The 104,801-nt window shown below is 29.3% G+C and overlaps 3 protein-coding genes across 5 annotated transcripts; 2 read left to right on the forward strand and 1 right to left on the reverse strand.

Annotated features, from left to right (window-relative positions):
* The first annotated feature begins 1,454 nt into the window (after positions 1-1,454).
* LOC129966393 (uncharacterized) lies at positions 1,455-15,652 on the forward strand. The gene is made up of 9 exons (XM_056080816.1): positions 1,455-1,509; positions 2,906-3,061; positions 5,318-5,486; positions 7,176-7,358; positions 9,382-9,623; positions 11,473-11,669; positions 11,954-11,963; positions 12,357-12,549; positions 15,493-15,652. The coding sequence occupies exons 1-9, from the start codon at positions 1,455-1,457 to the stop codon at positions 15,650-15,652; spliced, it is 1,365 nt and encodes a 454-aa protein (XP_055936791.1).
* Positions 15,653-29,623: 13,971 nt separating this feature from the next.
* LOC129966394 (uncharacterized) lies at positions 29,624-41,413 on the reverse strand. The gene is made up of 5 exons (XM_056080817.1): positions 41,173-41,413; positions 38,348-38,516; positions 33,978-34,219; positions 31,182-31,355; positions 29,624-29,685 (listed from the first exon to the last, which is right to left on the reverse strand). Exons 1-5 carry the CDS (start codon positions 41,411-41,413, stop codon positions 29,624-29,626), a joined length of 888 nt encoding a protein of 295 aa, XP_055936792.1.
* A 3,331-nt stretch (positions 41,414-44,744) lies between these two features.
* LOC129965911 (transmembrane channel-like protein 7) lies at positions 44,745-89,458 on the forward strand. 3 transcript variants are annotated; one of them, XM_056080192.1, is made up of 20 exons: positions 44,745-44,789; positions 47,213-47,330; positions 49,211-49,283; positions 50,904-51,181; positions 60,352-60,464; positions 67,210-67,270; positions 68,976-69,054; positions 70,750-70,973; positions 71,346-71,582; positions 72,454-72,599; positions 72,719-72,866; positions 72,978-73,139; positions 76,179-76,348; positions 79,023-79,143; positions 81,523-81,620; positions 81,710-81,817; positions 83,111-83,186; positions 84,532-84,662; positions 84,981-85,136; positions 88,354-89,435. In XM_056080192.1, exons 2-20 carry the CDS (start codon positions 47,250-47,252, stop codon positions 88,499-88,501), a joined length of 2,610 nt encoding a protein of 869 aa, XP_055936167.1. In that variant the 5' UTR covers positions 44,745-44,789; positions 47,213-47,249; the 3' UTR covers positions 88,502-89,435. The 3 variants fall into 3 exon arrangements, with proteins under 3 accessions (XP_055936167.1, XP_055936166.1, XP_055936164.1); XM_056080191.1 differs by having other exon boundaries at positions 44,767-45,064; XM_056080189.1 differs by lacking the exons at positions 44,745-44,789; positions 47,213-47,330; positions 49,211-49,283; positions 50,904-51,181; positions 60,352-60,464 and adding an exon at positions 64,126-66,293 and having other exon boundaries at positions 88,354-89,458.
* Positions 89,459-104,801: the final 15,343 nt, after the last annotated feature.

Below are 104,801 nucleotides of genomic sequence, written 5' to 3' on the forward strand. Positions count from 1 at the left end.
TGTTTTTTTTTTTTTTTTTCTTACTGCCCATGCGTTTGTAGAATTTGGCGGTTTCTTTTGGCGTAAAAAAACTGATCATTTTTCACAGATTAATTTCGACTTTTTTTGCTCTTTGTTCTTTCTGATGTGAGATTGTGCTTTTTTTTTTCATTTTATTTGCCATTTCTTTTCCATAGTTTTAGGTGTATTGACTTTTATTTTATTTTATCATGCTCTTTGTGTAAATATCCACCATTTTAATACAATATGCAGTGAAAAAAAATTCAGGGAGGCCAAAACGGCAATTTATTGCCAAGCACGCAATACCTGAATCTATCTTATGAAATTGTTGCAAACATATATCAGTTCATTCTGCGCATGCTCTGCCGACTAGCCGTCTTATAATTGACCGAGTGTAAACCCTGCATTATGTAGCATATTTTTTCTAACTCTCTAACAGAAAAAAAAAATGAATAGTAATTTTAATGAAAGCAGAAATTTTTGACTTCATTCTTTCTCTATATTTTTCTTTTCTGAAGTAAAGGTTTCCTCGATTGAAACGAAAACAAACAAACAAAAAGTCGCTATAGACAAAAAAATCTTCTAAACTTTTTTTGAATGTATGCTTGGATTTGCAGTCATTTCAAAGTAATGTTTTTTTTTAAATAATATTTACTTAATAATACTAGTCTTCAAAAGTAAAAAAGTATGAATGCAAATTAAATAATGAAAAAAAAACCCAAAATTTAGGGACAGTTTTTATTTTCTGAAAGATTTTTTTTTTTTTTTGGTATCATAAAATTTAATGATCAGATTTTATATTATATACCGGGTTATTATTGAAATAGAAAAATTGGAAATCGTATACCGTATTTCGTATTTAGATCATACTGTAAATCGGAAGCATGGCGATTAATGGTACCAAATTATAACTTTTTAAGATGATAAGTCGCCAAATGTTTTAATCTTTTTCTTAAATTTCTAATTATATTAGTTTATTGAATTTCGATAGGTTTGGCTAGAATATTTTTCATTAAAGCGAAGATTAGTGTTCTCCCTAGAGTTTGTCGCCAATATAGCAACCCTAATGCTGTTTTGTTTACTACTTTTTAATGTTTGAGTTTTACATAAACTACAACTATTTTATAAAAAATGTTAAATTAAAAATAATAAAAAAAAAAATTTCGATTAAAGATTTTAATTTTGTTCTGTATTATAATTAAAAGATTTTTTTACAACTAATAAGGCACTGCAATTTTATTTATAATGTGAATTCGAACAGAAAATATGTATTCTTTTGCAATTTTAAATTGTCAGAATGCGCTTTAAAAAATCGTCTGAATTCTTACTTTACGAAATCGTTTGCCTTCTTTGTTTAAATGCAATGGAATTCTTCGAAGTTCTCGTAATTCTTTTGGTGCTCTAACGGTTGGTTCTCTTGATAATTTGTTGTATCGGCAGTTGTGCAAGAATGGATGTCTGGTGAATGGGATAGCATTAAGTATTTTGAATCTGCAGAATTGATGAAGGGTGAGTGGAATATATATACATATTTGTAAACATTATTTTATGTGAAGCAGGATGCAGTTTGAAGACATTGAAGAGACTTTTTAAATTTTTAAATTCTTTTTAATATCCATCGGGGAAGCATAATTATTTACAAGCAGAGACGCGGACAAGACGTCCACCACAGCGCAGTACAAAAGCCTAAGTGGGGGAAAAAAAGGACGAAATAAATTATCCCTCGCCTTATATAACCTTAGATTTTGATAGGGAAAATATTTCTTCATAGTGCTAATATATTAATAAAATTCTGATAGGGATTTCTGACACATGTCAATCACATGTAAGGGAAACATAGGGAAGAGAAAGAAGAAAGAATGTGCTTACTGGACATTTTTTTACCCCTTCACGCCGAGCGTGTGAAAGTGTTGGCTTTTAGCCGATTCAGCAATTTTATAAAGCTTCTCTTGAATTAATTAAGTAGACAAAGTGGAATTGGATCACGAAATAAGAGAATATTTCAGAATGAAGTTACTATGGGCTAAATTAAGATAAAATCTTGGAAATTAATTAAGTTGAAATTAAAGTTTAAAATATCATTACATATATATATATAAAGTTGATGAAGTTAGGAAAGTATGTTTGTTTGTATCTACTGTTCCTGTTATCCACACAGTCCTTATATTCAATGTGCTAGCGAAGCTACTAGGTTCCCACTCCTGCCGTTTGGATGTTTTTTTGAAGTTAAAAAATTCTGCCCGGTGCCTTCTTCAGATGCCGATAGGCATTGTGTGCTCTAAATTTTGCTCTTTACACAACAGACCAGCGCAGCAAAAAAAAAAAAATTCTGAAAAAAAATATTCTTTAAAATTGTTAAGATAAGCGAAAAATCTCCAAATAATGTAGAATTCCGCCAAATTTCTTACGCCAAATTCGCGTTTGGTTCACAATTGGCGACATTTGCGCTCGGCTAACGGAAGAGTACCGAAATTTTAAAATAGTGCATAACTGTTTATTTTGCAAAGAAAGAATTTAAAAAAATATCAAGATAATAAAGAAATTCTTTTTCTTATAGAAATGATAATAAGACATTAACATTTGATTAAAGACATTATATATATAAGGAATATATAAAAATAGTATGGAAATAAATGTTTAGTATTTAAAATCTAAATAAGTTCATATAGTCACATATTTCACAAAATTTTATTACTTACACATATATAATTTTTAATTGAGTGCTTGAATATTAAAATACATACCATAAACAAACAAACATGTATGATTAATAGAGCTGCGATTTGGCAATCTTTGCCATGATAGTTGAACGACCTTTGGCGATTAATTCTGAAATGCGGTTAATACAAAAGGACTTATTTCTGTTGTACTGTTAAAAATGTCTTATTAATTGTTATCATTGAAGTTCAGGAATATGATAAAAAAGAAATTGATGAGTCATCCAAAACTAATGACATCGAAGAAAAAAAGGGAATTTCTGTTTGGATTGCATCCATCTTCATTGCTGGTCAGATGGCCGGAAGTGGGGTTCTCGCATTGCCTGCTTCTTTGCTCGCTGCTGGTAAGTCAACTTTTATGAAGGATCTCCTCATTAAACATCAACAATAATATTAACTGCCCAAACTGAATTTTGATATTTTAAACCAATATAAGGAGAACATATCATCTTAATGACAAGCAAAAAATTATAAATACAAACCAGCGGAAGTGGTCCCCCTAAAATTTTAGCGAATACTCAAGGCATTATCGCAGAGAACGCCTTGCGTAGCATTGGCGTACAATAGTTATGGAATATGAACATTTGCGGTGAACTTAGCATTTTTATTGAATCTATAGTCTCATCTTTGGCGAATTATTTGGCGATTAATACCTGTCATGCAGTTAATAGTACCAAAAATCGAATTTGGGTTTCAGACGTGTTCTTCTTGATATAAAAATTTGACACAAAACTATACTTGTAAACGTAAAATCACATATCAAATTTAATATATTTAAGTTAATACATTTTTAAATCGTCGTTTTTACATGTTTGTGAAAGTACAGATCGTAAAACGGTCAACCGTTGCTAGTTTTTTTTTCTCAAAATGTGACAGAATTCTGCATCGGACCGTGTTGGCCTCGGCTTGTGAGCCATAGGGTTTCAGGTTCGTGACCCTATTCCACCGAAGAACCGCTGTGTAAGGGGGTCTGTTGCATGATAAATCCGTAAGGGCCAAACATCCTCCCATTGGTGTGGTGTGGTGTGGAGAGGGTTGTGCCAGCTCAGGTGTCGTCCTCGTCATCTGACCACGGTTCAAAATTACGGGGTCCGTCCCAAAATAGCTCAAGTGCTGCTTTAAAACGGAACGTTAATATAACTCAACTCAACTAAACTAAAGAAGTCTGCATCATAGATGTTAAATCAGTGTACCAAATTTTATCTATCTAGCTCTATATTTGTGTTGTTGTCGGGTTAATTGATTAATTGAACATTTTTAGGATTTTTGAAGATTATAAATGTCAATACCTAATTGTAAAATCGGTTTTTGATGTTGTAAATAGTAGCACAAATTTATGATAATGCTGTAAGCAAATCGATATGAAAAATTAATAACCAAATGAAACATTGATATGATCTCTATCTTCTGCAACAGCTCTTTTTTAAGAGCTATAGCTACCAAGTTTTTAACGCGGCATTTCACAACTTGACTACTTTGATCCACCTGTAGCCACACGGAAAAACTGAATGACCGGGTCACCAAGACAGCAACACTGGCGGGAACTGTGGTTGAGTCCTAATATTCACCACCGGCCATGATGCAACCCTTCCCAAGGTACGTCCCGTCATCGATGGTAGATAGCCAACTCACACCTTTTTCTGTACTCACCAGGGTGGCGAGAACCAATCACCATATCATAAGCATCTAATCCGCATTTTTGAGGTGACCTCCAGTGGGAATAACTTAGCATTTGGAACCAATCTCATTGCCAGTAGCTGGAATAGGGCCCACAAAATATGACAGGAGAAATTAGAGAAGCATTGTTTCATTTTTTAGACAATTCCATTGAAGGTTATAATTTGTATTTATTTTAATGAAAATAGCACCTTTTAAATCATTAAAGTAGATTTCATCCCTAAATTAAAAACAATTCATAAATGTGAAGATGAGATCCTTTATAAATCTATCGGTCAGGTTCTGAACAAGTTATAAAACGGAATAAATATTTTTGTGAGTTCTTTCAACTTTGCACTTGATAATTTCAAAATCATAACGTTAGCATCCAGTCACATCAAGGCAATATCATACAAAATTTTCTTCTCAACATTTTAGTGCTTTAATTTGTCAGAGTTTTCTTCAAACATGAATCCAATTGAACTTGCTTCGAACATTCTAAGACGAAAGGTTTCGGATCTTTTATCAAATCCAGAAAATACTCAATAGTAAAAGATTCCTCTTGTAAAGAGATATAATACCTTAGACTATTCTTGTCTATATTGTTACCTCCATCTCTCAAATTTGTGTAAAGGAAAAATTTTGGTTATACTTGATTTTATCTGAAGAAATCATATTTTTATTTCAAGTACAAAAAAGAACTTTTATCCAATTGAAAAAGTTAAACAAATTTAATAATTTGAAGTTCAGTGTTTAATTTTCTATTATCATAATTTTCAGCATCTCATACATCAACCTAAAATATTTTCTGAAACTTCGTTATCTTTGAATTCATAATATCCCCTAATAGTTTTGAACTTTGATATTTTAAATCCCCTGAAATTTTTGTATAACATCAATATTGCTATGTGCATATTTAATCAAAACTTTCCATCACTTTGTAGGATGGGGTGGAATTCCTCTTCTAATATTTTTGTGCTTAAATGCACTGTATGCTGGGATATGCCTCGGACGCTGCTGGTCAATCTTAGAAGAGAGATATGAAGAATACAGAACTAAATTTCGGTATCCATATCCAGCTATTGCTTACAGAGCGTATGGAAGAAAAACAAAGTAAATTTTAAAATATATTATTTTTTAACTTTTGAAAGGACTTTACTCTATCCAATTGATGAAATACTCAACATGTGTTGCAAAATAATAAAAGGATGTGGCTTATGCATACCGTTTCACTTTATTTTATTCAGTTAAATCCATTTATATTAGACCACTAATTTCTGAAAAAGATTTTTCTTCTGTTCATATTGCCGCATTGAAAAGAGGCAGTCGACTCTCAATGGCCGAATGGTCATAGCACTGATCTCATAATCAAGCGATTGAAAGTTCGAATCTCGCTAGACGCAATATGATTCGCAGGTTGTGTAAATATCTAATTCATTGATTTTATGCTTCCCTTTATTTCATGTTCCAAAAGATTATGGACATTTCTTTAGTTTACCAGACAAGTGTTCTGGACTTTTCTTACTTTCTCCAGAAAAGTATTCCGGAAATTTCCCTGCTAGTATAAAAGCAGAAGATTTGGCAGTCACTGTGTTCTGAGTTGAGTTAATAAATTGGTTTAGCTCTACTTCTTGTGTGTGTCATTGCGTTCCAAACTAAAATATCTACGTGACAATATACTGTTATTGACCAATTGTAAATCTTTTGGAAAGTTCTATCTATAGGTTTGGATAATGATAAGGCATTGTGATGATGGCACAGCAACAAATAATATCACACACTTTTCTTTTTCTCTTCTAGATTTGTAGAATTCATTCTGAACATTTAATTTTCTTTTCTTTTTGGTCTATCACTATCAACTTCAGATACTTTTGTGTGTAATTTTTAAGTAAAATTATATTGAAAAAAACTTGAGCTTCTTTTTCACTTTTTAATACTTCAAATTTGTCAATGATATGTTTATAAAAGTAAAATAAAAGCATGCAGAAACCAAACGAAAATTTAAGAATAAATGTGTGATGCTTTGTTAAAATTTTGGCATGCCAAAGAGTAGGTCGGCAGTTGTTACTCGATCTCGATGTTGTGACTATATACAGTAATTTTCTGTGTTTTTAAATAGTACAACTTGCAGCATTTGCAATATGTGTACTTATAGAAATTACCATGCTTGTAATCAATTTATTAAGTCTCAGTGTAATTTATGTCCGTGTGACTAAAATTTGTGGAAAAGCTTTCTCAAAGCTTTCAAAACTCCTTCAAAATTGATGGTTCATTTCTAATCAACTTATATTAAAGATTTAATAAATTTTTAATTAATACCTTTATGAATTTTTAAGTCATTTAATGAAAAAAAGAACATATTTAAAACTTAAAAATATACTTTATCCATTAATTGACTAAAAACTCAATCACAAACAGACAAGCAAGTAGAAGGCCATGTGGTAGTTCGAATCCTATTTTATTATACATAGATTTACAAAAAGACGAATAGTATTTATATTGATTACAGAAGCGTGGTTACATTTAAATAATGCATAATTGAATATGGCAGCAGTAAATAGAATATGCAGAATCTAATTTCATTAGATATGTGCTATTTAATTTCACTCTGTGTTTTTCTAAAAATACATGCAAGAAAAATATATAAAAAATAATGCAATTTATTCTGCAGGTTTCACATTAATCATAATAACGAATAAACCATATTTAAATATATTTTCCAAGCCTAATATTTTTTATAATCCATATTAAGATATCTTGTGCAATTATTTCTATTATTAAGAAAATTGACCTGTTTCTTAGGTACTTTGTTTCATTCTGTATCCACGTCAATCTGTTTGGTGTGGTCATCGTCTTCCTACTTCTCTCATCCCAGTTGATTTCATCTGTCGCGGAGGAGTTGGGAATTTCGTTCTGCTACTGGATCCTCATCCTGTCTGCCCTTATCTGTCCTCTGATGTGGTTGGGAACACCAGACGATTTTTGGTGAAGTAAATTTTATTGTCTTGCTGAATAGTCTGTTTCATAACATTGATATTCCAAATGATAAAACATTGATATCAGGTGTCGATCTTTAAAGAAAAAACTTGCAGATATTCAAAGCGAATTTAAATCCATCAATCGAAACTTCGAAATATTTATCTTATGTTTTCATTTTATACATTCATCTTGCCTTTAGATAAATCACGTCCGGGTCACCAAATGTGGTGGTTTGGTACGAGTGAGGATAGAACCTGGGACCATCTGTTTTGCAGTCCAGTAACATGACCAGGATACAAAAGCAATTGCTCGTGCAGCGTAGTTGTTAATTGGCTTATAAGCTATTCACCACAGACTAAAGACGACAAATTCCAAAGTTGTATATAAAGTCTGCTAGTAGAATTTGAGCAAAGATAAACTTTAAGATATGATTAAAATTCAGATCGTTAATATCTAACTTAGCGTTTAAAGGTCTTAATAGCGTTAAAAAAATTCTACAAATTCTGCAATTCTATAAATATTGCTACAACTGTTAAAAAATGTAAGTTAACCTTCATTTCATCATTCGGGTAAAATCAATTCATTCAATTTGAAAGATATACTGAGCCGCCACATCATTGAGACCACCCCCTCAATACAATGCTGGATACTAATTACCCTTAATACTGCATGAATTCTTATTTGCATGGATTCTATGAGATATTGGTAGGTGGTAAAAGGAATCTGAGACCATATCCGAAGAATTGCACTTGACAATTCTGTGAGATTTGATAGGTACTGGATCCAACTGCCTGATGTCCCTTTCGACTTCGCGTCACAAATTCTAAAATGGATTGAGATCTGGTAACTGTGCGGACCAACGAAACAAGATAAAGGCCCCTTCATGCTCTTCGACTCATCTAACGATAATACCAGCTTTATGGCAAAGACCATTGTCTTGTATGAAAGTATCCATACCCACAAGACTACACTATTAACATAAGAGGATGTACTTGATCTACGATAAGACTTAAATACCCTTGGGCATTCTGACATTGTTTCACAGGAATCAATGGACCCTTACAATGCAAAGAAAACAATCCCCAAATCTTAATATTGTTTCCACAAGTTTGAAGTGTTGTGGCTATGCAGTTGAAGTCCATGCCTTCGTGCTGTTTACTCCAAATTCGCACCCTTCTATCTGTTTGGTGTAATTGAAAACACGAGTCATCGGACCACATGACCCTTTTTCAGTTATTTACTGCCCAATCCTTGTGCTCTTTTGCAAACTGGAGACGTCTTCTCTTGTTCAAGGCAGTCCGTAGAGGGTTTCGAAAAGGTATAGCTAATGCAATATGTGTAATGTAATGTTTCATAGTAATGTGTGACGAATGGTTTGTTCAAAGAAGTTCGCCGTTGTTCTTTGAATAAGATTCCATGGTATTTAACGTATTGTTATTCTTCTATCGGACTGTACAACTCTGGCAATTCTTTTTTCAGCTCTATCATTCAGTAGCCAAGGATGAGAACACGTCTGATTTTGAGGCCCGGCTTTCTGCTTGGTTGTTAACTCTTGATAACCAAATTGCTGCTTTGGAACAGTTCACAAGAATAGCCGTTTTGTTGTTAATGGTTCCGCTGGTTTTTGCTAATAGTTGCTGCAATCATGCCGCTTTCAAACTCAGTTAAATCACTTTTTTTAGCCATATCTTCGCAAGCGACACAATGCAATTAATTGAAACTCTCAGTGGGCATAATCAAATGGCCGTTAAGTGTACGTTATAAAGCTAAATATAATCATTTCTGAGTTTATGAAAATCAAGAAATAATTCAGTAGTTAAAAGGAAAAAAATTTCTGTGATAAATTTGTCGCATTTCTTCGATTTTGAGGGAAATGTCATCTGATTTTTCAACATAAATATTTTTTAACTGCATGAATCAACAATTTTAATTATTGAAGTCTCAGCATATAAAAAATAAATAATTTTATTTCCTGAATATCTATTTTTATATGAGTGAGTCTGTTATGAATGAGTCTATATTTTCTTAGGCCTGCTGCAGTTCTTGCTTTGGCTACCACTTTTGTTGCTTGCATTATGCTGATTGCATTGATTATAAGGGATTTATCAGAAGCGAGACCTGCAGTCTATCCTCCGACTAGCGTCCCAAACTACTTTCTTGCCTTTGGAACAATCTATTTCTCTTTTGGGGGAGCAGCATCCTTCCCGACGTTCCAGAATGATATGAAAAACCGAGATGAGTTCTCAAAAGCAGCTACCATAGGATTCGTTGGTAAGAAAATCCTCATTATGTTATTGGTAGACTTTAAGCTCAGGTTGATTTCACAATTCTTCATAATGCGGGAGTGATGGCCAAGTAATAACAAGTTCGAGTTAGTTGATATTTAAGAATTTAACGAGTAACTATATAGTTACGTTAATGATGATGCACAAATTATAATGAACAAATTGAAGATGACAAATTTAAAGAATGAGACTACGATAATCAGGTGCAGAGCTAATATAAAAGTTCGTCTTATAAACAACACGTAATAATAGTTCGTCTTCACCTCGCTACGTCCTGGCGTCAACTGGTAGCAATTTCCCGTTTCCTCCACCAGAGGCACTGCTCAATGGCGGGAAATGAGGTACCTGGCACGACAATAATATTATTAAAATTTTCCATTTAGAAATGTCCATATTTCTATTACATAAATTTAAAAAAAAAACATACTTAGCATAAAACCATGAACATTTTAAAGGATGATTTAATAAATACACGCTTTGTTTTTATCGTGAACAAATGCGACAGAAAAATAATTTCCATGTGCTTTTCCTGATATAAAAAAATTTAAATGAAATATTTTATAGCTTTATAAATATTTTATATTAAATGAAATATTTTATATATTTAACTATCTTTTCCCGACAGTGTTACGAGTTACTTGCAATTTTTATGCCTGCTAAGTCCAAATATAATTCTTCACCTTGTTGTTAAGTATAAACATCTCCTTTCATCTTTCCTCTTACCCTTATTTTGACCAAATAAATACATCCTGGTGCATGCGCAAAAGCGCAAAGTAATGTCAAAACAATTTTATTGAGTATTTTGTTTTTAACTTTTTCGTATCAGTAGTATTTAGAAAATATAAAATTCTTCAAAAAATTCAAATTAGTGATTTTGAAGAATCTCCACGCATTAGCCCTCTCTGAGTTTGAAAAACACATTTTTAGAAAATTTCCGTTTGTCTGTCAGTGACAAAGATAAATCAAATACACATTGAGCTAGACGGATGAAATTTGGTATAAAGTCTTTACACCAAATTTGAAGATATATATCAAATTTTGAGTAAAATCCGTTCAGAAAAGTCTGTCTGTCCGGCTGTTCGAATATATGTTAACATGATAACTACAAAGCGAAGCGAGTTAAATAAATGAAATTCATTACACAGTTTTAACAACTTTAATATAAATGCGTACCAAATTTTGAGCGAAATCCAACAAGGGGTTGACTGTCTATCGGTCTGTACTTTCAGAAACATGTTAACTCAAAAATACAAGGGCTTAAATATATCAAAATTGGTATAGGATTTGGCAACTACTATTATAGTTTTATGCCAATTTTTTGTTTCAATCGGATCTGGGGAAACGTGTCTAAAACACAAATTAGATTTTCAGATACTATTAACGGCATGCCAGGGATTAATTGCCAAACAAAAATTCGCCATGGTTGAAGTGATAGATTCAATAAAAATGTTAATTTCACTCCAAACTTTAATATTTCGCAACTATTGTATGCCAATACCGTGCAAGGCTTCCACTGAGGTGACATGTTTATTAGAGAGTATGTGAGAAAATTTTCGTGTGCTCACTTCCACTGGTTCTCTTGCTGTCGAATATTCATTAAATAAGACGAAACATTCTAATTTTTATATGCTGTCTGCGCAGTTAGCAGCCGGAAAGATATAAGGCGACATGTTGTTAAACGTTATATTCACTTTTGTCAAGCGACAAAATGACGTCAAATTAATTGATTATATTCAAATACTATAAAATCCTAAATAAACAGATATTTAGCATCCTGTTCTTTGTAAGCATGAAATGATCATTATTGTAATGTTTAAATTCTGAATTCTTTTCAGTTATTTTGCTGTTGTATTTGCCAGTTGCCATTCTGGGATATGTCGTTTATGGCGACAAGCTGATGCCGGATGTCCTGCAGTCCATTTCTCCTTCAGTCATCAAGAATATCATACAGATGCTGTTGGCTCTTCACATGATTTTCGCTTTTCTTCTTGTCATCAACCCTGCTTCCCAAGAATTCGAAGAATTTTTTAAAGTTTCGAAAGGTAAATTTTATCTTTGATACTACTTGAGTCTTTTTACCATTTGTTTTAAAATGTGCACGGTATTAAAAACAATATATCTGCCCTGAGCAGATAATCATCTAAAATCGGGAATTATACAAAAAATCTAATGTAGTTCAAATGACAGTATCAGCAGTTTTATTTAGTTTTAAGTTCTACCAATCTTTTACTTTATCACTTTTTAATGAAAAAGATATGAACAATATTTCTGATCATTTTATCAAAAATATGAACAATATTTCTGAGTAAATTCCAGCAACTTCTGGGTACTTTTTAGTGAACCGAACTTCAGACAAAACCTGGGAAACCAAAAAATTTTATTAATATAAACCCTCAGATTTGGTGAAAATAATATAACATTAAAAGAACTTCCATTGTCGCCAATCTGACATGGTAGCGTTATTCTGTTTTAGAGCCAACATTGATATCTTAAGTCTGCAAAATTTTGCGATAAGTGCCATAATATAGTGACATTGGCGATAAATGTTGTCTCCAAAACCGAGTAACGCCAACCTTTCGGAATGGCTACAATTGGGATTTTGTTAACGGAAATGTAATTAATTTTAGCTAATTAAAAAGAATATTCACAAGATGGCTTTAATCCGAATTATATGAAGCAGACTGCATTTTTTTGTTGTTGTCATCTGTTTTCATTTTAGATTTTGGGTGGAAGAGAGTCGCTATACGTTCGACCATGATGCTTTTCATCCTATTTGTGGCGCTGTCTGTACCGAAGTTCGGTAAAGTTCTGAATTTCGTTGGAGGTTCTGCAATCACTCTAACCGCTTCGGTTTTCCCTTGCATCTTTTACTACCGACTCTGTTCCCAAAAGGACCCTAACTGGCCTGAAAGGTTTGTTTTTCAAATCCGTTTTTATATGAATTTCCGATTAAACAGCTGCTTAAGTCGTTAGGCTGAGACAACTGCATGCAGGTCGATTTGAAAAGAAATATTATTAGCCGAATTGCCAAATAAATAAATACGGGAAAATACAAATTTTGTAATCATTATTAAATTGTATAACTGATAATTTTTTATATTATATCGGAATATTAATTAGTTATTCATTTAACTGGTATTTTAAATTCCGCTTGACAAATCCTGTAAAATCGTAATTGCTTATATTATATATGATTGAGGCTTCTAATTTAGTTATAATTTATCATAATAACTAAATGCCTTTATTTGTAAATAAAGAAATCATTATTAATAATTATAGTTTACTTTTAAAAATTTGATTATATTAGTCATTTTTCCATAATAAGCAAATGAAAAATACTTTTTTTAATATATACATTTTCATCATTGCGACTAAAATAAAAAATAATTAATGAAACGTTGAACTAAAATCAATCATTGACATGTTGATTCAATTAAAAACATTTTTAAAATGAGAACCTAAATTGATTCATTATTAAAAGACATTTCTTAATGCGCACTATCTGAGTTCTAAAATGCATAAATCCACCAATGACCCAAGCAATTTTAGAAAACTCTTAAACATTAGTCTTCTTATCATATAAATCGCCGAAAAAATTTGGAAATTCATAAATAATATAGTAAATAATATAGAAATTTGTAAAAATCCTAATATGACTGATCATTTGACTAATCCGATGCTACCGATAACTCCTACAGTTTTCTTTATAAAAAACTCCAATTCTATAATAATTATAAATTGCAAAAAAAAAAAATAATAATTTTTAGAACTTAAATAGTGTTTTTTATTATTATTATTATTCATTAAGCGTAGGAACAGGTTGTTGTTTCAGATGTCCTTTTCTTCATCTAATTATGGTTCAAAATAACGAAGTTGACTTTAGAGTAATTATAGTATAGATTCAAAGCGGAACTTAAATCCAATGTTGCAAGAAATTCTGGTATTCGTGTTAAAATACAGAGAGCAGAGAAATACTTTTGGAAATCCTGAATCTGCCCCAAATCTTTCAAACAAAGATGAAAGAATCTTTATTTTTTTTAATGTAGAATACTCGTTATTTTGAAGCGAAACTGTTATATAAGTTTTGTTTGCTTCTAGAAATTTAATTTTATTTGCAATATGTCGCACATAAATAGATTTGATCCTCTCCCCTTTTCTCGATACGAATAAATGTACGAAAAAAGCATTTATAACTGAAAAAAATTTAAATCTATTGAACCTATATGATTATTACTACATTACGGTTAAATGAGTTTAAAAATTAAAATGTTTTTTTGAAATTGCTTCTGCAGCATTTCTTATTTCTTAATAAAGGGTTTTCTGGTATATAAAACCTAAAAGTGCTGCAAACGTACAATTCGTTTAAGAAAAATTTCACACATATATTTGACATGAAAGAACAAAAATTGGCTCATATTTCTATTTTCACAATTCATTCTCATAAAGATACATTTATTGTTCTTATTATCAGCAATAATTATTTATAACCTAGATAAACAAATTGTTACTATTAGCATAGTTAAAAAGATCGACAGACAATCAATTTGTTAAGGGATTCATTCCAGAATTTAACACAGATTTGCAACTCTGGTAACACAATTAATTACCTCCCCCCCCCAAAAAAAGAAATTAATTTTTGTTTCAGGTAGATTAATACTGAGAAACAGCTGACATTGACGATTACGCTAATTTTTCCATAATTATTGCGCAAAAAAGGTTAAAAGAAATGTAACCAATGCATATAAAACACTAATATCCATGACGCAGAAATCATTCTTATTACTAATTGCCGAATTGTAACATTCAAATGTAACAAGCAGCTGCACGAACGTTTCCAACTGCTTTATTGAATATTTTTACAGCTGCATTAAATTGCATGTTTCGCTTAGTTCATTAAATGAGTTGCAAAATATTATTATAAATGTTTAGAAGAGAGTGTTTAGAAGAGAAATGTTTAGAAGAGTGTGTTTTTCTCTTTTCACCGAAATTTCTATTCAGTCAAATGAAAAAAAAAAAAAAAAAAAGATGTAAAAGAAACAACGTCAAACAGAAAGTTAATCTAGAACAAAAATATATTTAACCTTCACCAGATCTGTAGCCGACGACCTGGTCTAGGGGTAGCGCGTCTTCTCCATCTCTAGGCGTTGAGGGTTCGAGTCCTGGTTCGGGTATGTTTGTTCTCTTCCATGTGTTCTTTCTGTGAGGTGCGTGAATGAGCCCCCCCACCCCTGTAAAAAAGGGTTGTGCAAGCGAGTGTGTGTGTGCTATGTTCATTTGAGCTAGAAGTCAGACTTCTGCCCTCGGGTGCTCAGAGGTCTTTACCCTCAGAAGCTGCTGCGCAAAATTTGGCTTAAATAGTCACACGAAAAAAAACAGATCCGTAATCGCTATTATATTATATATAGACTATATCGCTTATTATTTATCGCTACTTTGTTATATATAGGCATATTAATTTATTTAAACCTATGCCTATAGTTTATGACTTGTCTGTGAACATAACTTCAAACTAAATGAATACAGCAGGTGACCAGCTTGATCACTTGAAAAAAGATGACAAATAATTGATATAAATTATAGAATGCTTGCAGTTCGTGAAACACTTAAGTTCTTTTTTTAAAAGATCCTGAAATTTGACAGCTTACATGCATTAGATTTTTTTCTTTATGTATATGATTTGAAACATACGATATCTATTTTATTATTTGATTTGTCGTGTAATATATATAATGTGTACATAAAAGGTAACTGTGATTTCATAACTTCTGACTAAATTAGGATGATAAGCAACTAGCTGGTAGCCAAAGGCAAGTAGTATGAATAAATATTTTAATTTTTTTTTCTCCTATTTGTAGGTATATACCACTACACGAGAAAATTTATTTAATTGTTATTATAGTATGTGGAATAGTAGGTGGAAGCATATCGTCCTACGCGGCATTCATCGAAATCGTCGCACCGCACTCATTTAATCCGCCATGTTATGTTAATTTGACAGCAGCAAGTATTCCTTAAAACGCACGTACATTACATATGAGGTATTGTTTTGATAAATGAACATGCCTTGTCATCACTTAAGTGCCTATATATTTTCAGAATGTATTTAGTATAAAGAATTAATTCTGAAAAATGTTATATTTATTGCATTTGTATACAAAAAAATCAAAGCAAAATTTATTTTAAATAGGAAAATAAATGTTGATTATTTTTCCATGGCTCATTCTTATTACATTTTATTTGTAAATAGATAGATACATATGGATTTTGAAAAAATACACTTACAAATTTATTAAAATGAGAAAAAAAATGCAAAAAAATTAAAGATACTTAATTAAATTTTAAAGTGGTGCTCCCGCTGGTTAAAATATGTAATAACTGCATAATTAAGCAGAATTATTAACAGCATTCGCAACAGAATTGTTAACTTATATACGAAGACAGTAAAAAAATTAATGTTGGAAATTAAACGACATACAGCACTCTCGACATATGCGTGATGGATTTTTTTTTTTTTTTACACATATTGAATTGACAAATGTAAGCGAATGCGCTGCTGGTAAGGCGGCTATTCTCTATAAAAGGAGTTTTTAAGTAGCAAATATCTTGACAAAACATTAAAACATTTAAATAAAGATTGTCTTCAAAGAAGTGGTTACAGTACCTGTATATAAAAAAATTAATTTAGATGTAATTTTAAATAAAATGGTGAAAATAATTTTAAAATGTATTTAACCCGATGTAAATGCCTTTATTACAAATTTTCGCGAAGCTGCTAAGGCCAGTTAGAAAACCGACAATGAAAAAATTTAGATCACATTAATTTGTAAGCAAATTTGAAAGTATGAAAAAAAAATTAAAAATTAAAAATGTTCTAAAATGTAAATTATATTTGATTTTAATTTGAATAAGTCCTAATGCATAGTTCAGTAAAACAAATGAAAATGCAAGAATAGATTAACCTTAACCCATTTACCACCAATTACGAGATATCTCGTAGTAAGCGTGTATACCAAAACTACCGGCTACAAGATATCTTAGAGTATGTGCTGCAATTTTAAATTGCTCTTGGCTCCCAGGGCAAGGCGCTCTAAATTTGCCTGGGAGTAAATGGGTTAAAATCTTGCAAAAAATTTCTCAAAGTATTCCCCTTTTCCCCGCAAAGTTACTGAGCCCCGAAGCGATTCCCTGCTTTTCTTGTTTGATAATCGAATTTGCCCAAACGTAAACAGAAATCTATTCTTTTGAGAGAAATCCACACACCAAATTTAACCCATTGTTAATGAATTAATTGGTTAAATTAAAAAACAGCTATTTATAAATAAGCCCAATTCATTATATTGTATTTTAATTTATTTTAATATTTTTTTCTTCACATATTTATAAACCAAATTTTTAATTTTCATGATATGTTACATGATTATATACCGGAATTAGACTCTTTCGAATTTACTATACAACTACTGTATCATCATATTGAAAGAATAAATGTTATTTCTTTTATCAAAAATAAGTTATTTGACCAGTTACAGAAAGAAATTATTTAATCATCGAGAAAATTTGAAGAAATAACTTTATAATCTTGAAATCTTAATATTCTCATCGAGTGCTATCCATTCAATTATTCACATCACACGCATTGTTTGCGCATTGCGGAACAAAACTATACGTATAAACGTTACGCATGTGGCACAAAAAACTCTGTTACTACTTATTACTGTATGGCAACAGTCAAACCTAAACAAACGTACGAATTTCAGACTGTTTCATCGAACTTTTTACAATTACATTGAATCCAACACTTCTCAAGCTAATTAATGGTGATGTAAAATGTTATTAGAAAAGTTCTTGAAAGGATTTGCTGCTTCACCAAAATGTGCATTCTGTCAAGAGAAAGAGGATATAAAAAAAATCAAGAAATGGGCTTCAAAAGGAAGAGTGAGTGCAAAAACAGGCTTAATTGTCTAAAGAGGGCTTATCCATAGAAATTTATGTTCATATCTTCTAAAAAATAATCTTATAATGTCTTATGACTAAAACATTATCTTTTTAATGATATCAATTTCATTTCCGTAGAATTTTCTTTCATTTATAATATTGTTGCGAAATTTCCGGGGTTCGTTTGGATAGTGGGAGTTATATGATGTGGAGAACGCTCAATCAGCAGGCGGCAATAGAAAAAAAAAACAACGACGTTTATTTACACGAAGACACACAGGACAGCACAAAGACGACAACTATTTACAGCACAGAAGACGATTATCTTCAGCCGAGACGTGCAGCATACAACAGCATACACAGCAGCATACAACAATACTATACTGCAGACAGTAGCGCACAGCTTAGTTCAGCACTTGACTCCGTCGCTGCTCTGCTAATCCCTGGAAGACCAGTTCTTCACCGTCGATTACGACTACTCTTCTCTGTCGCTTCCGACTACGACTACTCAATTCACGACGACTCCCCGGCAGCTGCAGCTCCTTTTATAGGTCTCAGGAGGCGGGGCTAGAAGCCTCTCAGTCAATCAGGAACGTTCGAGGCGTAACTGCGTTCCTACTGGACGGATCGGGAAAATTCTCGATGTTTCGGGTATAATCTATTTTGGCGCCAAAGTCGCCACATTCGTCGCCAAGTCGACAAATGGTCGCTAAGTTTGTCGCCAAGCTCTGGGACCTCCTATGGAACCAACTATGCTGGGAAGCCGCATCACAGATTCGTAACAATATCTTAATTCAAATTGATAAACTGTATGTAACAATCTTTTTAAATATTACATGAAATTCAAACCCATTTATCAAAATATTCAATCGCGTGTTTTTGCCATCATTAACTCTTTAGTAGGATTTTCACTTCCGTTTTATTTCGCAAAAATATAATTCTTAATTTGCAATAAACTGATTCAATAGATTTCATTTTTTCATTCATATCAAATAGCAAGGTTGATTTTTTTAATGCATACCATATTAACCATTTAAAAGTCTAAAAAGTCAATAATCTGGGCGAACAAGTTGGATGCTAAAAGTTTAAAAATAAATGATGAAGACAGTATTTGAAAAAGAAGGCTCAATACTGGGAATTATTTCATTACAAAAGATAATTTTGAAAACAAAATTGATAAAGCCGTAATCATTATTCATCCAGTCAGTTATTTCGTGATATTACATTTGCTGCTTTCTTAAAGTAATATTCAAAAGTGAAAATATATTTAGATATTAAATCACTTCATTAATCTACTTCATTTTGGCATAAGTTTGCTTTACCAAACTTACAGATAGACAAGTTACGTAATTCCTAAAATATGCTTTTTCATATACCAATAGACAAGCCCCCATATTGCCAAAAATGTACTTTAAATTCTGATTCAATTAGGTCTGAAAAGCCTGAAAAAAATCCCGAAATAAAATTTTCGATAATTGAAATTTTCTCTTTATATACTTACTAGCCGCCTTTGGCGACCAGCTGGTCCGCCAATCTTAATGTTCGTTTAAATTTTAATAACTAAATATTTTGCGCAATTCCTACTTTAATAGATTCTTCATCAAAATATTTTAAAACTTCAAATTTTGTCATATAATTCACTCATAATATTATAAAGGCCTTCAGTCATAACGTAATATGTATCTCTCTAATTTTCTGTTAGCACCCGTAGAATTTATGTTTTAAATTAAAGTGGAAAGAATTAATCTGCAATTAATATAATAATATTTTTTATTGAAACAAAGCATTTTTTTATAATATGATTACTGGTAATAGAGTCACTGAGCGTTTAAACTTTATGGGCACTAAAGAATATCTTTCTTAATTTATGTAATATCTCAAAAATTTGTCAACAAAATTTTCTCAGATTCATCATGAACAGATCGATTCATTAACAATGTTTAATTTTAAATGCATCAAACACTAAGAAAAATAAAATGAATCGTTTAAAATAATCGGTCGAAAACAGGTTTAAAAAAACTACTTAAAACTATAAGCATATACAAAAAAATATATAACTAACATAAATACAAAAGCATGCAACTAACCTAAAAATAATTTAAATCAAGAATCATCCGTTGATAATATTGTCAACATTCAGAACACAATGCGTATGCGTTAATTTTCAACGCCAGTTACGGTAACGCAAATGCATGAATTTTTCTACGCCAGTTGGGATAACGCTATGCAGATTAAACATTTTTAATTTCCTTTATTCTGTGTTATTTAAATTCAAATGAATCTGAAAGATCGATTCATTAACAATGTTTAATTTTAAATGCATAAAACATTAAGAAAATAAACAGAATCGTTTGAAATATACGGCTGAAAAATGTTAACCCTAGCCTCATTAGAGTGGGGGAAAAAACCTGAAGCCTTACTCATTTGGCGGTGGGGAAAATGGAAGATTTTTTGGCGGGAAAGTTAGTTTTTAATTAATAATTAAAATTCTAATTAAAAATTCAAAAAAGGGGACCCCAGGTGCACATTCCGGACCTCTAAGGTATACATGTTCCAAATTTGGAACATGTATAATGTAATATAAATAGTAGCTGTAGGTCAAATGGCCTGGCCTGTAGAGCGCCAACACACACACACACATTGAGCTTTATATAAGTATAGATTATATGAATGAGAATCGGAAAGCAAGAAATCAATTATATGACCTTGAGGTAAAAATACTGAATTAATTAACTCATATAAAATATTATAACTTTTTGCATGAGCGACCGCTTTTGAAAAGCAAAAATACGAAGACATTATATATGATATTTTGTACTATGCTATTGTATACTCTGAATGCCGTACAATATCGCAAAAATACAATAACAGCATTGTAGAGTATTGGACACAATTGTGGAAGCCAGCACAAATTCAAGAGCGCAATCATAAGTAAAATAATTTATTAAACAATATTTCGTACTCTCTTTACATGTATTTGCACAGCATGTCAAGAATGCATTTAAAAAAGGCTAATATCTCCAGCAAATATTTCATACAAAAACATTTAAGCAATGCATAAACTTTAGATCTTATTTTGACTACATAATTAAAGATATATTGAAAATTCAGAATCCTGTTCAAAATCATAGGTGTCGTTCATATAGAATAAATATTTAGAGCTGGTGGCAACAGCGGACGTGTCATTTATTGCTGTAATGATCGGAGCATCCGCGTAACAGTTCTTAACGTTGGTTTTGAGCGACAGTTGCTTCTGTGCCGTAAAAAGAGCTGCAACGGTACCTAAAATACCAAGGATTGTTATTCCTGCTAAAAGAGTACCATTCTTGACCGTTATTTTTCTGAAAATGAAAAAAGTCATCAGGTTTTAATTGATTCATACATTTATTTGAAACTGAAACACAAAAATAATGTATTTTCGTAATTTAATCTTATTGCCAATTAGATGGAAAAGGGCATTTACAAACGTTCTTTAGATTAATTAAATATTTGTGAATAAAATTAAAATTAAATTTTCTTAACGTTTGTAACTAAGTTCGGGATGATTTTTTTGAAAAACGTACGAAAATACTTATTTTTTAAAAACGTTTGCATAAAAAAGATTGAAAAAAACATCTATGAAAACAAGATATACCAGTTAAGTAACAAATTAATAATAAAAAAAAACATGAAAAAAGGTGGATTTTTTTAATCTAAAAAGAAAATTATTTGATGCATCTCTAGATGAGAAATTTATCAAATAATTTGCTTATAAGTTTGAACATAGCTTAAGAAATATCTAGTTCCTGAACTAAAAAAATAAGTTGTATTTTTATCCAATCTTTAAACATCGGGGTTCAAGTGATAAAAAACACTTTTCACATTGTGAAGAACTAAAATAATTATAAAATATTTCTAAATGAACAGATTACTTACTCTGTATTTCAGAAACAAAAGAACATATTGAGAAATTATTATAACCAATTTGAATTTTTTTAAAATATGCAATAGCTTTTAATTTATGCGATTTTTCGTAAGAAATTCTATTAAAAATTAGAATTTGAGATAATAGTATCTAAAGATGTGAAATGGCATTAAAACGTAAATAAATGCAAATCTAAAAATCGATGTATCCTTCCAAAAAATAGACTTAGAAAACAAAATTCTAATCATTTTATAAAAAAAATCTGTTCTAACATTAAAAATATTAAATAAAAAATATGATTTCGCAAAAAAATCGACTTGTCAACGTAACCATCTATCTTAATAAGTTAGCATACGAGAAATTAAAGTACTAAGTGGAAAATCTCCCAAGAGCTCACTCATCCATAAACAGCTCAAATTGCAACACATAGGGGATAGCAAGATAAGACGACGCTATCAACGTAATGTATTATGTTTAATACATTAAATTTTAAGATAAAATGTTTTTCTTTGAGTATGTTATTAGAAAGGCCATTTCTTATACTATACCGAGTTAAATAAATTTTAATATTGATATAACAAATATTATTTAACTATTTTATTTCGGTAATGGTGATTTTTCTTCTCACAGCCGATCCAAAAACTTAAACATTAAATTTTAATATATATATATATATATATATTTTCATGACATTTCGAATAGATTTTGTTATGAAATCACAAATGAGTCTAAAAGTTGCTGCCTGCACTAAATACTTGTTTGAGTATAAGAATGGATTGTTTCAAATCATAAAATTTGACAGAAATCCTTGAAACTGTTATGAAATATGAAAGTTAGTTTTCCCATTTTGTTTAGGTCTATAAATGTAATGCTAAAAAAGTTATGATAGTTGAATTTTTATTCTATCCTATTAGTCGTATTTTTGTAAATTTTTCCATGTCACAAACTTTTTAGATAAGAAAAGTCCAACTATCAAATCTGACTAAATTGTAAAGCTGCAAGTCATGTTTTGGGATGATTTTATATTATTTCAACGGCTGTCTCAATATAGATAATTCAATCATAGTTTCCTCAAAGAAGTCGTTGAATGGCCTAAAATAATAACCTCAAGGCTTCATCATTCGATCACTTTTGATTGCAGAAGGATTGATTTTTTTTCTTTTATTTCAAACGTTAATGTACCAAGAATTATTTACTAGATATGGCTAATAAAACCAGAGGACTGTTTAAAAACATAGATTTTGTAATTTTTCTGCATTTCCTTTATTAACAAAAATAATACAATTTTAATTTTTTCGGCATTTAACACTTTCAATTCTATCGACGAGATATCTCGTCTTTCAGATACTTCCAATTAAATTGGTACCATTAAAAAGATTATTTTTTTAACCTTAACACATTCATCGCTAAGGATGAATTAGATAAAAACTCCATAAAAAAACAAATGTCAAATATCAATGGAAGTATCTGAAAGACGAGATATCTCGTCGATAGCGTTCAAAGTGTTATGGCGTTTTTCCAATTGGAAGAATATGGCTATCTCTAACAATTTAGAAATTAATCATTGAACTACGATTAGTGGGTCCCTTTGTAGCCCCTAATTTAATACTCTGAATATGTAAAGAGCATTTTGGAGATGTCTTGGTATAATTTAATGGAATTAAAACTTTAATAGTTTTAGAAACTTCAGAGAAATCGAACTACGCTTCCTATATTGTTGTTCGAGACAAACATATCACTTAACTTCATTTCTGTGTAAGATCAGACGTGTGTTTTGACGTGTGTGTGTTCTTTTTTTTTTTTTTTTTTTTTTTTTTTGATAATCTTGTTAATTTATACTGATTTTATTTATATTAATTTATTTACTGACGTTAAGTTTTTTTTTAATTAATCGGTGATAGATTAGCATATCTTTATGAGAATCAACTGGAATTTTGTGTGTGTTTCATCAATCAAATTTATGATGAATTTTCTTCCCTCACAAGGAAGAATTGTCTCAGGGAACACGATCAAACAGTTCCCTTAACACAGGAAAGAATAAATAAGTCAGCAAACACACCTTTCTTTCCTTGCTTTTATCCCTTTATGAATAAGTCGAATGTAAAAAATAGTTGGAAAGATCGAATTTAAGAATCCAATAGACACAGCTCCAATGACTTGTGCCACTTCTAAAAGAAATGGAATACCAAAACCGATGATGAAAATAATCAACATCACACTCGATCTTATCGCACATCTTTTATATCCAAAAGCTGAAAAATATGAAAATATTTTGTGTATTATTGTAAAATAATATACTGTATTTTCTTTTAAATTCATTCATTAATTAAATGCAACAGCTCTCTATAAGTTTTGAAACATGAATTGTTAATAAAGGAACCGTATTAAAAGATATCAGTACATTTGCAAAAATAATTATTGGTAATATGTTTGTTTCTATAGAAATGAAATCTAGCCGAATCAGTCAAACAATTTCATTTGGATATCACTAGTACCATGGCAAGTCAACCATCTAACTCTCTGACCCGCCACGAAGGCACACGAATTTAAACCATAAAACTGAATGACCGGACCATCGCACAGCAACATTGGCGAGAACTGTGGTTGAGTCCTAAGGGCCGTCACCGGCCGCGGTTCAACCCTCCCCGATGGAAGTACGTCCCGTCATCGATGGGAGGAGTCAGATCCCCCATCTATTAGTGTACCCTCCAGGGTGGCGATATCCAACCACCATGCCGGAAGCATCTCATCCTCATTTCGAGGTGCCCCCGGGGGTTAGTACCATGGCAATATTTTGTTCACTTTCTGATCATTTCAGCTTTTCGATTAAATTTATAAGATTATGATTAATTAGAATAACTAATGCATTCATTCTACAATTCCTATTATAGGATTCTATTTTTTTTTTTTTTTTTGCACAAACAATTGTTAGAAGTAGTTTCTAACTGTAAATCTTCGATTACATTTAAAACCTTTTGTGCACCAAGAATTTTTCATGTTAGGTTACATTTATATACATAAACTTAATTTAAAGTTTGGCTGAATATAAGTTACTGCAACCATAATGAATACCAGGTAGACGGTGTAATGTTTTCGACAAAGAGTTTAAAAATTCTTAAACTACGTGTCAGCCTAATTTTCATGCGAAATGCTATCGCATTCTCTATGTTTAATGGAAATTTACTTACTTAGACATTTTAGACTATTGTTTAAAAAATAAAATATAATTTATATTTCTACAGTATATTTAAGTGCGGTTATTTTATGCTTAAGAAATACACATTTATTTGCTCCGCCCCGATTTTATTTAAGATTTCTTAATAAATCGCAGAAAAAACCGGTTGGAATAGTTCTCTTCTTGACACTGCCGTATACACAGGGTTAGGAAAAACTAAGTTTCCTATTTCAGAAGGTTCTGGAATCTATTTCATTTGTTCAAATGAGATAAAATTTGAATTACAGATCATTCAAATGTTGGCTTTGCTACTTATCGAAATAAAAATTTGACACAAAACTGCATTTTGTAGTCACAAAATCCTATATTAAATTTGATATATTTAAGTCAGCGGTTCTTAACCTATGGGTCGCTACCCAAAATTGGGTCGCGAAGCATATTTCTTGGGTCGCGCTGAGTCGAACCAAAAAAGTTAGTAATACACCAAATTTCAGACATTTTAGAAATGATGACTTGAATAAATATCAACAATCGAAAATGAATGTGATTAATAAGATCAAAAAATACTTGCATTTAAAATTTAAAAAACTTAACATATGTATTGATATTTCTTTTTTTTTAGGAACAAGTTAAAATGTCAATTATTTTCAAAAAGTTATAAATATATTTTAATTTGGTAAATAAAAATTATTAAAAACACTTGATTATTAATTAAATTTTCCTTGGATCGAAAAGTACTTTTGTTTATCTTTATTATTAAAAAAATAAATAAAAAATTTGTAAGTTTAAAAAAAATCATCATCGTAGGATTGAAGATTTTTTTATATATATTTCTCAAATTTGGGTCGCGGCTTAAAAAGGTTAAGAACCACTGATTTAAGTCATCGCATTTTTGAATTGTCGCGTTTAAATGTTTTTGAAAGTACAGACCGACAGACAGTTAACCTGTCGTTGGATTTGGCTCAAAGTTTGGCAGGTATCTACACTATAGATTTTAAATGTGTGCAATGAATTTTATCTATCTAGTTAACACAATAACTACAAAAGGGAAAGTTAGGTAACATCCTAATTTAAGCTATAGATAAATAAAATTCTGTCTATAGAGTAAATATCTCTCAGATTTTGAGTTCGATCCTACTGGGAAATGATCATCTGTCTGTTTGTACTTTCAGAGATATGTAAACTCGATAACTCTAAAGGCAATGATTTAAATATATTGTTACAAATCTGTAATTTTGCTAACCGGCATGACTAGTGTCATCGTAAGAAAGACTGTTGCAAGATCTGTTCTGTGAGTACCAAACTTGGCAATCATTTGGCGGCTTGGCGATGAATTTGGCGACAAAATGGATCATACTGGAAAGTTCGAGAAGTTTCACGATCCATCCAGTGGAAACCGACATACACCCAGAGATGTCCTGATTGGTCTGGAAGATTCTAGCCCCGCCCCCCGAAACTATAAAAGACAGACACTCTCAAGCTGCGTCGAAGTCGTGTGAGAGAGTAGTCGGAGTCGCCGACAAGGAAACGACAAAGAGATGATTAGACAGCAAGCAAGCTGCTGAATTAACGCTTAAATGCGCTGCGTTATTACAATTGATTGGCGGTATTTGTAGAAGAAATATTTTGTAAGTAATTTTATGACTACAAATGAAGTTCTGTGTCATATTTTTGTTTCAATCGGTTGGTAAAAATGCGTCTAAAACACACATTCGATTTTCGAATACTATTAACAGTATACCAGGGATTAATCGCCAAAATTCACACGATAAATTTAGTAAAAATGCTTCATTCCCGCCAAAATTTAATATTCCATAGTTATTGTGCACCAATTCCATACAGGTGGTAACATTTTTACCGCAGGCTATGAGGGAAAGTTTTGAAGAAATCACTCCCGCTGGTCTTAACATATAAATTAGGTTGCAATTTGTAATTCGTTTTTAAAAACAATTTAAGCATATTTCCTCATATTAAGCAATTTAAACATATTTAAGCACTTTTTCCGTCAATTTATTTTACGCACAAAAAAATTAACTTGGATGATCGTGTATGAGGAAAATTCGTTTTTATCACCCTGTTGCAATCATGTTAATAAAAGTTTAAATGAAAAGTTTAAATTCTTACAGCAATTAAACTAAAAAACGTAATTTTCACCATATATCTGTAAGAAATGAAATAAACATGGCGATGATATTGTTTAAAAAGATAATTGTAAGAAAAAGGTTTCTGCAAAATTTTTAATATTATTAATTTATTAACTTTATCATATTTAAGGTCAACATGGTTTATATATGTATACTAGCCGCCTTTGGCGACCAGCCGGTTCGCCAATCTTAATGTTCGTTAAAATTTTAATAATTAAATATTTTATGTAATTCCTGCTTTAATAGCTTCTTCATTAAAATATTTTAAAACTTCACATTTCAATTCACTCATAATATTTATAAGGCCTTCAGTCATAACGTAATCTGTATCTCTCTAATTTTCTGTTAGCTCCCGTAGAATTTAGGCTTTAAATTAAAGTGGAAAGGATTAATCTCCAATTAATATAATAATATTTTTTACTAAAACAAAGCATTTTTCTTTTCTTTTTTTTTTTTTTTTTTTTTTTTTTTGTAATATGATTACTGAAAACAGAGTCACTGAGCATTTAAACCTTATGGGCACTCAAGAATATCTTTCTTAATTTATGTAATATCTAAAGAATTTGTCTACACATTTTTTTCAGATTCATCATGAGCAGGTCTATTAATTAACAATATTTAATTTTAAATGTATCAAACAGTAAGAAAATAAACAGAATCGTTTAAAATAATCGGTCGAAAACAGGTAAAAAAAAATTTCTTAAAAAACGATGAACTTAAACTAACATGAATACAATTTAATTACAAAAGCATACATCTAAACTAAAAATAATTCCGCTTCCGTTGAAAATAGAGTTGTTAACATTCAGAACGCAATGCGCATGCTTGAATTTTCAACGCCAGTTACGGTAACGCAAATGCGTGAATTTTTCTACGCCAATTGGGGTAACGCTATGCAGATTATACATTTTTAATTTCCTTTATTCTGTGTTATTTTAATTCAAAAGTACTTCAGAATGAATTTGAATGATCGATTAATTAACAATCTCTAATTTTAAATGCATAAAACATTAAGAAAATAAACTGAATCGTTTGAAATAATCGGCCGAAAAAATGTTAACCCTAGCCTCATTAGTGTTGGAAAAAAAACTGAAGCCTTACTCATTTGGCGGTGAGGAAAATGAAAAGATGTTTTGGCGGGAAAGTTAGTTTTTAATTAATAATTAAAACTCTTATTAAAAATTCAAAAAAAGGGACCCCAGGTGCACATTCCCGACCTCCAAGGTATACATGTACCAAATTTGGTAGCTGTAGGTCGTCTGTAATAAATGGTCTGGCCTGTAGAGTGCCAACACACACACACATTGAGCTTTATATAAGTATAGATATACAGAATGTCGAATCTAATCTAACATCTAGCTTGCAAACAATTAGTATTAGGCATATACATCTAACAGGAAAAATGAAATAAAGAGTACTAATTTATGCAATTTGAGCCAAAAAATGTTTTAATGAATTTCAAAGTTTATATTATATATATATATATATATCTTTGTTCTTAAGAATAATATATAGTAAAATTTTCTTGAAATATCTATCTATACTTATATAAAGCTCAATGTGTGTGTGGGTGTGCGTGTTGGCGCTCTACAGAAAAGACCATTTGATTTACAGCTACCAAATTTGGTACATGTATACCTTGGAGGGCGGGAATGTGAACCTGGGGTCCCTTTTTTTGAATTTTTAATTAGAATTTTAATTATTAATTAAAAACTAATTTTCCCGCTAAAAACTCTTTTTATTTTCCCCAACGCCAAATGAGTAAGGCTTCAATTTTTTTTTTTTTTTTTTTTTTCCCAACAGTAATGAAGCTAGGGTAAACATTTTTCGGCCGATTATTTCAAACGATTCAGTTTATTTTCTTAATGTTTTATGCATTTAAAATTAAAGATTGTTAATTAATCGATCATTCAGATTCATTCTGAAGTACTTTTGAATTAAAATAACACAGAATAAATTAAATTAAAAATTTCTAATCTGCATAGCGTTACCCCAACTGGCGTAGAAAAATTCACGCATTTGCGTTACCGTAACTGGCGTTGAGAATTAACGCATGCGTATTGTGTTCTGATTGTTGTGACTGATTGGGGATTTGATTTAAATTATTTTTAGGTTAGTTGCATGCTTTTGTAATTAAATTGTATTTATGTTACATATTTTTTGTATATGCTTATAGTTTTAAGTACGTCGTTTTTAAGTAGTTTTTTTTTAACCTGTTTTAAACCGATTATTTTAAACAATTCGTTTTATTTTCTTAGTGTTTGATGCATTTAAAATTAAACATTGTTAATTAATCGATCTGCTCATGATGAATCTGAGAAAATTTTGTTGACAAATTCTTGAAATAATACATAAATTAAGAAAGATATTCTTTAGTGCCCATAAAGTTTAAATCTCAGTGACTGTTTTCAGTAATCATATTACAAAAAAAAATGCTTTGTTTCAGTAAAAAATATTATCATATTAATTGCAAATTAATCATTTCCACTTAAATTAAAAGCATAAATTCTACGGGAGATAACAGAGAATTAGAGCGATACATATTACGTTATGACTGGAGGCCTTTATAATATTGTGAGTGAATTATATGACTATCAAAATTTGAAGTTTTAAAATATTTTGATGAAGAAGCTATTAAAGTAGGAATTGCATAATATATTTAATTATTAAAATTTTAACGACCATTAAGATTGGCGAACCGGCTGGTCACCAAAGGCTGCTAGCTTTAAATAAAATGTAAGGCCGATACTGCGTTTTAGTAAAATTGAAGGAATTATCAAAATTCGAATATCTTAAAAATACTATCTTATAAAAACGCCAATTTTAGGTCACTCCCCTGGCCGTCTCGAAGAATCATTCAATTGCAGGAGTTTCCTCAAGGTTGATTTACCTAAAATTAAGAAATTGTTGATTGTCCTAAAATAGTGATATTCAAAATATCATTACCCGGTGAGATTTGATCGTTGAAAATAGAAACTTTTTCTTGATTCCGGAGTTGGAATATCAAGAATATTTCACTAAATATGATTATTTAGGACCAAAGAAGTGAATAACATTTAGGTTTCATAGTTTTATGACAACTACATTTTTTGATTGAAGCAAAATGAAATATTATTGTTTATACCATTTAAATCCTTTTGAAAGTAAAGCTAGAAACTGAATTTTATGATGAATTTTTATTCAGTAATTCTTGAAATATTGAATAAATTATTTTTAAAAAAATATCCTTTTGTGCCTATGAAATTTCAGAACTCGACGATTTTGTTTTCTATACTCATATTTTCAAAAAAAAAAAAAAAAAAAAAAAAAAACATGTTTGGTTTTAGCAAAAGAAAAAAATGGGGCGAGGGATTATCAATTGAAGTTTTATAACTTCCGCTTCAATTTAAAGATAGTAGGTCAATTTACTGTAGCTGACAAAAAATAAGAGACCTACATAGTAAAATGAACAGAACGGCATAAAGCTTTTATTATAGTATCAGTTATATAACTATCAAATTTCAAACAAAAAATATTTTGTTAAAAAAGTTTTTAAGAAACGCAGTTACTTAAAATACTTAATTGAAAATTTTTGCAAACATTCATCCAGGCGACTCAGACGGTCATTAATTATCCTTAAATATATTAATAATATTAATAGTTAATTTATTTTTATTTTCTCATTCACAAAGCGTATAAAGAGAAAGTATTGTAATGATCAAACAATTCGAACTCCAAATTTCGACAAATCTCTACTGTAAGTCACGATAAATCAAAAAACACTTTGATCTAGGCAGATGAAATTTTGTATGTGGTCATTACACAAAATTTGCAAAATTTTATACAATTTTATACAATTTTTATTGAGAGTGCTATCTGTTTGCATCTCTCTGAGAACAAATGAATACAAGAATTAAAAATTTGCAAAAATTAATAAATAAAAAAATAAAATAATAAATAAATAAAATTTGGCACACTGTTTTAGCAGTTACACCATAGTTTCTTGTAAAACTTTGAACCAAACTATGAAGAGGTTGACCATTTATCTGTCTGTATATTCGTATGCTTGTAAAAATGATAATTCAAAAACTCAGCAATTGAGATAAATACAATTTGGTATTAATCAAGATTATAGCTGTGCTTCAAGTATTGGTTTTAAATGCTTTGGCCGGAAAAATACATTCAAAATGCACACTCGATTTTTTTCATTATACTATGAAGCACAAAATGCTCATGTGCAGTATTCTGCACATAAAAATCTAGACACTCGTGATGTGCACAATCATTATGATGATTCACAATTTTTATGTTATGTTGCTTAGCGCCTTTATAAGAGAGTATACAAGAAAGTTTAAGTAAGACCGCACCCGATTTTAACTAACAGCATATAATACTGTTCATACTTACGCTTAGGACATTCCAGCAGATATTCTAGAATCTGGAACGTTGGATTCAAATATATGATGAGTGTCGTCGTAAGTTGGGTTAAGCTTAGAACTTGCAAGAAATGTGCAAGACCCTTTAAATTTTCGTTCTTCTCAAGGGTCTGTGTAATATCACTCCCCAAACTGTGACCATATGCTGCGTATCCCAGTATTGCAAATGGTACGTAGAGTATAAAGATCACTAAAATATAAAATACAGTAATTATATATATATATATGTGTGTGTGTGTGTGTGTGTGTGTGTGTGTGTGTGTGTGTGTGTGTGTGTGTGTGTGTGTGTGTGTGTGTGTGTGTGTGTACTAAATTATCTCTCTACACATTTAAAATAATAAGGAAAGCCAAAAAATAGAACTGCTGGTCCGATTTTGAAAATTTTCGTTTCATATGAAAGCTTTAGACCTTTAAATAGGTCATTACGATCAACTGTCCTCCTCCAACCTCCGTTTACAGTAATAAAAATAAGTAATTAAGATCAACTGCCCTCCTCCAACCTCCGTTTACAGTAATAAAAAGATTTCGCCGATTTTAAAAATAATATTTCATTGTACATTTTCTATGAAGAAAAATATTGCGACAGAATTCCGCAGCCGCAACCGCTGTGTCGATTTCGAGACATTTTTTTAAGTGGAAAGTTTTTGAATGCTAAATATACCATTAGTGATCATCCGCCTTTCATCGTCCTGAAGGTCGTGTGTTAAGGAGAGGTATCACAAAATGAAGCTTTGGCAGACCAAATGATCGATTTCGCCAAATCTATTCGCCAATCCAACTTTTTAAAATAAAAAATAAAAAATAAATGAATCAGTTCCTCAGTCCCAACCACTTGTTTGATTTCGTCAATTTTTATTTCACGTGAAAACTCATCAACCCTAAATATGTTATCAACGTTCACCTGCCCCCCCCCCTCCCCTCAAAGCCTTTCATTTTCAAGAAAAATTTAAAAAATTCTATTTCACGGTGCAGTCTCTATAAATAAAAAATCATGACAGAATCTACAAATTTAACCAATCTGTATTTTATTTGAAAGCGAAAGCTCGTGATGTCTAAATATGTCATCACTGGTTACCTGCCACCCTCCCTTCCGTTCTCTATTTTCTGGAGATATCGTGAAGTAAAATGTTGACACAGCCTCCAGATTCAACAATCAGACCGGTTTTGCCAATTAATTTTTTTTTCTCTTTGCGCGCATTGGGAACGAATCAGATTTCTCTTTTAATATATTTTATAATAGTACTTTCCATTTGATTGCGCAAGATGTAATTCATCAAAATAGGTTGTCGTTACTAAATGCCGCAGTGTAATTCTATTAATGCCTTGTATAAACAAACGATTTCCAAAGATGGCTGGTATATATATGTAAAGAAGACGATCGCATTGAAATTCGGCACCTGAGACTAAGGGCATATCAGCTTTCCAAAAATCTATAAGTTTATTAAAATGTCAGTTATCAACTAAGTAAATTTTTATTGTTTCACATTTATATCTTCCAAAAACGTTATCTAAAAAACGATATTTACATTATTATAAATATTAAAGAAGCTACCTTTAATGATATCAGTTTCACTTCCGTACTTTATTTTCCAATAATTTTAATATTTTTTTTAATTTGATTTGACACACATTATTGAACAATGTTTTTTATTGTCAGGATGAATTTAATCCAATTTACTCTTCCATTAAATCATTCCATCGCATGCGCTTGTCATTCCATTATATTCATATTTACTGCCATATTAAAAAACCGAAGTGAAATTTTAAATAAGCGTGCTTCATATTAATAGTTTAAAAACTAGGAAAACCAGAATTACGACGAATAAACTAATCAACCAGAGTTGTCTAATATAGAACAAATGTTAAAAAAATTTGAATTCCAAATTTTGATGAATTTCCACGTTTTAGATCTTCCTGAGTTCGAAAAACACATTTTTAGAAAATGTCCGCCTGTCTGCCTGTCTATGAAAAAGATAATTAAAAAGCGCTTTGAGTTAAGATGGATGAAATTTGATATGCAGGATTAAAACCAAATCCATAAATTTCTATCAGAATTTATGTAAAATCTGTTCAGAGTAAGTCTGTCTGTCCTGATGTTCGATACAAGTTAGCACAATAATTACAAAACGAAGTGAGCTAGATATACAAAATTCAGTAAATAGATTTAATATCTTTAATATAGACGCCTATAAAATTTTGAGCCAGATACAACAAAGGGTTGATCTTCTGCTGGTCTGTACCTTCAGAAGCATGCAAATGCAATAACTCGAAAATGCAATGGCTTACATATATCAAATTTGGTATGTGATTTTTTTGACTACAAGCGTACCTCAGTGTCTCATTTTTCTCTCGGTCGGTTAGGAAGAATACGACTGAAACCCAAATGCGATTTTGGCTACCTTTGTCCGCATGCCAGGAATTTATCGCCAAAACACTCGCCAAGGATCACTCGATAGATTCAGAAAAAGAGCCAAATTCAGACTAAAGGTTAATATTTCATAACCATTGAGCGCCAATCCATGCAAGGCGTTCTCTGGAATAACAGCTTTATTAGAGAGTATGCGAGAAAGTTTTGGGGAAACCACTTGTGCTGGTTTATTAGACGACAATTTTCGTAAAATCAGCAGAAACTTTGAAACTACATCCTCATGAAGTTTTAGCATATTGATTATAACAATTATTTTAAAAGTATAGCCTTTAGACATTTAATGTTCAAAGGGTGCATATTTGAAGAATAAATGAAAAAAAGTATAATAATGATTCTTACAAAGGAATCCTGTGAATACAGACTGAGGGAACATCTTTTTATTTTCCATGGCATTTTGTATTGTAGGATACACGCCACCCCCGGCATACGAAAACATCAAAGAACCGAAAGACATCGTAAAACTTGAAAATGTTGGTGGCGGATACTTCACTGGGCCTATTCTTTCCTTGTCGAAAAAGAAACCAATGAGTAGTAGAAGTATGAAAAACGATGAACAAAAAACATCAATAATAGCCATAAACCTGAAAAAGAAAAATCAAAACCATTTCAGCAATTTTATTTTTCACTTTCCCTATAATATCGAACAATAATAATAGAGAATGTCTTTTTTAACATCTCTATAAGAAAGACCATTAATTTATAGCTACTAAATATATTTCGAAGAGAATTGTTGCTTACTTAAAAAATGTAGGACAAAATTGGTAATTTTCTATTGTAATTTTCGCAAATATTGAAGAACAAAAGTAATCCAAATTGTCTTTTTCAATTATATCCTGTGGTATCCTATTTTAAAAAATTTTAAAAATATTTTTAAATGATATTTGTAACAGCATGTTGTATTGCTAAAAAAAGAAATTCAAAGCGTTTTCAGAATTTGAATCATTATTAATTATCCATCACGAGTCCTCTTTTACTTCCATTGTGTGAATAACGGTAATTTTAATTAAATTTATTCAATCAATTTATCAAAAAATAATTTTAAAAATTTCATTAAAAATTATTATGCACTAGATTAAAAAGGCAGGTTAAAGATAGCAGCAGAAAAATGTATTGTAAATGTATTTGAAAAATGCATTAATAGAAAATATATTTTTCTCTTTATATTCTTTACAGGTGCGAAAGTAAAAATAAATAAATTTATACAAATTTTGAGATCAACTAAATAAACTTTTTATATCGAAAATGATATTAATCGTGATGACGGCTGCAAAAATTTAAAAATATCCGATTTTTGGTTTTTATTGAAAATTATGCATTTATAACTGAGTGTTTCTCTTTTTAGCGATAAGTTTTGTTTAAACTTCCAGATGGAAGCAGTCTAATATAATCTCGGCCAGAATTCCCTGTAGAACCTGAAAGTCTTGAAACATTCTTTTTCAATAATCATATTTAAAATTATTCGAAAACGCTTAAAGATGTTTCACATTTTTTCCAATATTTAGATAAGATATTACAGCTTTTTTTTAAAGATAGAATATTTATAACATTTTCCTTCTTAAAATTTATAATCATTTCCAATGGAATTCTTAAAAAATTAATTTTTAAGGATTCTTTTTTTGTGTGTGTTGTTGTTGTTGCTGTTATTACAGATGGAAATATCTCACGTAATTATTTGAACTCTAATAAAAAGCGGAAAAAATGGAATTTTTCTAAAACAATTTATTTTCTTTTAAAATCAAATAACGTTTATTAGACGTTTCATTGAATCTATGAGAATTTTCATTTTGAAATTTTAATAAAACGGTATTTTTTGATAAAATTCAAAAAATTACACAATCACAATCTTCTTTTCTTTATGATGAATTCAAATTTTCAAGAATGTATTGCTTTCTCATATTTGAAAGTATGCGATAGGAAAGTATTGTAATTGCTTTTTTAAAAAAGTCGAATTCGAGATTTTTACGCATCTCCATGTTTTTTGGGGGTTTTTTTCAGATCTCTCTGGCGTTGAAGAGCACGTTTTCGTTATTACATCTATCTGCCTTTTCATTGTAAAAAAGGAAGCAAATCAAAAACACTGAAAAATTGAAATTCAAAGTTTTTTTTTAATTGAAAATTTTTTTTCGTATTTAATTGTTTTTCATACACATTGTAAAAATGCAAAAAAATGAGTTTGCTTACATTTTTCTATTTATTTTTTCAATATTAATTAAAACAGATTTCTTCTAATATTAATATTACAATAATAATTCAAATTTTAAAAAGAAATACTAGGATCTGCAATTTAAATATATATATCAATTATTTCTATTAAATGATATAATCTTGTTTCGATTTTTCATCATTTTTCAACTCATGCTTCATTAATATGTTTTATTTGTATCAATTTTCCAATTTACACTTTTTTGTAGCGAAAAGATTTATTTATTGCATTACATGATTATCTCCTTTATGTAGTGAATTTTTTCACATGAGAGTATTTGAGAAATATTTTCTACCATCATTTCAAAACTTTATATGTAAGTCATACGAATTGTTATATACTTATCTTTGAATAGTGAATTCTTTTTTTAAAAAAAAAAGTTTTACCTTGCAATAATAAAAATTCAAATTTCATAAAATTTTGAAAAATCATTAAAAATACAAAAATTTATAATATTTTTTTTATTTTTCGTAGTTTTTAAATTTGAACATTTAAATCCACTAACTGTAAGCGAAAAAGAATCCCTCGTGCAGTTTCACTTCTTTATCTTGACATCTAGATACCAAGAACGATTTTACAGCGTAAAAGGAAATTTAGGAAATTGCTTAAATCTTGTTCACAAAGTGGCGTCGATCAAAAAGAATTATAAACATTAGCAGAAGGAGATAATTATTTACATTTAAACACTTTGGTTAACGTATTCTCCTTCTTCAGGCTGAACCAACAGTTCGTTGCAATTTGAAAAAAGTAAAGATTTTATAATTTGTTAATTTAAAGCAGGAGTGATTTTATCGTTAAATTAAAACGGAAGTACAATACCTTTGTGATGGTACATTAAATGGCGTTCAAAAAATAACTTTAATAATGCAAATTATTTGAATTTATAATACATATGTCTTACCAAAATTCTGTGGGTGTTCTGAACCATGTAAGAGGACTAATCAAAAACAATGCCAAGATCATCATGTAACAAAATTTCAGTTTCTCCGACGAAGCTGCTTCTATATGTTTGGAAATCAGAACAAAATAGACGATACAAGTTCCTACCTGACTTGCAATTAAAAACACCATGACCATATATCTAGGTGAAGTAAAAATAAAAGTATTGACAAATTTTTTTAATCATATAAGTGACAGAAAATAAAAATTAATCCTAAAAGCTAGAATTACTTAGGGCAATTTATATTATTGGCTTACTATGAGGAATATCATGGTCTAAAAATAAAAGACTTTTTTAATTAAAAAAACATAATTTAATTTCTGTATAGGGCATAACAAATAATGAATTGTATGTTTAGTATATAAAAATATACTTGACAAGTGAAATAGACAATTTAAATATCAACAAAAACAAGATATATTTCTGTCTTCCGTTCGGAAATGAAACAAAAGCATCCAAATTAATCAAAAATATAAATAAAAATATAAAATTACCATTAGGAAACTAAAAAAGTTTTTGTGTCTTTCTATTTGGAGTGGGTGGGTGGAGATGTTTTTTTAGCAACAAAAAACTTTACATAAGTTTTCAATTAGCAAGTACTACAAGCATTTTCGTACTCACTCTTCATAAACTTCTGTTAATTTCTCTAATAATATTTAAAGGAACAAATAAAGTATTGTTATGAATCTGGTAATGGTAATCTCCTGGTACTGTAGATAGCTTTACAAATAGCTCTAACTGATATTTAATGGATGCCGGATCAACATTCTCGGCCTTTTCTCAGAAACTTGGCGAATATTTTACTACAAAATCGAAGATTCTAGAAACTACAAGAATCTAGTGATGGATCCATTAGGATTCGAGTTACATAATTTGTTCTAGAAATTTACGTGCTCTGTAAGGGAAACTACAAAAATTCAGGAGTCAATCAGTATTCATTCCGTCTTGAGAGAGAGAGCAGTCGAATTGAGTTCAAACTAGTAATTAAACGAATTCTCTTTGAAAATTGTGTGCTGTTACGGTTGCTTATTACCAATTTATGCCAGTGTCCTGCTGTTCATTGCATTGCTTTGAAGTGCTGTTTTGTAAACGCTTTGTCTATGTTTTAGCTATTTGAATAGTCGGGCTTTCTTGTAAAATGTAGCGTCCATATTTGTTATTGAGCCCTGTTAGGTTCATTCCAGCATACTTCTAGCTATTGGATATTGTGGATTTTTCAGTCGACTATATGAATATTCCAAGAAAAGGATAATCAGAAGTAATAATCCAAAACCACGTGAAACTTTTCAAATCATGCTTCCTATCACCTTCTAAAGTTTCAAAATAAAACAATCCCTTTCACGTTTGGTTTGGTATGATATTTTAAACATTCTATTTAATCTGGATTATAAATTCTGTGGATTTCATTCTTTTGTTTGGATTTCAATTATAAATTATTTCACTATTTATTTTTAGTATTATTATTATTATTATTACTGTCACCGCTACATCATTCCTGGCTAAGATTGAATTTTTATGCCTCTTTTTAGACCTAGCTTATAAATGAATAGAAAAGAAAAGTCTCACTTCATCCAGTCTCCCACAGCTCTTCGTCCCATTTCTGGATAGGGAATTTCATTTGGCTTTTTATATTCTGGCCACGATTCTTGCATGATATTCCAGCACCATCCAAGAATCATACCGGCGTAAAGAGAATTTATTCCACAAATTATGATCATAAAAACACCAAGCCAACCTTTGAAAAAAATAATAAAGTTTATACTTGTTAATTGAAAGTAATCATTTGCTGATATATTGAATAGCATTTTATTTTACTTTACACTGGATTATGAGAACAAGAATAATCAGTTAAGAAATTATGTTTTTTAACCAAATATTGAGTTTTTTACAGTTTCCAACAATTCTCACACAAACCTATGTTTTTGAGATTTTCACCTACTAAATGTCGGTTGAACCCTATGCTCATATCTCAATGGAATCTTTGCTAGTTCTCGACTTCTGTTTACCTAATATTAATCAAGAAATTATAATAGCAGGGTATGAAGTGGCGTTATAAAGGTAACTAAAAATTACTTTGAGCTAGACTAATGAAATTCGGTATGTGGTATTAACACCAAATTTGTTTATTTCGATCAAGTTTTGAGCGAAATACATTCGGATATGGTATTTCTGTTCCAGGTGTCCGAATATAAAGAATTACAAAACGAAAGCGCTAGATGAATAAAATTTGGTACATAGAGTTAGCATTTAAAGTTTAGATAACTGTCAGTTTGGAACATAATCCGTCAAAGAGTCGACTTTCTGTCTGACTGTATTTTTTCAAACATGTGTGGAGGAGCTTTATAAACCAGATAACAGCTCCTAGACAGGAGTGAACACTTTTGTCTAGTGGTCATGTTACTCGGCTACGAACCCAAACATTGCGAGTTCGGACCTCGCTATAATCAAAATCGCTACACATGTAAACGCGATAACTCAAAAGTGCAATGACTTAAATATATGAAATTTAGTTTATAAATGTTGTGACTACAAGTGTAGTCTGGTTCCAACAGATTTGAAATAATACGTCTAAAATCCAAAATCGTCTTTCAGGTACTTATTGCTAAATGCCAAGATTTACTCGAGAGATTTAGTAAAAATCACGCCAAAGATAAACATTTCGTTATTATTGTTCGCCAATGCCACTCAATACATTCGCAGTGTTTCTTGAAATCCACAATTTTATGAGGGGAGGCGGGAGATAACATCATTATTAGAAAGAAAGATTTGGGATGATCACTTCTGGTGGTTTATATTTATTCCAGATTTAATTAAGCTATCATAATGTTGATTCTAGTGTAGATTTGGGTGCCCCTTCAATTGGCGACAAATTTTAGCAATGAAGCACTACTTCTAATTTCATTAATGTTTTGTTTCCATTGACATTCCTTTTGGGTCACCGACCGAAAAATCCTCTTGGTGCCGATCTTGGCGTAAAAAAAATCGCCAAAAAATCAAGGGGCACCCAATTTTAAACTTTTACCATTATGTTTTATAGCTCATTATATAAGTATTTCTAACATTTATAGTTTTTCATTTAATGTTTTCCTCTGAGATTAATATTTTTTTTATTGAAATGTGGAAAACCATTTTTAAAACTTCTACATATCCACTCTTATTTGGTAAGATACCCGGGTGCAAACTTATAGACAGTTTTGGGTAGACAACTCAACAACTTAAACTACCAAAGTTGCTTTTGTGTATTTTCGCCACAAGAAAAGTATAATTCGACTAAAACATTAGAATATCTTTTTTTTTTTTTTTTTTTTTTTTTTTTAAGCTGAGGAAAAAAAATGTTGGAACAAAAGTAACGTATAGAATTTATTTCATTCACTATGAAGTATAAGATCATATTTGAGCAAAAAATCTCAAAATGTGGGCGTTTAGTAAAGTTAGATTATCAGTTCTTTTCATAGCGTGTTCAGCTGGTATTCGATGTAAAAATTTTGTATTTAGGCAATTTCATAAACTTTTTCATATATTTGGCAGTAAAGCAAAAACAGTATTTTAGAAACAGAACATAAATTTCAGCAAATAAAAATAATTGTAATTTTTAAATAATATTCTCATTTTGTAAAAGACTTCAATTCAAAGAATATGCAGATGCATTTTTTCAAGTTGGGTATGCTTCCATCGCTTAGAGTAAATCGCCAATTTTAAAACGGAAAAAAATAAAATATAATCAATCTTGGCTTAAAAGTAAATAGTAGATATATAGCAATAAAAGTTATTATCATATAATTAGTCTTAATTCATCATATCAATTTTAATTTGATTTATAAATGAAAAGTCACATATATCAACATTTTCATTGTTGATACAGATAATTCCAAATGTTTTACGCTTAGAGTAAATCGCCAATTTTAAAACGGAAAAAAAATAAAATATAATCGATCTTGGCTTAAAAGTAAATAGTAGAAGATATATAGCAATGAAAGTTGTTATATAATGAGTCTTAATTCATCATATCAGTTATAGGCACGACCGGAGTTTAACCCCCTGCTTGGAGCAATTTTCAAAAATTGCCAACTCGCCAACAACGGTCTTGCGCTGTCTTTTGCGAAATGTTCAAAACCGAGGGAGCAGATGTCCAATCATAGCGCATAATAAAGGCGAAAGATAATAGGTTTGCCAATCTAGAGAAAACCAGCTATCACATCTTGGCGAAGAAAGGGGTTAAACTTCGGTTCAACAGTTGTGCAGATTGAAGGTAACACATACTACTTTGAAAACATTGACGCTTATCAATTACTATTTGAAATCATTTATCCCTTTATGGTGGTTTTATTTCTGGCTATAAATCCTTTAATATTGCTCTAAATTAAAAAGGAGGAAAAAATATTAAATATTACCTGACTCTTTCAGTGCCAAAGGTAAATATAAAATAGCACTGCCAGTAATAGCACTGCTTACAAATAGAGCTGACATATTGGTCGATATACCAGTTTCTTTCTCATCATCATTTGATTCTTTATTATTAGATTCAGCATAGGGATATTTGAAAAGCCTGAAGTTTGGTTTGATGCTTGATAATCTTTTTCGGAAAGAATGCATAAATTCTTGAACCGCAAGTCTTTCATTTGAAGAATACATTTTTTTTCTGAGGTTCAGGTTTTTGAAAGTAAAAAATCCAAAATTTCCAGTCTTCTCTTTTGATTGGGATTCTTTGCTGCTTTTCATTTTTCACAGAAATTTATTTGTGTTAATTATACATAATACATAGACAATAAAAACAAGATATCAAAACATTCGGACTGCAACTGGCAATAAACTGCAATTCTGTTTAATATCTTCATTTATTGATAAACATGAAGAAATATTGAAAATGTGCTTTTTTATTAATATTATTTAATTGCTGCTCGTTTGATTTTGGCTGATTTCAAAAGCACGTGAAAGTTGTACCCAAAATCATGTTTTTATTTATTTTAATAGTGATAGATATTAAGAGTTTTTTTTTGCACAGCTTTAGAATCAGTCTCAACTCTAACTGGATATTTATAAAGAAACATTTATCTTTGACTATCATTGTCACTGAAAATATCTTCATTTATTGACAAATAAGGTGAACTAAAAAAATGTGGACGTTTTTCTGGACTATATTGCTGGTTTTATTGGATCGCACTTGTGTTAGACTTCTAGAAAACTTTTGCTTTAACTAGTTTTATAATAATATAGCAATCTTTTCTGAAATTATCAATTAGAATTACACATATTTCCGATATTATCTATTTCAGATTATTCACTACAGTCTTTTAAAAAATAACCTCAAATAATATTTTTTTATATGTCAACAATTCTTGATACAATTGGAAATTTAAAAAAAGAAAAAGAAAAAACAGCGGATTTGAAAGTTTTTGCTTGATGTATCTTATCTGTGCGAGCTTAAGTTCGATTTTTTTGTAAATTTTTGATTTCATCTCTGTGATTCGAAGAAGCAAAGATAATTTTTTTTAATGTTTCTCTTTCAATTCAGCACCACAATTTAAAAATCTATTATTCTAGCTATGAGTATAAGAAAAGAGGCAAAAGTTTAAAAAAGTCCAGTGATATTAAGAAGATTGTTCTAGAATTAATAAAAAGTGAAGGAATGCTTTATTTTTCCTTGTTTTGCACAATAACTCGCTGAAATTAACCATCTAGCTAGCTATTACAAAGTATAATTTCTTCAGTCCGGTGGGAGGGGAAGAAACCGCAGAATCGTGGTTTTTATAAACAGTGCTGTTTCTTTCATGACCAAGTATCTAGGGAGGTAGATAACAATGAACTCGCATGAGTGAGTCTTTCTTATCTAGATCAGAATTTTATTCTAGTTTCTTTCGTTATCTACATTTTTTTTTTTTTTTCAGGATATGGCTGTTGAATTGTTATTCTTATGTGGTCAAGACTTATTACTCTCCAATACTAGTTTTGATCATTTTAGAATCAAAAATTATTCTTTCAGCATTTTGATGGTTTCACTCTCTTTTATTCTTATATTTATATGAGTTATTCTACTACAAATTTCATTAAAATGCTTCATAGATGAAGGAAAAAAAGGAAGTGCCCCAGAATATTAAATAAAACCGTATCCGTTTAATTGATTTCTTTTTCAATTTAGTAAGATTCTGTTGTTCCTTTTGCATTGTGACGTAAAATTCAGATCCAATTGCCCACTTTATTGCGTGATATGGTGGTTTTGAATGACTTTGATGGCTTTGTCGGTCAGGAATTCACCTATATTCTTTCTAAAAATCATGATATTTCATGTTGCAGCTACGGCTTTGGAACTATTGGTTGAAGTTGATATAGGAGAAATATTTCTTTTAAATCTTAATGAATCGACGTAGAGTGTCTTCCACATCATCTTCTTCCTGAAGGCGCTGTTCCAGAAATGTACTTCAGGAGGTTTTCAATTTCAAAATTAGGTAGTTCGGATTTTTGTTCATTACACCAGTTTCCATACTGTGCTAATCTGCTTTAATTCGTAAACGAAAATTTTTCGGATAGAAGTCACCTCATTCATTTATATTATACTGAAAGTTTTGAAGGTACGATATTTTCGATTCACCAACATTTATAAGTAAAAATAATAGAGAGTCTCAATTATATGTTTCTTAAATTTATTAATAATTAATTATAAGAAAAATAATTTAAAATTAATTTTTGTTCATCATCAATTTATTTTACTGTTTATTTTCAATTTTTTTCTTAACAAAATTTTGTCGTAGCTGGGATATTTTGAAACTCTGTTTCTTATCTCTCTAAAACAATACTCTTCCGTTACACCGATCAAATGAAAAATCGTGATATAATCAATAAACGAATAATTTCCCCAAAAGTTTCTAGCACATCTTTTATTGGAATCATCCTCTCCTCCTCCAAGCATAGGAAATGTGACCCAGTTCAGATTTTTAAATTTAGAGTCTCACAGACAAGCGTTTTGTGCTTAACGCCATGAAGAAAACCAAATAAGGATTTTAGATGCTTTTTTTTTTTTTTTTTTTTTGATCAACTGAAGCAAAAATTTGATTTAGATTAACAGTTTTTAAATTTCATTTATTTAAGTCATTGGGTTTTTGAGTTGTGGTGAAAGCTTATAAGCCAGATTACAGCGACGAGCCATGAGTGTTCCTTTTGTCTTGTTACTCGGCTGCGAATAACAAGGTCGCAGGCTCTATCCTCGTTGATCGCAATCTGCTACAGAGTCATCGCATTTACACAGTATACGAAAGTGTAGATTGTCAGATGGTCAAGCACTCTGGCAGATTTGGTTCAATATTTAAAAAAAAGATCTGCGCTTTAGATGCTTCTAATTGTATTCGCAGACAGATAATTCCAAAAAATTATGTTTTTCGGATTTAGGAAATTCTGAAATGTGCTTTTGAAGACTATAATATTTCCTCCTTATATATTCCATGATATAAGAAAATTTATTTTAAAAGACAACATTTTATTGCTGTATGTATCAGAAGAAAATCGGATCCAAGGAGAAAAACAGTCCTCAACATTATTTTTGTTTTTACTCCCCCCCCCCTTTCATCTATAATTACAAGAGATTTGTTTTTTTCTTCAGACAATATGTGAAAAAAATATAAAGACTTATGCTTTCACTTCATATCAAGATTAAAGGCGTTTAAAGAATTTGAATCGTAAAAACTCAGTAGTTCCATAGTGTTTTCGAACAGGCCGCCCTATTGCATTAGGAATAATGCAGTCTTTGCCTTAATCAAAAATTATTATCTGTGCAATATCAGAAAGTATATAAAACAGTGTTCAATGTTTTATATTTCATATAAATTTTACTGTTCTAAATCTCCTACAATCGATACACTTTCTCTTCCCCTTTTCGCTGATAAATTATTATTCATTCCTAAATTTTGTTTAGAAAAAGCAAGAAGCAGCATAGAAATATCTCAACTTTTTTGTTTTGTTTTGATTGCTGTTTTTCTTTCATTTTCGTCCGTCAAGTTTTTTTTTTGCTGTTTAGTTGGTATTAAGTTACTTTTTAAAAAAATTTCAGAAGCTGTAAATTATATTCAATAAAAAAAAAATTTATTTTGTTATTTGGCTAATGTTAGCTGCTGCTATATAATTTAAGATTTTTCCGAACTAGTGTTATATATTTTATGAAAAATTATAGAGAGCTATTAAATTTTTTAATAGCTCTTCACTTTTAAAATGTTTCGAAAGCAAAATAAATAAATAAATATTCTTCCTTTGATAAATAAAATATGCTTTAAAAAAGAATGAAAAAGTGCTTATTGTGTAAGAGTTTGGCATTTTTAATTAATTTAAATTATTTGTTAGTGTAAATTGCTTTAAAGTAATTTAGTTCTTAACTTTAAACTTATTTTATAATTAATGGCTAACTGTTTCAAACATGCATTCACTTATAAAATTCATTAATTCGAATGCTTAGTAATATTGTATTTATACAAAATAAAAATTAAGTAAGTTTTGTCAGCTTATTTTTTTATTTTCCCTCAAAAAATTCTATTGAATTTTAGAATACTTTTTCATTATCTCTTAGGCATTCTCATAAGTAGTCTGATTTTATATTTTTGTTTTCAAAAATTATAATATTTTTTAATTAAATTTTATAAAATTTTTGTGATATGAAAGTTTTGTAATTTTTTTAGGCTAATTCAGTATTTTGGAGCATTCATCGAGAAGTTGACTAACAATATTTAAATTTTAAAAAATAGAGAATTTCTCATATTGCAAAAAAATAATTTATTTTTCTAAAAAGAATTATTTATTGAGAAAAATAATGAATTATTACAAAATTTAAAGTATATAAGACTCTGCCTTTTATTTGCATGTGCTCATGTACTAAGCTTGAAAGTATAGTTTAAAATTTTATTGATTCATATTTCACATTTTCTGTAAAAAAAAAAAAAAAAAAAAATTGAGTTTAATTAATCATTTAGTTTATTAATTAATAAATCATTGGTCAGTTTTAAGTAGATATACTTACTATAGATTTTGTGGGTTTATATATTACATTTATTGGGAATACGATGTGATGGCTGAAAAGTTATTTAAGTAATATCTAGATATTAAGTTTTTATAACTTCTAATTTTTTTGTATTTATCAATTTATCACCAATCTTTTTAATTAGAGTAGTATTTACAGAAGATTTCATTTAAAATTTTATTTATTATTTTCTTATTGCAGTCACAAATATCTTACTTTATATAAAACATATTTTGACTGCTTTTCCATATTCTCTTGTTAACCTGTAAAACATAATAATTTGAAAATAACAAATCATTCAAACAATATATCATCTTTTGGGTATTATGTAATATTTGTTTCAAGAGTTATCTCAACTTTAAGCAAAGAATGGGGGTGAAAAATAGTATTTTTTTAAAAAATTGGATATAAATGAAACATTACCAATTATAGAAAAGGAAGAGGATATAATTTTTTTAAATATTTTTGACACAAATACTTTAATTAAAATTCATGTATTACTTTAATGCATTCTTTCTTAGTATATTTGCTTTTTTTAATAATATGTATAACTTAATGTGTTATTGAAATTTCATAATAGAATTTTTCACTAGTTCATTTTAATATTGTATATTTTCCTGTTGAAAAATATTTAAATAAAATAAAATATTAAATAAAATAAGAAATATCAGTATTTCCTTTCCTCTCCACCTCCTTTATTTAATGCTATAAGCAATAAAATAGTGTCTCCTCCTTTAAATGAATGAAAAAAAAATCATTTAAATTTTCTGAACCTTCTTGAATAATATCAAACATTTTATTTAAGTAAATAACTAAATTACATATTAAAACTAATGAATGCTGTAATTACACTGTATGAAATTATCTGAAAAGAGAATTTTCACTTTTAAAAACCCAATATTTTTCTTTTACTGATTCTATTAAAGAGTGTAGGTATTTGAACTTTATGAATGGAATGCTTATAAAGCATGTGAAAGTTTTCATCAATTAATACACTTTGTGTCTGTGTGTATGTGGCTTTTCTCTTAAAATTAATACCTAAGAGATTACTATTGGTCACTCTGTAGATTTCTTCTCTGTATCAGCATTTTCAAACTTCCATGTATTCCTATCTAGTTTGCAAAATATATCCAGTATTTATTTTAATCCAAAATAACTTATCATAAATATGACATCCTGATAAACTTTTAATGTATATTAAATCAACTATGATTTAATTATCAGAGAGTATCTTTAAAAATTAATAGTTATTACTATTAAAAGAAATTCCATGTTTTCTTTTAATTTAAATCAGTAACCAGTTGTATATGAAGAATTCTCAGAGATTTAAATAGATTAAAATACGCACTTATAATGTGTAATGCATATAGAAACAAATTTAATGCATGTAAATAATATAAAATGCAAATGTAAAACAAATATTTTAACTCTTCCAGATTATAAATTTTCTTTCACTATTCAAAGCATTTAAACATGGATGGTGGTCATTCATCGAATGAAGAATCTCAATTTATTGATCCCGAATCTCTATTTGTTGAATCTCAAATCAATAAGGTATATTTTTTCTATTAAATGTGTTTTAAAATCATTTAATTAATCTGAGCATTATCTGAAGAATAAAAGCAGTTATAGTCCTTATTTTTTTATGTAATAAGAGCTACAATAGCTTTTATTTTTCATTTCCTTTATATTTGGACTGATTGTTATGGTTAAAATCCAGTTTCTCTTACCATGTATATAATCTATATTGCATATTATAGCTTTTAGAGTCATATGTACTCCTACAGTTGTAGTGGGAGATTTGAATAAATATGCTCACTTAAGTTTCTCCTCATAATTTAACTGTGATTCAAAATTGTGAAGTAAATTCTGGTATTGTATAGTTTCAAAATAGGACATTTATCTAACCAACTAAATAAGTAAAGAATAGAATTAGCTTTTAGTTTTGTAAGGCTTGCTAAGTTTTAGATTTAAAAGATTGTTAATATGCCACATAATTAGTAATTTTACCAGAATATTTATTTTCGTACTTTGTCTTTTTTTAATAATTATCGGATTACGGAAGTGTTTGTTTTATTTACTGATATGCCTTTTTCACAATACATTTGGCACCATCAATAATAAACATTCAAATTTACAGTGCATTTGAAATAAAAATTTGTTTTATTATGCAAAAAAAAAATGTAAATGTGTAAAATAAATTTTCTAGTTTTTTCCATTTTCTTTTGTAAGTTTTGATTCTTTTGCCAGATCTTATGTTACATCAGTTAAGATGAGTTTTTTATTGTTTTTGTCTAATGGCATATTTATATTTTGCTGATGTGTGAGTTCAGAAGAATTACTCACTAGCTTTGCTTTAAACAATACTTGAAGAAGAATTATCTTTTTAAATTCATTTAATTTTTTTGAAGTATGTAATATATTGACATGATAAATTTTGATTCAGTTTACATATGAATCGGATTAAGTATACATATACAGATTAAGTACATTTTTTCAATGCAGTGATGATTTCAAACACTATATCCAATTCATCTGCATCTAATATATCCAGAAGAAATCATTAAATCTTCAAATGCATGCAAAATTCATTTTACTAATGAATGAATAATTTTAAAAGCAATTTGATGATTTAAAAGATTTATATTTATTTATGAACAGAAGTTTTCAAATGAATTTATCAAAGTTTTAAGAGTAAATAAAAAAGATCCATACCTATAAACTCATGAAATATAAACTTAAAATTTTTAGGTTTAATCTACCAGTCCCTGAAGTATATGTATACTAAACATGCAGCTTTTATTTATCTCTACTTTCGTGTATTGTTTTTAACTGATTTATAATCTAAAATAAAATAAAAAACATTTTTAACCTGTATCTATTTTCACAGTTGTTTGGCATTAAATAATATTGTCTTATTTATAATTATATTTTCGATGCATATTTATCTTCATAGCTTGTAATATTTTCTTTTTCATTACTTTTTTGAAAATTACAAATCTTTATTAAAAAAAGTTAGAATCTAAAATATTTTTAAAATTTTGAAATAATTATGCTAATGATAATATTTGATAAGAATTAAATTTATTAAAATTTTATAAGGAAATGTTAAAGTTTTATAGTAGGAAAATGCAGCATTTAATTTATTTACATTTTAAAATTAGTAAACAAGTTGTTGAAGAAAAGCAAATAAAAAAAAATGTAATTTTTATTCTACTAGAATTTCACTAGTTTTATATTTTTGTCTTCATCAATGAAACTTTTTTTCTTAATTTATTTGCTTTGAACTTCATTTGATGGATTATTAAATTTATAAATAAGTTTTATTTTTTCCCATCTATGTAATGTAATGAATTGCAATAAATATAAATATTAGTCACTGAAGAACTTCAATATTATTTGATATTTATTAAATTGTTTCTTTTATCATTCAGAAACCTAAAAAGATTTCAAATGTTCGATTTGCTCCAGAGGCAACAGCTATCAATACTTCAATTTGTTCAGAAGGTAATTTTTTAATTTCAATATAAACTTTTATAATATGCATTTTTTTATGCATTCAAGCTGGTAACTTGATAAATTTTTGATCTGATTATTAAAAAAAATTGTATGGGAATATATAAAAGCCACTTAATACATTTGAGAACTTATATTTATTACATCAAACTATACTTGTCCTGTGTAATTTGTTTATCTTATATGATGTGTTTATTGTTCAAAAAGGCAGAGCTGTAATCTTATTTTAAAAAAAGTGATTGGGACATAAAGATAACATCTAGTCCCTCCTCCCCTTTTTATTTATGCAAGTGTGTTTTTAATTGATATTTTCAGTATCAAAACAATTAATGATAAGTTTTCTTTTTATTGAAACAAGATTAAATTAACTTTTATTTAACAGAGATTGTTAACTGAAGCTAATAAGGCTTTTTAAGAAACAGTTTATGTGTTTTATTAAAGTATCTTAATTTTTTTTCATTCATTACATAATTTTTATCCAATAATCAAATTTAATTTTATTGTTTTGTTCCTACAGATGATATGCACTATTAAATTTTCATATTTTTAAATTTCAAATATATATTTTTATTAAAAAGAATTAATACAATCAGTAAATATTATTTGTTACATAATCTTATCTAAACGGAATGCTTATTTAAAACATTGCATAATTATTGACTACTAGTACAATATAAAGTTAAAAATCTTGTAATGTTAAACCAGATTTTTATTGTTTAACTTTTCCACAAATTGAACTGAAATTTTATTGTATAATATTTCTGTACAAAAAGCCATGAAAATATAGTATTTTATGGTCAATTAATATTGATTTTAATTCTTGATTGAAGTATTTTTATATCAATTTACATTCCATATAAAGAAATAATAAGAAACTTAGCTTTTACATTCAGCTCTTAATTATTAAAATGGCTTTCATTATTTAAAAAATAAATTTGTGTAATGTTATAAAATTTGAAATGAAAATTTGAAATTTGTAGAAAAACATATGAAAGTTTCTGAGGATTTAGTCATTTTATTGAAATTAGAATTCTCACTCTCCTCTTAATAAAATAAAAAAAAGCATATGTTTTATTGAATTTTAAATTCATTTTATTAATTAAATTTCTATAGTAACTTTTTATTTCTAAACTTTTATAGTAACTATTTTTGTAACTTCCTTTTTTTTTTCCCTTACTGCAAGTGCAAAATTTATATCTTAAGACAGTGTATTTTCATATTTTCTTGTTGTTATTTTTAAGATCTTGATGAGGATTCTTTGTATTTAAGAATAAAAGTTAGTGAAATAACCTTTTATCTATCCAATTGCTTATGACCCTACTTGTTTCCATTTATAATTTACAGTGTCTATGTATTAGTGATGAATTTTTTAAAAATATTCTTAAAGCAATCAAGCAAAAATAATATACATTCTCCATAATGCAATTTTCCAAAGAGGCATTGAAATAATTAAATATTTTACCAATTCCTTCGGGATTTGTAATATAAGATTAACATTTTGTATAAAAAATGTGATTTTTATTGAACATATTTACATCATTTGTGGCATATGGTATTATTTGCTTTGTGAAAGTTCTATAATTAATATTATAATTTTACTTTAACCAACAGATGGAGGAGATTTTTCAGAACCTTTGAGTGAAAATGAAATTAAAACAGAAATTTGTAGTTATCTTCCCAGCAACACACTTGGACGGAGGCGACTTCAAACATTAAATAAATATCATGCAGCCAAATCATTAACTCTGCCTCATAGATCATCAAAAACTGATAATGATATCCCATTAAGCAGATTACGCCATCGATCATTTGCTGCTCCTAATAAACCTAATTTCCTGGCAACTCTTGGTAGGCATGCAACACCTAAACAATCATTTACATTTGAAGATGTAAGTTTCTTATTTATTAAAAATGATAAGATAATGATATATGTTAAAGAATTTTAAAATTATTGCCTCATTTTATCTTAAATAGATATTTTAGCTAGATATTTATCTATTAAAAATCTTCTAACTGTACTGAAATTAATTATATTTTTAATATTAAAATATACTACATTTTTTTTAAAAAATTAATCTTATAAATTATATTATTTGCCAATGCCGCAATGGTTTTGTAACCTTGGTCTGTCAATTTTCCAATTGTTTTATGTGATCTCTCTAATGCCTTTTATAATTTTTGCTGTAGTAATTAGTTCATTTTCTTATTATAAATTAAAAGGCCACCAGGATGCACTTGTTTTTTATGCATAATTAAGCATTGCAAATTTTTCCAGCTGTTTTACAAATATTTGTTTTTTTTGTTTGTTTCTCTCCATAGAATTTTTTTCAGTAATAGTATAAATACACCCACTTCTGATTATCAGTTTCTTTATATGTTGAGCATTTATAATTCTCTAAATGTAATTACTTTTTTTTTTGTTAGAGATAATTGTAATTAATCTGGTGTGAATTTGTAAAAATGTTATCTTGCATTTATACCAAATAACTTTTTCTGTAAGTGTAATTTGGTGAAAATTTTATTTTCATTTTTCACTACATCATGATATGTACCTTCATTACTAATATACCATTTTTTGTATTTTTGTACCCTGAAGTAAAAGCAGCATAAGTTTAAGTATTATGATGAGCAATTAACCATTTTAGCCATTATCCAGTTGTGTTTAAAACAAATTAATGCTTCCAATGAAATCATAAAAATTTTGTTGTAAGTCGTGTAAGTTTGATTTTTAATAATTAAACTTTGAATTTAAAATATTCATTTTCAAAATATTTTATCTTATATTTTAAAATACCAAAATTATTTGTTTTTTTCTTATATTTTTAGAAATTTTTTTAATCATTTGTTTAACTTACTAGTATCAAGATTTTAAAATGCAAATTTTGTGATGTATGATTGTTTTTGTTTGTGTGTGGATGAATTCTGTTTTTGTGGATGCTATAAATTCACAAATACAAGAACAAAAATTTTGTCTGAATGACAAACAAGCAAATACCTTTAAAGAAATAAAGCACCTTTCTTTTATTAATGTTTATAAATAAAAAGTGACATGAATATGTCTTCTACTAGAATATATTAATCAAATGCATATGATTGTAAAAGTTTTAAAACACTTAAAAAATACTTAGATAAGAATTTATTTAGTATTTGTATAAGTCAAATCAGTCTGTAAATTAAAACAAATTCCTTATACAATTGTGTTAATGAGCTGTAATGACTATATTATAATTCAAGGTTCATTTAGAATTTTGATTAATTATTTTTATGGTAAATACTTTCAGTTATGTTATTTCAATTTACTTTTTGCCATGTTATTTGTTTCTATATGGATTAATTTGCAGATGGGTATTTGAAAAAATTATGTGTCTAATTTTAAGCTGAAACAATATTTATCACAATATAATATTAAATTTTCTATCATTTAAATGAGGATCTTAATTAAATTTTAAAAAGGAAATTATTTAGTAGGTAAAATATTTCTAAATACCAAATAGAAAATATATATATAATAATTAATATATATAATAGATAATTAATAATATAGAAATTAATAATATTATAAGATTTTTATAGTACCTACCAAATAGAAAATATAAAAATCTTTTTTGCATTTTCTTTATATAAATTATATTGCTTCAATGGGTATTGTTACAAAATTTTTCTATACAGCAAAATACCGTCGATCAATCGTAATTACTCAGCGCATTTAATTGCTATAGTTCAGCAGCTGTTTTGCTGTCTAATCCTGCAAGACCTCTCCGTCTCTGTAATGATATGTTTGACGGAGCGCCTAGCCCCGAGGGTTGGGGCTTAATCTCCAGTAAATGGAAAAAACTATTGTGAGACTTGGCTTTCAGTAATTAACGTGATCATCTTCGCAATAAGGTCCGATGAACTGTGTTACAGGAACAGGCAGGAGATGAGGAGTGAGGTGCATGACGAAGCAAAGGTAATAATTGTCTGACAGGATGTGATAAGAAGTATGACAAATTTAGAAGTAATTAAAATGAGAAAAACAAAGGAATAGGGAGGGCTAAATCAAAATGTTACGAGGTCTTTTGAGACGGAGATTAGGAACATATTTAGGAATATCAAGAACTGCTTTGTTATCATGATTGTCAAGATTTTTGAAGAATTTTTCAGCAAGTTTTTTAATAAACTTTTTAAGTGGAGGGTAATCAAGTGCTTTATACATATTTGTGTTTGGCATATACCAATGGCAATTACAAAATCTTCTGATAAGGTTGTTCTGTTGAATTTCAATTATTCTAAGGTTAGATTTAGCAGCGTATCCCCAAACCGGACATGCATATGTTAAAACTGGACGCAAATAGGCAGTGTAAATAAGTATTTTGTTGGCCCTGCTCATTTTGGAGTTTCGAGAAATTAAGGGAAAGAATTTACGAGTTAGGTCTCGAAACTTCTTTTTAACATAAATAAAATGGGGTTTCCATGTTAGTTTATTGTCAAGAATGACACCAAAATATTTGCATTCCTTAGACCACGGGATATTTTGGTTTTTAATTTTAATTGGGCGGAATTCTTTAAATACATGATTTTTTGTGAACATGATAGCTTCAGTTTTGCTAGGATTAATTTCTATTTTCCATTTATTGAACCAGTCTTCAAGTGTTTTGAGATGCCTAGTGAGTGCTATTGAGATGAAGTTTGGATTTTTATTCCTGGCTAGTATTGCAGTGTCGTCGGCATACATACAGAGCATGGTATTAAATTGTCTTGGTATGTCGTTAATGTAAAGTGAAAAGAGAATAGGACCAATTTTGGAGCCTTGGGCAACACCTGCTTTTATAGGTTTGATGTCTGAGAGAATATTATTAACGCGAACACAAAAGAATCTGTTGTGCAAATATGAAATGACAATTTTTACAATATAATGTGGTAACTTGTAGGTAATGAGCTTGTAAATAAGGCCATCTTGCCAAACTCTGTCAAATGCTTTCTGAATGTCAAGGAAAACAGCAGCCGATTTTTGATTATTTGCGAACCCCTCTTCAACAAATTCGACTACCCTAACAAGTTGATGAGTAGTTGAAAGGTTATTTCTGAAACCAAATTGTTCAGGGCTAAGGATATTATTTTCATCAAGGAATTTGTTTAACCTATTTAATATTATATGTTCAGCAATTTTGCTAATGGAGGGAAGTAGTGAAATGGGTCTATAACTGGACGGTTCAGTGGGATCTTTGCCCGGTTTAATGCAAGACCTCTCCGTCTCGAGTGCTTGCTTTTTTTTATAGCCTTCCCACAGGAAGTGATGTCATTTACAGGAAGTGACGTAATCTTGGGAAAGTCCCAGAACTTTCTCCAAGTTTCAAGGAGAAACTGGTCTCGGTGATATAATGTTGGGATCATCTAGAGTCTTCTAAAAAATTCCTTTCGACGCCAAGGTCGCCAACATTTGTCGCCAAGACCGCCAAATTTCCCGCCAAGTCGCCAACTTTTGTCGCCAAGGTCGGCATCTCAGGGATACGTTTTTATCACTTCGTAACACTGCTCCCCCCCTTCGAAGACTGCACGACCCGGGCAGTCTCATTACATAGAACTATGATCAGTGGCCCGGTTCGGAGCCAGCCGATTAATGTGGATGACTTTTGGCTTGGCATTCGGCGACCTCCGTACTCTGTAGATGACATCGTTTAATCTCTTGACAATAGTATAAGGTTCTTCCCAGTTCTGTTGTAACTTCGGACTCAGACCTCCCCGTCGCTTCGGGTTATACATCCAGACTAGATCACCCTCCTTAAATTGGTGGTCGGTCGCTCTGGAGTCGTAACGAGTTTTCATTCTTTCGCTGGCCAGTTTAATTCGCTCTCTGGCAAAAGCATGTATGCTTTCCAAACGCGCTTCTAAATTGTTCATGTACTCATTCGGCGAGGAAGGTGTTTCACTCGGTCGTCCAAAGAGAATATCACAGGGCAATCGCAGCAAAAAGCATTTCTGCTGGGGTCAGTCTGGTCGCCTCATGTTCTGCGCTCCTATAGGCTAAGAGAAAGAGTGGCAGATGTACATCCCAATCAGTCTGATTTTTCGAAACGAATAAAGACAGATTGTTTAAAATTGTTCGATTAAACCTTTCAACCATTCCATCGGACTCGGGATGCAACGCCGTCGTTCTAGTCTTCTCAATCCCCAAAAGTTTACAAAGTTCAGTAAAGAGAGCGGAATTAAAATTTGTTCCTTGATCAGAATGCAAAATCATAGGCACGCCATAACATGAGATCCAGCTTCGAAGTAATTCTCCAGCTACAGTCGATGCCTCCTGATCTGGAATGGGAATTGCTTCGGGCCACTTGGTAAAATAGTCCATTAACACCAGGACATACTTATTACCCTTTGTCGTCGCAGGAAAAGGTCCTAGGATATCCAAGGCAATTCTTTCAAATGGTGCTCCCACATTATACCGTTGTAAACGACCCTTCGTTCTTGTTTTAGGTCCTTTTCGGGCTCCGCAAGCATGACATCCCCTGCACCATTTTTCAACGTCAACGCGAAGTCGATCCCAATAAAATCTTTCCCTTGTTTTACTCAAGGTTTTCATGATTCCAAAATGCCCTCCACTTGGGCTGTCATGGGTCTCTCGCAGAACCTCTGGAATTCTACTCTTTGGGAGAATTAATTGCCATCGGCAGGTGGTTCCATCATCACTCTCCCACTTGCGGTATAAAACACCGTCTTTCAGATGTAAGAAGTCCCAAAGAGCCCAGTATCGCTTCGTTGCCGGACTTTCCGGAGCGATTTCTTGCCAAGATGGTCGATCCGCCGAATTTAGTTTCTTCTTCAAAATTGGCTTAATAGCGGGATCTTCCAACTGTGCTTTTTGTATCTCACTTGAAGACCAGGGATCCACCGTTGTTTTTGTTAAAACTTTCACGGAAATATCCGTTTCCATTCCGAACTTTTTTTCCGCATTCGTGCAATGTTTGCAGCTTTCCCTACAGGGTCTTCGAGAGAGGGCATCTGCGTTTCCGTGAGAGATCCCTTTGCGATGCTGGATCTCGAATTCATACTCCTGAAGTCTTTGAATCCAGCGAGCTATCTGACCTTCAGGTTCTTTAAAATTTAAAAGCCATCTCAAGGAAGCATGATCAGTCCGGAGAAGAAATTTCCGTCCATAGAGATAGTGATGGAAATGCTCTACAGACTTTACAATGGCTAGTAATTCTTTACGTGTGACACAATAATTACCCAAGCTCTTGCTGAAGTAAGCGATGACACGTTCTTCATTTCCAATCTTCTGGGATAGCACAGCCCCTATTCCTTCATTACTAGCATCCGTATCCAATATAAAATCTTTGTCAGCCCGAGGATAGGTCAAGACAGGGGAAGTTGTCAAAGCCTGCTTTAAACTGTTGAAAGATTTATCGCATTCTTCTGTCCAATTAAATTTAGATTTAGCTTCAGTTAATTTGTGTAAAGGTCTTGCTATTGTAGAAAATTTTTTTACAAAGCGTCAATAATAAGTACACAGCCCAAGGAAACTTCGAAGATCATGCACTGTCTCTGGACGAGGCCAATCGACTACTGTCTTAATTTTCTGTGGATCGGTTTTAACTCCCTCTGCTGAAATAACATGTCCGAGGTAAACTACCTGCTTTTGGAAGAATCGGCATTTCTTAGGGCTTAACTTAAGGTTGGCTTTCTGTAGTCTCTGGAATACTTTCCGAAGGTTATTCAAATGTTCTTCCTTCTACTATGATGTCATCTAAATACACTAAACAGGCTTCAGACGATAGTCCACGTAATACTGTCTCCATTAGTCTTTCGAATGTGGCAGGAGCATTACAAAGTCCGAAAGGCATTACCTTGAATTGCCAAAGGCCTTGTCCGGTGGTGAAGGCCGTCTTTTCTCTATCTTCAGGTCGGATCTCTACCTGCCAGTATCCACTTTTCAAATCCAGCGTCGTGAACCATTGATTTCCGTTCAAAGCATCCAGGGTATCGTCTATTCGCGGTAGAGGATAACTGTCTTTTTTAGTAATTTCGTTCAATTTCCTGTAGTCGACACAGAATCTTGTCGATCCGTCTTTCTTTTTGACAAGAACAATAGGCGAAGCCCAAGGGCTAGACGTTTCCTCAATTATTTCGTTGTCAACCATTTCTTTAATTAGTTTCTCTGTTTCTTCCTTCTTCGCAAGGGGCAATCGTCTGGGGTGTTGTTTAATTGGTGGATGGTCACCGGTATCGATTCTATGTTGTGCCATTTTGCACCGGCCAACATCAGAGTCACAGATCGAAAACAAGCTTTGAAATTCATTAAGCAATTTTCTTACTTCTCTCTTTTGCTGTTCATCAAGTCCTTCAAGATTCTCCAAAATTATCGGAGGATGTGCTCCAGAAAACTCTTGAGGACGAGCGACGATATCCACCACCGGGTCACACGACGCAATAACAGTTCCTTTGCTCACGATCTTGGGTCTATTGTTCAGATTCAATACTCGAACGGGGATGGCTTCCGTCTTCAAATCAACCAGTGAGGCCGCCACAAGCACACCCTTTTGGGAAACTTGACTAGGAAAGTCCGTTACGGCGTATCTGAACGGTGCAGAAACTTCAGAAACCCCCTGGATAAGACATTCAGATCTTGGCGGTATTAAAGTTCTCTCCTTGGCCAATACAGAACATGATTTTGAATTCTGTACATCGGCTGAAAACAGAGGAATTTCTTCCCCTGCTGTCCGTATCTCGTTTCTCTTAAGGTCTACAGTAAAGTTAAATTTTTGAAGGAAATCCAGACCTAGAATACAGGGATCGGTGATGTCAGCTATGTAGATCTTATGATGAGATTTTCTTGATCCCAATTCAATGGATGCATCTAATTTGCCATGTATTTTCGCATTTTCACCTGTAGCAGTCTTTAAAGAAATATTAGGAGCTGTGTAATAAAATTGTTCTTTTAATTTCTGGGCCAAGTCTGTTCTTAAAAGTGTGACATTTGCTCCCGTATCTACCAACATCATACACTGGATGCCGCAAATAAGTCCTTCTAAGTAAAGCCCATTTTTATTTCCACTAAGAGCGGAAACTCTCAGTCCTTCTTCAGAGGCTTCATTCAGAAAAGGCAGCCTTCGCCCCGCAAGACGGCCATGAGTTAGTTTCCATGGTTGGAAATAACCACCGAGCACTCTCTCTGTAAGTGCCCCTTCTTGTTGCACCTCCAGCAAGTCACATTCGGGTTTCGGCGAGGGATGTTATTCTTTTCTCCATCATGACTGTTCAATAACTTTTCCAGCAAACTGCTGAGTGATTCAAATTTGTCATCACTTTTCCTGCCGGCCTCATTCTGAATCTCAATCGGTCTGACACATCTGGGACTCCGGGAAACAGTTTTTGCAGCCTCATACTTCATGCTATAAGCTAGAGCTGATTTTAGATCTTTTTCATCTGTTAGCCTCGTTGAAAGCTGTGTGTCTTCGTCTCTGATGGCATCGACGAAATACTGCACTGCTAGGCTTTCCCGAACATCCCGAGGGCATTCAGCGTATGCCAGGCTCATTAATCGCTGCACATCTGCGGCCAAACCTTGAAGGCTTTCTCCTGCCTTTTGTCGTCTTGTCTTCAGCTGTGTTCTGTAAAATTGGGTTAGATGGCTGTCCCCAAATCTGGATTCTAAGGCTTCTTCAATTGTCATTAGGTCCGTCAGCTTTTCAGATGGAATTCCTTGAAGAACCTCCGCCGCTGATCCACGGAGAGATGCTACAAGTTGGCTGGCTTTTACAACATCTGTCCATCCGTTTGTAGAACTGACAACATCAAATTGGGTTTTAAAAACAGTCCATGGTGTCTGTCCATCAAATGTCAATGGTTTAACTGTCGGTCTGGTATACGAGAATTCTGAATTTGGTAGGAAGTTGTTTGGTCTGTCCTCGAGTTCACCAAGTCTCTTCTCGAGATTGCCGATCCTCCCCTGAACTGCTTCGATATTGGTTCGAGCCTCGTCCTTCACTACTCCAATCTCCCTCTCGACATTCTGGACGTCTTCTTCTATCTTCTCTACGCAACTATTAACGTGATCCTTAATTCCTTTTACTTGACTCTCGACCTGCATCTGAATCTTATCATTCAATTCCTTTCGGTCTTTCCTCATTACGTCCTGTCCAGCTTTTATCTCTGCCATCATGGCAAGTAGCTCTGCGAATTTTGCATCCATATCTCTGGTCCAAGGCATACACAGGAAAATCCAAATAATCCCACTTCTGACACCAAATGTTACAAAATTTTTCTATACAGCAAAATACCGTCGATCAATCGTAATTACTCAGCGCATTTAATTGCTATAGTTCAGCAGCTTTCTTGCTGTCTAATCCTCCAAGACCTCTCCGTCTTGATGGTTGGGTTGACGGGGCGCCTAGCCCCGGCAGGGGCTTATCCCCGGTAAGGAGAGACTTCACAGTGCTTTGCTGTCTATACTTTGCCGTGGCCGTCTTCGACGAAATTTGGAGATGACGAGTGTCAGGACTCATTGTGAAGACCTCTCCGTCTCGAGTGCTTGCTTTTTTTATAGCCTTCCCACAGGAAGTGATGTCATTTACAGGAAGTGACGTAATCTTGGGAAAGTCCCAGAACTTTCTCCAAGTTTCAAGGAGAAACTGGTCTCGGTGATATAATGTTGGGATCATCTAGAGTCTTCTAGAAAATTCCTTTCGACGCCAAGGTCGCCAACATTTGTCGCCAAGACCGCCAAATTTCCCGCCAAGTCGCCAACTTTTGTCGCCAAGGTCGACATCTCAGGGATACGTTTTTATCACTTCGTAACAGTATTTTTCATTAATTCTTAATATTTAAAAGCAAATTTATTATCAGGTAGAGTAAGTCTTTGTTTCATTTTTCAACTCCATTTTGATATAATTGATTGTTGTTTTCTAAAATAATTTTCTATTGTTTTTGTTTTCTTTTCTTCCCTAATTTTATTATCATGAAAAGGTTATCATTTGTTGTTGCTTGTATATGGTTGGTGCATTATTTGTTACTTTACAGATTTATGAAAACGTATTAGATATGAATTTTCTCACTAATAAGATAATTTATTTTTCTTTTTTAGATTCAGGATTCTACTGATGATTTTAAAGATTTCTTTACAGAAGAAGAAAAGAAAAAAGAATTGTCAAATATTAGAAATATTCCTATACGGTTAAGTCAAAGGAAACTATATAGGTATTATAATGTTTTATAATGAATTTTTATTATGGAGAAATAAAGTTTAATTAAATTATATAAAAGTATGATCTTTTATAAAAAAATTTTAAGATACAATTTTATTCTATATTTTTTTAAGTTAACTATTTGATTTGATTTTTGTAATTGGTCATGAGTTATTTTTAAATTTAGGTGCATGAAAAAAATAACGTAAAAGTCTAAGGTATTTTTCATTTTTTTGAATACTTTATTCTTACTTAACAATATCTAGAATGCATGAAAAATTATTTTATACAATTGTGTATTATATATTTCTTCATAACTCAAACTTTCCGTGAAAATACATTTACATTAACAATTTTCCATGAAAAGGCATAGTATAAAATAATTATCTAGTTTTGTAAATTGATATCATTTGCAAAGAAATTTTGTTTGATCAACTTTTAAAAATCTGAAATATTTATTGAATAGAATTTCTAAATATATGAAATTGAAAATTTGATTATTTTGACAATTATGGCAAGTTTATTGCTTATAACTAACTTTTGCATCCAGTTGGTTTACTAATAATACTAAGTGTGCATATTTGTAATTACATCTGTTATGCACAAGTTAATATTTGATTCACTTAAGAAAATATTTTTTAACATCAAATCGTGATACACATTAAAGTCCTGTTATTTAAATTATCTTATACCTATTCTGTTCATTATGTGTATGAACTATCCTAATGGATTCAAATGCCATGACATCATAGTGCTATTAAAAATGTAATTGTGTAGATAATCTAATTTTTAGCTTTTATAATGCTGTCAAATTATTTTCTTATTTCTCATCTTAACTATAAAGATATTAAACAAAATATTTCTTCCTCAACTTTCCACAATGAAAAAAAAAACTTTGCAATTATATATTTGACAAAACAAAGAAAATCATTTGAATTTAACAATGAAACCTATTGTTGAAAATTATACAAAAAATATTATTAAAAAAATGTCAAATTTCAGAAGAATTTGCGTAATAATTGATACTACTTAAACAGGGTTCCCATATGCCTTAATTATCAAAATGCTTTTAGAGGCTTCTGAAAAGAAACCACAATTTATATTTAAAGTATCTAGAAAACAACTTTTTTATTTTTAAGCCTTAATTTCCCCTTTACTTAAACTTCGAACATGAAAATTTACTAAAGTAGAAACTAATTTATCTGTGGTGCAAAATCGAAATTTCAGAGTAAATTGTGTTATTCAGTAAACTAATTTATTCAAAGTCTTTATAAAAATGTGCAGTGATTGTTAAATATGCAGAAACTAATAAATTAGTTTTAATTATAAAATTAGAGAAAGGTTTTTGTGTGTGTGTTCTGAGATTGATGGTTGAAGATCACAAATGAAGTACAGCGGACTTTGGAATGAATGTTTATTGGCAAACTGTGCAAATAATGAATAGGGTTTATATATTCTTAAAAATTCAATTGCCAAGCAACTCAGTTTTTGCCCCTCTTTTTAAGATAAGCCTTGAATTCAATGGAGACAAGTTTTTAAAGCATTTAATATTTCTCAGACCTATTTCTGAAAAAGATATTTTTGATTTAAAATTAACAATGTCAAGCATTTATTTTGAAGATTCTAAAAATAATCGCCAATTAGTTAATATGTTCTATTGATCCATGAATATTGACTTCAAATATTGTTTATTAAAAATGATTGAAAAATGCATTTCTCAGTTATTGAAAATATAATGTATAAAAGAAAATGAATGTGATTCTATATTAATATTGATATTACATTATTAAAACATGTTTATTTGGAGAGGAATTTTTAAAATGATAAAAAAAAAAGAAAATAATAAAGCCTTACTACAACTGTGTAATCTATACTTATAATAAAGCTCAATGTGTGTGTGTGTGTGTGTGTGTGTGTTGGCGCTCTACAGGCCAGACCGTTTGACATACAGCTACCAAATTTGGTACATGTATACCTTGGAGGTTGGGAATGTGCACCTGGGGTTTCTTTTTTCGAATTTTTAATTAGAATTTTAATTATTAGTTAAAAACTAACTTTCCCGCCAAAAAAATCTTCCATTTTCCCCACCGCCAACTTTTCCGCCAAAAAAATCTTCCATTATCCCCAGCGCCAAACGAGAAAGGCTTCAGTTTTTTTTCTCCCAACAGTAATGAGGCTAGGGTTAAAATTTTTCGGCGGATTATTTCAATCGGTTCTGTTTATTTTCTTAATGTTTAATACATTTAAAATTAAACATTGTTAATGAATCAATCTTTCAGATTCATTCTGAAGTACTTTTGAATTAAAATAAAACAGAATAAAGGAAATTAAAAATTTCTAATCCGCATAGCGTTACCCCAACTGGCGTAGAAAAAATCACGTATTTGCGTTCCGTAACCGGCGTTGAAAATTCACGCATGCGCATTCTGTTCTGATTGTTGCCATGACAACGTTATCAATGGATGATTTAAATTATTTTTGGGTTAGTTGCATGCTTTTGTAAGTAAATTGTATTTATGTTAGTTATATATTTTTTGTATATGCTTATAGTTTTAAGTACATCGTTTTTTAAGTAGTTTTTTTAAAACCTGTTTTCAACCGTTTATTTTAAACGATTCGTTTTATTTTCTTAGTGTTTGATGCATTTAAATGTAAACATTGTTAATTAATCGATCTGCTCATAATGAATCTAAGAAAATTTTGTTGACCAACTCTTGAGATATTACATAAATTTAAAAAGATATTCTTTAGTGCCCATAAAGTTTAAACGCTGAGTGACTCTATTTTCAGTAATCAGATTATAAAAAAATGCTTTGTTTCAGTAAAAAATATTATTATATTAATTGAAGATAAATTCTTTCCACTTTAATTTAAAGCATAAATTCTACAGGTGCTAACAGAAAATGAGAGAGATACATATTACGTTATGACTGAAGGCCTTTATAATATTATGAATGAATTATATGATAATCAAAATGTGAAGTTTTAAAATATTTTGATGAAGAAGCTATTAAAGTAGAAATTGCATAAAATATTTAATTATTAAAATTTTAACGAACATTAAGATTGGCGAACCGGCTGGTCGCAAAAGGCGGCTAGTTATAATAATAAAACAAGTATGAATTCACAGTAGCAAATTTATTTAAATATTTACATATTTGAGTTTTTTTTAAATATATTTATTTACTTACTACTTTTTAGTAAATTATTTGTAAAGTTATAATTATAAACTGTTTGTATTTAGAATGATCATATTTACCTTACTATATTTACTATTTCAATTAAAGTCAAGATTGAAAAAAAAAAAAAAAATGCCTTCAATCTTGATTATTATAACTTTCTTTGGTAATTACATTTGAACTGTTATTCATATATTTGAGTGCTATTCCTCTGGGTTTTTTTTATATCATTTAATTTAAATTCTGAAAGTGCATGTTTTTATCTTGGCATTGTGATAGTATTGTTGCAATAGTATGTCTCTTTTTTTGTAAGATAAAAGTCATTTGTAATGACAAGTGGATAAAAGTGCAGTTATCATGTAGCTGATAAAAGGATTGTTATTTATGTCATCTGTTGTAGATAAAGAAAAGGATAAGAGTGAAAAGATAAGCTAGTTTGTCTACTTTCATTTTCCGAAATAGATTTGCTTGAATATCTGTCAACTCAGTTTCACATTATTTTTAGAATAAACATTTCATGTGACTGGGAACTGAGCTAGTGTTTCTTTTGAAGAAATAGTTCTTGTAAAATCTTTTTTGGACTATTGCATATTTGAATATCTATAGTATTAAATTGGATGTGCATATTTTTGTAATGTCTGAAAAGTTTTCTAGAAATTACAATTTGGAATTTTTTAAAGGATAATTTTAGGGAAAATAATGAAACGAAATCATCACTCAAAAATACCATTGAAGGATGGAAGTGATTGTACTGTTTCTAAAGTCAAATCTAAAAATATACCAAGCAATCAGCTGTCTGAAGAAATTGAATCTTCCTTTAGTAGAGAAATTCATGCTTCTGAAGATCATTTGGCCAAAATGCAGTTTAAACATCCTTCTAAATTACCCAGGGTAATGTCAAAGGAAAAGGATTCCAGTGTTGGAAATGTTCCAGAAAAAAAAATTGAATCCAGGAATAAAGGATTTTCTGACCATAAAAATCCACATTATAATAAAAATTCAAGATTTGAAGACTCTCGATATTATTCTACTGACTATGATAATAGAGGTGATATTCCACATAAAAGGACTAAAGAGACAGAAAGAGATGAAGAAGTTTCTTACCATGACAAACTCTATTATAAAGATAGCTCAAGATCTGAAAATTATAAAAGAACTAAAGAAATAGAAATGGATAAAAGAAGTCACTCTGGTAGACCATATTATAATGCACAATTTGAAGATCAAAATTATTATTCTGCTAACTATAATGATAGAACTGACTTCTCACATAAAAGAACTAAAGAAATAGAAGTGGATAAAAGAAGTCACACTGGTAAACCATATTATAATACACAATTTGAAGATCAAAATGATTGTTCTGCTAACTATAATGATAGAACTGACATCTCGCATAAAAGAACTAAAGAAATAGAAAGAGATAAAAGAAGTCGCACTGAAATATCTGACAATTACAGACCATATGATAATGCAAGGTTAAGATCTGAAGATCCTAATTATTATTCTGCTGGCTATGATGATTCATTTGATGTTTCACATAAAAGAACCAAAGAAATGGAAAGAGATAGAAGAGGCCTCATTGGAGATTCTAATCATCGTAGACCATATTATAATGAAGCTATTAGTATTGAAGATGAAAATTATTTATCTATTGGACATGAGAATCAGGCTGATGTCCCACATGAAAAGACAAAAGACAGAAGTGGTAAAAGAAAATTAGAATTACAAAAAGAAAATCCTTCACATACAGAAATAGGATATCATTCCAGTATCAATGCTCATATTCCTTTTCATTCTGAAACTGCTTCAGTGGCTGATTGTGACAGAATTCCAAATGCTACAAAAATACCTGATGCTGGGCATGAAATATATGATGAAAAAAGTACAATGTCTAAACAATTATTTTGGTCCAGGAAAAAAGATTTTTTACATGGATATGATAATAGAGCTGTGAGTATTGAAGATGAAAAAAGTTATGTTGGTGACAATTCTAAGAACAGATATGATACAGTTTTGTCATTTGAAAGTGGACCAGATCATAAAAAAGATAAAGAAATGATAAGGCATTCTAAAGTTAATTATTGTACTAATCGTTCATATGATGACACATCTGGCCAGGAAATTAATGACAATGTATCTTTAAAAAATAAATTTCAAAACATGCCTGAAGAGAGAAATAATGCTGTTTTGCCTAACCAGATTTTCGAAGATGTCCAATCTAAACATTCCCACAAAATGATTATTCGTGGCAATTCATTACAAAGAGACAGAAATTATGATGAAGAACAACATGAATTTCATGATCAACAAAATAATACAAAGATTCGTAAAAGGCATGTAGCTATAAATGATGATGATGATGATGATGATGATTTTCAATATGTGGATGACAAGAATTTTAATAGAAATGCAAATGCAGAAGCAGTATCAAATGTAAAACCACTTACAATCAATGATGCTTATACAGTAGCAGAAGTTTTGTTAGGTCCGTCTAAACAAAGGAAGTCTTTCACAATTGACCAGCAAAGCTCTAATGCAGTGGTAGCTGAAAGTGAAAATTTGACTATTATGGGTAGAAAGTGTTGGTCAAAAATATGTTTTAGTGTGTCATGGCATTCACATGCTGTCACTCGCACAATTCAAAATAGTTCTGTAGAAAATAGGTATTGAAATATTATTTTAATTATTTTTAATATATAAACATTAATAAATACTGCTCTTAGTACTTGTACTGAAAATCTATAGAATATGTTTTGATTCGATGTAATGTAAGTTTGGTCAGCGTACTTTGCATATAATTAAAATTTTGGGTGATTCAGTGGAAAAATTCTAATGAAAGACCAATCTATTGAAAATATTTTATTTTTAATGCAATTCAAGTAATTGGTGCATCAAGAAAATAAAATTTTCTATTAGATTCATATACTTGGATTTTCAATTGACATAAAGAACAGAGAAAGGTTGCTGAGAATTTTTTTGAGTAATTTAAAATGATTTCAGGATTAAACTTTAGTTTCAGTCATTAAAAGCCATGCTATAATAATAATAGTAAGGGATGAGATATGGTGTCTTAATATGTATATAATTATATTATAAATATATTAATTATCAAAATATTATATATTTTTTTTTAATTCTTGAAATTTATTAAAAAATGAAACAAGTGAAATTTATTACTTTTTACATCTAACAATTGTGTTATTGAAAGGAAATTCAATATTTTTTATTTAATTCTTACTAAAACTTATTTAACTGTTCCTGGACTTTCCTTAAAATAATAAAATGGTGAAAACAGATTTTAAATTTGCAAATGCAGAGCATAAAAATTTTATAATATAACATATTATGTACTTTTAAAACATATTAACTGTAAAGTCTTTCTTAGTATATTTATAAATGTAGATTTCTATTTGATTTGATAAAAAAAATTGTATTCCAATTGATATAAAATTTCATTACTTTAATTAATTTTATAATTTTTTGTTAAAAATAAAATTATGTTTATAATCTTGATTACCTTTTTTTTTAATAACAACTTCATATTTTGCTGAAGTTAATTTTAAAACTAATTTCTTACAGAGAAGCAATTTTGGACACTCTACCACTTGGCAGGCCAAAAGATAAATCTTGCTGGTCAAAGGTAATTAAAAAATAAATTTTGTCTGTTCTTAACTCTTTTTTTTTTTTTTTTTTTGTCAACCACAGTTTAAATGTGTATTAGAAATGCTGAAATTTAAAGAAAATCAATTCAAAGACTAAAAATTATTACCTCCTTGATCTACAATTCAGTTCTGTTTCTTCTGGCAGTTTGAGAAAATGACATATTTTCGACATATATATAGAAAGTTGAGACATATTTTTCCTTACTATATTCTTTTCTATGTGCTATAAAAATTAGCATAAAAAAATTTAAATTCACTCTATGCTCATATCATTATTGTACATAATGTGAGAATGCATGTTTTGTACTCTATTGCATATTCTGTTATATACTATATTGTAAATAAAAATACAACCTGAATTTATATTTTGCTTTTATATTAATTTTTATAATCATAATAAATTTAATGAAATTTTAATTTAATTTTTTTTTCAAATAACTTTTAGTTTGAAGTCAAAAATATATACATATTATTTTATTAATTTTTTAATGCAGTTTTAAAACAAAAATATACACGTTGCACATTCCTGTAAAATGTAGCATTAAACTAGAAAAGTTATGTTGTAATAATTGATATGTAATGTAGGAAATGAAAGGAGATTCAGTGTAGCTTGTAATACAGAATACATAAAGATATAAGTTAGTGAATCATATAAGGTCTACAAAATTGGCAAGAAATGGACATTTAATTAATAATTTTGTTAAAATGCATGCTGTTAATTCCTGAAAGTCTAACACTTATTCAGAGTACAAATCATTCTCTAGATTATGTTTTCTTTGAACATTTATTATGTATGCTATTATTATTTTTATTTTTAAATCTGTATTCATTAATAAAAGCAGCAAATGGTATTTTACGTTGATTTCTATTATTAAATTACGATTAATGGAAGAAAAATTTAAATTGAACTGAGGCAAATTCCAGGTTATCATGTACCAACATGAGTTGCCATTTAATTAAATATGAAGTTTATTACGGTTTTATGGACAACTAACTACCTGAGTAGTTAAAAATTTCAGCTGTTGAAATGAAGTCCATGATTAATTAGTGATTTTGAAATTAATAACTGCCCCAGCATATGCTCATCTATTAACTAATATCAAGTAAATCAGAAACTACTCTTTCTCATTTCTGTATCCCTTACATGAGAAATATATTTTAATATTATAGAACACATTTTGCTTTTCTAGCAAAATATGTGGAGGAATAAATGGAAGGCTTATTTTAGAATTTAACAACTTGCATGCTCTCTCTTTATGTATATTATTTTCTACTAAATCTATTACCTTTACAATTACTTCTCTTTTTAAATTTATTATTGATTAAAATTACAAATAAAACTAATTATAAATTGAACTAAGCCTTAATTATTCTCAAGTATTTGCTTAGCAGATATTTTTACAAGCTTGTTACTTATTTGATGCCCATTTATTTTTGCAGATGCCACTAATTTTCTATGAAAAATATTATGGTGATACATGATAATAAAATATATTTTTGTTTTTGCACTCTTTTGCTTTTTTAAGTTTTTCAACTATACCATTGATTTTTTTTTCTCAAATTTTTGTTATTGAGTTATTTATTTTTCAAAATTTATTGCTGGAGTACTGTTATTATTTCTTTGTTTTTCATTTAATATATGAATGATAATATGCCTAAAATTTTTATCGATTATTTCCTTAGTGCCTTGATCTTTTGGGCTGTTTTAAGCATGCATCTGCTGCATTAGAATTATGGAATGATTCTTTGAAACGTATTGAAGGTAAATATTGTCTTTATTTTTAATGTAATGAAAACTTTTTGTGCATTTCATTTCACTTATGTGGAAATGCATTTAAAAATATAATTTAGATGCTAAATAATTAAGATTTTAAATATACTTATATGCATTTAATAGTAGATTTCTTGTAATTCTTTTTTTTTTTTTTCAATCCATTGTGGTTTTCCAAATTATTGTCTAAATAGCAGTTCCATAAAAGAAAGATTGATGTCTTCTTTCAGCATGTATTTCTTTCAGAACAGGTATATGTCAATGAGCTCATTTTCATCCAGCACTGGAGTTTGAAATGTTGGTTATCAAAAAGTGCTCAATAATTAAATGTGGAGCTGTTATTATGATATCACTGTCTGAGGCCCTTTAGATGTTGATTGAAGCTTATAGAAATAAGGCTATGAAAAACTGGCTCAAGCACTTTAATAAAAGTATATATTCATTCCAATATCATTATTAATTATGATGGTACTGTTGATTTTGAATTCACTAATAAACAACATATTCAGAATAAGTAGTTTCTTAGAATCTTTTTGCTATTTTTGAAATGGCAGAAATATCCTGAAAAATGAGGAACAAATTGATGGAAAATTAAATTTTCAAGAATAATATTGTTACTCTTGAATATCCAACTTTCTGACCTGAAGTTCCACCTGTGATATTGTAGTGAATAAAAATCAATCTATTCAACTGTACCACTGATGAAATACCTGCATTGTATTTTCACATCCTGGGGAGGGGGGATACTTTCTATTGAAATGCCAACCAAACTTCAATTGCAAATCAGAAATTTTGAACTGCAATTTGTGCCAAGGCTGAATGTAACATAATCAGGATGTGTTGTCATCCCCATCTGGGTATTTTAGACTTGCAGTGTATTTTCAGACACTCTTTCTTCTTTCCCTCCAAACTGATTTGCTTTTACACTCTCAACTGAGGTATAGCTTAAAGGCCATAATTTTGTTATGTTTAAATATTGTAAATGTATTGTGTGTGTTAATCTGGCCTTGTGAATAGAAAGCAACCTTCATCATCTAAATACCATGATATAGAACCTAAGCCCTGACGTGGTAATCCATAGCATTTTTAGCTTTCTAAGATTAGAAATAGAGTTAAATTGAAAGTTTTGAATTCAGAGGAGACCAATCAAAAACTAGCAAGATGGCAGATTTAGGTATTGTGCTTCAGGAATGTTTTCAAAATGTCACTAACATTGAAATAAAAGAGAGTGCTTAAAAGCCATCGTAACTAAAATCTATATACTTTAAAAAAATTATTTATTTAAATTATCTGGGAATTTTTTGATTTTGATGTTGAAATAGAGGAGTTATGCATTAAAGTATTAATATGTATTTGTCAGTATTTCTTAATGCAAATAAAAATTTGTTTTGTGTACTCAATATTTTATATATGAAGTAATTTATAAAATTTATTTCAGCTTGCATTAAAATTTTTGATGTAGTAAGTACATTTTTTTTATACTTTATAAATTATATGTTGCACACTCAAAATATGTTTGTATCAGTTTTTTTTTTTTTTTTCGTATTTGTTGTTATCTTTTGGAAAATCCATTATAAAATTTTATTTAATTGATTTCTTATTTATATTTTAAATGAATTTTTGTAATTTATTTTTATAATGAGGACATTTCATAATAATATTATGTCTTTGTTTAATTTCATTTAGGATTGCAAGGAACTGGTGTTGTTTCATACTTTGTATTTCTGCGGTGGCTAATTGCTTTGAACCTTATCCTGTTCATTCTTTATTTTCTGCTAGTCACATTACCTCATGCTGCATTTTATGTTTTACCTTTGAAAGATATCAGCATTGCCCCAAATGAATCTGTGATAACTGAGGAATTTTTGAATAAGTATGACAAACCTAGACCTACAGAATTTAAACCCAAAGTAAGTTACGCAGTCTTATATGTATTGCTTTTTAAAATCATAAACCATCATCATGTAAAGACTAAATTTCAGTACTCTTTTCATAGTTAGAATTTTATTAGAAGTACATGTTAGAATGCTCCTTTTTTTATTATTCATCTACAAAAGCACCAAGTCATGTTTTGTTTGATAGGTTTAGAAATTAAATATGGTATATTTGTTTTCCAGTATTTCAGATACTTTACTATTGGGTATGAATGATTTTTTAAAATATTTTATTCTGAAAAAGTTATAATATGTAAAAGAATTATCATATATATTAATAAATTAATATAAGGAATGCGTTTATAAAACTGCTATGCTTCTTTCTTTTTCTTTTTTTTTTTTCTCTAGGAAACAAAAAATTCATCGCTTCGCTTACATAGTGATGATCTATTTTCAAATTGGGGTATACTTCTGGATAATCTCCCAGATAATATTTTAGACATCACTCTTGCATATGATAAAAGAAATTATACATCTGCTGAGAGGCGTAATTTTTCTGAGTATTGTGAAGCACGATATAGGACAGAGATGGAGAATAATACTGGAGGTATTCTGAGTGCAATGCAGGATTTACTTCAAGGAACAGTAAGTCTTGTAACAATATATTTTACTTTCACTTCACCATATTTATTTAATTAATATTACTTTTTTTTCTTACTATGTAGTTTTATACAGTGTATGCTTATTAGTATTATGTTAAATTAAAATTTTTGATTATTAAACTATGATTAAATGCATAGTAAAAATATTGATTAGGTGTTAAAAATTTTTGTATATACATATTTATTATTAAAAAAATTCAACAAATTTATTTTTAATGACTAGCTGTTTATTATATTAGTGCATTAATTTAATTTTGTAATGCATATACATATCTGGAAATCTTGAGTTTTTATATAAAATAAAATTGATAAAATCACACCAATGATTGTATCTGGAAGGTTGGTTAAGTTTTTAGTTTAAATATCTAGATTATAATTAAATTTATACTCTATATGTAAATTATATATATCCATATATAAATTATATAGTTATTATAATCGATTACATATGTATGTAATCCATTGTTGTTTTTTGCATATATAATTGTATATATATTGTAAATCTTTGTGGAGTACCTTTCTGTGAACTTGACAGCAACCGTATGTCATTGAATATATTGTTGGCATGAAATATTATTTTTCTATTAAAAACATTTTCAGAATGAATTGAATATTATAACAATGTACACCGTGAAGTTTTCATAAAATTGCATAATTTGCTGTGTAGACTTACTGTATTTCACATATTTCATGCAAATTTCACATGCTTCTTTCATATATTACTTTAAATTTATGACTAGTTTTCTTTTAATTATATTTTACTGAGAACCTTCTACAAACATTTATGCTTTACCAAATATTAAATATTTGAGTTGTTACATTTTGTTTGCTAATTCTTTTTATTGCAATTGTAGGGATGGCTACAGTCAACTATTCTGTTTCTTGGTTACTATCCTGCTAATGAAATCTCATATTTTGGTCTAGTGTATAATATGCCAGTTGCTGTTATTGCTGTACTTTTTGTTTCTTTTGTGATTTGTTTGTGCATGATGATTCAGTAGTAAGTAATTTTTCTATTGTTTAATAAAGTTCTGTTTGAAAGTTATGATTTATTTTAAATATCCCCAGCATTTTTTTCAAAATTAATTTTTAATGATAGGCATTTATTCTTTTTTGCAGCTCTTCTCATGGTGTTCATGAAACTATTTTAGCCAGAAAAAATGATTACTTGCAATATTCAAATATCCTTTTCTGTTCCTGGGATTATTGTATTGAAGATAGAAAAAGTAGTGTTATTAGGCATAACAGCATTTTACATGAAATTAAGGTGTGTATGACATGTTCAAATAAGACTTCATAGTTAGTTCATACATTACTGTATTAATGTATTTCACTGACTTAAATTGTATACCTATGTATTTATTTTATATATTTTTAGAGTACTTTGGCTGAAGAACGTAGAAAAAGGGAAATTAAGGAATGGTCAAGAGGCAAAAAGATAAAAGTGTATTTTTTGCGTACATTTATCAACTTATTCGTTATTGCTGCATTGTGTTCTAGTTATTACCTTATATACAGAGTGGTAAACTATCAATTAGAGGTAAAAATTAAATATAATTTACATGATTACTTCCTTAATATTGATATTTTTAAAAAAGCAATTGTACTTTTTTACATAAGATAGAAAAATAATTTTAGAAACTAACAGAAATAATCCTTCAAATTATTAATCCTAATTAGTCTAGGCTCCTGCAAAATAATTAACTTTGATAGTCTTAATTTTGAATATTATTTATATATATATATGATACTTTACATTTGAACCAAGGATTCTATTTCATAGTATTACAATAGAATATGATTATTATCTACATCTCTTAGATACATTATAAAATTTCTAGAACAATGTACATCTGTGATGTATATTATTTTATTCATTCAAATTTTTAAATGTAATTTAGAAGTTGTTTCAGATTTTTAAACTTTATCCAACTTTAACATCTAAAATCAATATATTTCAATTATAGTCTTTATTTTTATCTAATGCTATAATGACTATAACTAAATAGTATGTAATAACTTCCCACCCCCACCCCCCTTCTTTTTTTTTTTTTTTCTTTTTTTTTTTTTTACTAAAGCTGTAATCACTAGTTTCAATTATTGTCATTGTAGTGCTTCTTTTTGTGTCTAAAACATTGGAATTAAAAACTTATGAATAACAATTGCTGAATAAATAATATTAAATTTGTATTTATAATTAATGTAATCATTTTTAGAACTGATGTTTAGCTTTCATTTGTTTAAACAGGAAAAATAGTTTAAAGGTAAATTATAATAATGAAAAAAAAAGGCTTTAGTTGAAAAAATAAAAAATAAATAAAATAATAAATTAGTATTTAATACATATTTTTAAATTTCTGTTTGATTTAAAGTTTTGGAAATTAATTAGTTTCTTATGAAGTTTAAAAAGAAACAAAACAACACTTAAATTTTTTCTGTAAGATTAAAATAATTATAATGTTTTTAACAGGAAACAGTCTGTTTACAAATTTATGTACTCCATGTATTTATGTATGGAAATTTATGTACTTTTTACTCCATATTAAAGATCCTTTGGGATTATTGTTTATGCATTTTCTCAAATCACTTATTGAAGACTGTTCAACAGTAGTCTGCTAATAGACCAGTTCTCTGGCATTTTTTCTTTATTCTTGTAGTGTCTGGTCAGAACTTTATTATGCTCATCACTAAATTGGCCTCATTTCTTAAGCATGTAGCAGGAAATGATGTAGCAGGAAATGCATTTATAGAGACATAGTGCAACCAAGTTTTTTCTATATGTCCTTCACTATTTTCTTATGGTTATTTAATTTCATAGTTTCTCAGAAATTTGTTACATTCCAAGCTTCTTTGTAGTCTTATTAGAGTACACTACCAAAACTTATATCCTTAAAGATCTTACAGAGCAAGTTATTCTGCTGCAATCGAGTGGTTATATATCTCTAATAATGTTATTCAGTTTTTTGAAGTAAAGTATAGAGTATAGATTTAGCATTATCTTTATAATCATCACTGTGTGATTTATGATATGCTTTTGGATTAATGAGTTATTCATTTAAAGTTTTGGAAATAAGAAATCATCTACAATAAGGAATTTTATGGGTTGCAAATGGTATATTCAAGTACTGTCCTGTTCACTTGATTGGCTTGTGAATCCTCCATAAAGGGGTTGGATTATGCAGCAGTATCAGTCATTTGTCTGATTACTCTGTTCTCTCCAAATCAAATAAAATAGCAAATTCCTTAATTTTTTTCTTTTTGTGTCATAACCAGGTGGAAAATTTCTTGGAAAAAATAGTAACATTCAGGAACCATGGTTTCTGTTGATATCCAGTTTCATATCTGAAATAAAGATGAAACTTCTTTTTTATTAAAAGAGTGGGAGAACATATTTGTGCTTCAATTTTTGAGTCAGGCTGCATCGTCTCTTGCAAGCTAAGACTACTCGATAATAACTGTAAAGCTTTTAAAATCATTTTTAATTGAAAATTTAACTTCTAATTCTTACCTTTGTATATATTCTTTATGTACATTTACTTATTTTGCATATCTCATTTGACAAGTAATACTACTTATCTCAACTTTATAATTGTTAATTTTTTTTTCCAGTATCTGGCGTAAATATAATACTACATGTTTGTACTAAATATGAGAAAAGAAATCAGAAATAAATAGATTGCAAAAAAATTCAATTTTTTTCACTCCTAAAATTCGCAAAATTATAGTTGTTGCTTGTTAATTCACAATGTATTCAATATATAAAATATAGATTTTAACACTTTTTTTTTATAAAAGTTGCAAATATAATTAACATATTATTTTAATTATATTGCAACTTTTATAAAAAAAAAATTATAATTTAATAATATTATAGCTTATATATATGATTTATAAGTTAATATAATAATTTCTAATTAAACTGAATTTAAAAAATAATTCCTTAGTTACCACAGCTTCTGTGTAACTTTAACTTCTGAGTTTCATGGCAATATTTTTTCTCACAGAACCAAAAGGCTGTGTAAGAAGATTCCTTTCAATAACTAAGTTGTTATACTTTCCTTTCAAAACTATAAGTTCCAGATACTGTCTCAAATATTCTCTCTTTTCTGCTTTCTAATTGGTTTGCTACACTGCTCTTTTCACAGCATTAAAAAAGATATATTGACAAACGATAAAAATTTGATTATTTCCTTAAAATTTTTAAGAATAAAAATGGTTAAAGAATTCCAAGTTTGTTTCTTCAAATTATGTTGTATATAAATATTTATAATTTATATATCCCTACTGCAATTTACACATATATTCCAAGGCATTGTAAGGAACTTTAGTATATCTTAAACAAAAAGCCAAAAGCCATTTTTCAGTTATTTTTGTGGTCAGTACTCTGAAACTAGTAAGAAAATTTATGTGTTGAGCAATATAATTAAACTTCATTTTTTAAAAAAAATTAAATGAAATTATGATATTGTATATTTGAATTATACTATATTTTAAAAACATAATGCTGAAAAGCATTAAAAATTTCTTTAAAAATATTTTTATTCTTTGCTAATTACTGTTATTATTATTATTCTTTTAGGAAATGCAATTGCATCGCTTGAACAAACCAGGGGTTAATACTCTTTTTATTCAGTATCTTTCTCCTATAGTCATTACAGGCCTTAATATTTTTGTGCCAATTATCTTCAACAATATTGTGAGATTTGAAATGTATAACACTCAAACGCAAATCAATATGGCTCTTTTTAGGTAAATTGTATTATTAGTATTTTTATTTTTGAAATAACTTTATTTAAAATCAATTATTAAACACTTTCTGTTATAACATTTTTCTCTCTAAATCTGGAACTCGTTTTTTATATATATTTGTAAATTATTTTCTTAGTGAATTCTAAAAATTGTTGCTATAAGTGATCTTTCCAATAAATATCTAGAAAGACCCATAGAATGGCTTTGAAATCATGTTTTTCAAACAGCAAATATATACAATGTCTGTTGTTTGAAAGGTGCCTAATAGAGTCTTAATAATATTCAGACCAAAGAAGTCAGTGTACATGGTTTTTTTTTTTTTTTTTTTTTTTTTTTTTTTTTTGCGCCTAAACATTCAGCTATAAATTTTTGATGAAACTTAGTAGAGCTTGCAGGAATTCATGAAATTTCAAGGACTTTCTATATGATCATGCACCAGAAAAACATATCTTTTCTATTGGTTCAAACATTTTAATGAGTTCTAAGAAGATTCCAAGGGTTACACAATGAGAGGATGACTGTTGATTTTAGGTTGATGGAAACATTAAATGCTTATTGTATTTTATTACTTTCTGATCATCAGTTCAGTATTTGGATATTTCTAGATGAACTAATTTCAGAAAAATATATGTTCATAAGATTTTGGATTGAGAAAAATATCTTAAATCATTTCTACACATTCATGAGTGTCTTTGCAAAATTCTTACTATAATTTAATTATGACCTTTGGTCACTCTCCTTATTCATTGACATTTTTATATTCTTGACATACAAAAGTGATTATATGAGAACGATTCTGAGACAAATCTGAAGACAATAATTTCAAACAACAAAGCAGCTGAAGATCCTAACTTTTGATAACTTCCAGGTGTCCTTTTAATCTAAATATTGCAGAACAAACCTAACTTCAGTTCACTTATACATTAGATTGATTACAAATCTTGCATTGGGAAAATTGAATTGACAATTAAAAATGCTGTTTTTTTTTTTTCTCTCTTGAAAAAATGATAGTGATAATTTTAGGGAATATTTGTAATTCATCATCTTTTTTTTTTTTTAATTTTTAATTCATTTTATGTTTTGAAGCAAACTTCTTTATTTCTTCTGAGTGTTTTGTATTTTAGTAGAATTACCATAAATTTGAAATTTCTGACAAAGCATTCAATACTTTTTCAATAAAATTTCAGAATAGTGTTTTATGATTAAAACTCTTAGAAAGAATGTTTAATAAATATTAAAAGATATTTATTGATGAACATTATCATATTATTTACACATTTGACCAGTATGAAATAAAATATTTTATCTTCATAAATAAATAGAATGACGATTATAATCATTATTATATGTGGTTTTAGAAAAATATAAAAATAAATCGAAAACATTTTTTTAAAATTCTTTTATGGACTTGCAATATTAACAACGGTATACTTTTTTGTTGTTGTTGTTGTTTAGTTTTTAGTTTATTTTATGTTTTGAAGCAAACTTTCTTATTTCATATCAGTGAATGTTTTGAATTGTAATAGAGTTATTATAAATTTTAAATTTCTGACAAAATATTTAATGCTTTTTCAATAAAATTTCAAAATAGTGTTTTTAAAATAGATTACATGAAAATATAAAAAAATATATATTTTTAACGCTGTTTAAAAGAATAAAAAATATTTATTGATGAGCATTATTATGTAATATACAGATTTGATCAATATGAAATAAAATACCTTAATAAATAAATAAAATGATTATTATAATCATTATTATATGCATGTTTAGAAAGATTTAAAAAATACAACATCAAAAACATTAAAAAATATTCTTTTATGGACTTGCAATATTGACGAAAGTATTTCAAGTCTAAAAGATCACATAATATGCTAAATAAATGCATAATGATTTTATATAATAAGGCTTCAATGCCATTGATTTTATAGCTGATTCTTTAAATTGTTTTGTCATTAAAGAATGCTTATTCTCTTAAAATAAATATCCTCTCTATATTTCAAATGTATTCAAATCTGGTAATTCTAAGATTTTCATGGAATTTTTTAGAAAAAAAATCCTGCTCCTAAAAATCAGGAATTTATTTATGAAAGATATGAGTGCAGAAAAATGAGAAAGGATGAAAACAAAGGCGTCTATATATTCAAAATAATTTTTAAAAGCTGATAATTCAAAATAATTTTTTAAAGTACAGAGTCAATTCCTGTACTGATTTTGTCAAATTTTATTTCTTTTGAAAGCTCAGGACATCTACATATATCATCATCGATCTCCTATTGTCCGTCACACTCCATTTTCAAGAGTTATTGCAAAATAAAACTTGGCACAGCTCTCAACCTTAATAAATGGATTGATTTCATCTACTTATTTTGTCACTTGATGAACATAGCTAACCAGTCAGATTGTTCTATAATTATAGTACAAATATTATTTTAAATAATATTTATTTCATGCAACAAGATATTATTCCCCCAAATTAGTTGTTTAAATTAATGTTATTAATATAGTGAACAAACAGCTGATCACTAAAATGACAGCTTTATTTTTTAAGATTTTTTACATGTATTAGAAACAGAATTGTATATTTATTATAATTTTTTTAGATATTTTTGTTATTGAAATATGCTATTAATAAGAATTCATATTTAAAAAACAATTTAACTTCTTTTTTCAGGACTGTATTCTTGCGCCTTTCATCTGTATTTGTTTTAGTTGGTTTGCTCTACCAGCAAATAACTTGTGAACCTAGAGACATGTGTGGAGCTGGAATGTCTGAAACATGTCGCTCACCTATTGTATGTATTTCTTTTGTGTATTTTTAGTATTCTTTTACTGTAAATAGAGATAGTTAAAAATGCATATAATTTAAAATATGGAGAGGGTATATATTACTATTATGTAAATATAACGATTTTTCATTAATTTGGTTTATAACTGAAATTAAAGCACCCCAAACACTATACCCAATTTTGAAATTATTTCTATTTTCTTCAAAAGATTGGCTAGTTAAATTTTTGATTTTTACCATTCAAGGCCCAAATTTTATTTAGCAACAAACACCTGCTACATTTACACTAAGTTAACTTCTTATGTAATAATGATTTTAATTACATTTAGTTTTGGTTTTGATGAATATTACTTCCTTTGATTTATTATAATTAATTTACAGATTTTGTTTTAATAAATTGAATATATATATATATATATATATATATAATATTATGAAAACTCAAATTAAAACCTATTTCTGAATAAAACCAAAAAAGCACTATTGTATTTTGAGAGCGCTAATGCATTTACTACTAAAACACAGATGAACTTAACCTAATTAGCAATAAATACTAAGTTAATACAAATAAAAAGGAAAAAAAATAGAATCAAAATTAAACTAAAATAAAAATTTACATTCTTTTTTCTGGTTTAATTTTTTTATTTTGGTTTAATTTTGATTCTATTTTTTTCCTTTTTACTTGTATTAACTTAGTATTTATTACTATTTAGGGTATATATATATATATATATATATATATATATATATATATGTATATATATATATATATATATATATATATATATATATATATATATATATATATATATATATATATATATATATATATATATATAAACTTATGCATATTATTTTTCTTTTGCACTCAGCACTTACAAAATATAAAATGGAATTATCCGCTTATATTAAGAATTTTTTTAAAAAGTATGGGCATATTTAGCATAGATACATCATATTAGATACATAGATGTATCATAATACATCATTATTTCATTATTGTAAATCTGAACATAGTTTTGTATCCTCATAACTATTTGGAATAATAACAATTTGGAGAATAAATATGGAAATTGTTCTTTCAATTTATTTATTGATCAAAGGTGCACAACATATTCTTAAAATGTTGTTGCTTAAGCTGGAAATGAATCCATATTTTATTGATTTAACAAATAAATCAGATTTCTATTAATTAATTAGATGTCATATTTCAATGAAACATGGTTAAAATGTTTTTGAACTTAAAGTAAGTTGTTTTAAGTAAACATAAAATGACTACTCCTGCCTGCTAAAAGGCACTTGAATAAAACTGAATATCTAGAACTCCATGACGCATTTATGGAAACTATGAGTGAGTCCTAAGGACCATCATTATCCACAGTACAACTCATTTTGTAAGAGGTCATTTGTTGGGTAGCCAACCCAAAACCATTTATGTAATCATCAGGACAGCGAGAACCACTACCATACCAGAGGCTCCTGTTCTCCATTTTTGATGTGTTTTTTTATTTGCAACCCTCCATTTTGTTGGATTATTTTAATTAAATAAATTTCAAACTAAAAGATTAATAATTTTGTAGAAAAAAAAACAAAAATCTGTCAGTGAGTGTATAATGAAAAGTCTAGTAGGCTCAGTAATGAAAAATGGTTCTTTATTCTACACAAGACACAGGTAATAAATCACTGTCAAAGCATAGTAAGAGCAGTACTTACAATAAACAACAGCACACAAGCAGCATATTTGTAATTAACAATCATAACAACACCAAAAGGTCATAGAGAATTCACAGGAGATCAAGAGGGATTTTATTTAACTACTTATTAGTGATTGTTCCACCAGGACTAGAGTTTGCTATAGAATATTCAGTGCCCAACCACGGATGCTTTAAAAATCTGAAGGATGAAGTCAGTCAATATTCTGGTCTTTAATTTTTATTTCCAAGGCCAAGGATCATTGAATTGACAATCATTCAACTGCCTTCCTTACCTTAGATTTATTGTGTAGGGAAGCAACATACAATAACAGCAAAATAATTCGTAATAATAACAAAATAATTCATACATTTTTCATTGCAATAACGAATTAACGATATATTTTTATATTATATAATTAATTCAAATAATGTATCTTATCATCGTATTTTATTTTGAAGAATGTAATGCTAAAATTGATTCTAAACAGTTTGTGTATTTTTTGTTAAATTTATAGAGTAACTTAAATTCTACTTTATCTGACCCTAATTAAAATAGTTTACTTGTCATTTTTTTATTTTGTGGAATGATAGACATATTATTTAAATTATTTAAGTGTTGTATCAATTCTTCAAATTTTTAAAAACAATTTGATACTAATATAAAGCATATTATAAGAATTTCCTTTTTGCAGTGTTGGGAAACCTACGTTGGACAACAACTGTATAAATTAGCTGTTACTGACTTTTTTGTATATGTCATGATGTTTATTCTGTATGATGTACCAAGAGAGTAAGTTTTTGGAATTGTCAGTTTCAAATATTTTTCTTCTGTATTATGGAATGTAGCTTTTTATTAAAAATTTTGCTCTTATTTCACAGTGTTATTGTTCGGCATTTCAAAAACAAGGTAACTCAGATGGTTGGGCGTCAAGTTTTTGATCTTCCTAATCAGGTGCTGGCTCTAGTCTATTCTCAGACATTGTGCTGGTAAGTTGAAAATTTTTCTTCATCATAAAATTTGCAGACATAATTTCAAAATATTTTTACAGGATTTTTATCTATGGTATAAGACAGAAAGTACATCTTTGTTTATCAGAAAAATCCCAAATGAAGAATAATAGCATCTTGAATTTTGCACCTCGGATCTCTGGACCTATTTCTTGGTCAGCCATGGATCTTGAACTTTCAAAATTATTTTATTTAAAATGTTTAATTGAATAAAAATGAAATTGAATAAATAAATAAATTCGAACTTTTTACTTAGTTTCTTACTAATAATGTCTGAAACAATTGTTGCTTGAAAATGATTTATTAATCTTTAAAAGGCAAACTGTTGTATATTTTTATTATTGCCAATTTAATTTCTGCACAGTTTTTTTTTTTTTTTGTTATCAAATTTTATAAAATGTTTCAAAATTTATTTTAAGTATAATGTTTTCTATTGTTGTTATTATAATCAAATCAATTGTATGTTTTCATCAAATCTTTCTTTTATATATTTTTGCCTTATTAAAGTTATGATTGAAATGTTGCTTCATTTAGATGTTAATTCAAAGGCCAACTTTTTTCTTTCATTTTTATTTCCTAACATTCATACTTTTTAATATAGAGGAATTACAATTGATATTAATTTAATTACTATGTAATGCTTCATTTAACTTTCTCAAATTTTCAAAAGGTCCTAACAAGTGTATAAGATCATTCAAGTTAGTGAGCTCTGCTCCTACTGGAAGAAAGGAAAAGAAAAGAGAAAAAGAAGGAACATGCGACTAATGTTGTAATAGAAACTATGATTTGAACAAATGTCTGTTTTTGTCAAAGTAGTGATGGGGAGAGGAAATCTCAAAAATTGCTAGATTCATATCTGTGGGTTCAAAATGAAATATTAAGTAAAAGCTGTGAAAATACTGAGACAATTTTTTTTTTTTTTTTTTTTTTTTTTTTTAATTACTGAGGGATAATAAGGAAAGAAAGGGAAAATCAACAAATGCTGCTGATGTGAAAAAAATTATTCACATTGAAATATTATAATTGCTTACATTTAGAAACATTTTTAGACAAACATCATCTGGTCTATCAACTTAATAAATCCTTTTATTTGTGTTTTTTTTTTCCTGTAAAAAAGGGAAAAAAGCTTTAAGTTTTAATTTTTATGTGAGATATTGTTTTATCATATTAAATATTATTGTATCAATTGTTTTTAGTATGCTGATGTTTTCATTTTTTTGTAATGTTATATTTTTAATTTTTTTTTTTTTTTTTTTTTTTTTTTTTTTTTAGGCTGGGTGTTGTTTATTCACCTTTATTGCCAGCTATTACTGTGATAAAATTTATAGCTATATTTTACATCAAGAAAGTGAGTATTAAATACCATCTTCTTCAAAAATGTTTGATCTTTTACTGTAAATAAATAATTTTTAGCATTTAAATAATAAAGAGATTATAATATTTATTCAAAAGAATATAATTATAGTGTATTTCAATGGAATACAATATGTAAATTTAGTTTGCTACAACATACTGAAAACAAAACAGATAAGCCAAAATAAGTTCTAGTGTAATTTAATTAAATATTATTCAAACATGAAAATTACTGAAAATCAATAAAATTGCTATTCCTATTAAATACTTGATTATGGTGGTTAAAAATAAGTTCCAAAAATCTTTTTCACTTCTCTATAATATATGATTCAGATTTGTGGAATAAGAGCTGTATTCTCAATGGTGTAAATGTGCATTATGCAGGAATACTGCTCACCAACCAGAATATATTTTTGCTTCTATATTCATTATTTAGTTTTGTGCACATCCTTTTCTCAGAATTGAAGACAAAACTTAAACACCTTTCGCATTTGTTCATGGACCTGGGTTAGTCTTTGATGGAATGAATTCACTTTCAAGAAATGCCTTTTAACACTCATTGCATTGTTATTTCCAAGGAAATGGTGCAATAATTATTAATGCTGTAATTATATCAATATCTCGAACATACTACTAAAATAAAAATTATTATTTAGTATTAAGTAATAAAATAAATCCATTTAATTATTGTTTAATACTATTCATTAAGTTTAATCTAACTTTGATTCTGCTCTAAAAAGTATTACATAAGTTTTTTCGCAAAATGACTTTTTTTTTTCACACAATAAAATAGAACCTCATTACCCAATTTGCATGTTTGGTATCATTTACATTTTATATTATAAATTAATTGAACCAATTTTATAGCTGCTATTATGTCATGAAATTATTTTTAACATGAAATTACTTTTAAGTTTTTACCTTTACCTTTTACTTTCATATGCAGCTAATTTAACAAAAACAAAAAAAGCTTAAATTAAGAATTTCTCTTCATAAACGTACTTGTTAATAAGCAAGTAGGCTTATTAACAAGTATGAGCATGTTATAAAAATTTAAATGACATCTTTTTTTTTTTTTCTTTTTTTTTTTTTTTTTTTTACAAAAAAATAATATAATTTCCCTGAACTTGGTTGGACTTGTTTTAATAAGCTTAGGAATTGTCATGCTGATTCAAAAATGTTTTTCAAACTATCTTATATACCATAAAGCTTTGGTTTTTAAATAAGCTAACTCTTTAAGTAAACTATGTCATATATATTATCTTCTAAATTCCATGCCATGATTGTGTATCTGTAAATTTGTGACATATATTTATAATATTGTATTTACATTTTCATAGCAAATGGTTTTAAAGTATTGTGTTCCTGCTCCTATACCATATAAAGCATCAAGAAGTAATGCAATGTTTATGATTATTCTGATGCTATCATTCTTCACTCTTATGATCATCCACGGATATTCACTATCAAAGTATGTAAATAAAATTCTTTCTTAATTACAATTGAAATTTTCTCTTCAAACTTTTTTTTTTTAAATGTTTTTTCTACCACTAAATGAGAAAAAATCTATGGTTTGTGAAACATAAGAATTTTTATAAAATTTCAACAAAGACATGGATTATAATCTAAATTCCTAAAATAAATTCTATTTGTCAACATGACAATGTCTCTTGTATTATATTCTATGCATATTCTTCGAAATTGCTTGAATTTTCTTATAAAATTTGGTAGCTGAAGCTGTCCCTATTCTTACAAATCATTTAAAAGCACATATTATTTCTCTTTCCAGGGTTGAACCTTCACCTGCTTGCAGTCCTTTCAGGCATTACTTTGTTATGACTGAAGCATTATCAGATACAGTTCTTAAGCGTTCAACAACTTTTGCATCAATTTTCAACTTCTTTTTCAGTGCCCTTTTTCTAATTCCTGCTATAATTCTTATGTGGTAAGAGCATAATTAAAATTATTCTATTTTAAATACAAAATTATATGAATTCTTTGCAGGTAATTGCTTGGTTAGATATGATTTCATTTAATTAGAGAATATTTCATATAATACAGGCAAACTGTAATAACAATTAATCTACTTTAGTTACAAAAACTTAAAAAATTGAATGAAAAAAATAATATAAAATGATTGTAATCAAATGTGCTTTAAGAGTATCAAACTAATTTTTGTTGTTTTAATCAATATACAAAAAAAAAAAAGATTATGTGGATGTAGATAGACAATAAGAACGAAATATTGAGGATTAATGACAATAAAAGGGGTTAGTTATTCTGAAAATTTAAGGTTGTTTTATAATCTTGAACTTAAACCAACCTCAGATTTTAATTATTGGATTGTGGGTAATTTGAAAATCACAAGTCAGTTATTCAATACAATTTTGAGGATTGCATTATTAATACAATGTATAAAAATAGCAGTTGAAATTGAAGATAATCTGCTATTTTAAGGAATATATAAAATAAAGCGTCATTTATATGTCTTCCTTGGACTTATAAATAATAGACATATAATCAAAATTTCAATAAATAATTTTTCTTGCAAATGTTATGCTACTAATACAAAAAGTAATAATTTTAAAGATTTTAAGTTAATACTAACACATTGCTATTTAGTATTAAAGAGGATAATTTAAATTTTAAAATTAACAATATTATTTTTAAAAAAAACAAATCTTTATTGTGTGTCTTAAGCACTGATTATACATTTCTTATTTTATAAGATTTATGTGCTTATCATTAGATGTTTAATTAACAAAATCTGTAATTGTACTCAAAGACATAAGAATGTGAGAACTGTGTGATTATGAAATGGATCAGCTTGGTGAAATAAGCTTGAATTACCTTTCCATTGTGCTCTCGCCATTTATTTGGAAATCCTAGGGAGGAGGAAAGTGTTACACCTTCCATCCCCGATACACACATAAACTCAATCTCCTGCTTTCTAAAAAAAATGTTTATACTTTTACAGAGAAATAATGAACAGATAGGAAACTTGCTAATTTTGGAGTGAGGAAAGAATGTGATATAACCAAAACTTTAAATCATATAAATAAAATATTTTGTCATTGCAATGGTTATGAATGAATGAAACTGTGATGGAACTTAGTGTGAATGGTGCTTTACTGTATATACTATACAACTTATAATAACTGAATGCCTCAGAAAAGACTTAAAAAATAATAAAAATGAGTTATTTGTAAGGTGAAAACAAAACTTTTTCCCACATGTTTAATCCACACACACACAAAAAAAGTGTTAGGTCAATGTGTATGCTGAAATAGCAACTATTCTAAGTAATGAAAATAATGTGTAAAAACTAGATTTATAAAAATTGGAAAGAGGCATAATCTTTAATTTAATGCGAATATCCTGCATTATTTCAAAATTTATCTAAACACTAGTTGTACCCAGCTACAAGTAAAATATTTAGTATTTTAAATCCAACAAATGGTAATTTTGTCCAACATATGGTATTGTTTTTTTAAGGAATTTTTTTTCACCTGTCGCAGGTGTGACATCTGCAAAATAAATTTAAAAAAAAAAAAATCTTCCGCATATTTGAATAGAATGTTGTGTCAAAATTTCAAAGCAATTGGGGAAGTGTTTTTAGAGGTTTACGATTTTGAACCAACAGAATTTACATTTTTATTTATATAGATTTTTATCATCTATTCCAAATATATTTCAATGTAATTTTAAATCATTTAAGGTTTCATTTCATGTTTTTATTCCTCCATTGTTTATCTGGTGTTCGATGGCAGTCAATTTTTTTTTATCTAGTTGTTAATGGGGGGGGGGGAGAGAGATCTTAGGAAGTAAGCTCAAGGGTCTTCCTCTCCACTCTAATTTTGGATTTATTCTTATTTTTTCTTATTTGTTATTATAACATTAGTTTTAACTACATATGCACATGTTTGCAAAGAAGTTATATGAATTGGGTTTGTCTTTATTATGCAAGTGCATATTGAAGTGCATAAATACCTGTGCATATGTAGTTTTAACTATATATACGCATGTTTACAAAGAAGTTATATGAATTGTGTTTGTCTTTAATATGCAAGTGCAACTAATAATAATTTTTGAAAAAAAGTGCAAAAAAACATCTTTCTGGAATAAAATTTTTCCTTCTTTGAAAGACAGCAAATAGTGATAGTTGTTAGTATACTTATTTGCTAAACTCTTTGAACTTCAGATGAGCTAGAGTAATTGGAATATTGAAACTTGCTGAAAGTTGCTCTCTCTCCAAAAGATGAAATATTATATGCTTTGTATTGGCTAATAATGTCTGTAGCATGTAAACAGTATTGCTCTTTAAAATCAGAACAATAGAAGCCATCTCACATTCACACCTAATAATTGATTCCTTTTCCCTAATGAAAGGAAAATTTTGTCAAGCACAAAGTTTTTCCTCAGATGATGAATTTGAAACAACTATTAAGACATAAAGACATAATTTTTGTCTATACAAGACAAACAGTTTAGTCCTGCAGTTTAATATATGTCTCATTTAATCTGGAATTTTGTACTAAAGTGATGTGTTGGTTTTCATTTTATATTGTAGTACTTTTTTTTTCTGGTCAACTTGTTCACCTTTCAGTATTTATAGAATGAAAATTAATCAGTCTTGAGCCAGTTGATTAAATTATTCAAAGAATGACGTTGTCATAAAGCATTTACTGAAATAAATTACCATTACAATTTTTGGGACATGGATATTTTTTATAATACTTCCATGGTAATTGATTATTAAGTCAGTATTCAACTTCAATAAACATTTAAAACAATATTTCAAAGGAAATTTTAACAGTTTTCATTATTTGAAGAAAGGATATAAATGAAAGTTAGTTTTTTAAAAAATTATTATATGTCTTTTATTTTATTTTTAATCTAGACATTTGAACTTAGCATTAAAAATCAATGTTGTATACTAAGAGTAGACTTCATTTTAATAAATTTTGTTATTGGAGAATTTTTTCAGTACATGACATATTTTATCTTGTGTAGGATTGCAAAATCATTTTATTGATTAGCACTATTGCTTTTTTAAATTTTATATGATCATTATTGAAATGTCATAAACCTAACTAAATTTGAACGTTTCATTCTTTATTTATCTATAAAGCAAATAAAATCTGAATTTTCATTTTCTGTAGCATAGCTATTTACTACTACTGGACAATTGTCGTAGCTCACAGGAAAATGGTTAAAGTATTGAAAGCTCAAATTGCAATAGAAGGACATGACAAGCAATTTCTACTCAATCGACTAACAGAAGTAGCGAAAGGACAATTTTATAAATGAAATTTATATAATTTATTTGAAAAATTATATTTATATGTCAAAGACTTGTTGAAATTTTTTATTTAAATCTAGACTTCATAAACTACTGAGTGCTGATTGCAAGTAGTGTTGTATTGCATGCAAAAAAAAAAAGTATTTAATCATTCTCAAATATAAACTTGCGAGTATCTAATTTATCTGATCATCATTCAAAGAAATGTGCCAGATCTAACTTGATCCAACACTTTTCATTAAAGTATCATAAATTTTACTAAATTTCTTTTCATTATTATAAATTCTTCTTATTAATTAATGTGTACTTGGAGTCAAGTGTGAAGAAGTTTAAGAAGCTCGGAGGTAGATGTATATTTATGTTCAATATTTATTTGTATAATCAAAATAATTAATTGCTTGTGGTATCTCAATTGTTAGTTTTCTGTACCTGAATTAAATGAATATTATAAACATCACTTTTCATTTATACTACCAATTATTTATTATTTGTATTTTTTTTAAATATATATATACAGTCATTTTCTTTAAATAATTAGTTTTATAAAAAAAAATTACAATTGCTCATGTATCTTGCTTCTGGTGTGCTACAAATAACAGTACAAAATGTGCAATGTGCAAAAATATCAAATAAATTGTTTGATATTTTTGCATTTACAAGCATGATTGTGATGATCATTTTATTTTGCTTTAAGTAATAGTCACCTCTGGCAACTAGCTAGTTTGCCAGAGGTATTAGTTATATTTAGTTTCAGTTAAATCATTTAAATAAAAATTTCATGTCTATGTTTCTAAAAATTTCATGACTTAATCAAATTATCAGATATTAAAATTGTGTTGTTTTTAGTTCATATATGTTATATTCATTATGTATATGAATTTTTCTAATGAAAACTAAATCCATAACATAATAGTCTAATGTGTCCATTTCTTCTGTCTTCTAAACTTATCACTATTTAACTTCACTTTTTTGAAAACAAAAAATCTAACTTATTTTTTTATTAATTAAAAAATTTTACAAATTTTTTCAGCAGTGTGTCTTTTTACCATCCAAAAAGTATATTTGGTTTAAATTTGGTAGCTCTAAATCAAATAGTGTGGCCTGTATAGTGTCAACACACACACATGCTCATCTTTATTTTAAATAAAGATAACTTTTATGAATTTTTATATCTGAATTTTTTACTAAATAAACCATAATGGAGTTAATGGTCATTTCTTTCTTTTATTAGAAAGAATGAATCAATATTTTTTTAGTCTTAAAATTATAGATTTCATTTTATTAAATTAATATAGTTGCTAGAACAAGGGGGTTTAACTCACTTTCCAGTAAGCATAACAGTATATATAACATAATAGCATAATTTACATAATTTTTAATAACAAAACATAACAGTCACCAGTGACCAATTATTAATAGTTTTAATTGACTTCTTTGCTAAGAGCAGCAAATGCTTTAGGTACTGATTGTAAAATAAGGACCGTTACATCTTTTATTGTCATCCGTTATTGCAGAAACCTGAATTTTATAGATATTTACTACCAAATTTGAAATCCAGCTTTCGAAATTATTTCTATATTTCAAAATACTTATTGTGCAAGCAAATATTTTTTCTTATTAAAGAAACTGTCAAATTGATGATTACTAATTTTCATCTTCAGTCAATTTCAAAAGAAGTTACTGCCCAGCCGTTCGCCCAGTTCATTAAATTCGTTTATGTTAAACTAGCCGCCTTTGGCAACCAGCCGGTTCGCCAATCTTAATGCTCGTTAAAATTTTAATAATTAAATATTTTATGTAACTCATATTTTAATAGCTTCTTCATCAAAATATTTTAAAGCTTCAAATTTTGATAGTCATATAATTCATTCATAATATTATAAAGGCCTTCAGCCATAACGTAATATGTATCTCTCTAATTTTCTGTTAGCTCCCGTAGAATTTATGCTGTAAATTAAAGTGGAAATGATTAAATTGCAATTAATATAAGAACATTTTTTACTGAAATGAAGTATTTCTTTTTAATATGAATAGTGAAAACAGAGTCGCTGAGTATTTAAACCTTATGGGCACTAAAGAATACCTTTCTTAATTTATGTAATATCTCAAGAAGTTTTCTAAAAAAATTTCTCAGATGCATCATCAACAGATCAATTAATTAACAATGTTTAGTTTTAAATACATGAAACTCTAAGAAACTAAACAGAATCGTTTGAAATAATCTGTCGGAAAAATGTTAAGCCTTCAAAACCAAGTCCGTTTGATTTATTGATTGAATGAGGGGGTTAAGGGATTTTTAACAACAAAGGCTTTCATCCCAGCGTTCAACAATATCTCCAGTTAATAAATGTCAAAAAATTTCAAGTGTTGTAGGAAAATATAGAGAGACAGTTTATCTGCAAATGCTTTGCTCGTGAGTTGTTTAAAATTACAGGTTGAAAGAGAGTTGAGGCCCAACTTCGACCAGAGGCAACGTCTGATGCTTGAGTAATTTTGGCAGTGCAGTAAGACATGATCCAAATTATTCAAAGAGTGGCATGTTTCGCAATTTGGTTGATTCGACAGGTTAAAACGATGTAGAAGGCCAGGTGTAATGAGTGTTTTGGTAGAAATTCTAGCGCAAATGATGTCTTGTCTTCTATTTCTTGCCCATTTAGCAATATTTTTTATGTCTGGAATTTCTCCAAGAATTTCATAATATTTGCTCTGTTTATAGCTGTCTGTTGTTTTTCTTTTTAAGATTTGTTGATGCGTGAGGTGATGTCTTCCGATGCGATCCATTCAATGCATGGGCTGATTTCTGTTACTGATTTTGCGATCAAGCCCACTTTTTCATTCCATAATATTGTCGAATGCCCTGGGATCCATAGAAAAGTAAAATGTTGATTAATCTGAGATTTTTCCACAATTTTATGAATGATGGATGGGAATTTATATGAAAATTTTTGAAGTGCTGTAAGAACTAAACGACTATCTGTAAGAAGAAGTAAAGGTTTCTCAGGAAAGGAAAGATAGTTCAGAGTCTAGCAAATTGCAAGAGCTTCAGCTGAAAAATTGAGTTGATGTTATGGGTTCGAAAAGCAAATTGAGACAGATCCGAAATGCCGGCGATTGAAGTTAAGTTTTGCGATTTCGATGCATCAGTTGCGATTATGAAACACTGTTTGAAGTCTTTTTGAAGCGTTTCTTGAAAACTGCCATTAATAACTGAGTGTGGGAGAGATTTGTTTTGAAAAGGGTATTTTGAAATAATAATACTGCAATTTTCTCTTGGAAGTTGTAAAGAATGTTGATCAGAAAAATGCGATTCCAATTAATATTTAGATCAGAAAAAATTTTATCCAAAAAATTTTTTTATTGTTCAATAAGAACAAGATTGAAATGTTCTAAATCTAATTTGTAGATAGCGGAGAAGGAATTGATAGAAATCTGCTTAATGAGAAATTGTAAGGATAAACGTTTGATTTTTTCACTGAGAATTTCCTGATTGGAGATGTAAAGGAGAGCTTTATTTGGTGTCCACTGTGGAACACCAAGTCCAATGCGAAGTGCTTTGGTTTGAATAATATTATATGCTTTCATGTGAGTTTCTGGAAATTTTATGATAATTTGACTGGCGTAAAAAAATAAGCTGCAAATGCTATTGTCTGTGATTGTGATTAAATCTTTTGTTCTTGGGCCATAATGTTTATATGCAAAACCCTTTAATGCATTGATTTTTTTTAAAGATTTATTTTTAATTTTATTGAAGATCGATCCGTTTTGATTTTTTTGAAAAAGGAATTCCAAGGAATGTAATTGAGTTTTTCCATTGGATGTTCGTTCCTGCTAGTGAGATATTTGGGTTGGTAAAATTAATTTTGGTTGAAAGATCGGCTAAGCATTTAACTGGGTTTTGAGAATTTCCTACGTGTTCTGTTCCACATAATAGGCAAACTTGGTCTTTCGAACATATCCTAGATGGGTGCAGGAAACTAACATTTTGAACATTGTCTAGGCCGATCGATAAAAGGTCGAATTTTCTGGACTGTAAGTCAAAGTTTAACTGAATCTGGAAGGGAAGTACCCAGAATTGTTGCGAGAATTGGGGAAGTTTGCTGTGTCGAATTTTGTTTGACAAAACGTCTCATCTCTCTGATTTCAATATCATTAAACTTTCGCAGTTCGTCTGCAACTTCTTTGAGTGGAACAAATGTGGGCATATCAATAAGCAGAAATCTAGAACTCCTTTCCAAATAACGTTTGAAGTAACCTCATTATCGTTAATCTGTTCTAAGCTAAGAAGTTGTTTTGCGCATTCAGAATCCTTTGTAGTAAAAATTAGTTTCCCTTGCCGGGCAAATCTCATGTTCGTGATATTTGAGTATCTGTCAATATTTTGCTTTATGAAAGTTTGCATCAGAATGGGGTTTGTGCTCGGTATTTAAGGAGTACTCGCATTAGAAAAAATAACGTTGAGTTCCTCGTAACTTTTCTGATCTAAATTTAGCACAAGGTCCTTGGCAGGTTTTTCATTCAAAAAATAAATATCAGTAATTTGAAGCATCGTGTTGAAAGGGAAAGATTCAGAATTCAGTTGAAAGGACTCATCACTAAAGTCTTGCACTGACACAAATGTGTCACTCAGCTTGCAATGAAAACAATCCACAAAATATGAAGGAACAATTTTACCTCGGACAAATTGATTTAAGCAGAGTAGAAATATGAGGAGAAACAAAAAATAAAACCTTCTCTAAACTTGAGAGTAAGATGGGGGGGAAAAAAAACGTAAAGAAATTTTAAACGCAACTTCGTTTTTTATAAACAAAAGAAGCTTCTTTTCAAGAGAGACGCTAATTTTCCACCAAATCCATATCCGTTGAAAATAGAGTTGTCAACAATCAGAACACAATGCGCATGCGTGAATTTTCAACGCCAATTATGGTAACGCAAATGCGTGAATTTTCTACGCCAATTGGGGCAAAGCTATGCAGATTAGAAATTTTTAATTTCATTTATTCAGTTTTATTTTCGTTCAAAAGTACTTCAGAATGAATCTGAAAGGTCGATTAATTAACAATGCTTAATTTTAAATTCATAAAACACTAAGAAAATAAACAGAATCGTTTGAAATAATCGGCCGAAAATATATTAAGCCTATCTTCGTTAGCGTGGGAAGAAAAAATGAAGCCTTACTCATTTGGCGGTGGGGAAATGAAAAGATTTTTTTGGTGGGAAAGTTAGTTTTTAATTAATAATTAAAATTCTAATTAAAAAATTTAAAAAAATGGACCCCAGGTGCACATTTCCGATCTTCAAGGTATGCATGTGCCAAATTTGGTAGCTGTAGGTTGAACAATCTAGCCTGTAGAGCGCCAACACACACTGAGCTTTATATAAGTATAGAATAGTGTGTGATTCTTGTAATATGAGCCATCTCTAAGCATTAATCTCAACCGGGCTTTCCCCTAGGGCCCGTAAGAGATATTTGATTTGATATATAATCCGGTTAGTAGAAACCTGTTTTTCGAGCCAGAGATAACATGTCTCTACATGTGGGGGCTCGGTCCTGGATGCAATGACCTCGGAAATAGAAAAATAATCTTCGATCCGGTAAGAATACGAAAATTTCGCCATTAGTTTTCTTCAAATTATCTTCGGTTCGGCAGTGGCCGACAAAGTTTTCCAAGAAAATCTTCGGTTCGGCAGTGGTCGACAAATTTTTCAAGAAAATCTTCGGTTCGGCAGTGGGCGGCAAACTGTGAAGTTCCAGCAGAATATTATCTGAAAGGATATAATTGAAGAACAGGTAGGAGAATTTTCTATATCATTTTGAATAAAGAATCTTGCAAGCATTTACTTTAAGATTTGTATATTTGAGAATGACTTTTTCAAGGAAAAAAAAACTGTTTAAATGTGTTTATTTTAGAAATTTCTGTTTTGAAGAAATATTAGCATTGTTATTATTATCGTTATTATATTAGCATTTGTTATTAGGAAAAATAAAGGCATATTCAAAATTTTTAAAAATACAAAAAAAGAAAGATTTAATTATTATCGCTGAAGCAATAGTTGAGGTAGTTTCGGAAAAAACAAATATTGTGCAGCTTAAATAAATTATAGAAAATAGCCAAGCGGCTAAAGATGATTTGGAATTTGTTAAAGACATTATCATTTCAACTGTAGAGGAACGCGAAAAAATAGAAGCAGAGGAACGCGGGAAAATAGAGGCCGAACGAGCGCGTGAACAGGTAGAACAAGAGCGTGAAAAGGAGATAGTTTGAATTAGAAAAATTAAAACTAACTTTCTTCATGAGCTAAAGTATGAGAAACGTTCAAGCGACCAGAGTAAGTAGTCCTAACGGACCTCCTCCAGAAAGTCATCGAGCTAATAATTAAAAGCATCTGCACATTGACAATACCAACTAAATCAGAAAATTTCAATTTGTTTTTCAATATTTTGGAACGTGCTTTCGAAACAAAACAGGTTAAAACTGAATACAAAGCCGAAGTCCTTCTAAATTTGTTAGGCGAGAAATGCCGACATGTTTTCTTATACGCGAACGAAAGCGAAATAAAAGATTATGACGAAATCAAAAGAATAGTTTTAAGAGAATTCCAACCATCTGCTAAGAATGTTGGGATAACTTTCAAGCTGCCAAAAGATTTAAAGGAGAAAATCGCGTGCAATTCGTCTCAAGATTAAAAGCGAATTTAGAATATTATTTAGAACTAAAAAAAAGTGAAAGATTTTGCGGCCCTTTTTGAAAAATTAACCAGCACTCTTGACAAGGACACATTCAAGCACATTTTGATCAAACTGGTTAAAACCGCTGACGTTAGCAAAAGAAATAGACATTTACTTCCACGCAAGAAAAAAAAAAGTTTGTTTTGGGAAGAGAGCAGAAATACACATGACTTCAGCTCAAGGTCGTGCGTCAATAATTCCCGCCAAAATAACGGTCATATGCACGATTGAAATATTGATAGGAAAACTTGTTTTAAATGTAATTCTAATCGCATTCTGTCCCCAAAATGTTGATGCTAGACAAAATAAAAATCATGGAAGATCCCACAACTCAAATCCTGTAAATTCCATGTTTAAATCGAATGAAATTCCACAAGAATTAATAATCGCCGAGTTGGAATACGTAGATATTATTGTAAACGACGTTCCTATTAAAGCTTTGGTTGATAGCGGAAGCGTATTAATGATTATTAATCCCAATTATGTAAAGAAATTAAATTATATAGGCCGTAGCACAAAAATTAAATTAGTGAACAGCTTAGAGATGCATAATCCACGATTTTTTTAATAACAAATAATATTGCTATTGTTATTTTTAAATATGCGTTCCAAATATCTGTTATTTCAATCATATTATTAATTAAAAATCATTACTTAATATTAAATATAAAATTAATTGTAATTAATACTTAATTTACTAATTTAATTAACGTGTGATTGAATTAATTTATCTGTTTCAGCTTACTTCTTAAATTTTATTTTTTTTCTCAAAACTATTTATTTAATTTATTTATTAGAGTGAGCCATTTTCTGGAAAAGATGAGTTAAAAATATATGTCATTTCTTTAAAATGTTTACTTCAGTCCTATATTCTACCAATAGATGGCGCCAGCAGTAAACAGAGTACATGTAATTAAAGTCAATCATGTCACGAGCAATTAAAAATGATCTGTATGGAATAGCGCATCATCAAATACGAATATAGGTCACTCCCGTAAAGTGGAGCGGTGACTTCGCACTTTCCAGTGAAGCCTCGCACTTTCCGGTGAAATCACCGCTCCAATAAATTTCAGTGATATGCAATTCAATGATACGATACGATAATTCCAATAACCGGTCCGTTCACTTTTCAATCCAATCACATATTTCTTTCGAGAGCTTCCATTGGACAGATCGTATCGATTCTTACTTTCCAGTAAAGTCACTGCTCCGGCAAATTTCAGTGATATCGTATCGATTGTTACTTTCTATCGTGATCCAAAACCTGTAATCGAAATATCATCAGTAAGGTCGTATCAAGGATTTGAATCACACCCCTCTTTGAAAAGTATTGATCACTTGTATTTGTGACTTTTTGATATTGGTTACGTAATAACCGCTCTGAAAATATTCGTCATCCCTAGAACAGCTCAACTGTCAGTCTTCCGTTAGTGGCGATACATATTAGTCATGTTGATAAAAAATCAGAAGCGAAAAGAGTTTTAGCAGCTGCAGATACAAATATTTCTTTTGAATGTAATATACCATCTAATAGCTATTAGATCTTAAAAATACTTTTTTCTATAAAAATCCTACTACTGAATGCGTTTCTGAAAATAAATCCGAGCGTGAGTCATCAAGTGAAAAAGAATACCAACGTTGCATAATTCATTCTGTTGATACCGGAAAGGAATCGAATAAATTAATCCGTGAGAATAAAAAAGAAACAAAACATATTTCTTCTCATTCTGCTTGTTGTATAAAAAATGATAATAATTCATCTTCTCTTCTAAATGAAATTAAAAGTATTATTATTTCTTCGAAAAAAAATGCCGACTCTGCATTTTATTTACAGAGTGATGACATATCTTTGAATAAAGATAAATTTCTTGATGTTAATTTAATAACTGATACTTGTTTTGAAAAGAGTTTTTTTTGGTGTAAATTCTGAATGGTTAGTGAAGGAAGTATACACAAATGTTTTAAATGTTTATTCTGAAAATGATTTTGATATAAGATATTTATCTGATAAAAGTATGAAAGATCATGTAATTAATTTAATTTCAAATTACTCTCCAAATAAAATCCGTACTACAGATTTGCAAATGTCTATTATTTTAACTGATGACATTCCTGTGACCTCACCGGTTCGTAGACTTGCTCCCATAGAAAAACTACAAGTTACAATACAAATCCAGGAATGGCTTGCCCAGGATGTCATTGAAAAAAGCTATTTTGACTATGCGTCTCCAATTGTCTAAGGGAAACGTAAAAATCGCGAACCCAGACTATGTATTGATTTCCGTTCTTTGAACAAAAAACAATCAAAGATAAATTTCCTCTACCAAATATAGAAGATATTTTTTATAAGATACACACAGGCAAAATTTTCACCACATTAGATCTCAAAAATACTTACTTTCATAATGATTTGACTCCAAGCAGCAGAAAGTACATGGTTTTTATTAGCCATGAAGGATTATTTCAGTTTAAAAAATGTTGTTTCAGACTTGCGAATGCACCTGCTATGTTTCAACGTTACATTCAAGTAATTTTTCAAGAATTAATACATGACGGAACTTTAATTGTTTAATTGGATGATATTATCATCCCCTCTCAAACCATTTCTGAAGGTATTCAAAAATTGGAACGCGTCTTACACATAGCTTCTGAATTTGGACTACTGTTAAATCTAAAAAAATGTCAGTTTCTGAAAGAAAAAATTAACTTTCTTGGTCAAGTCATCGAAAATGGACAAATTAGGCCATCAACTGAAAAAACTTCAGCAGTACTAAATTTTCCTCAACCACGTAATGAAAAACAAATCCAAAGTTTCTTCGATTTTACGGGATATTTCCGGAAGTACATTAAAGATTATGCTTTAATAGCTAGACCCCTAAGCGTTTTACATAGAAATAATGTAACATTTGAATTCGGTCCCCCTCAAATAAATGCGTTTGTGACCCTTGAAAGAGCTTTGTCGTAAGATCCAGTTTTACATCTGTACAAACCAGGTTCCAAATTTGAACTCCATACAGATGCTTCCAAATTAGGTTACGGTGGAATCTTTCTTCAAGCTGACGACGATGATAATTTATATCCCATAGCTTATATGAGTAAAAAAACATCATAGGAAGAAAATTTATCGAGCTATGAACTAGAAGTTTTAGCTGTTATTAAAGCATTAACAAAATTCCGTACTTACATTTTAGGAACTAAAATTGAAATTGTCACTGACTGCTCTGCATTCAAACAGACTATTACTAAAAAAGAATTAATTCCTAAAATAGCGCGTTGGGTTTTATTCCTCGGAAGATTTTGATTATGAGATAGTACATCGCTCAGGCAGTCAAATGCATCACGTTGATTCACTTAGTAGATACCCAACAGTCATGACTGCACTTTGTGATGATTTAACAGCGCGAGTGCAGGTGGCACAGATGTCAGATGAATACATAAAAAGAATTGAAAGAACTATGTAAAGATAACAACCAAGTTGATTTCGTGGTACAAAATAAAATTTTATATAAATGTCAGGACAACTGTCGTTTGCTTGTAATATCTGAACTAAAAAAACACGAAATAATTAAAAACGCGCATTCAAAAGGGCACTTCGCCGTGGAGAAAACTAAAAACATTATCGAACGTGATTATTTTTTCCCGAATATGCAAAAAAGTATTAAATCGGTAATACAGAACTGTGTCGAATGCATCCTAGTCAACCGAAAACGTGGTAAACCTGAAGGGTTTTTACATCCGATTCCGAAAGGAAAACTTGTCTCTAAGTACTTACTGTATTGACTTTATTGGACCCTTAGTGTCAACCAATAAAAATTACAATCATATTCTCAGCGTAATAGATGCATTCCTAAAGTTTGTTTGGATATATCCTGTTAAAGGTGTCACTGCAAATGATGCAATTACGAAACTGCAATTGCAGGAAGCAGTGTTCGGAAATCCCATGCGTATCATCACGGATCAAGGTTCCTCATTTACCTCCAAGGAATTCACAGACTATTGCGCGAATCAAAATATAAATCACATTCAAATTACCACAGGAATACCTTGAGGAAATGGACAGGTGGAAAGGGTTCATGGAACTCTTATCCCGCTGCCTGCAAAACTTTCCATCAATGATCCCACGAAGTGGTACACTCATGCTCAAGCAGCACAACGTATATTTAACTCTACTGCTCCAAAGAGTACTAAATTTACTCCTTTCGAACTCTTGATCGGTGTGCAAATGAGGCATAAAAATGACCAGAAAATTCTTGACATTCTACAGGAAGAATATGAGCAAATGGTCATCGACAGCCGCGAGGACATTCGTGCAGAAGCCGACAGAACATCTTGCGCCTTCAAGAAGAGAATAAAAGAGCTTACAACAAGCACAGGAAGAAAATTACTCAATATAATCCAGATGACTTAGTGGCCATGCAGAGGACTCAATTCGGCTGTGGTTTGAAGCTTCGCCCGAAGTTCCATGGTCCCTATCGCATCACAGCCAAGAAGCCACATGAGAGGTACCTAGTGGAGAAAATGGGAATCCACGAAGGCCCCAACCATATCTCTTACAGCAGCAGATTATATGAAACCTTGGTCTACAACTGCATGAAGCACCTCCTTTTTTTTTTTTTTTTTTTTTTCCTGTTTTCCAAAAATCTAAAATTTTCTTTTTTGAGTTTCTCAGATTGACGAGGACGTCAAGTTCATCATGATGGCCGATTGTAGTGTACGGAGCATCATACTGGTGGCGCTCGCGTCATCATTCAACAGCCAATAAGAAGCTATCTGATTCCCGCCATTATAACTGTATTCAGTTCTGTACTAGCGTTCATCGATGTAAAGTGGCCCAGCCTTTCGTCCAGTTTATTAAATTCGTTTATGTTCAATTAGTGCGTGAATCTTGTAATATGAGCCATCTCTAAGCATTCATCTCAATCGGGTTTTTCCCTAGGGCCCGAGAGATATTTGATTTGATGTATAATCCGGTTAGTAGAGGCCTATTTTTCGAGCCAGAGTTAACATGTCTCTACATATATATATATATTCTGTTCTCAAAATAACCTAAATTGCTATTAAAAAAGGTAATTCCCCCCCCCCTTTGCGGCCCACACAAGGTTAGATTTCATTTAATATGCCTATTCTAACATTTGAGTTTGAATTATGAAATTTTAGATTGAGTTAATTTGGAGTTGTCATAAAATATAATAAAAATAATTGGTTTTTGATCCAAAGTATAACAAGGAATTTATATTTTTGTCAATGATAAAATATTCATTACCTTCCAATACCGCTCCACACTTATATATTCCTGATTTTAAAACTGAAAATGGAATTATAATGATAAAGAAAAATTTTTTTTTTCAGTATACAACAGTATTGTATTTATATTAAGTGCATTTTTTTTTCCAACGAGGTTTAATATTAAGTTGGATATATATTAATTAATTAGGTTATAAAAATGATTTTTAAAAAATAGATTAAAACTTATCTACTTTTTTGACATATCCTAAACTATGAAAAGTCTTAATTTATACAAGTTTATTATAAACAATGCTCTTTTTCTCAATAAATTTTTTGTACAGTTTAGAAGAATGGAATGTATTATATGTAACATTGTCTAGAAACAATAATTCTTTTCTTTCTGTATAAATACTTTTAGCATTTCTTCTTGTGGGAGTTTTTCCTTTGCTTGTGGCAAAGTTTTCATTATCAGTTTCGTCACTTTCTGCAATGTTTTTATTGCATTTTGTAATATTGTATAGCATATTAAGCAACCATAATGTCAACATAAACATGGAAAAAAAAATTACATCTATATCTTCTTCAATGGAGCCCACGTCTTATATTTTTTTTTCTTCTTAAAGTGACGTACGATTGGTAGGTTTGAAAATAATGAATATGACGATGATTTATTACTTACTGGGAATTATTTCCCATTACATTGCTAAACTTTTTACATTGCTAAGATTTTTGAGCTAGTCTATTCACTAGCTGCTTTTTAAGACTAGATTCTTTTTTGGTAATAAACTTTATGTCTTGATTCCGTGGCTGAAGTTTTGAAGTTATATTGCTGAAAGAGAGAGAGAGAAAAGACCTTTGAAACAAAATGTTCTTCAATTTGAATTTTGTAGCACAGTTGGGTAAACATACTGGAAAGTTATCTGTGGGTAATGCAATTTTGCAACATAATTTTTGCAGTTATATATTCTGTTATTAGTTTGCTTTAAGAATTCTGTAAGTCAACTTGGTAAAATAATAGTCCACCTGTAAAGATTTTATAGCTTTGAAATATCTGAATTTTTACCTTTTTTTTTTTTTTTTTTTTTTGTCAAATACTAACGATTTTGGATTTTCTTCACTAATCATATTCATACATATCAAAACAGGTTTTTTGCTTTTTTCCTCCAAAGCACTTATTGTCTATAAATATTAAAATTTATTTACCTACCATCTTCAGAGACATTTTATTCTGATGTGATTTATTTGATGTTCCTAATTTTTTTTTTAAATATCTTTTCATCTATTCTAGATAGAAAATCAGAGCACCCAAATTGGAAATTTTGAGATCTTTGTTCCGGTGAGAGGTACATTATTATATTGAATAATCTTTCTAACTTGAAAACATTGGTATTCATGTCTTCATAAGAACTTTGTTTAAATATTTTCCTTTTCACAAATTGCTTTCATACTTGTTCATGATATATTCCGGTAGTCATACAATGGCCAGTAGTGTAAAAGTTCTGCGATTAGATCACATTATTAGTTGGTTGTATGGAGCAGATTTAATGCTTCTATTTTTGTATTATTTAAGATTTACAAAGCATATTAAATGTTCTATGTGTATTACATTGCCACCTATAGGCAAATTTTTATACTAAAAATTTTAATTTAGTAAATGTTATTCGCATAATTTTAAATATCTGTAGTTTAAAAATTTACCCCATTTGGATCATTGGAACGCATTCTAGAGGCCTCTGAAATGTGAAATGCATTTCTTGCAAACCCTGTCGAATGACAAATATGAGGGGAAAGTCAGTACTTATTGTAGATACATCTCGCTAGCATATTTTAGCCAACATTTCTTTAATAAATAGAATTTTGCGGCAATTTTGAACATATTATCAGCTTTTTTTGCATTTTTATGTGCCTTTCATTGTTATGAATCAACTGATATTTCAAATTTTGCTTTTGAGCATCACCTTGGTACAAGTAGCTCCATTTTGTGTACAAGATTCTGATAAGGAAGAAATTTTAGACCACATTTTTTCTGATGTATATTTATTTGCAATTTGGCAGCTCTCCCAAATAGGGTGTGGATGGTCATACAGCAAACAAAGGAGCTCTACTTTCTCAGTATAAAATTCTCAACATGTGATATATATATATATATATATATATATATATATATACAAAAGTATTAGAATCAAGTTAATAGGAAAAGCAAAAAATCAAAAAAATTAAACCAAAAAAATTATTAAAAAAATATAAAAAAAGATCACTCAGCGCCATCTATTGAGTGATCCAAGGAAAGTTCTATTTTTATTTAAGCCAAAGGATTAATCCCAAACCAAACCTTGTTTAATTAAAAAATTGACATTACAGTAATTTCTAGGAAATTCATTTTTAATTAAATTTTTAAGGAGGATGTTGGATGCTTCAATATAAGAATTTTTATTATTGCAAACCCTTTTGATCCTGTTAACTTGTGAGAAAATTAGATTTTTGAAAATTTTAGAGTTTAGATTGGAATGGTAGTTACATAGTTTTGTTATTTTAATGTTGAAATCATCCCTTTTATCGTATATACCAACTATTGTTTTATCATTAGCAATTTCGATTTTTAAATCCAGAAAGGTAGCCTCAAGTTGATTTTTATTTGTATCTTTTAGAATTAAATCTTTTGGATAGCAATTAGTAATAATATTAGTATTGTCGAAGTTAATCAAAAGTAGGTCATCAATATATCTAAACCCGTTTATTAAATTATATTTAATTATTTTTTTCTCATAGTAATGCAGGAAAATATTAGCTAAAGCACTTGAGAAAGCTGTTCCCATTGGCTGTTCCATTTCTCAAGTGCTTTAGCTAATAATAGAAATGGAACAGCCAATGGGAACAGCTTTCTCAAGTGCTTTAGCTAATATTTTCCTGCATTACTATGAGAAAAAAATAATTAAATATAATTTAATAAACGGGTTTAGATATATTGATGACCTACTTTTGATTAACTTCGACAATACTAATATTATTACTAATTGCTATCCAAAAGATTTAATTCTAAAAGATACAAATAAAAATCAACTTGAGGCTACCTTTCTGGATTTAAAAATCGAAATTGCTAATGATAAAACAATAGTTGGTATATACGATAAAAGGGATGATTTCAACATTAAAATAACAAAACTATGTAACTACCATTCCAATCTAAACTCTAAAATTTTCAAAAATCTAATTTTCTCACAAGTTAACAGGATCAAAAGGGTTTGCAATAATAAAAATTCTTATATTGAAGCATCCAACATCCTCCTTAAAAATTTAATTAAAAATGAATTTCCTAGAAATTACTGTAATGTCAATTTTTTAATTAAACAAGGTTTGGTTTGGGATTAATCCTTTGGCTTAAATAAAAATAGAACTTTCCTTGGATCACTCAATAGATGGCGCTGGGAGCCTACCTCTGTTTACGTAATTTTTTTAAAAACAGGGAATCACAATCGATAGTTTAAAGTTTCCTTGACTGTTGGATGGTATGTTCTGGCTTTTCGTTTTTAATTTTAATTTTAGTGCTAGTTTTTGTTTTTGTATTTTTACTTTGTTGTGGTTATTTTCTTCTAATTTGTTATTTTGTATTTCCTTTCTGTTAAAATGGTATATCTCTTGAGCATAATTTCAGGGGATTTTCGGGTCACGAGGAATCATTATTAGACAATGTCTGTATGTCCTCACAGAAAAAATCCCTTTCTTTGAATCCCTGCCTGAGGGTGACCCTTGAAAAAGTCTTCAGGCCGGATTCTTTTTTTTATATTTTTTTAATAATTTTTTTGATTTTTTGCTTTTCCTATTAACTTGATTCTAATACTATTGTATCAATTCATCTGTGTTTTAGAAGTAGCTGCAATTGCGCTCTCTAAATACTATGAAGTTCTTTTTTGGTTTTAGTTTAAATAGGTAATAAATTTTAGTTGCGATTTCGAAACTGTTTTGTTTCGTTTTCATTTTACTTTCGTTTTCAAACTTTTTCTTACTTTAGATTGGTTATATATATATATTTATATATTCTATTATAAAAAAAGCTGAAAGTCACTGAAGAATCATATCCCTGATTCTATATTTTTATAATACCCAATCCAGTGCACAGTGTTCGGGAAATAATTCTTGACAGACACTAATATTTTGAACAAAAAAAAAGGGGGGGGGGCTCTCTTTTGCAACCAAAATTGATCAAGTTATGGAAGTTTGAAATCTTGATTTTAATCAGTTGAATTCCACATTCTTGAGAGTATTTATAAAAATTATGCATCAACGTATTATTTAGAAATAAAATTTATAAATAAGCCAAGCAGATTTATTGTATTTTCATGGCATGTAAAACTGTT

Source organism: Argiope bruennichi, chromosome 4 (assembly GCF_947563725.1).
Source record: "Argiope bruennichi chromosome 4, qqArgBrue1.1, whole genome shotgun sequence".
Taxonomy (NCBI): Eukaryota; Metazoa; Arthropoda; class Arachnida; order Araneae; family Araneidae; genus Argiope; species Argiope bruennichi.

Coding starts and splice junctions, on each gene's coding strand:
- LOC129966393 (XM_056080816.1), top strand. CDS start 1,455: ATGTCTGGTGAATGGGATAGCATTAAGTATTTTGAATCTGCAGAATTG. Junction 1,510..2,905: donor ATCTGCAGAATTGATGAAGG/GTGAGTGGAATA, acceptor TTATCATTGAAG/TTCAGGAATATGATAAAAAA. Junction 5,487..7,175: donor GCGTATGGAAGAAAAACAAA/GTAAATTTTAAA, acceptor CCTGTTTCTTAG/GTACTTTGTTTCATTCTGTA.
- LOC129966394 (XM_056080817.1), bottom strand. CDS start 41,413: ATGTATTCTTCAAATGAAAGACTTGCGGTTCAAGAATTTATGCATTCT. Junction 38,517..41,172: donor TTTGGCACTGAAAGAGTCAG/GTAATATTTAAT, acceptor TTTTTTTCAAAG/GTTGGCTTGGTGTTTTTATG. Junction 31,356..33,977: donor TGTATTCACAGGATTCCTTT/GTAAGAATCATT, acceptor TGGGATACGCAG/CATATGGTCACAGTTTGGGG.
- LOC129965911 (XM_056080189.1), top strand. CDS start 64,330: ATGAAACGAAATCATCACTCAAAAATACCATTGAAGGATGGAAGTGAT. Junction 72,600..72,718: donor TTGTGCATGATGATTCAGTA/GTAAGTAATTTT, acceptor TCTTTTTTGCAG/CTCTTCTCATGGTGTTCATG. Junction 84,663..84,980: donor CACGGATATTCACTATCAAA/GTATGTAAATAA, acceptor TTCTCTTTCCAG/GGTTGAACCTTCACCTGCTT.